This window comes from Schistocerca gregaria, chromosome 4 (assembly GCF_023897955.1).
Source record: "Schistocerca gregaria isolate iqSchGreg1 chromosome 4, iqSchGreg1.2, whole genome shotgun sequence".
Lineage (NCBI taxonomy): Eukaryota > Metazoa > Arthropoda > Insecta > Orthoptera > Acrididae > Schistocerca > Schistocerca gregaria.
In genome coordinates this window covers 743,737,149-743,881,327 of record NC_064923.1, presented here as the reverse complement: position 1 = coordinate 743,881,327, position 144,179 = coordinate 743,737,149, and the positions used below count along the sequence as shown (strand labels likewise).

General features: G+C 42.5%; 1 protein-coding gene and 2 non-coding genes across 4 annotated transcripts; 2 read left to right on the top strand and 1 right to left on the bottom strand.

The window, feature by feature from the left end:
- Positions 1–29,515: 29,515 nt before the first annotated feature.
- Positions 29,516–134,129, bottom strand: LOC126365962 (alpha-tocopherol transfer protein-like). 2 transcript variants are annotated; one of them, XM_050008757.1, is made up of 7 exons: positions 134,012–134,129; positions 101,130–101,291; positions 83,617–83,776; positions 64,163–64,412; positions 55,320–55,430; positions 48,250–48,355; positions 29,516–30,262 (listed from the first exon to the last, which is right to left on the bottom strand). In XM_050008757.1, exons 2-7 carry the CDS (start codon positions 101,275–101,277, stop codon positions 30,111–30,113), a joined length of 927 nt encoding a protein of 308 aa, XP_049864714.1. In that variant the 5' UTR covers positions 101,278–101,291; positions 134,012–134,129; the 3' UTR covers positions 29,516–30,110. The 2 variants fall into 2 exon arrangements, with proteins under 2 accessions (XP_049864714.1, XP_049864715.1); XM_050008758.1 differs by lacking the exon at positions 48,250–48,355 and having other exon boundaries at positions 134,012–134,101.
- On the top strand, positions 59,099–59,172 carry Trnat-ugu (transfer RNA threonine (anticodon UGU)). Its single transcript has one exon. It is a non-coding gene; the product is annotated as a tRNA-Thr (tRNA).
- On the top strand, positions 78,814–78,888 carry Trnas-cga (transfer RNA serine (anticodon CGA)). Its single transcript has one exon. It is a non-coding gene; the product is annotated as a tRNA-Ser (tRNA).
- Positions 134,130–144,179: the final 10,050 nt, after the last annotated feature.

Below are 144,179 nucleotides of genomic sequence, written 5' to 3'. Positions count from 1 at the left end.
ATCGTGGGCACCCAGCTGCGCGACAGGCGCCTGGAAAAATGCCATTAGTGTGTGCCTGTCAGAGGCACAGGTGGAGAAAAAAAAAGAGGCCATTATCCTCGCTATTGACATTCCTTTGTAGAAAGCATCGTAAATACGACACCCTCAAACTTGAAAACATGATTACGCTGTAGAGTTCTTAATTTATGATATTTACTGAAATGAAATTATGAGAAACGTTTCATGTGTATTGTCTTGCTAGCTGGAAGGTTGTTTAGTGCATTATGAAATGCCTTATGGCTAGCGAATGACGTTTCATGCCTTGCTTTGCCTATTTTGTTTAATATCTAGTTTCTTGTCGCAACACAACATTGTTTAAATTAAAATTTAATACATGTACTAATATAACTACTTTCTGTCTACAGACCCAGTAAAGAATCATTTTATGATGTACTTCCTTAGAAAAGAGAGCACAAATAGACATTTCCCTTCACAGGACTTACAAAAATAATTTTTTTTAACGATTTGGTAACTTATGTGCTAGCGTATGTTCTAGTGATGCATCACTCTAGTGTTAAGATGTGACATAGGTATTACACATTTTTACTGTAATATGTTTTCTGCTTCAGCTTTGTCATGTTTAGGTATAAGTTATTACATTTATTGCTGCTTGCTTTGCTTACTTGCATTTTTTTATCATTGCTATTTGTATTAATTGTTTTGTGCTGCTGCATTGCCTCGTCCCTTAGTTAAGCATCTGAGCTCAGTAGATTTAAGTTAGCTTAAGAGAGGGTAGACTATATAAGAAACTAACTATGAGGAAATGGAAGAAATGCATTGAGAAGTTATAAGAAAATGGTTTGGCCAAAAAATGTAGTGTACAGTGGAGAAAAACAATTTTTGAAATAGAATGTGAAGAATACAGAAAGCATGCTTGGATAGGATTTTTTTGGAGGAAACAAATGTTGAGATACGACGAAAGATCTACAGAATGAAGTTTTGGGTTGAGCTGCAGTACCAAATGTTACCCTGAAAACAAACCCTGACCTTTCCTTTTGTGTATCCCACTATTTGTTTGTATACCCTTGTATATTTGTTTTCTTCCTGTCTCTGTGTACTGTTTCATAGAATTTTTTTCTCTTCTAATACTAAGCTACATTCACTATGATGTTATCCTCAAATATAATTTGCATTAATAACATGCTATTTACTTCGTAAAGATGTTTAAACATTATTTATTCTGGTTTGTTCTAATGCTCATGTGTGAAGTAGATGTTTCAAAAGTTATTCTGATATTTTATGTATGTACTTATGTCGTAATTTTTGTGACACTGATGTATTTGCTATTTCGATTCTTTTGTAAAGCCTGTACTACTGCAAATGTTATCTGTACTATTATGTTCTTTAATTGTATATATTGTACCTTTGTTATTGTATTCTTATGTTATAAAATTGTAATTAACACCAGTTCATCAAATTAAGTAACTTGTAAGTTAAATTTCACTGCACACGTTTCTGTTGATCATACTATGTGGACAATATGTGAGAAGTAGGGACTGATAGTGTTTGCACATGTGTTAATAATTCAGCAAGGGACTGGATTACAGCATTGCTGGTTCTAAGGACATTTCAAACAAATTCTTTGTGAGTGGACAAGTGTGTGCATTTGATTTCTTTGTTATTGTAATCATAATTATCAAAATATTTTTCAAATCTGTATTGGCCACTGCCCAAAACAATTTGTAAAATTTTTTGTGGGGAGCATGGGGGCTATGTAAGTAGGCTGTTTAGGTTTTTTTATTGGTAACGCCGCCGCCACATAGCGCTCTGTATGAAAATCACTGGCTGTACCGAGTGCAGTCAGTGGCTGGTTGGCATTGTTGTAATACTCGCCGTTGTAGTGTTGGGCAGCTGGATGTTAACAGCGCGTAGCGTTGCGCAATTGGAGGTGAGCCGCCAGCGGTGGTGGATGTGGGGAGAGAGATGGTGGAGTTTTGAAATTTGTAAGAATTGGTGTCATAAACTGATATATATATTATGACTGTAAAGGTAAACACATTGTTTGTTCTCTATTAAAATCTTTCATTTGCTTACTGTGCCTATCAGTAGTTAGTGACTTCCGTAGTTTGAATCTTTTAGTTAGCTGGCAGTAGTGGCGCTCGCTGTATTGCAGTAGTTCGAGTAACGAAGATTTTTGTGAGGTAAGTGATTTGTGAAACATATAGGTTACTGTTAGTCAGGGCCATTCTCTTGTAGGGATTATTGAAAGTCAGATTGCGTTGCGCTAAAAACTATTGTGTGTCAGTTTAAGCACAGTCTTGTAGAATTGTTCAAAGGGGACGTTTCATATGGTGACCCTGCCAGGATACCTCACTGGAATCTTCTGATTTTTTTCTTGTAGTTTGTGTAATTAGTGTAGATTTTGTTTATTGATAGCGTGTAATTGTAGAGAGAATCTCCATTGTAGCTGCAGTCTTTCATTGTTGTACAGTAAAACAGGTGTGGCACACATGTAACTTTGCACCAAGTATTTCGCAGCTGTGCTTTCAATTAACTAGTTATTATTTTCAGTGCTATGTTAATGTGCTTTCTTATTTTGCTCTTCAAATTGTGCTTTTCTGTGTTGCCGTGTGAAATATTGTGACAATAATGGCGTGTGAAAAACGTTATACTAGGCTCCAAAGTAAACTGAGAAATGACAGTGAAGACGAAATCAGTGTGTTAGCGTCACCATGTAATGAATTCACTAACGTTCAAAGTAGTAATTTGGTAATAGTGCATAGGGAAATGGAGCGGGGTGCAAATAATGGTGTAGGCAGTGAAACAATTAGTGAACAGGGAAGCGTTATCGATCGATCGGTCGGCAACAGCTCGCCTCAGGATTCCGAAATGACAGGACACAATTTTGCAAATACTGTAGATTCAGATTTTGCGTCCTCACCGTTTTCTCAAATAAATCAAGACACATTTTCTGCTTTTCAAAATGCGATTATTGCCGGTTCAAATGCACAGCCGAAAAGCACTGAGGACTATGTTTCAGACACCAGTGCACTGTTATTACAGTTAATGCAACAAATGGGACAAAGGCTACAAAAGTTAGTCCCAACGCTTGAACAAAATCAGAAACAAATGAGACAAAATCTTCAAAAGTTAGATACAATGGAAAAAAATCTTCAAAAGTTGGACGCAATGGAACAACACCAGAGACAAACACAGCAACAGTTGGACACAATGGAACATAATCTTCAAAAGTTAGACACAATGGAACAAAATCTTCGGAAGTTAGACACTACACCTGAACAAACACGTGAAGATTTAACTACTGAGGTACATAACAATGAATCGAAATGTCAAAAAATCTGTAATGACGTAAAAACACAAATTTGTGAGCATTTCCAACCTATCTTTTCGTGGCATGAAAACGCATTACAGAATCACGAAGCAGCCATAAAAGAATTGCAAACTATTATTCGTGAAAATCACGACACCTTGCAAGCTAAAATGGACTCAGTTCCATCCACCGATTCGGTTATGCAACTTGCAAGAACTCAGGAAAACTTAAAGGACACAGTAGATTCGATTTCAACACAAATGGACACTCTGAAACTTGGTTCAGAAAAACACACTGAGGAAATGTGTTCACTATCGGAGGAAGTAGCCGAACTTTCGGATCAGTTCACTAATTTATCTGCAAAGGTAGATGATGATCTGAATGACACAAGACCTGTAGCCATCACTGACACAGAAGAGTATGAACAAATTAAGAAATTCAAACAAAATCAGAATCAAATTAATACGCAATACAAAAGAGAAATCCGGAAAGCACAAGATCAGTTGACGCAGGAAATCCAAAAATTTCATATCTCAGAGGGCACTCGCGCTCCAACACGGGAAGAGGAACTTAGGAATACGGAAAAGCCACAAAATAATAACACAGGGCATTTCGAAAATCATGAAAGAAATTGGAAAGGTGCACCGAATTTTGAGATGGAGCCACCGACACGACGTAACAATGAACGACATGCTACTCGCCGACACGATGATTTTGACTATAAGCTGTTCATTACTGCTCGTAAATTCAAAACATTTAAGAATTCTGGCAACGACATTCATCCACAAGCGTGGCTCCATCAATTCTCTCATTGTTTTCCTCCCAACTGGTCACTTGGAGAATGAGCCAGCGGTAAGAATGCGATCGGTCATTCACGATTGTCACAGTGAAGGAGAATTTTATCATGCGTTCCTCTCAGCATATTGGTCTCAAGCTACACAAGACCGAGTAAAACATAGCATCATGATGATGAAACACTTTGAACAATCTGAATTTTCCAGTTTTGTGAAATATTTTGAAAACATGTTGCACAAGAATCGGTACCTGTCAAGCCCATACAGCCCCTCAGAACTCATCCGCATTTGCTTAATCAAATTACCGGAACATTTACGGCATATTATTTTGGCAGGACGTTGCAAAGACGACATTGAAGCTTTTCAAGGGCTCTTACAAGAATTAGAAATTGACACTGACAATCGCGGAGCGTGAAAACAGGAACACAACAATTACAGGTCACATCCGTCGCAATTCCGCGATGAAAGAAATAATAACTGGACACGACAAGGCTATTCTCACAATACAAATCGTGACCAAAACAGACACCACCCGTATGATAACCGTTGGCAGAGTAGTAATAATTACAGGGAAAGATCACCTCTCTGCGGTAGTGACTATCACAGAGACAGTCAGAGAAACAAACGATTGGGAAGCAAAATAATTACTGTCAAGGGAGACAGAATAACTTTAGACGCAATGGTCCAGCGCGCAGTTACGATTCAGAGAGAAATTCTCCACCACGTGACCGACAAGAAAGAAACTATGGAATCTACTGACATGACGATAGACGATATGATCGTAACGACAGACCTGAATTGCAGCAGAACCGGCAGGATTCAAACAGAGCAGGGCCCTCTCGCCAAGGTGAATTTGTAGAAGTTAGGTCTCCTAATCCCAATAACGACGCGCGCCAACAAAGAGATAGCAGACAATGACTCGCACTGCAGGCAGCCACGTGTTCTGGCAGGCTCAGAGAAAAATAACATAGGCGCTAACCTTGAGAAAAACTCCAGTATTCTTTACCGACGTTTATCGCATGATAATTGCGTTCAAGTTGAAACTCTGAGTACTATGAAGAGAAAAGGACTTCACCTTATTTCACAGGTAAAACCGTTTATTGAGAGACAATCTGTTTTTTAACTTTGTCTTTGCCATAAAATTTTTCACTTCACGCTACTAGTACAATTTGTCAGACTTAGAATCTGTTAACATACAACCATGTTTGAAGTTAAATATCCAGTCAAGAACCAAGGGAACTTATTTAAACAGAAATTACGAATGCATTCTTATAGTGAACAGACGTCACAGTGTTATTGTGCGTGTACATTCTTGCTTGTTAGTTGCACGATTACGTAACGACTATAAGGCTGACATACTTAGAACATTTACCAGTACTGCTAATGAGATTTTAATGCAACATTTTGGTTTACTTGAAAATAAATTCTGGATTTAAAGTACTTTCTGTGAGATACCAGATGACTCAGTGGTTAGTTTATGTGTCAGCTATACGATTTTATCATGACGCTACTAATGAGTGACAATTTACAATGTTGTTTTTGCACTGTATCTGTTTTATATGTGCACAGTTTTTCTGTATTATTCTGGAAAGTAAAACATGTTTTAGTAGTAACTTTGTATTATAGCTACAATGAGACAGCCTTTTCTGTAGCACAACAATAAGTGACAGTACAATACTTACTTCATCACAGCAATAAGCGTAGTAACTACGATATCTATACGCAAAGCATTTCACTTTTGTTTATCATGAGGTCAGTACATTGACTTCTGCAGAACTTAGCTATCGGAGGACGATAACTACGACACTTCCACAGAGATTACCTTACAACAAGACGCACAGTTTAGTGCTACAGTACGCGTATTTGAGTGACTAATTTTGTACTTAAAACATTTATTTTGAAAGATATTTGAAGTTCAATGATACAAAGTTTTCCGTGATACATTTCATTCCATTGCTGTAATCTGTAACACCTGAGGATATAATTACATTAATCCTCAGGGGGGTACACGCTTACTTTATGTACCATGTGTATGGCAAGCACAAGGAGCCCTAGCTAATATGGTATTTGCTTATACAACTTTACACATCGGTACCATATTTCTCTAACACATAAATTACACAGCTATCTGATCATTTAACTGAGAGAGACAAACATTTATTTTACTACATCAGTGACAGATGTTTACGTAATTACACCGTTGGATAACTTCACACTTACGAAGTTGTATTTTGTCTGTACTTTGTGAACTGTTCATATTTTTTCGGAACCATTGCTTTGAATGATGTATTTGGTATGGGATCATGATTTTTTAAGTACGTTTGAGGTAGATGACATATTTATTTTTTAGGTTTTGAAGTTATTGCAGAAAGCTACGATGATTTTGAGATTTAGCTGAGTTTTTATGATGTTATTATGACGATGACAATGTGTATTATGCTGTTGTGGTATGTTTATGATCAATAAGCTGATGGTATAAGAGTTATTTCATTATGCTACGTATCTGTTATGATGAAATATTGAAGAAGTGTCTACGAATAAGGTAAGGAATAATGAGTAGTGGTTAGGGACTCTGGTTTGTGAAAAAGGTTGTTGGAAACCAAGAATCGTACTTTAAGAGTTATGAAATGTATATAAATGTGTGAATGTATTACAATGTCGACTAAATTTTTTTGGACACTCTTATATTTATAGGATTTTATTTTCTACACATTTATAACGCAAATTCTCAACCTGTGAAAATATTTTTATAAGACACTGTCACTGTAGCGGAAACTGCTGTCGTAAATTTTTCAGTAAGAAAGGTAAGTGACCACCTGCACGTAATGCATCGTGGGCACCCAGCTGCGCGACAGGCGCCTGGAAAAATGCCATTAGTGTGTGCCTGTCAGAGGCACAGGTGGAGAAAAAAAAAGAGGCCATTATCCTCGCTATTGACATTCCTTTGTAGAAAGCATCGTAAATACGACACCCTCAAACTTGAAAACATGATTACGCTGTAGAGTTCTTAATTTATGATATTTACTGAAATGAAATTATGAGAAACGTTTCATGTGTATTGTCTTGCTAGCTGGAAGGTTGTTTAGTGCATTATGAAATGCCTTATGGCTAGCGAATGACGTTTCATCCCTTGCTTTGCCTATTTTGTTTAATATCTAGTTTCTTGTCGCAACACAACATTGTTTAAATTAAAATTTAATACATGTACTAATATAACTACTTTCTGTCTACAGACCCAGTAAAGAATCATTTTATGATGTACTTCCTTAGAAAAGAGAGCACAAATAGACATTTCCCTTCACAGGACTTACAAAAATAATTTTTTTTAACGATTTGGTAACTTATGTGCTAGCGTATGTTCTAGTGATGCATCACTCTAGTGTTAAGATGTGACATAGGTATTACACATTTTTACTGTAATATGTTTTCTGCTTCAGCTTTGTCATGTTTAGGTATAAGTTATTACATTTATTGCTGCTTGCTTTGCTTACTTGCATTTTTTTATCATTGCTATTTGTATTAATTGTTTTGTGCTGCTGCATTGCCTCGTCCCTTAGTTAAGCATCTGAGCTCAGTAGATTTAAGTTAGCTTAAGAGAGGGTAGACTATATAAGAAACTAACTATGAGGAAATGGAAGAAATGCATTGAGAAGTTATAAGAAAATGGTTTGGCCAAAAAATGTAGTGTACAGTGGAGAAAAACAATTTTTGAAATAGAATGTGAAGAATACAGAAAGCATGCTTGGATAGGATTTTTTTGGAGGAAACAAATGTTGAGATACGACGAAAGATCTACAGAATGAAGTTTTGGGTTGAACTGCAGTACCAAATGTTACCCTGAAAACAAACCCTGACCTTTCCTTTTGTGTATCCCACTATTTGTTTGTATACCCTTGTATATTTGTTTTCTTCCTGTCTCTGTGTACTGTTTCATAGAATTTTTTTCTCTTCTAATACTAAGCTACATTCACTATGATGTTATCCTCAAATATAATTTGCATTAATAACATGCTATTTACTTCGTAAAGATGTTTAAACATTATTTATTCTGGTTTGTTCTAATGCTCATGTGTGAAGTAGATGTTTCAAAAGTTATTCTGATATTTTATGTATGTACTTATGTCGTAATTTTTGTGACACTGATGTATTTGCTATTTCGATTCTTTTGTAAAGCCTGTACTACTGCAAATGTTATCTGTACTATTATGTTCTTTAATTGTATATATTGTACCTTTGTTATTGTATTCTTATGTTATAAAATTGTAATTAACACCAGTTCATCAAATTAAGTAACTTGTAAGTTAAATTTCACTGCACACGTTTCTGTTGATCATACTATGTGGACAATATGTGAGAAGTAGGGACTGATAGTGTTTGCACATGTGTTAATAATTCAGCAAGGGACTGGATTACAGCATTGCTGGTTCTAAGGACATTTCAAACAAATTCTTTGTGAGTGGACAAGTGTGTGCATTTGATTTCTTTGTTATTGTAATCATAATTATCAAAATATTTTTCAAATCTGTATTGGCCACTGCCCAAAACAATTTGTAAAATTTTTTGTGGGGAGCATGGGGGCTATGTAAGTAGGCTGTTTAGGTTTTTTTATTGGTAACGCCGCCGCCACATAGCGCTCTGTATGAAAATCACTGGCTGTACCGAGTGCAGTCAGTGGCTGGTTGGCATTGTTGTAATACTCGCCGTTGTAGTGTTGGGCAGCTGGATGTTAACAGCGCGTAGCGTTGCGCAATTGGAGGTGAGCCGCCAGCGGTGGTGGATGTGGGGAGAGAGATGGTGGAGTTTTGAAATTTGTAAGAATTGGTGTCATAAACTGATATATATATTATGACTGTAAAGGTAAACACATTGTTTGTTCTCTATTAAAATCTTTCATTTGCTTACTGTGCCTATCAGTAGTTAGTGACTTCCGTAGTTTGAATCTTTTAGTTAGCTGGCAGTAGTGGCGCTCGCTGTATTGCAGTAGTTCGAGTAACGAAGATTTTTGTGAGGTAAGTGATTTGTGAAACATATAGGTTACTGTTAGTCAGGGCCATTCTCTTGTAGGGATTATTGAAAGTCAGATTGCGTTGCGCTAAAAACTATTGTGTGTCAGTTTAAGCACAGTCTTGTAGAATTGTTCAAAGGGGACGTTTCAGTGTGCGTTATGGGCGCGTACGACGTGCTACAGACCAAAACATCAATGCAACCATCTGAAGGTGAACATGGTGAGCCGAAATCGTTTGCCGCATTGAAATAAAAGCATTGCAAAAGAATTCGGGGGAGGTTGCGCTATTTACCGACAATAATTGATGTCTACGGAGTTCACTGAGATCCAGCATGGATAAAGTAATTACGGAAATGTGCTGTATGAACCTTCAGTTCGAAATTGGTGCACGATGTTTGATGACGGGCGAACGAATATTCATGATGAAGAAAGATACCCTCGACTTTCAGTTGAGACTGACGAACTCAAATCAAGGACTAGTGATACAATTCAACAGGAGACACGTTTGACTATCGATGCACTGTGCTTCCGCTTTTCTGAAATATAGCAGTCTGTTCTTCATGTAATTTAGGCTATAGAAGAGTGTGTCCTAGGTGGATCCCTGGACTTCTGTCAGATGCTCACAGCACACAAAAAACGACCAATGGGAGATTCACTGATCTGTCTCACTCACTGCGAGAATGATCGCGAGAAGTTCTAGATCCGCAGTGTTAATGGTGAGACTCCTGAGTTTGCCACAAAATCAATAAACTAAGGTGTGGATTGTTGTACAGCGGCATTGTGGTTATTCACCATGCGGTCGCTCGCACTCTGCAGCGTCAACGAAGAGTTTGCTTTGGCAGTAAAAGTGGGAAGTTTGTGAATATACGTCTTATAAGACCAACTTGGCCCGAGTGATTACACATTTTTTCTAAACTACTTTTTTTTTGTCGAAGAGCTCTATGGAAATGGTAACGAACAAAACATCTGGTCAACGACTTGGAGGCATTTGGGTATGCAGAAGACAGCAAAGTTTGTAGAGTGCTACAAACGGCGACTACGTACAAAAAATAGTTTAGACTTCAAAATCTATTGCAAAATAAGTTTTGTTGCATTACCTTGAATAAAAATGGCTGTAGGAACGATAGTTCTTTTCTTTTTGAACGGCGACTACACAGAAATATGGCTGAGATATAAAAATATATCTTCTTAAATTTCAGGAATTCCGGAGACAGTAGTGATCGAATTATTATTATTTTTGAATAAGACCATTGAGTGAAGGTGTTTAACATGGCTGTGGAGGCAAATGAAATGACGTCAGTAATTAATCCCGACAGAGATTTCGTACATTTTACGTACAGACGGTGCACTTAACATTTCACACAGAGTAGATAAAAAATTTAATGATGGGCGAAGGTCGTTTCTTAGTCTATTTGGCCAATGACAAGAAACCTCTTAAGCTAAATTAAGAACCATATCTTTTCACGAGGAAGGTGATACGTTACGGTACTAGAATTCGACGTTAACCGCACATCACGCAAGGGGTGGATAAGTACAACGCTGCATTTGCGGTATGTAACTGTTTTTAGTCAAGCCAAACAACCCGGATCTGTGTATAATTGCAGAACGTGCTAATGCCGTCTGATAGCGGTAATTTCCAGAAACAAGAAAGTGCGTGGAAATTTGACTGAAGGATATCCAGACGCACAAAAGGAGGAGCCAGACATGGTTAAAAATCCGACTGCATTTCGGCTTGGACTGTACAAGCACCCATAGAATAGGCCGTCGCTTTATCGGTTCAACGAAAGGTTGCGCAGTGTTTTCCAGACAGGTCTACCTTGGACACAAGGTAGCTACAAATAATAATTCAAAATAACTTGCGCGTCTAAATGATGAGTTCCAATAAAGATCACTAAACGTCGATGTGTTGTGATGAAGACCTGCTCAGTAGTAAATCTGAAAATTATTGCAATTTACAGCGGTTTTCTTAGAAATTTGTCAATAAATATTGACCTTTGCAACCGCAAACAAGAGAGTTAATGGTACAGGTTGTCATAAACCTAGATCTATAGAAAACAGCAAACACTTCTCACACTTCTACATCTACATGGTTACTGTGCAATTCACACTTAAGTGCTTGGCAGAGGGTTCATCGAACCACAATCAAACTATCTCCCAACCATTCCACTCGAGAACAGCGCGCAGGAAAAACAAACACCTAAGCCTTTCTGTTCGAGCTCTGATTTATCTTATTTTATTTTGATGATCATTCCTACCTCTGTAGGCTGGGATCAACAAAATATTTTCGCATTCGGAAGAGAAAGTTGATGACTGAAATTTCGTAAATAGATCTCGCCGCGATGGAAAACGTCTTTGCTTTAATGACTTCCATCCCAACTCGCGTATTATATCTGCCACACTCTCTCCCCTATTACGTGATAATACAAAACGAGCTGCCCTTTTTTGCACCCTTTCGATATCCTCCGTCAATCCCACCTGATAAGGATTCCACACAGCGCAGCAATACTATAAGAGAGGACGAACGAGTGTAGTGTAAGCTGTCTCTTTAGTGTGTAACACCATAACTCTAGTGCTCTACTGATTTATTTTGCTTTTGTTTCATTTAATATTACATCATTAAGCTTTTGTAAATGTTGTTTGATTGGATCGATAACACAAAATTTTATACTCCTTCCTTTGTACAAACTTTGATGTCATGATTTGATTCTATGCAGAGAAGTGTATCTGTTATTTAAATTCTTTATCCCATTTGGAGGGAACAAAACTTACTGTATATAATTGTAATTTCTGTGTGAATAATTTTTTGTTGAAATGTCAATATGTACAAATATTCTGTTTTATTGAATGAATTTGGTTGCTGTTATGTAAACTGCTGATCCTCACTTGGGGTTCTTAGTTAGTTTGTATGTAAAAGGTGTTGTGGTTCCCCTCGGGAACGGAACTATGTAGCGCGCGCAAATTGTGGTTGGCCTAGGTAGAAAAGGTGGAACAAAAGTCGTAACGAGTCGGGGAAGAGCTACCAAACTGTGCATTGCCATGTAAAAGATGCATATTGTGCTGGTTACGAGAGAGGGTTTTTTTCTGCTACTTTCCAATGCCTCGGATGGATGGATAAATGGCTAGAACTATTCTGGAATTTGTATCTATCATGGCCACCAAGAAATGACAGAGTCCAGCAATTCTACCTGCAAATCAACCTACCAACATGCAGTTGCCGCCACATTGCGCAATCACTGTATCGGAATGCTATAATAGTGTACAGTGAAGGATCAGCTCATCGGATGTTTTAGTGTGCACAAATATAAGGTAAGTTATAACTGAATTTATGTACCTACCTTGTTTTTTTCCTTATCATAACACCTCTCAGGTTCATCTCCGTTTGAACTAAAGTGATTACCGAGTGTCTCTACTGAAATAACATTGAAGACAAGTGTTTTTGCTAATTAATACCTCTTGAACATAGTAAAAAGAAAGTTAAGATGAATATGGCAAGAGAGTGAGTTAAAGTTAATTATGCTTGCTGAAAATAATTTTCCTAATAAAACTGCTTATTAATGTATTGTTGACAACTTCAAATTAAGAGTTCTTAAGACTGAGGCTTATAATGTTTTGCTTAGTAAATTATCATATTACTGCCTGTTGTAAATCTCAGAAGATGAGTCAGTTTCTAACAAATATGTTGATTTTGTGTCTCAATGTAATAAAAGAGGAAAACTGCAGTGTGAAACGTTATATACTCATGTTTGCTAAGTGTTTGTCTCTTTTGTGTATTGGAAACGCATATTAATAATATAACAGGATCCACAGTTTGTCTATTGTGTTAATGCTAGGTAAGAAGTAATGGGAAGAACACTAAGTATGAAAAACATTATTTCTTTATTAAAATGATACTGAGAAGCAATTTGTTAGTGGATTTCAATAACTTTCAATTTAAATAGTAAAGTACTTAACTTAGGGAGACTTTACCTATGTCCAATTTATGATCCCGCAGTGAATGTTACTAGTAATGTTATAAAAGTAATAGTGTGTTTCGATATCTGTTATAATTTTGCAAATAGTTTGTGCTGCGTTAACTGTTAGTTTCAATCCTACCGTAAACATATGTATGTGTCAAGAGTTCACTGCACTCGCGTGTGACAAAGTATAGGTTGTGTTTATCCAGTAAAGTTATTAATAACTATTTTCTTGAACGAGAATGTTAATCATTCTTTTGCCTAGTTAGGCTGGCGACCGTTTTCTTTATCCGTTGAACAGTGCAGATAGGCAAAATTTTGTTTGTTACTGTTCAAATATTTACATAATTCTGACTTTCATTTCCGATAAGCCACCTCCGTTAGGTACAACACGGTCAACATATCAAAATTCCTCTCAGAGGGTAACACTGCTCTGTTGCTTTATACCATAACTGCTTTAACAAGACAGTTTTATTTCACGACCTGCTTCCAACCTTAAGGTTATGGTATAGCAGTAGCAGACAGAAGTGTTATAAGTGGACTTGTTGCATCTTCTAAGTGTCCTGCCAATGAAATGCAACCTTTGGCACGCCTTCCTCACAATATCATCTATTTGGTCTTTCCAACTGAAGTTGTTTGTAATTGTTACACCCAGGTACTTTGTTGAATTGACAGCCTCGAGAATTGCACTATTTATCGAGTAATCGAATTCCAACGGATTTCTTTTGGAACTCATGTGGATCACCTCATACTTTTCATTATTTAGTGTCAACTGCCACCTGCCACACCACACAGCCATACACGTCAGTGTGTACACGGCTTCTCAATGTAACCATTACGCCAGCGTATTACCGATGACTGATACAATAGCTTAGAAGATGGAGGCGGGGTTCGCACACGAGGTGAACACTGGTGTAGTTTTTAAGATCCGGTTCCTAACTCTTACTATACCTTCCCAAAAAAGGGAGACGTTGCGCTCACTAAAGTCACGCATAGAGCACTAGCGCCGTACCGTCACTCAATGCGGCGACTGGCTTTCACCAACAGACAATCTCACTGGCACCCCGTTAGCAGAGGTGGTCCCACACACGTTGTGTCCATTGGTACCTGTTGAACTTTTGTCGCCGCCGCTATCTTACATCATGGCCGTATGTTTGGATTTGTACCAGAAACACGGAATCCGATAGCAAAGATTTACACTGCCTAATATCGTGTAGGGCCCCTGTGAGCACGCAGAAGTGTCGCAACCCGACGTGACATGGACTTGACCAATCTCTGGAATAGTAATGAATTGACAGCATGAATCCTGCAGAGCTGTCCATAAATCCGTAAGAGTACGAGGGGGTCTTCTGAACAGTACGTTGCAAGGCATCCCAGAAATGCTCAATAATATTCATGTCTGCGGAGTTTGGTGGCCAGCGGAAGTGGTTACACTCAGAGTGTTCCTTTAGCCACTGTGTAGCAATTCTGGACGTGTGAGGTGTCTCTGGAATCGCCCAAGTCCGTTGTAATGCACAATGGACATGAATGGATGCAGGTGATCAGTCAGGACGCTTACGTAAGTGTCACCTGTCAGTCATATCTAGACGTATCAGGGGTCCCATATCAGTCCAACTGCACACCCCCCACACCATTACAGAGCCTCTATCACATTGGACAGTCCCCTGCTGACATGCAGGGTCCATGGTTTCATGACGTTGTCTCCATACTTGTACACGTCCATCCGCTCGATACAATTTGAAAGGAGAGTCGTTCGACCAGCCAGCATGTCCACAGTCATCAACAGTGTGTCGTGCGGTCGTCAAGGGTACATGAGTGGGTCTTCAGCTCCGAAAGCCCATATCGATGATGTTTCGTTGAATAGTTCATGACTGCTACGGTCGCAGGTTCGAATCCTGCTCGGGCATGGATGTGTGTGATGTCCTTAGGTTAGTTAGGTTTAAGTAGTTCTAAGTTCTAGGAGACTTATGACCACAGCCGTTGAGTCCCATAGTGCTCAGAGCCATTTGAACCATTTTTGAATAGTTCATACGCTGACACTTGTTGATGGCCTAATTTTGAAATCTGCAGCAATTTGCGGAATGGTGGCACTTCTGTCACGTTGAACGATTCTCTTCAGTTGTCTTTGGTCCCCCTCTGGTAGGAAAGGGGAAAGGTTGCCTGTTGACGTGCATTTAAGGGGCGTTATGAGCTCGCCAGGGACGCCATGCACTCTGCTTCACCTTCCGTATCCGCCTTCCGTCCCCCACGCGCATCCTCTATGACCTCGTCCCCTTCCCCCACTTCCTTTTCCTTGAACACACCCTCTCACTATATAATGTCCGCCGCTTTGATCCCCCTCACCCCCTGGTGTCTCCCTTCCTCTCCACCCCCAACCAATTGTCGCGCCTTTACCATTGTGTCCCACCCTCTCTCCATCTCCACACCCTCCATCTCCTTTCCCAACACAACTTCCACCTTCTACCCCTCCCGGATGATGAGCTTCGCCCTGACATCTACCCTTCCTACTAACTCTAACCCCATCCATCTTCCTGCCTCCTTCTCAGGGTCCCTCTCGTCCCCCTCCCTCCTCCTGAGCGCCTTCCCCCTCCTACTCCCCCTCCACCTCTTGTGCCTCCTTTCAGTGTCTCTGTGCTCCCTCTTCCCTCTTCCTTTCCTACCCCCCATGCCTCCTGCCTCTTCGTGAACCCACTTATGCCCCTCCTCTCTTCATGCCGCCACTTCCCCTGCTGCTCCATGCTCTCCCCTCCTTTTTCATCCTCTCTCTGCCCTTTCCCTCGGAAGGTCCCACATGTCATTTTATTCTTCGTCGTGTGTGCTCCAAGTGGGTTTTAAGTGTGTTGTTCCAGAGTGTTTTTACTACTGTGGCCGACTTTAAACTTGTGCATGACCATTCAGTGTCTTCTCTGAATTTTGATGCCTCGCCAACTGTGTTTTTTAACTTTCTGGTGACTTTTAACTGTTCTCCATGAACGTCTCCATGTTAGTCTGTTTTTTACCTCTATTTTCTCCCCTTATTCTGATTTAAGTTCCCCTTTCTCGCCTTATGGATGTAACATTTTATTCTTATTTTAAGTTGTTATGTCACTCGGCTGAAGAGCGGCGGATTGTGCCGCTGACAGCCCTCCTCTGCCCCATATGGGGCAGGGGAATGAAATCACAATAAAAAAAACTCGCCAGAGGTCAGTCTCGATCAGTCTGAGTCAGTCTGGATGAGTCGGAGTGGGTCCAGGTCAGTCTGTCGTCATCAGTTGCTGGTCTGTCTCTCGTCCGCATTTGTGCGGCAGTTAGTTTCTGTCCGTCATCTGGAGTGAGAGTATGTCTGTCGTTCAGATCAACCTTTAAGGCCGCTTGGATCGATCGGTTGGTCGGTCGCGCACTCAGACACAAGATGCCTTGTCCGTCTTGAGCGTCGACGCATGTGAGGTCGCCACATGAGTCCAGTGGGCCACGCAGTGTAGCGAGGAATAGTGGCTTCGCGGTCGACACGAGAGCAACAGGAGTCGACCCACATCAGTCTGGCCGGTGCGACATGCGACGCTGTGGTGTAACTGGTTCTTCGATCGCTTCTGGGCTCCTTCAGTTACTATCTTGTGGTGCTTGACTCGGTCCTTTCCGGGTGCAGGGATGTCGTTTTGCCAGTGGACGTCTTTCCTCTGCATAGTTGGGTCCGAACCAGTATTTCCGCCGTCGTGGGAGACGCACCAGCAGGGCAGTCGCGGCGGAGGAGCAGTCACGGACGGAGCAGCGGGCAGTCGGTTGGTTGGTGCTGATCAGGAGAGATGGGGGATCGGCGCGCCTTCCTGCGTCCGTTGAAGCGGGTGGCAGCGGTTGGTTCGGGAGAGCGATTTGGCATGCTGCGCCAGGTCTTCTCCACAAATTATAACTGATTGGTGATATGTTGTTTCATTTACTTATTAGATTCTACTTGTTTTCTTGGTCAGTCTCTCGTCCCCAGCTTGCACGTCTGTCTCTCGCCCGCCTTTGTTAGGCAGTAAGCGTCTGTCTGTCTGTCTGTCTGTCTGTCGGTCTGCCGTACGTTAGTAGCTGCCTCTGTCTGTTTGTCGGATTTGGCGTGTTAACGAATTTATTGCTTGGAGTGTAACGGCCTAATTCAAAATGGTACAAATGGCTCTGAGCACAATGGGACTTAACATCTGAAGTCATCAGTCCCCTAGAACTTAGAACTACTTAAACCTAACTAACCTAAGGACATCACACACATCCATTCCCGAGGCAGGATTCGAACCTGCCGCCGTAGAGGTCGCGCAGTTCCAGACTGAAGCGCCTAGAACCGCTCGGCCACTCTGGCCGGCGCCTAATTCGTGAAATATGTTTTGATCTTGCCTATCATCTTGAGAGGCGGTATCTGTGTACTGTAGAGCATCTTTAATTGTTTGGCCAATCTTGTAGGATTTTATATAAAGTTGCATTTTATGGGCTTTTATTTAAGTGATTATTTTTATATATAAAGTTGCCGCCCTTTCACCGTAAGACTTTTTTTAGAAGTTAAAATCAAGTTGCACCTTCGGTAGCAAGTTAATCTTTTAATTTTAGTGTTTTGTACCATTTCCATCCCTCCTACGGGAGGCACAGTTTGTGTGCTTGTGTGAATTGGTGTGTTGCAGATTTGCACCTGTGTAGTGTTTCAGAAATTGTTGTGAGCGGTCGTGACTACGGCTGTGTCAAAAGGGAGCGACAAGCTTCTCAGCCCGAAAGCTCATACACCCAAAAATGTTTCTCTCTGCCTCTGAATAAATTGTAACTTGTTATTAAAAGGGTGCTTTCTGCTTATAATTTTAAATCTGTTTCTTATAAAAAGGGGCTTTTACGAATAAAATACTCATTTGTTAAAAGCAATTTCATTTTGTGATTCTTGAGTTTCTCCCGGCGTATTTGATAATCAAAATATCCACTGGTGTACTGCCGGTCTATAGTGTCCAACGGGCACAATATTTCGGCGATCAAACGTGTCGCCATCATCAGGTGAACTGACGGACTGAGCTCCTTTCCTTGACGTCTTGGTCAGGAGAAGGGCTGACGGCACCCTAGGTCATGGGGTGTATCGAAAGACAACACACACTGATCTGTATTTGCACGCAGACAGCTGCCACCACCCTTCACAGAGGTATCGGGTACTTAAAACTCTAGTACATAGGGCGCGCACTATCTCTGACACAGAGAGTCTACCCCAGGAATTGGAACATCTGAGAACTGTGTTTCGAAAAAATGGGTACTCAGAGTGGCAGATCCAAAGTGCTCTCCGCCCAACCACTGCAGCACAACCTGCTGAGATGCATGAAGTCACGAGGGAGGAGGTAGGCACTGCATTTATTCCATACACAGGCGCACTCTCAGGGAAAATCGCCCGCATTCTGAAGAAACATCGGGTCGGAACTGTGTTTTGTCCTCCGAATAAAACTCGTGCACTGGTGGGGAGCGCCAAAGATGACCTCGGTTTGAGGAAGGCCGGCGTGTACCAGATTCCGTGTCAATGTGGCAAGTCGCATATTGGTCAGACGATGCGTACCGTCGAGGATCGATGCCGTGAACACCAGAGGCACACTCGACTGATGTATCCGAGCAAGTCGGCGGTCGCTGAACATTGTTTGTTGGAAAATCACGCTATGGAGTATGACCGCACGAGGATTCTGGTACAGACGTCGAGATACTGGGACAGCGTTGTTAGAGAGGCCATGGAAATTCGCACCAATGACGACCTCATAAACCGTGACTGTGGCTATAATCTTAGCAAGGCTTGGGAACCAGCGATTGGGTTAATCAAGAGTAAATCGAGCAAACGCATAGTTGTGACGACCACGGCGGACAGAGCCATCACACCGACGTCATCTCAGACGCCGTCGCAATCTGTTCCACCGCGCTACCGTGGTGCGGACGGCGGAGGGAGCGCGCCGCGGGAGGAGGGTATTTAAATCGGCCGCCGCCGCGACCGAACCCAGTTCCCCCTGAGCAGCCATAGCGTACGGATCTCCGTGCCGGCGCGTTCACAGGAGCTCAGTCCGTCAGTTCACCTGATAATGGTGACATGTTTGATCGCCGAAATATTGTGCCCGTTGGACACTACAGACTGGCAGTACACCCGTGGATATTTCAATTTCATTTTGATTTCATCAGTTACTCCCTGACAACTACTTACACTCTCACATAGTGTGATTAAGTGTGTTAATGTTCTTGATGAATCGCTAGTAATAAAATAAATTCTCAAGAATATTCTTTGAAAATAAATCCACGGTTCACTGATATTCACGGTACACTTGTGAAATGGTGGCATGGGAAAATCCCCCCTGCATCGCTACCTCAGAAACACTGTGTCCCATCGCTCATGTACCGACTGTAACGACACGTTCAAACTCAATTAATCTTAATAACCTGCCGTTATAATTGCGCCGGACACTTGTTGTCTTATATAGGCTTTGGTGACCGCAGCGCCGTATTTTTCCTGCTTACATATATCTGTGTTTGAATACGCATGCCTACAGCAGTTTCATTAGCGCTTCGGTGTATTATAGAGTCCTCCAACGCTGGAATCCGGCTTAGGCCATTGTACGATTGACGACAACCCACGGTGGACTAGACGCCCGTTTGGCGAGCCATTCACGCGCTCTTCCTGTCTAGTTTTGTTCGGTCGTCTCGGTATGTGGTCACTAACGAGAAATTTCCGACCCGAAGAAGGCTACATGTCATTCACGTAACTGACGATGCCATGTGCCCACGCAGCACAATGGTACATACGAACGAACATAGATTGAACTCTGGCCCCGCACGCGAATGCTGGAAACTGATCCACCAGATACTGGCTTTCCTCCTATGTCGCCCCTTTGCTTCGATTGTGTCCATGGACTTCTTTCATCGCTACGCCGTCTATTTCACGATTACCCGGATGAATTCGGTCAATTGGGTAACGGTGAAACCTTTCCGTGTCCTCTAAACCTCTTTTGCTATTGATAACCGTTCCTTTGCAATAACCTATGTAACCTTCACGTAGGATTTCTATCTCTTGCTTAATAATAACAAATGAAATGTTCCCTTTGAAATTTATTCTCTTTCTCAATCTTAGCATACAAATTTAAGTGCTGCTTTTTAAAGGTGATTTTTCGGATTATTTCGAAGAAACATAGAATGTGCCGTCGTCGTGGCCCTCAGTTATTATCTGCAATAACACAAAACTGTTCTTTACAATTTTTTACTGTTACTGGATCGCCATCTGACTGATACATCGAACTGCGACATGAATATACTAACTCTGGTTCACTATACTCTATTAACTGCTGGTGGGCTGTCATAATAAGTGGCTGTATTTATTACCAAAGCTGACGTTATTCTTTAATTAATTTGACTGAAGTTACGTAATTCATAGTTACACTTTTTCTTGACAACAATAAAATTTTTGCAAAGTTTCACGATGATGGTTTTTGGGATGGATTATAATTAGAAATGCAATATTGCTGGGAAAAGTTAATTATATTCTGAATGAAATGATTTTACAAACGTTCAAATGGGACTTATTTTGTACAATAAAAGTTCAAATGTGTGTGAAATCTTATGGGACTCAACTGCTAAGGTCATCACTCTCTAAGCTCACAGACTACTTAACCTAAATTATCCTAAGGACAAACACACACGCCCATGCCCGAGGGAGGACTCGAACCTCCGCCGGGACCAGCCGCACAGTCCATGACTGCAGCGCCCCAGACCGCTCGGCTAATCCCGCGGGGCCTTTTTACAATAATCTTACAACTAGCAATGCGCAAACATACCTTCAGTAGTCTTGAGGTTCTCAAAAAATAAGTTCAATAATGTTAGTTACTCTTATTATAATAGTTAGCTGATGTCTCTGTACATCCGTTTACAATCTCTTACAAATCACAGCTACTGGCTGGCAGCCACACCGCTCCTCTTAACCTCTCGCTTCAGTCCTGCTACCGACTCGCTTCGCTTCTCATTTACTACTGACTTCCTACGAACGCTTAAGTGCGATCTCTCCTCCCAACAATGCTTTCTGGTGCAGACAATTCCTGCTACCCTTACAAAATGTATCAATGCGCGGTCTTTCCCGCTCTTTTCTGAAAATGTATCCATACGCGATCTCTCCCGTCCCTTTTAAAATTATATCAATGTGCGGTCTCTCTTGCCAACAATACTTTGGTGCAGACATTCCCTGCTACCACAATTATTTCCACCATGACAAATATTAATTATTCCTACTTAATCCTATTAATAAAATATAAACATCTTTCATAAATTGTGGTTTACACTAGACAATAGAAATATACACGTCATACAACGGGAATGGCGATATATTACATGTTCCGCGGCGGAGAAAAGGAAGTCCTTGATTTGTGGCACACATGATGGACGAGTTCATTGTATTAACGAACTGAACGCAATAGAACTTTTTTGCTAAATATCTGATGTCGTCCTTCATGGACCTCACCGACCAGCTGGTGGGCGCCGGGTGTGAAAGAAGTTGACGTGCAGACGCGCTGTTTCGACGGTCCCCATACGGTAACAGAAACAGTATTCGACTTCGTGCAGCGGCCCTGGACACTCTGACAGTTGATGACTGGTCATGCCTGTTGAAATGCCGACTGCGTCTTAATGCCAACCCGTTTCGATAAGGTAAGACGGCTCTTTTCAGTTCACATGATGTCATAAATTTTGCCATATGCTTCCACTGTATTGTCGATTTTTAATGATACAAAAATACACTGTGCACCAGGGTGGTGGGAGGGGGGCGGGGTAGACATCGTTGCCAGACCTTGGAATTCGACCCCTGCCCACCTTGCCTCCTCCTGTCTGCCTCTGACTGCGCTCCTTGAAAATTTGTACACTACTGGCCATTGAAATTGCTACACCACGAAGATGACGTGCTACAGACGCGAAATTTAACCGACAGGAAGAAGATGCTGCGATATGCAAATTATTAGCTTTTCAGAGCATTCACACAAGGTTGGCTCCGGAGGCGACACGAGGAAAGTTTCCAACCGATTCCTCATACAGAAACAGCAGCTGATCGGTGTTGCCTGGTCAAACGTTGTTGTGATGCCTCGTGTAAGGAGGAGAAATGTGTACCATCACGTTTCCGACTTTGATAAAGGTCGGATTGTAGCCTATCGCGATTGCGGTTTATCGTATCGCGACATTGCTGCTCGCGTTGGTCGAGATCCAATGACTGTTAGCAGAATATGGAATCGGTGGGTTCAGGAAGGTAATACGGAACGCCGTGCTGGATCCCAATGGCCTCGTATCACTAGCAATCGAGATGACAGGCATCTTATCAGCATGGCTGTAACGGATCGTGCAGCCACGTCTCGATCCCTGAGTCAAAAGATGGGGGCGTTTGCAAGACAACAACCATCTGCAAGAACAGTTTGATGACGTTTCCAGCAGCATGGACTATCAGCTCGGAGACCATGGCTGCGGTTACCTTTAACGCTGCATCACAGACAGGAGCGCCTGTGATGGTGTACTCAACGACGAACCTTGGTGCATGAATGGCAAAACGTCTACAGCGTCATGATGGTCGCTCACGTGTCTGGAGACATCGCAGTGAACGCACATTGGAAGCGTGTATTTGTTATCGCCATACTGGCGTATCACCCAGCATGATGGTATGGGGTGCCATTGGTTACACGTCTCGGTCACCTCTTGTTAGCATTGACGGAACTTTGAATAATGGACGTTACATTTCAGATGTGTTACGACCCGTGGCTCTACCCTTCATTCGATCCCTGCGAAACGATACATTTCAGCAGGATAATGCACGACAGCATGTTGCAGGTCCTGTAGGGGCCTTTCTGGATACAGAAAATGTTCGACTGCTGCCCTGGCCAGCACATTCTCCAGATCTCTCACCAATTGAAAACGTCTGGTCAATGGTGGCCGAGCAACTGGCTCGTCACAATACGCCAGTCACTACTCTTGATGAACTGCATGGGCAGCTGTACCTGTACACGCCATCCAAGCTCTGCTTGACTCAATGTCCAGGCGTATCAAGACCGTTATTACGACCAGAGTTGGTTGTTCTGCGTACTGAATTCTCAGGATCTATGCACCCAAATTGCGTGAAAATGTAATGACATGTTAGTTCTAGTATAATGTAATTGTCCAATGAATACCCGTTTATCATCTGTATTTCTTCTTGGTGTAGCAATTTTGATGGCCAGTAGTGTTGTATCAGCGCTGCAGGTGGTGAGTTCCAGAAATGTTTCTTTGTGTTTGTTTCTTCCTCAGGTGATCAGTAAAAAAGGAAAAGAACGTTCAATAAAACGAAAAGCCGTTAAAGCAATACTGTGCCATTGCGCTCGATTCGAATGTAAGCCGGTTCGAATTGTGGTGGTGGATGAATTTTTCACTGCCAGTGACAATTCCCGGAGTCTTGTCTTCTCCAGAAATTATCGATGCATCGCTCTGTGATGACGTTCCCTATTCGCGCCAAAATTGATCCCGCTCACATCTAGGCAAGAGGGGCCGCAGGTATGCCATTGAAATACGATTCTTCTGCTTTGTTGTCCTGAAGTACAGTATTCCTATAGAAATGTTCACATGAAGGTCTGTCCACACAATCGACATAAGTTTCAATCGCTCCTTATGCATCTACAGCAGTACTGCTCAAGCCACCTAGCAGTGTGTGGCGGAGGGTACTTCTAGTATCACTGACTGACCCCCTGTCCTGTTCCACTCACGAATGTCGCATGGGAAGGATGACTCGCTTGTAAGCGTCTGTATTGGCTTTAATTTCTCGAAGCCTTTACGCCAAGTCCTGTGTTGCAAGAGCTACATTATGAAATAATGTTTAAGGAAATCTCACGGTTCTATAATTTCAAAAAATAACGATTGCAGTATCTATTGAAATAAATCAGCTCAGGCAGCAATTACAATGGAGCGCCTCTGCTCCAATAACTGTAGTCCGATGCAGTACTGTTAACTGAACTCTTGGCCTCGTTTTAATCTCCTTTTTCCTTTTCTACTTGTCTTACTTCATTTACTTCAATATTAATGTAATTATCCTTAATTTTCCTTTTTCTCCATACTAGTGTTACTTGCATTTGCATTGCAGTTATTATAAGGCAGCAATACCTAACCATATACATTGCGATCAGCTATCGGGGGCAGAGTTGCACGGCCGTCATGTACATTGTGAAGTGTTACTAATAGATCTATACTGCTACACGGCTAAGTACAAAACGGCCAAAAACACCAAACTCAGTTGGAGGTTACTGATCTAACAGCCCCAGAGGCAAAAACATATTTGATTTTCATGTTTGATGTAATAAAAATTTAAAACGCCACCATAATCCTCTAATTAAGAAGTATAACCTTACGTTAAAGGTTCAGCTCAGTAAGTCAAATTCTAAAGTATGTAACTCCGTTTACAGGTACCGACCGACCGCCTTGTCATCCTCCGGCAACTGGATGCTGCATGGAGAGACGTGGGGCCAGCACACCGCTCCTCCGACCGCCGTTGTCAGTTTTCGTGACGTTTAGCCCCTACTATTCGGCAAGTATTAGTCAGAAACTGTGCATATGTTATGAAGCAGCGTAACTCGTGAGTTATATTCCCTTAAAATTCTTCCTATGGATCTCGGTCTGGCATAAGGTTGCCCACCTATTTGTTTTATGTGGCCATTCAATTTAAGGTCGCTCCGGATAGATGCTTCTAGGTATTTTACGATAGAAACTGTTTCCAGCAATAGTGCAGCTGTAGAGTAGTGGATTTCTTTGCAATATACGAGCAGAATGTTACATTTATTTATGTTCAGGGTCAGTTGCCAGACCATGTACCATTCATCAATCCCCTGCAGATCCTTCTGCAACTCGTTAGTATCTTCTGGCGTTGCTACCTTCTTAAGACAGTCGCACCATCAGCGACAGTCTTAATGGATAACGACGAATTTTCTACCAGAACCTCCGAAATTATCTACACATTTGTCAATTTCACTCCTTTAAGATCGATGTGTTCAGTTCTTTCTGCATGGGAGTCTTGAATTCAGTAGCAAATCTGGTCCGAAACTTAGTAAGTTTTTTCACTAAACGGCAGTGCGGGACAGTATCAAATACCTTCCTGAAGTGGAAGAACACGGCATCATTCTAAGCGGCAACCTCTACAGCGAAGTTGATCTCATGGAGGAACAGAGCGAGCAAAATTTCGCAATATCTCTGTTTACAGAATCCATATTGATTTTTATGTAGGCTACGGCCTTGCCACAGTGATTACACCGGTTCCAGTGAGATCACCTGAGTTAAGCGCTGTTGTCATTTTTGGGGTCGCACCCAGCCTCGTGATGCCAATTGAGGAGCTAGTCGACCGAATAGTAGCGGCTTTGGTCAAGAATACCATTATAACGCCCGGGGCAGCGGTGTGCTGACACCACGCCCCTCCTATCCGCATCCTCCACTGAGGATGACACGACGGTCGGATGGTCCCGATAGGCCACTCGTGGCCTGAAGACAGAGAGCTTTTTTTAATATTGATTTTTATATACATGATTTCCGTTCTCCAGAAACGTCATAAAACATAAGCATAAAGTGTCTTCCATAATTCTACAACAGACAGACGTAAACGACAGAGGCCTATAATTACGTGCGTGTATCCCACGACCTTTCTTGAAAACTGGAATGACACAGTATGCGCTTTTCTCTAGGCACCCTTCGTCATTCCAGCGACCGACGATAAAACTGATTGTCGGTGGGGGCAAAGCCCGAGGATGGTTTCAGATTTTAGTGTAAGATATTGAAGTCGTCACCTTCTTTTCCTTAAAGACAGCGTATTTACTCGCCGAAGAATCAATCCATAAAGATGAGAAACCAGTCACTGTTAATGCTTGGATGCCCGAAATTAATAATAAATTTAATTTCATCCACTAGAAAAGCTTGTTGGAAAAATTGCGCTATATAAACGAAGTGTATGTTTACTACACAGTGTTTACTGCTGCCAGCCGCGTGTTTAATATGTGTGAGTTTCTGCGTAAGTGGACTACAAGGAAACCATAAGCAGTAGTTTTTTTTTTCAAATTCAGCATTAACTCTATATAAAAATCGATCACTACTTGCAAAATTTTGCGTGTTTATACGAGAGTTGCCCACAAAGTAATGCACCGCACTTTTTCTTCAACAATAATTTATTGAACGTAATGAAAATTACGCACACGACAGAATGATGTTTCATCTACACACCCTATTTTTGCACATAATCTCCATCGCGTTCTATGGTCTTCCACCAGCGCGAAACAAGGGCGTGTATGCCCTGTCGGTACCAATCCTTGTTCTGGTGGCGGAGCCAGTGCTTCACTGTGTGAATCACCACCCCATTGTCCTCAAAATGTCTCCCACGGATGGCATCCTTTAATCGCCCAAACAAGTGGAATTCCGAAGGGGCTAGGTCATGGCTGTCTGGTGGATGGGGTAACACTGTCCAGCCCTCTTTTCCGATGTGTTCAGCAGTCCTCAGACTTGTATGGGGCCGAGTGTTATCGTGTTGCAGCAAAACGTCTCCTGGGTTGCTATGACGCCGAAGTCGCTGGAAGCGCGTCTTGAGTTTTGTTAATGTGTTGACATATGATTCTAAATTAATGGTACCGCCTCTTGGCATCACATCAATGAGAAACACACCTTCACAGTCCCAGAACACGGTGATCATGACCTTACTGGCGAAAGCAGTTGCTTGGAATTTTTCTTCTGTGGGGAGTGAGAATGGCGACATTCCATCGACTGTCGTTTTGTTTCGGGTCCAAAATGGTGAACCCAGGTCTCATCACCTGTCACAGTCCAGGACAAGAAAGCCTCCCCCTTAGCTTCAAAACGTTGCAATGCGTCAAGACAAATGTTTTTTTATGCAATTTGTGATCCACCATTAGACACCGTGGGACCTGTCTTGCACACACTTTTGAATATCCAAGATCGCGGACAATTGCATCCACACTTCCTTTGCTGACTGACAGATGCAGCGCCAACTGCCGAGTCGTAATGCGTCTGTCCTCGTGTATGAGAACATTAGATCGTTGCAACATGTCAGGTGTGACAGCCGTGCATGGTCTCCACGACTGCTTGAAATCGTGGATTTCCACCAGACCGCCTTCTGATGACCTCACCCTTCGTGCCCAGTGACTAATCGTACGTCTGTCGACAGCAGATGCTCCACAGACTTCACACAAGCGTTTGTGAATATTCTCCATAGTTTCTTTCTCTGCAGTGAGAAATTCAACGACGGCACGTAGCTTGTAACATGCGTCACCTACAGGCGCCATTTTGAAACCGTCCTGCACCTACGCTATCTGTCGGAAGCGACGGAAACTTGGCTCCCTCATTCAGGAGACTTCACGTAATAAATGCGCAACGTTTCGCATTGGTACCATTGTTTTCGGCAGAGAAAAAAAAAGTGGTGTTTTGCTCCCTGGGTAACCCTCATATATTACACGAAAGGTCACAGGACAATTCAGCATATGACAGATCGAAAGTATCACGAAGAAATGGCGCAATACATGAAAAACGAGTTTGGAAATGGGTTTCATTTTTCGAAACGAGTTTGAAAAATATGAATAAAAAGAATATCGTGACTAGTAGTAGAAAAAATTATTTTATAAGAAAACAAGTTGTTAATGATGAAGTTTAGATCCTACTTCCTAAATTAATTAAACATCAGAATGCAATAACTTAATTATAACAGTAACACCTGAGATATAAGTGCTCATGAACATTACAGTGCCTCGACTAAGTAGCTGTGTACATTTGTATCGCAATTTGCCTTCGTCTTCAGGCATTGTTTGAACTCACTGTGAACTGATGTCCCAGATTCACAGTGCAGATGCAAGATTTGTGTACTGCCCGTCGGTACGGCATATCTAGTCAGTAGTAGCAGCACTCACTTTTAAATAAATAAACAAACGTATTTGAGTATAATGAATACTTTGTGTGCATAATGTGTAGAAACAACAGAAAGTCTGTTCCATGAGAGATTAATAGTTTGTATAGCTCATGATAATCATACAAACTGTTTCGTAGCCTACTGAAAGAAACCGCAGCGAACTGGTATGTCTTTCTAGCTAAATAATTAAAACCTCACTCAATTATTTTCTTCATTTTTCTTCAATATCCGCCACAGTTGCGATAATAGCGATTTCCTTGTGGCGACCATTACGTCTATTTTAAAACCATGATCTTCCAAAAAAGTGTAATCATCCCACCAATGTGCATGTGAGGAACCAGTAATCACTATATAGAAAAATAATCATTAAATCTGTATAAGCAGACAACGTGAATTCCTTACAATCGAACGCAGCAGCTATAGTGTCTCTTTTGAAACATTCAAGTCGATGTATTTGAAGTAAATAATAAAAGGACTCTTAATAATATTATATAGACATAAACGGCAAGATTACTACGTAATTTATTTCTTAAAAAAAGTATCACAACCTCTCATGGGTGTTGTCACCCATGCGAATCTATATTTTGTACTTGAAGCATAAAGTTCCACACCTTAAGTAATCAAACAGAATTTATTGTAAACATAGACATTGTAATGGGTTCATTATGTAAGAGGTTTACTGTTCAGTGCCCTACTGGAGAAAATGTAATTTCGATGTCTCGCTCACGCGCTGCCTGCGATACAAAACATCTCTGCTGCAATAGAATCGCAGGTCAGAGCAGTGTCGGCTGCAGTAATAATCGCTCGCTCTTACAGAGCAGTCGCAATAGTTTGTTGTTATGGAGCAGTTGCAATAGCTCGCTGTTCCGGAGAAGTCGTCGTAGCTCACCGCTAGAGTACAGTTGTTAGCCATGTAAGGGCAACAGCAGTCGCCGCTGGTGCAGCGCAGTTCTTTGCCATGTAGTGTAAGGTAAACTTTGTTATTCGTTATCGCCAGGCGCGTACTTAAATCTGTTGTCTGAGATGATAATATGAATTTGTTTCAATCTTCTTGTGATTTTGCCGGCCGGTGTGGCCAAGCGGTTCTAGGTGCGTCAGTCTGGAACCGCGTGACCGCTACGGTCGCGGGTTCGCATCCTGCCTCGGTCATGGATGTGTGTGTTGTCCTTAGGTTAGCTAGGTTTAAGTAGTTCTAAGTTCTAGGGGACTGATGACCTCAGATGTTATGTCCCATAGTGCTCAGAGCCATTTGCCATTTTTTTGTCATTTTTCAGCCTCATTAAGTCAGACTTGTAATGTTCCATTTTTTATGTAATGGTTTGAAGAAAACTTTTCAATAATAAGGTTTTTCAGAACATAATTTTTACCAGTCATTTACTTGAATTTAAATATTTTACAAATTTTTCCTGATCTTAGTCATGTGTTGTATAATAATCAGAGCTATGCAGCAAGCAAAGTCAATTTTTTTTCTAATAATGCAAATCTCAGATAAATGTTGTTCAGTAGTAGTAAATAGGCCAGCATTGCGCTTAGCTGTGCCATTTAGGAGCAGATCTGGCGACACCAGCATGTGGTAAGAATTTTTCAGTTTATTCAGGTTTATTTCATAGGGCCATGAGGTAGTGCTGCTTAAGTCCAAAATTTATCAGTTTTAATTCTCAGTCAATTTTGTATAGGAAATTTTTATATACGGGAAGGTTACAACATAGTTAACAATTTTCATAGTTCACTGTATCACTTACTAATGCACTCGTCTCTTGAAACACACACTGCAAATTGAGTTGTTAAAGATACCACATTAGCAACACATCTCACGAAAGACATTTAACTCAGAACTGTGAGAAATGTCTGCATTATATCGCGCCAACATCAAACTAGTTACCAAACATGCCCACAAATGCTAGTCTTTCGTTATCTGAGATCTGAAGCACATAGCATACGGTCTATCGAGCTAACAGCTTGTGTCATGAACGGCAAGCAACGCAACATCTTTCAAGCGCTTTGTGCTTGGTTCCTGCCGCGCTCTTTATGACAAGGCACAAGAATCAGTGTCACACTACTATGCTTGATAACACTACTTCTAAACGACCGTGTCACGGCTACTATTCAGCTGCAGTAGAACACGGCCAGTACTGCTGAGGTTTTCGTCACTTCCACAGTAGAGTCAGTCGACGTTGAGCTTCTTGAACGAACCTTCCATGCCGAACATATCGTTCACAATAGCCGTGCCGGGAGGTCTCTTGCTCTCGTCCGATACGTATCTGTCCTGCTCAAGCAGCCAATCTCTGTACGGGTACATGATGGCGTAAGACGCGTCTGTAACAAAACAGAGAGAAACAGTTTACTACCTACGTTCAACTGTGACAACAAATATCAGACACAATTAACAACACGAGGTGTTTGTGTAACGGAACAATTACATCTAAACGCATTAAATAATACATTTTTCGGAATTGTTTTCCATACCTGTCGATCGATTAATCTGGAAACGATTTGTGTGCATTGGAAATGGAGATATCTTTGTAATTTATAAAATGACCTACTTTTATATAAAAGATGAAAATGTGTATCAGTGATTTCCTTAACTGTAAATGACAGCACTACTTGAAGGGTTCAGATGTTGATTTAATTAGAAGTAAAAACATTGCCGCGAAAATCAAACAGTCTACTTGGAAGCTTGACATGCCGCGCTCGGTGCTGACGCATGCAACAGTAGAAAGAAGGCACAACGTAGAGCGTGTGTGGAATATACGGATGCTTCGTTAATGACCGCAGGTGTCAAATTATAACTGTGCTACACAGTGCGTCGAAACATTTACAAAGTGGTGTAGCATTTACCTGTGACCTATTATATTGTCTCTGAAATCGCCAAGAAGCGGATGCAAGAATACTGTAAACTTTTGTGAGTCATAGCTGCCGCTGGAACAATGGGTCTGGAAAGAGTCATGGTGCGAGATCATTGTCCAACACAATATCAACAACGCAAACACGCAAATTTGTTTACTAGTTGTAAATGCTGTGACGCGTAGCAGTCATTTTAGTGGAAGTGTGGATTCGTACGTGTAAATAACTTGCATATTACAGTTCATTCGTAACAGTGACTTGAATTTGTTTCCGCACACCCAACCATGCTCTGTCCTCAGTCCTGGGTCATTCACTGCAAACAGTAACGTACGTTACAATTACGATCTTAAGAATCGTATTTACATTTTCAGAAACGTGAGGTTTTCAGAAAAAGGAGTTGATTACATATCATTTGATTTAAACTGGCTGAAAAGGTAATATATAGACGTTAGTCGCATTTTTTTTAAGGTTCCATACCTTAGTAAAAAGCGAACCCTTATAGGGTCCCTATGCCGTCTTCCGTGCGCCTGTCCCACTGATAAGATCACTGTTCCTAAGGAACAGGTAGAAATATTATGTCGAAATTTATGTCACAGACTAAGGTTTACAGTCTCTTAGCAGTGTAAAAAAACTGCAGTCAAAAGATACGACCATTTGTGTCTACATCTACATCTACATCTACATCTACATCCGTACTCCGCAAGCCACCTGACGGTGTGTGGCGGAGGGTACCCTGAGTACCTCTATCGGTTCTCCCTTCTATTCCAGTCTCGTATTGTACGTGGAAAGAAGGATTGTCGGTATGCTTCTGTGTGGGCTCTAATCACTCTGATTTTATCCTCATGGTCTCTTCGCGAGATATACGTAGGAGGGAGCAATATACTGCTTGACTCTTCGGTGAAGGTATGTTCTCGAAACTTTAACAAAAGCCCGTACCGAGCTACTGAGCGTCTCTCCTGCAGAGTCTTCCACTGGAGTTTATCTATCATCTCCGTAACGCTTTCGCGATTACTAAATGATCCTGTAACGAAGCGCGCTGCTCTCCGTTGGATCTTCTCTATCTCTTCTATCAACCCTACCTGGTGCGGATCCCACACTGCTGAGCAGTATTCAAGCATTGGGCGAACAAGCGTACTGTAACCTACTTCCTTTGTTGTCGGATTGCATTTCCTTAGGATTCTTCCAATGAATCTCAGTCTGGCATCTGCTTTACCGACGATCAACTTTATATGATCATTCCATTTTAAATCACTCCTAATGCGTACTCCCAGGTAATTTATGGAATTAACTGCTTCCAGTTGCTGACCTGCTATTTTGTAGCTAAATGATAAGGGACCTATCTTTCTATGTATTCGCATCACATTACACTTCGCTACATTGAGATTCAATTGCCATTCCGTGCACCATGCGTCAATACGCTGCAGATCCTCCTGCATTTCAGTACAATTTTCCATTGTTACAAGCTCTCGATACACCCCAGCATCATCTGCAAAAAGCCTCAGTAAACTTCGGATGTCATCCACCAGGTCATTTATGTATACTGTGAATAGCAACGGTCCTATGACACTCCCCTGCGGCACACCTGAAATCACTCTTACTTCGGAAGACTTTTCTCCATTGAGAATGACGTGCTGCGTTCTGTTATCTAGGAACTCCTCAATCCAATCACACAATTGATCTGATAGTCCGTATGCTCTTACTTTGTTCATTAAACGACTGTGGGGAACTGTGTCAAACACCTTGCGGAAGTCAAGAAACACGGCATCTACCTGTGAACCCATGTCTAAGGCCCTCTGAGTCTCGTGGACGAATAGCGCGAGCTGGGTTTCACACGATCGTCTTTTTCGAAACCCATGCTGATTCCTACAGATTAGATTTCTAGTGTCATGATGATGAAGTCCCATACTCCGTGACGGAGCGAGGGGAACGATGCGGGAGACCCTCACCGCCGTACTAGGCAAGGTCCTAGTGGAGGAGGTTTTCCATTGCATTCCTCCGACCGTAATGAGGATGAATGATGATGATGAAGACGACACAACATCCAGTCATCTCGAGGCAGGAAAAATCCCTGACCCCGCCGGGAATCGAACCCGGGACCCCGTGCTCGGGAAGCGAGAACACTACCGCGAGACCACGAGCAGCGGACATTCGTATCATATGTTTTGATATTCGCAACTTCATTCATGAAAACCTACCACGCGCTTCCCATTGATCTAGAGCCATGGATTTTTGTGAGAAACAAGGTTTTACATTACAACTAGAGAAGAAAATTCGAAAACTGTTAATTCGTATTGTATCACACGAAAAGAAATTTTGTTATTTGTTATTTACTGCTCTCTGTCCATCCGTTTAAGATTCCTTTCTCCCATGAACTGACAGACGTACCGAAGTTTCAATTTATGTCACCTACTAAAAATCTATGGTCCCTTGGTGGTGTAAAACACTTAAGCTTCTGGGTCAATGCAGTCAAAAGATACGATCGTTTATGTCTCATATTTTGATACTCGCAAACTCACTCATCAAAACTCTTAGGGTACTTCCCGTTGATCTATTTGGCAATAACCAAGGTTTCACTATACAGATAAAGAAAACATCTGCAACTGTTAATTTGTAATTATATCACACGTAAAAAATTGCTTCTTTCCGCATTTGTTATCCGACTTCAGAACTTAAAACGATATCGAAAGTCTTGTAATTTCTGGGAGCGACATGTTAGCTGTATTAATGTCGAAAACAAGCAAAAATCGGCGAGGATTTCGATTTCCGTTAAGGATGAACTGCCTGTATACATAAGTAAGTTTTTACGGAACCCTGACAGTGTGAAAACTACTCACACCTAGTCAATTTCTTTTCCATTTGATAAACAAATTTTGCTTAAAGAAAGTTAACAAGTGTAGTAGTAATTTTCGATAATTACTTACGTAAAAGTTTTAACAATGGTTACATAAATGTGGCATTAAAAACAATATTGCTTACTTCCATCTTGAATTTTCGAGTAAAAATCAGATTAAGATCATTGATTATTAATTCACAGTAAATTTAAGAACTTATAAAATAAATTAATTACCTAGTCGTAATACACTGCTGCCCATTAAAATTGCTACACCAAGGAGAAATGCAGATGATAAACGGGTATTTATTGGACAAATATATTATATTAGAACTGACATGAGATTATATTTTCACGCAATTTGGGTGCATAGATCTTGAGAAATCAGTACCCAGAACAACCACCTCTAGCTGTAATAACGGCCTTGATACGCCTGGACATTGAGTTAAACAGAGCTTGGATGGCGTGTACAGGTACAGCTACCCATGCAGCTTCAACACCATACCACAGTTCATCAAGAGTAGTGACGAGCCAGTTGCTCGGCCACCATTGACCAGACGTTTTCTGTTGGGGAGAGATCTGGAGAATGTGCTGGCCAGGGCAGCAGCCGAACATTTTCTATATCCAGAAAAGCCCGTACAGGACCTGCAACATGTTGTCGTGCATTATTTTGCTGAAATGTAGGGTTTCACAGGGATCGAATGAAGGGTAGAGCCACGGGTCGTAACACATCTGAAATGTAACGTCCACTGGTCAATGTTCCGTCAATGCGAACAAGAGGTGACAGAGACGTGTAACCACTGGTACCCCATACTATCACGCCGGGTGATACCCCAGTATGGCGATGACGAATACACGCTTCCAATGTGCGTTCACCACGATTTCGTCAATCACGGATGCGACCATCATGATGCTGTTAACAGAACCTGGATTCATCTGAAAAAATTACGTTTTGCCTTTCGTGCACCCAGGTTCATCGGTGAGTATACCATAGCACACGTCAAGGGTAACCGCAGCCATGGTCTCCGAGCTGATAGTCCATGCTGCTGCTAACGTTCGTGCAGATTGTTGCTGTCTTCGAAACGTCCCCATCTGTTGACTCAGGGATCGAGACGTGGCTGCACGATCCGTTACAGCCATCGGGATAGGATGTCTATCATCTCGACTGGTAGTGATACGAGGCCGTTGGGATCCAGCGCGGCGTTCCGTATTACCCTCCTGAACCCACCGATTCCATATTCTGTTAACAGTGATTGGATCTCGACCAACGCGAGCAGCAATGTCGCGATACGATAAACCACAATCGCGATAGCTTTCAATCCGACCTTTATCGAAGTCGGAAACGTGATGGTACGCATTTCTCCTCCTCACACGAGACGTCACAACAACGTTTGACCAAGCAACGTCGGTCAACTGCTGTTTGTGTATGAGAAATCGATTGGAAACTTTCCTCATGTCAACACGTTGCAGGTGTCGCCACCGGGGCCAACCTTGTGTGAATGCTCTGAAAAGCTAATCATTTGCATATCACAGCATCTTCTTCCTGTCGGTTACATTTCGCTTCTGTAGCACGTCATCTTCGTGGTGTAGCAATTTTAATGGCCAGTAGTGTATGTGTCATGGCGATCTATTCAGACAAGAGCACACGCGAGTATTATGAACACTTCCTCTTCCATGTGCGCCTGCGGCCGCGACAACAGGTCCGAGCCTCGCCAGTGCCTAATGCAGATTGTCCACTGAAGCCCACATATACTACTTCCATGATTGTATCGTAGCGTACGATGCACATAGCTTACAAATTAAACACGGTGAAAAAATTGAATTCTCCATTAACTGGTTCATTATCATCAGGCCTCTGACACAGACATTATGCTAGTCTCATGTCAGCAGGTGATAAAGACTGAAGTATGTCCGGCGTCCAGAGGGAATCTCAGAGCAGCGAGCATGAAGGAAATTGACAAGGACTGCGGACAGAGAACGGCAGTTGGGAGTGTAGTCGGCTGTGAGGCGCACCGAGGTAGTGTGTGCACTTGTAAGCAACACCGGCGTGGGTAGAGCAGTGGTTAACACATGTGTCTAGTAAGCACGAGAGCCTGGGTTCGAATCCCGGTATGGTACGCATATTTTGCAATGGTCGCCGGTGATGCCGCACAACGTCCCAATGCAGTTGATGTCAATAGTGCCTTTCCCTTCCTTTCTCCTCCCTCCTCCATTTAAACCAACGGAAAACAGTTGATCTTCTCAATATTTTCTTCCTTGTTCTGATCTCAATAGTTGACGTCGACCGAGTGATCTGGAGATAATGATACGAAATTTAACAGAAGACATGAATGTTCTCTGGGTTTGAAAGTGGCGTTTACCGCCAGTTTTATAGTTTTATAAGCGTCGTTGAGAAGTGCAATTGAATGAAGTAACGCAAAGCAATTTCTGTTATGAAGTAAGGTCTTCATCGGCTAATTTAATTTTAATGTACTCTACTAATAACTTGAGATGTCCGATATTAATTTGAAAAGTATTCCCTAGACATGGAAAGAAGTAAATAACTACTTGTTACGGTCCACTTAACACAGAACGCTGCGGCCATTACTTGCGAACTACATATTTATCCGTTTTCTGGGCAACTGCTTCTAAATACGACCAAGAAGCATTAAATGCCTGCTTCAGGCACGTATGTAGAAGTAGCAGAATGGAGAAGTTAACATCGACAATGACAGTAATAATTTAAGTATTTCGCAACTTCACACTTTGCAATGGTATCTCTCTGTCTAAGAAATTGCTTCAAATACTGAAAATTTCAAAATGACTTCGAATCGAGGCTATAGTGGCTAAAAAGCGTCTTTAGATTCTGCTCACTTGAGACTAGCATAATTTCTCTGTCAGAAACCTGCTGATAACTACGCAGTTAATGGAGAACTAAGCGCATCCTACGTTTCGACACAGTCATGAAAACAGAACATGTGGATTCCAGTGGTGTGGTGGATTGGTCCTAGTTTCTTAATTGACATATATGGGTTCGATTCCCACTGACAACGAGTATTTTGAAAACGCACTAACAGATCTCCTTCACGTCTAGTAATGCCAAGTGAAGGTCGTCCAGTTGCACCGTAGTTGAGAATCCGCATTATAAACATCGTATCCCTTCTCTACCAGCTGGGGCAGAGCCGCTTTAGGTTGGGCCCTAGCAGAGGCGCAAGTTGCAGCAAACAGAAAGTCTGTCGCCAGTGATCTTCCTTGCTCTAGAAACATTATTTTTTTAACTAACCAGTTGTCATTTAAGGTCACAAGACTCTTACTTCACTTGAACTTCAGTCGTCGAAAAATTTGGTGCTGGACGACGATTCTAATTCGGATCTCCTCTCTATCGTTGTGTGTGGGTCAGACGCCTCTATAGATCGGTCATTCCGTTTTTCTTCCCAGAGACGTAAACTGCTCTCTGTCTCCACGAAAGACACACGAGGGTCCGCATCCTGGTCCAAATCAAAAATATTCATGGTTTCTTTCCAAACCCGAGCATACGAGCACCGAACCACTAGTGATAAGTAATTTCGTTTTTAATGTCTCTCCATGTGTTGTCAGCAATAACGACAGGTGGAGTTATTTCTAGTCAAACATGCACGCATCTCACTGGTAGCGAACAAACAGTTCGTGGGTAGAAATAAACGGCAGTACGTTCCGTGTTCGATTTCTGATCGCGAAAAAAATATTTCACAATCACTCACGTCTCTGCTGGTGAAAAAATTCGATGCCTAACACCTGATTTTACTTAATTAAAAATTTGGTTGTGCGCTGCATTTCAGTTCGCGTCACAAAGCTGTATATCATGGCACTTTGTTTTAAACATATGCAAATTTTGTTACTTTAAATTATACTAAACATTTTTCGTGGCTACTTTACAAGGGGATATGCGTTTTGACAGGATTCCAGGCAGAGCACAAAAAGTTTCATGTTTAGCTTTTGTGACTGATACCGCTGGAAACTTTGATATCGATCGACTCTTTATGTCTGGCCACCAATGAAGAACGTTACTATGATCGAGTGTCGATCAGGCACGAAAACTCTGCCTAGTTACAACAGCTATAGGTGATTGGTTTCAATCAAGATCCGGTACAAAAATTTGGTCATGTCGTTTAAAGTTCAAAAATGTACACAAATAATTGCGTAAACAAGAGTACAGAGAAATTGCTGACGACAGGATGTTAATTTTGAGGTTTCCATGAGCTCTTACCGCTGTTAATAGCGTTACTTTTAACTGGTTAGTTCAACGTCCAGCTAATGACCAACTGTTGATATCAGGAACGACGTATCACGGGTGTATGAAAACCTTTTCAAAAGCAAAAATACTTAGAATTGTGACAGAACTTGAGAAGTCCTGATAGTGTCTCAAAATTTCTTTTTTACAAAAATATTTTATTTTACCTAGTGATAGCTGGAATGATTTATGTGATGGTGTTAGTTAAGTCAGATTCTAATGACTGATTTTGATATGTCACTTACTGTAATGAAATTGAATTTACAAACTTTAAGGACTGTCTCATTTCTAATGACTTGATACTTAGTACTTGTAATGTGGTGGTGTTGTTTTACGCCTGGACTGATTACCTTAAAATAGTATTGTGGTATTCGTTTTGTACAGGCAAACGACAACACTGCAAAGAAGTAAAGAGGAATTACAATGAAATGGATACCCCCAGCTGTATACAGCCGTTGACAAGGCGGACAGCTGAAAATGTGTGCCCCGACCAGGACTCGAACCCGGGATCTCGTGCTTACATGACAGACGCTCTATTCATCTGAGCCACCGAGGACGCAGAGGATAGTGCGACTGCAGGGACTTACCTCTGGCACACCTCCTCTGAGACCAACATCCCAAACTTTTTGTCCCGCACTATATTCATAGTGCCCCTGTCCATTATACTCATTACTCGCGGCTTATTGCCGATTCCCGTAAGAGTTCGGGCACTGTTTGTGCATCCGCACAGAAGAAGATTGTCAAATGGCCGGTTAGCCTTATATATAATATGAATTTAAGAGGACCTGCAAGACAACTACATAAAGTGCGGTGCACTCAAATAAGAAGAAAGCAGTTATTTGGTACACTTTTGAGTATGACAGTGCATGTACTTATCTATGTAGGTATGATCTACTTTTATTTTACATTCATGACTTTACCCGTCTGTGGTTTTTATTTACTATATATACATCAATTACATTCGTCTGCTGTGGGTGGACAATGTACAATCCACGTATTAATATCGTGATATCATACATAGTCAACCACAAGGAAGAAAACCAGCGGAAGAGATCACTGATTTCGATTGCTAGCCATCCACTGCCCCCCTCCTTCCCCCCCAAATGCCACACCAGCCACTAGAGTAACAAACAATGGACAAAGAGTTCTAGATTAATCTAGTTTAAGACTGTTTATTTTTACGTAACGTTTATCTGTATGTGTGTATAAATGCCTGAAGGTGAAGAGAACATGTTAGAAACGAATTGTATTATGTTTCATTAAACATAAAATAAAAAAGTGACTGGTTGGAGAAATAAGAAATAAATAATTATCCCACAGTCACGGTTCACGAACATAGTCATTATGGCCGAGAATAATAACAAACACTGTGTCACAGAAAGGACGTGATGAGCAAAAATGGTCACATAATACTCAGCCACGATGCGACCTTGGAGAGAAACCATGGGGCCCACGAAATACCACGATGTGGCGGTCCAAATAATCACGGAACCCCAACCACGTTTCACTGTTATTGCTCTGATGCTAGCGCTCCCTTAGCGTTGTTTTGGTGCTGCTAGGGTTCAAGAATCAGAGATTCAGTTCTGCAGTGACTTTCGCTGTTTTGCGGCTATCGTCCCCTTATTTTTCGCCACAATCTCCTTCAGTGACCACCTGTCGTGATCACTAAACACGATTTCGTCGCTGTTGTGACATAGTGGACTGTGTTTTTCCGCTTTCCCTGTATCTTTGATACGTTGGCTCTTGAAACACTTTCGCTACCTTTGATATGGAAGAACACACAGTGTGAGCACAAACACTTTGCCTACGTCAGAATTCACTTAGTTCCGGCATAATGCACTCACAAGTACACAGAATACTATTCTCACCGCGACTGAGACATGCAAGGTACTCAGGATACTGGGCAGCGCGTTCGCGGTCAAATACTGTAGATCAGGAACAATAGTGGGCCGAGGCCTGTAACATTCTTTGGGGAAAGCAGGATATTACTTCTGTTTTACTGGATGACTTTCCGTCTTTTACTACGAACTGAGACCTTTCTGACAGGAAATCACGAATCCAGTCGCACAACTGAGGCTATACTCCGTAGACACGCAGTTTGATTAGAAGACGCTTGTGAGCAACGGTGTCTGAAGCCTTCTGGAAATCTAAAAATATGGAATCAATTTGACATCCCCTGTCGATAGCACTTACTACTTCATGAGTATAAGGAGGTAATTGTGTTTCGGAAGAACGATATTTTCTGAAACCGTGCTGACTGTGTGTCAATAAATCGTTTTCTTCGAGGCACTTCATGGTGTTCGAATACAATATATGTTCCAAAACCCTACTGCAAATCGACGTTAATGATATAGGCCTATAATTCAGCGGATTATTCCTAACTCCATTTTTCGGTATTGGTGTGACTTGAGCAATTTTTCAGTCTTTAGGTACGGATCTTTCTGTGAGCGAGTGGTTGTATATAACTGCTAAATATGGAGATATTTTATCAGCATACTCTGAGAAGAACCTGACTGGTATACAGTCTGGACCGGAGACCTTGCCTTTATTAAGTGATTTAAGCTCTTTCGTTACTCCGAGGATATCTACTTCTATGTGTCTCGTCTTCGCAGTTGTTCTTGATTGGAATTCAGGAATATTTACTTCGTCTTCTTTGGTGAAGAGGTTTCGGAAAACCGTGTTGAATAACTCTGTGCCGGCCGCGGTGGTCTCGCGGTTCTAGGCGCGCAGTCCGGAACCGTGCGACTGCTACGGTCGCAGGTACGAATCCTGCCTCGGGCATGGATATGTGTCATGTCCTTAGGTTAGTTAGTTAGATTTAAGTAGTTCCAAGTTCTAGGGGACTAGTGACCACAGCAGTTGAGTCCCATAGTGCTCAGAGCCATTTTTGAATAACTCTGCTTTGTGGCACTGCCATCAGTGACTTCACCGTTGTTACTGCGCAATAAAGGTATTGATTGCGTCTTGCCACTGGTGTGCTTGATGTATGACCAGAATCTCTTTCGTTTTTCTGCCAGATTTCGAGACATAATTTCGTTGTGGAAATTATTAAAAGCATGTCGCATTGAAGTACGCTCCATATTTCGAACTTCTGTAAAACTTTGGCAATCTTGGGGATTTTGCTTTCTTTTAAATTTGGCATGCGTTTTTCGTTGCAACAACGATCTGACCCGTTTTGTGTACCATGGTCAATGCTGAATTTGGTAGCACCACTGATGTAATGTCTTCTTCAAATTCAGAGATAAAAGAAGTTAAAGAGGTTACCACATGACTGAGTAATACCATAAGTAGCTTCAGTATTTCTTTATACAGCAAAATCTCTGCTACACATTCTTAAAATCATACATTACTCTCGCGGGTAAATTATACTGTGTCCATGCAGGCACATTTTGATGCTCTATTTCTAACCTAAAATATGATTTCCACCTGGACTCTTAAGTTGCGTATTATCGGAGTATTATTGCATATTAATTTATCTGTTTTAAATTTAAATGACATTTGAAGTTTTTTTTATTTTGGCTGCTGTTTTTCGATTTTAATAATTATCCACAGGTGTAATGTTTAGACCAATCTGCTTCCGAATGTTTGATTTTAATACTTTCGGTGTGAATCACGTCAGTGTTCCAGCATTTTCAAATACCTTTCTGTGGGAAGTGCTAAAATAAAGCAACTGGAAAGAGATTAAACGACATATTATTAACATGAGTTGTGGAATGTCGAACAGAAACAAATAAGCTTCCACATGATTACCCGCATTGTTCACACCACTGTGGGCTTATTGGACCGGCTTCCCTTTTTAAATGCACCAGCAAAGCGTTGTCCATTATGTTATCTTCACTGAACAGTATGGGCAAGCTACGCTGCCGCATAAAACATAAGGCTGTTATTGCACCCAACTATACACAGATGACGCTCCGCGGGAAATAAAATCCGATGAGGTAACAGCAAACGTAGAAGAATACGCAACGTAATGGGTGTAATGGGTACATCAGGATTGTTCTTTCGATTAATAGACTATAGAAACTAATCTTTTGTGCGCTTAAGGTGTTTCTTTCTGCCTGAGTGTACATTATTTCAGGCGGCAGTAAACTTGTGTAAATGAAGAAAACTTTTGAAGAATGTTTTGATAAGATCCTCATAATCCCTGTCCCAGTCAACATTTTATAGACATAAACAATCAAACTGTTTCTCGTGGTAAACAACGTCTATAGAAAGGCTTCCCTTGAAGAGATTGTTAGACAAAAGTGTTGGTACAACGATTATGATGTGACATCTAAAGTCAAAACTAATACTGAATCAGGATATTTCCACACCAGTTTTACGATTTCTATATTCCAAGATGTCTTGCAGCGGCAGCTTAAAAATTTGATTCATAGCAATATCGCAAATCTCATATTTGTTGGAACGTGATCTAGTTGCTCGGCATGGTAACTACCAGCATAGCAGCCCGAAACCACATGATTCGATCTTCTTTGGTATGGAGATATTATCCGACCATTTTACATGACTGGGTGGTTACAATATCTGTGTTTACATAGTGTCTGTACATTCAAATTACTATGCTATTCAGACATGCATGTATATTTGAAGGAACAGTTACTGTCTGATAACATGTATCTGAAGTAAACATTACGGAAATAATCTGCGTTTTGCGAGTCCGGTGACATCAGCTGTTCGTGCTCAGACCCGCCGAAATGGTTACAGCGACCGCTCGCGCTAACCGGGATATCCGGGTTTGAGCGCCGGTCCGTCAAATTTACATTTGTCACAAGTAGCTGACACGAAGACGAATTCGCAAAAAGGAATCAATTTCGTAACAGTTACATGAGTTATAACTTGCGCAATATTTTATGTGCGTAAGGATATCATGTACTCATAAACTTGTGGTTAAGGTTCCACATAAAACAGTTAGGCGGCCATCTTCAAACGTTCAAAAAGGAATTGGCATGCCAGAACACCAACAGCGATGCTGGTGCTAACACGTTAAAAACGGTTTTCTAGGATGATGTGGTAAGTTTACACCATTCATCTATTCCACTGTTTCGCATATATTTTCAGCGTTCGACTTACGAAATTCGTAAACTTTTCATGACAGGTACATGCATCAAGAGAAAATAAGGCATGTATTAAGACAAATTACACCTGATGATGGACCCACAGGGCCCGAAATGCACAGTTTCCTTAACAAAACACGAAAAGAGGTGACTGAAGGCGTTTTTTAATTAATACTTCCAGTGTGTTAATTACTGTCACGTTTGAAGCTGTGAAATATTGATAAAATTAAATAGATTTATCCCATTTTCTAGTATTGCTTTATTCAGTTTACAAGAAGGTAATATAGTAACATGTAGCCTACAAAATAATTTTACATAAATGGCGGCCATCGGAATCATGGTCAACAAAAATCACTGTCAGTCATATTTACGAGAAGGACGTTTGATGTAATATACAAATACTACAATCTTGAATGGGAAGACGCTCTTGTATTAGGATGACACGTGGATGGCTAGTATCCTTCCTAAATAATGGCACCTTTCTCTGTGAAGGGTGTGTCATATTTTCATAGAATTTGATAAATGCAAACACTCAAGTTGTAGTGTACAACATGAAGCAGTTCTCTTAGACTAGTTCTTAGCTGTCGTTACGTAGGCTTTCCCGGCTTAATACACTCCTGGAAATTGAAATAAGAACACCGTGAATTCATTGTCCCAGGAAGGGGAAACTTTATTGACACATTCCTGGGGTCAGATACATCACATGATCACACTGACAGAACCACAGGCACATAGACACAGGCAACAGAGCATGCACAATGTCGGCACTAGTACAGTGTATATCCACCTTTCGTAGCAATGCAGGCTGCTATTCTCCCATGGACACGATCGTAGAGATGCTGGATGTAGTCATGTGGAACGGCTTGCCATGCCGTTTCCACCTGGCGCCTCAGTTGGACCAGCGTTCGTGCTGCACGTGCAGACCGCGTGAGACGACGCTTCATCCAGTCCCAAACATGCTCAATGGGGGACAGATCCGGAGATCTTGCTGGCCAGGGTAGTTGACTTACACCTTCTAGAGCACGTTGGGTGGCACGGGATACATACGGACGTGCATTGTCCTGTTGGAACAGCAAGTTCCCTTGCCGGTCTAGGAATGGTAGAACGATGGGTTCGATGACGGTTTGGATGTACCGTGCACTATTCAGTGTCCCCTCGACGACCATCATAGGTGTATGGCCAGTGTAGGAGATCGCTCCCCACACCATGATGCCGGGTGTTGGCCCTGTGTGCCTCGGTCGTATGCAGTCCTGATTGTGGCGCTCACTTGCACGGCGCCAAACACGCATACGACCATCTTTGGCACCAAGGCAGAAGCGACTCTCATCGCTGAAGACGACACGTCTCCATTCGTCCCTCCATTCACGCCTGTCGCGACACCACTGGAGGCGGGCTGCACGATGTTGGGGCGTGAGCGGAAGACGGCCTAACGGTGTGCGGGTCCGTAGCCCAGCTTCACGGAGACGGTTGCGAATGGTCCTCGCCGATACCCCAGGAGCAACAGTGTCCCTAATTTGCTGGGAAGTGGCGGTGCGGTCCCCTACGGCACTGCGTAGGATCCTACGGTCTTGGCGTGCATCAGTGCGTCGCTGCGGTCCGGTCCCAGGGCGACGGGCACGTGCACCTTCCGCCGACCACTGGCGACAACATCGATGTACTGTGGAGACCTCACGCCCCACGTGTTGAGTAATTCGGCGGTACGTCCACCCGGCCTCCCGCATGCCCACTATACGCCCTCGCTCAAAGTCCGTCAACTGCACATACGGTTCACGTCCACGCTGTCGCGGCATGCTACCAGTGTTAAAGACTGCGATGGAGCTCCGTATGCCATGGCAAACTGACTGACACTGACGGCGGCGGTGCACAAATGCTGCGCAGCTAGCGCCATTCGACGGCCAACACCGCGGTTCCTGGTGTGTCCGCTGTGCCGTGCGTGTGATCATTGCTTGTACAGCCCTCTCGAAGTGTCCGGAGCAAGTATGGTGGGTCTGTCACACCGGTGTCAATGTGTTCTTTTTTCCATTTCCAGGAGTGTATTTTCAGCGTTCGACTTACGAAATTCGTAACCTTTTCATGACAGGTACATGCATCAAGAGAAAATAAGGCATGTATTAAGACAAATTACACCTGATGATGGACCCAAAGGGCCCGAAATGCATCGTGTCCTTAACAAAACACGAAAAGTGGTGACTGAAGGCGTTTTTTAATTCATACTTCCAGTGTGTTGAATACTGTCACGTTTGAAGCTGTGAAATATTGATCAAATTAAGTAGATTTTTCCCATTTTCTAGTATTGCTTTATTCAGTTTACAAGAAGGTAATGTAGTAACATGTAGCCTACATAATAATTTTACATAAATGGCGGCCATCGGAATCAAGGTCAACAAAAATCACCATCAGTCATATTTACGAGAAGGACGTTTGATGTAATATACAAATACTACAACCTTGAATGGGAAGACGCTCTTGTATTAGGATGACACGTGGATGGCTAGTATCCTTCCTAAATAATGCCACCTTTCTCTGTGAAGGGTGTGTCATACTTTCATAGAATTTGATAAATGCAAGCACTCAAGTTGTTGTGTACAACATGAAGCAGTTCTCTTAGACTAGTTCTTAGCTGTCGTTACGTAGGCTTTCCTGGCTTAATAAGTCTTGAAAGTCACTTCGGGTTTGCTGCCGGATCCTAAAATCAACTTGTTATTTCGGCGATCCAACTGTCGCCATCTCCAGGAAAAGGCTGCTTCTGCTGATGAGTCCCGCTGAGAACTGACGCCCGGCTGCAAATCGACGTCGCATATAGGCCACCGTTCAGTTCACGGCGCATGCGCCACCCATCCCGGTTCCTGCCCTCCAAGACAGGGAGGCGGCACCGCCCTTTGTGAAACACTACTGGCAACGATATATCGCACTCAGTGACCCCACAGAAGGGATCAAGCGTAAGACACTTTCACTGTTGAAAAAGAGTATGTTGTCGGAAGATTTGCGAAAGACACTTCAAACTGGTGCTGCAGTTCCGCCTAGGTTGTATGGTCTGCCTAAGTTGCATAAGGAAGGGGTTCCTCTACGCCCTATTGTTAGTAATTTGGGTGCACCCACTTATAACCTGGCAATGTATTTATCGTCTGTTCTCAGTCCATTTACTGGCAAGTGTCAACACTGTATCTCTAGTTCGGTGGATTTTATTCGACGATTGGGATCTTTGAAGTTGAGTCCTTCAGATCTGTTAGTGAGTTTCGATGTGGTATCCCTTTTTACACGAGTTCCTGTGGAAGAGTCCCTTAGTTTGATCAGTGAAAAACTGGATGAGGAGCTAGTGAAGCTTTGTCGTCATGTGCTGACATCCACGTATTTTTTTATTTAACGGTAACATTTTTGAACAGAATGATGGAGTGGCTATGGGTAGTCCTTTATCTCCCATAATCGCCAATTTATTTATACAGGACTTTGAGGATATGGCATTGAGGACTTCAGCTTTTCAACCAACGTGCTTCTGGAGGTATGTGGATGATGCCTTTTTAGTCTGGCCGCATGGACGTGATGCAGTTAATAGACTTTTGGACCACTTCAACTGTCTTCATCCCCGCATCAGATTTACGGTGGAAGTTGAAAATGATGGGATGCTTCCATTTTTAGACGTTATGATTTATAAAAAACCAGATGGTACTTTCGGACACAGTGTTCACCGAAAGCCGACGCACACAGATAGGTATCTGCATCCTAAGAGTTGTCATCCACCACACCAACGTAGTGGCGTCCTTAGGATTTTGGTACGGGAAGCATATGCCATTTCCGACGCGGACAACTTAACCCAAGAACTTGTGCATTTGATGGCTGGTGTTAAGGAAACTGAATACACCGAGAAGCAGATGCGTCGGGCTATAGAGTCTGGACCATCTCCGGAGGAGCATGAAGAGGAATATAGATCCGTGGCCTTTCTTCCTTATGCTGGAGGCTTGTCGCTTAAGATGGGACGAATTTTAAGGAATTTTAACATTAAGAGTGTGTTCCGTCCACATTCTAAGATTAGGGCACACTCGTCTATGTGAAAGATGATTTGGGGCTTAGGAAACCCGATGTGTACAAAATTCCGTGTCAATGTGGCCGTTCGATTCGCACAGTGCATGACAGGTGTGTGGAACATCGGCGTCATACGAGGCTACAACAGCCGGAAAAATCGGCAGTAGCAGAACACTGCTTAAATGAGGGACACAGTATGAAATTTTATGCAACTGTGGTAGTTGCCAACATTTCCGGTTTTTGGAACAGTGTCTATAAAGAGGCGATTGAAATTAGGTTGGCGGAAATTTAATCAACAGAGACAGTGGGTTACCTCTTAGCAAGAATCCTGTATTCTCCCACATCAAAATTGAACGTTATTGGGTGCGGCCCTGTGCGATATATCGTTGCCAGCAGTGTTCCACTAAGGGCGGCGCCACCTCCCTGTCTTGGAGCGCAGCAACCGTGATGGGCAGCGCATGAGCCGTGTACTGAAAGCCTATATAGGACGTCCCTGGCGTAATCTCTCAGCGGGACTCATCAGCAGAAGCAGCCTTTTCCTGAAGATGGCGACAGTTGGATCACCGAAATATCGAGTCAAGTTGATTTTAGGATCCGGCAGCAAACACGAAGAGACTTACAAGTCTAGTTCTTAGCTCCTTGAATAGTTTTGATGAACGGATGTACTTAATGTTTATTCGTCTTAGTGAAAGGGAACTTAAAATTCATGCAATGCTCTTCTAACGTACCCGTGTTGCACATATGCATGTATAATTAGATTTTGTGCTACAAATTGTGTAACATAAATGGTGGTTGTAGTTAAAGCGCAGCAAAACTTGGTAAATATTCTAATGCGTTAGTACAGAAACGATTCACGCTGAAACAATTAGTTGCAATTTGGCCTCCAGGTACAAATTTGGCATTGTGAATGCAATAAATACGTATAGAAATGTTTTCACATGTGATGGACTAGGAACGGGATGCGGATGGAAAAGCTCCTGTGCATGCGAGGAGGGCATGGTGTTGACTATTATTAACTGCATCAGCATAACATCCGAGTTTCGCTGCCATACGATAATTATAGCCCACAATGGGTCTCCGTAGAAAGCTAACTTTAATAATAATCACTCGGTATTTTATTGAGAAGCGTCCTGCGTTGGGCTCGTTTAAAAACACAACAACGCGGCAACAATCCAAATCGAAGTCAGTATGCAATATAATACTTTCTCTAGTGTGATGAACTTCGTGTCCCCTTCCCCCACTCCTGTCTCTGTAAAACACACGAAATAGTTTTGACATTAGGGATACATCAAACTTGCTGACTTACCATGTATCTCATCTACCGGGCCACCTGTGCCACCTAGTTCATTTGGCATGAACTCTCGTGGAACATACTGGAAGACTGTATCCGAGCCTTCGACGTGCGCCATTACCTGCGAACATCAGTCGTCGTATTAAGATTGTACTCCAGTTAGTATCGTGTATCGTCTTAAGAGTGAAGATGGGACTGTCGTGACCTCTCATTACATCGTGATAAGCAGTAGTTTTTACAGACTGTTTTCCTTCGTAGAAGATTGCTCTGACGATTTACCAAATGGCCTCCACTATAACACCGTAGATTAGAAGAGCGAATTTAGCGCAGGTCTATGGTTGTCCAGTGCATCAGCTGTTGTTCACAATGTGTAGACGGATCCATGCAGAAAAGAACATTAACATCGTTCGTGATCGAAACCTTTATCCCGCTTAGTGGCGATGGATACCAAAGTTTCTGAGGGGTATCAATCTTTGGTGCCAACTCACAGGATTACCTCCAACGTCGTGCCTATTGAGTAAATTCAGTCTTAATTGCAGGGAGCGACTGCCAGTCTCGCTTAACATAGATAGATCAAAACTAAATGCCTTTCTCAGAGAGAGACTCTGTTCTAAGATTTTCAAAAATAATTGCAACCAGCGCCTTTTGTGATGGTTTAATTTTTGTTACATGATGCCCGGGTACAAGTCGTGTAGCGACTCATCATCAGAAGATTTATGAAGCTTTTAATTATTGTAGCATTGTGGAGTTCGTTGTTTAGAGTTATTAGTATTAAGGTGACCGCTACAAACATCGACTGTTATCGTCGCAGTCGTTAGCTCCGTTCGCGACATCCAGATAAAGTTGTGGCGCGAGTTGAGTGACAGTGCGGTGACAAATGAATGGCGTCAACCGCCAAAGTGTCCCCTCTTCGAGCGCTGTGTTAATGTTTATTACTTACTCCTTGGAGCTGTAACATATTTAGTTTATTTGGAGGAATGCAGCGAAAACAGTGTTCTGTCTTACAATATATTTATTCACAACTGGTTTCGACCACTGATCATTTTCCAGGCCGCGGTGGTCGAGCGATTCCAGGCGCGAAGTCCGGAACCGCGTGACTGCTACGGTCGCAGGTTCGAATCCTGCCTCGGGCATGGATGTGTGTGATGTCAATGGGTTAGTTAGGTTTAAGTAGTTGTAAATTCTAGGCGATTCATGACCTCAGATGTTAAGTCCCATAGTGCTCAGAGCCGTTTGAACCATTTTTGAACTGATTATCTTCAAGGTGGAAAACTATTGTAACAACTTCAGAAGCCATAAATGTTATTAAACCAGAAAAAAATGCCATAGTCGACTTGCGCCATCATAAATTAAGGACTATGCCTTGTCGATTTAGCCATGTTCTTCTCTCCTTTGTCATCCTATTCAATTCTTCATAGAATTTTATTCCCATATCTTCTTTGATGTTATTGAAATACGTTGCTCTTGGCCTGCCTCTTGTTTTTTTTCCCTAAAACTTTTCCTTCAAATACATTCCTTAGGAACTGGTTGTATCTCATGATGTGCCCTATCATTGTTCATTTTCTCCTTCAAAATGGCTCTGAGCACAATGGGACTTAAAAGCGATGGTCATCAGTTCCCTATAACTTAGAACTACTTAAACCTAACTAACCTAAGGACATCACACAACACCCAGTCATCACGAGGTTTTCTCCTTCCTGTATAATATAGCAGCGTTCTGTTCTCATTCACTTCTCTTAAGACCTGTTCATTACTTTTTCTATCTGCCCAGCTTGTTTTCGTTAGCTGACTTTCAGACATCAGAAAAAGATAGTTCACGCCATAATACGTGCATAAGCAATCAGAAGCAATTGAAAAATGAAATCATGCTGCTGTTTGCTTAAGCCAGTATTATGGCGTATCTTTTTCTCCTGTTTACAAGTCAGTTTTGGCATCTTTTCTGGTTAAGCAGTCTGTATGACACCTGAAATTGCCACAATATTTCTCCACTGTGAAGATAATTAATGATCGAAACGGGTTGTGAATTAATATTTTGTGGCACAGTTGTTACCATACATTTCTCGAAGTTTATCGATGCTTTTCACTGTCGCCTGAAAACAAATTTTTAATCTTTTACTTTATGTTTATTCTGTTTTTCTTGCTGTATATTGAGAAATCGCCTATACCAACTAACTTTTTTTCCGTTTTGTAATTTCGCTTTAATAAAACTGTTCAAGCCCATTCTCAGTGTGTGATTCAGCACTTACTAAGTACGGGCAGCAGTACACGATCTAATATTGCCGTCAGAGCTGACCTCGACGTGATCAGCGCTGAGAAGACAGATCCGCAATAACATAATAATATTGATTACAGGGCGGAACTGTCTGCAGTACCGCGACTGGCTATTAGCCTCCCACCGTTTTGGCCGTTTGCCCAGGTCGAGGCTAGCTTTTGCTATGTCGATATTACAGCGGAAGCGACTAAATTTGCATCGATAGTGAGTCACCTCGATCAATGCTACGCTACCGAAGTCCGTGATATAACCCCCGCTTCACATGCTACAGGCATCATTTCCCACGTACTTTGAAGGCTGGAAAAAAAATTAAACGGCGTGACTAAGATGAATGACTCTTCAGTTTTTTCTGTACATGAAAAATTTATAAGTGCTCAACCGAACTACCAGGTGACATAACTAATCTACTAGAAATATCTCAGCGCTAAAGTCATAGTAAATCATTAGTCTAATGATGTTCCTTGTGCAGGAGCCTGCTGACGTTTCTTATGCCACCTAAAAGATTCATATTGATAGGCACGTTTTCCTGCTTTAATCTACCATCGAGGTGATTATGGGAAGACGTGAGTACCAATCATGGGAAGCTATATCCCTCGTGGCGTATTAGCGGTTTCGTATTGGCGAGCGTCACCGTCAACGTTGTACACCAAGAGCTTCGAAATCGCTTCACAGGAGCAGCTAGGATGCATTTACTCACCCCAACTACCTCAATCCGCAGAGACTACTTCACATCATTATGATACAAATGGCGCAGACGGCAACTATGGTGGAAAGAACTGAATTTCTCGGCAACCATAGCTCTAGCATACTTATATCAGAGCCATTAGTGTCTATTTTTGGTGTCGTAATGGGTTGTACGAGGTTCCTATAGTCACTGCCAGGTGAGGCATTGTAGATGATTACCCCTCCCAGGTGGCAGGGGTAAAATACAGGGGGCGAAAGGCTGTTTACAATTTGTACAGAAACCAGATGGCAGTTCTAAGAGTCGAGTGACATGAAAGGGGAGCAGTAGTTGGGAAGGGTGTGAGACAGGGTTGTAGTCTATCCCCGCTGTTATTCAATCTGTATATTGAGCAAGCGGTAAGCGAACCAAAAGAAATATTCGGGGTAGGAATTAAAATATACGGAGAAGAAATAAATACTTTGAGGTTCGCCGATGAGATTGTAATTCTGTCTGGAAGAGCACCTGAACGGAATGGATAGTTTCTTCAGACGAGGATATAAGATGAACATCAACAAAAGCAAAACGAGGATAATGGAATGTAGACGAATTAAATCGGGTGGTGCTGCTTAAAGTAGTGAATGAATTTTGCTATTTGGGGAGGAAAATAACTGATGATGGTCGAAGTAGAGAGGATATAAAATGTAGACTGGCAATGGCAAGGAAAGCGTTTCTGAATAAGAGAAATTTGTTAACATCGAGTATTGATTTAAGTGGCAGGAAGTTGTTTATGAAAGTATTTGTATGGAGTGTAGCCATGTATGGAAGTGAAACATGGGCGATACATAGTTTGGACAAGAAGAGAATAGAAGCTTTCGATATGTGGTGCTACAGAAGAATGCTGAAGATTAGATGGGTAGATCACATAACTAATGAGGAAGTATTGAACAGGATTGGGGAGAAGAGAAGTTTGTGGCACAATTTGATCAGAAGAAGGGATCGGTTGGTAGGACATGTTCTGAGGCATCAAGGGATCACCAATTTAGCATTGGAGGGCAGTGTGGAGGGTAAAAATCGTAGACCAAGAGATGAATGCACTAAGCACATTCAGAAGGATGTAGGTTGCAGTAGATACTGCAAGATGAAGAAGTTTGCACAGTATAGATTAGCATGGAGAGCTGCATCAAACCAGTCTCTGGACTGGAGACCACAACAACAACAACAACCCCTCCCAGCACAACACCTATGTAGAATGTGTTACATGGCAGAGCACCCTTAAACTGCGACCCAAATATAATGTTATGTTATATGCACATCCCCACAGTTAATTTAGTCGATCTCTTAATGCTACACCATAACGGCAGACAATAATCAGTGCTATCAATGAACGCTGTACTAATTACGTTTTCTCTTCTTTTTCTTTATTATGGTGAGGGATCTATGATTTTCTGCAGCTTTGGAGAGACATCATTTTGGAAAGATAACATGTGAAGCCAGGTGCAGATCCCAAAACGGGAGAAGTGAGGGGTTCACCGTTTCTCCGTAGTCTCGCCATGAAAGAATGTTAGTGTAAAATCCTTGCAATGACCACTCTGATTGGCTCACAATAATTATTTCTGTAGAACGCGTGGTTTCCCATGGACGCCTGTGTATAAGCCGTTCGGTATGCTAGGTTTAGAAACCTGTCATGGTATGGGGGAGATTTTCTGCCTTCCTCCGCACACCAGACCATCATTGGTCAACCATGACAAAATGCATGAGAGTAAGAGTCTGTTTACGCGTACACCACCATTACTCTACCACGTAAACATAGGGGTTACACTCGTCTGGTGTGAGACGTTCCCTGGGGGCGTCCACCGGGGGCCGAACCGCACAGTAACCCTGGGTTCGGTGTGGGCCGGCGGGGGGGGGGGGGGGGGGGGGGGGTGAAGTGGACTGCGACAGTCGTCGTGGGGTTGTGGACCGATGCAGCTACGGCGGGGACGGAGCTTCTCCATCGTTTCTAGGTCCCCACTTAACATACAAAATAAGAATCTGTTTAACTTATTTACAAAATTATTATCGTTCGGGACTCGCAACGCCTGCTGCAGTTGACTGGTGACATTCCTACCCTAGCAGAAACAGCAAACTTTCAGAGTGTTAAGTAAGAGGACACTTGCTGCTTGGAGATAGATGAAAAATCACTCGCTGTCAGACGATCGATAGGTAAACACTTGCTGCCAGGTGACGTATGAGACAGGGCCTGCTGCTGTACAGAGGGAAGTCTTCGAATGAAATTTAAGCACAGAGGATGAGCCGGACTCAGAACTTCCAGGCGTCACTTCCACATTTACACCGAATAGCACGTTCTCGCTTCCCACGCCCGGGTTCGATTCCCGGCGGGGTCAGGGATTTTCTCTGCCTCTGTGATGACTGTATGTTGTGTGATGTCCTGAGGTTAGTGAGGTTTAGGTAGTTCTAAGTTCTCAGGGACTGATGACCATAGATGTTAAGTCCCATAGTGCTCAGAGCCTTCTGAACCATTTTTGAACAGAATAGGAATGGTAAGTATAAGCCGGCATTGCAATTGTGTCTGGAAAATGTAAACAGAGATCGCATCACGTCAGTAGTGGGTGGTAATCACAAAGTCGCTATTATCTCGGAAACGGTTCGCTTGTGGACCTACTTTTTACGGAGACTTTTTTGCTTCTTGTTGCGTGTAGCTTCAACTGTTTGCGTTTACGCCATTCATTACGATACATCCTGTATACTATACAGAAAATTATCGCAATTCATGTGCATTGCAATTGAGGGTTGGACGGTCTCAGGAGGTCATGGAGACTCTCTTCGGTTACAGCATAATGTAATGGAAGATACAGGAAACCCTGTTTGGTAGATGCATCTTCATAGCAACTTCTTGTACTTTGGTGGGGAAGAAGCGAGGGGATCGGTTTCATGAATCACCAACAATGATAACTACGCACCCTTTTCTCTCTCTTTCTGTCTTTACTGACGTTGACGTCACTGCGCAGAACTTAGCCCCTTTGCAGAGGAACGTCAGAGACTTTAAATGTCTTGTACGGACTCATACAAAAGTGAGTGGAAAGCCTCAATTTGTCCGAATGCGACCAGATCTCACTTACGTTTCACGGAACTGCGGGAGCTACCCCAAATGGGTAAACAGCACTGCTCAGAGTAAGTGAATAACATCTCAGTACGAAGAACGAGTCTATAGGTGACTCCCCACTCTCTTGGAGGCGCCGGTATCACGGAAGCATGACAGCTAAAGTTGGGAAGGAAAGAGGAAGATTCCGTGACAAGTTGCAGTTTGTAAGCTGTGTGGCGTTTGATGGTCCAGTGCCGCGAAAGACGTCGGGTTCCAGGCTTGGTCCGGCATACATTTTTAACTGACTACATACAGTTATTTATACCCTTCATACTATTTCTTTTTCCTTTCAGCACCCCTCTCCTTCCTGTTATTGTTGCAAAAATTCAATGGAGTTTCATTACAGTGTTGTGATCACCACGAAATTTCGCGTTTAGCATTTGTTCAGCCAGTAGACTTGTAGAGAGGGGTTGTTTCAGATAATAACCTATCGTTTCTAAATCGGTTCAAGGATTTAACTGTACCAGAAACACAATGTAGAGCTTCATAGCTATAGCGTGGTGAAACCTCCCGAAGTAACCACTTTCTCCTTCGTTTACAATGAAGTCCTTCTGTGAGACAGTTATTGCCCTGAAAATGTTCATTATTCTGCCCTCCGCATCCAACAAAGGGAGACACGGTGTTCCAATGAAGAGCTAATCGATTTGCTAAGAATTTTCTCGTTGTACAAAACTGACAACCATAAGGCTTACTAAGAGGCACGATAATGAACTCATTAAACTGACAACCATAAGGCTTACTAAGAGGCACGATAATGAACTCATTTTCTTTCATGTGAAACATTAGGATACAGTCCACATGACTTTGCCAATCTTTGTAGCAGATAGGGAAATTAGGGCACGTACGATTTTTTCCTGTTTCACATCCTTCGGATGGAGTAATGTGATAGGTGTTTCATACCCGGCATAAGCTACATCTATTAGTATAACTAAATCGTCGCTTGAAGTAAGCGACAATTCCAGTTGCACTACAGTTTGACGAAAGGATTAACAGTGAGGAGAACTTACCCTTTCCCCTAATTTTGGAGAAAGTGCAGATTTGACCACGGTGAGAGCCATATCAATTATTTTGGGTGCGTTGACGATGTGTATTGATTTAACTCTTGTACAGTAGGCCGTCTGAAAAAGAAAGACTTGTTAATGACAATGAAAAAGAGAATCTCGCTATTATCTATAAAATAATTGGTTTTTGAAATAGAATTGAAACATTTGGCACATTATTAATATTTGAGTTGCAGTGAGGTAAACAGCGGCAACAAACTTCTTGAATTATAATAAACTGAAGCGCTGGAAGTCTCTGATTGGATTAAAATATACCTTTATTTTGCATTCACCGCTAGTTCCCATCCAAGTGTATACCTATTTCCAAATGGTTACTAGAAAACCGTATCAGATGTAACATTGCTGAAATAGTCGATGAAATTCTTCTGGGCTGTTGACCGAATTGTCAGTACGTGAAATTGTCCGACGTTTCGGTCACGGTTGCAAACAGTCTTCCTCAGGGCTTTGTGCTGAGCTGACAGGCAATCACCTGAGCACAAAGCCCTGAGAAACGCCGCTTGCAACCGTGGCCGAAACGTCAGGCTATTTTATAGATTGACAATGCGGTCACCAGTCCAAAAGGATTTTATTGACAGTGTCAACAGCCGCGGAAGTCTACGGTTACATTGTTGAAATACGTAATATCAAAAACCAATATATGTTTAGGCGAAAGAATAGAGGACTTGACTAGGATAACAATCAAATGTTTCGAAGGGAGCTCACTGTGCTCATGTGGGAGCGATCTAGATGCTTGTAAAACAATAAACTAGTAGCCAAGGTCGCAGGAATTCTTTTTACTCCATGATTACCGGTTTCGGCGGAACTAGAGCCGCCATCATCGGATCTAGAAAGGATAGAAAACACTATAATAATGGACCTGGATTCCACTTATATAACATATATACATATAAATTTAGTTACATACATTAGGACACATAGGCCCTACAGGCAAACAATGGTGCCGCGCGGGATTAGCCGAGCGGTCTGGGGTGCTGCAGTCATGGATTGTGCGGCTGGACCCGGCGGAGGTTCGAGTCCTCCCTCGGGCATGGGTGTGTGTGTGTGTTTGTCATTAGGATAATTTAGTTTAAGTAGTGTGTAAGCTTAGGAGGGACTGATAACCTTAGCAGTTAAGTCCCATAAGATTTCACACATATATGAACAAACAATGGTGATATTAATAGTTGCCTATAACACGCAGGTCTTACAAAATTGTCGTAAGTAATCTCTAGAATTACGAACGTAATGTTACCACACACGCATAGCATGTTATGACTCGAGCTGTGACATTAATTGGCGCTTCTTCTGCTAGCGCCATCTCGCGACGCGGCCTGCAGTGTAAGAACAGAGTTGCGGTAATACCTAGCTTGCGCCTGTAAGAGATGGAGATAACATTCATAATGTCATCTATCTTGGACGCCAAGGTGCTTCTTACGACAATTTTTTAAGGCCTGCATGTTATAGGCAACCATTAATATCACCATTGTTTGCCTTGATGTTGTAACCTGTATGTGTCCTAAGGTGTGTAACTAAATTTATATGTATACGTTTTATATAAGTGGAATCCAAGCTCACTTTATAGTGTTCTCTGTCTTCCCTAGATCCGATGATGGCGGCTTTAGTATCGCCGGAACCTGTAATCGTGGAATAAAAAGAATTCCTGCGATCTTGGCTACCAGTTTGTTTTACAATAATCAAATGGACATAGTTGACTTACAGCTGAAGCTTTCATCAAATCAGATAATGGTAAAAGTAAGGGGTTGACCAAACATGCAATTAAATTACACAAATGTTAAGTGGAATTATAACTGGTAGGCAGAAAATTAAGAAGAACTTACTGTCATAAAAAATTTATTCTATATAAATCATATTTTTATTCTTTCCATTACACACCAATGGTTGTTTCATATTGTGCTTCTCACTATGCTGCACCTGGCATATGTTATAGACGCTGCCTTAAAAATGACTCCACACTAACGGTGACTCAAAAATACGAAGGTTGGAACTTAAATAGTGACAACACTGTTGTGGAGACACTATGCAATGGAATCTACTATTGTCGCTGATAGCACTCGTTGTTGATATACCCATCGAAATTGACGTACAGAACAGTGGCACGTTGGGTAAAAGCCTTCAACGAAGGTCGGCAAACTGTGGCAGACATGCATCAGGCAGATAGTCCTAGCGTCTCTGAAGAAGTACATTCTGTTGCAGCGTTAGTGGACAGTGATCGACTCCAAATGATTCGTGAGCTCACCCACGAAAGCAGATTAATGCATACGACTGTGCTTCGCAAACCTGAAGGAAGGCCTGGGCATGCGAAAAATTGCACACGAAGGGTTCCGCACGAATTGACGGAAATGCAGAAATGGATGCGTTACGACGCTGCTCAGACGCACCTGGAGCGCTATGGTTACGAAGGAGAGGCTTTCTTACGCCGTATCATAACTCTGGATGAGACATGGGCCACATCGAACGAGTCAAAACTGAAACGCCAATCCAACAAATGGCGTCATAGCCCCAGTATGATGAAAGTTATGGTGATTATCATGTACCACTGTGATGGTGTTACCCTAACGCATTACGTTCCTCCGCGGCAGACCGTCAATGCACAGTGCTACTGTTCGATTTTGGATCATCACTTGCGACCAAAAATGGTTCAAATGGCTCTGAGCACTAAGTTACTTAACATCTGAGGTCATCAGTCCCCTAGAACTTGGAACTACTTAAACCTAATTAGCCTAAGGACATCACCATAGCGCTCGCGCAGTTCCAGAATGAAGCGCCTAGAACCGCTGGCCCACACCGGCCGGCTGCCTGCGACCAGCTTTGCGAAAAAGGCGGCGAGACACCCATCATTTTGCACGACAATGCGAGGGCGCATGCAGGGCAAGCTGTGGCTACTGTGTTCTGTCGATGGGACTGGGAAATACTGTACCATCCACCGTAGTCCCCGGACTTAAGTTCTTGTGACTTTGATTTGATTCCGAAGATGAAGGAACCATTTCGTGGCATTCAGTTCAGAACTCTTTCAGAGATTCGGCAGGCAGTAGACAGCTCCATTCGCACCATCAAGAGAACAGGCTCTGCTAACAGTATACTACGCCTTCCATATCGCTGGCAACAGGTTCTACACAACGCTGGTGACTACTTTTAAGGACAGTAACAGGTGCAAACATGTAACTCTTTTGTTTCGGTTGTGAATTAATAGTTGTCACTATTTAAGTTCCAACCCTCTTAAATGGATATTTCAATCCAAACAATGACTGCTACTGGGAACATTGCTGTCATTCAACAGTATTAATATGTTATTGTATTTAGGAATAATTTATCTTTGGACATTTACTGCAGACAATATTTGAATATTACCTCCGAATGCAGTGTGATCCTGTGTAAGTGATACATGTCCTGTTTTTAATATGTCTTGTTCTACTTAAGGTTTCTGAAACTTTAGATACCGTTAGTCAGTATTGGAATTAGGGCAATGCAATAAAGTTGGTGTAAACGATTGGCTATCTTAACCCTTCGTTAAAGAAACCTATTTCAGTTTTCGGACCTACCTTGATTACCTTCCCTTGTAGCAACATTTGTAGAGAAACGTACAATTTTGTTGTTGAATGCATTGTTTGTATACACGTACACCGGATAATGATGGATGTGAGCACATCACCAGGTCCCATCATCAGATGTTGGTCTTACGGGAGGGGTGCCAGAGATAAGTCCATGAAGTCGCAATATCCTCTGTGTCCTCGGTGGCTCAGATGGATAGAGCGTCTGCCATGTAAGCAGGAGATCCCGGGTTCGAGTCCCGGGCGGGGCTCACATTTTCAGCTGTCCCCATTGACTTATACCAACGCCTGTATGCATCTAAGGGTATTCGTTCCATTGTAATTAAAGCTAAACTGGCAGTAAATCGAAAAAAGACGAAACTAATGAGAAGTAGCAGGCATGAGAATACCGAGAAACTTAACATTAGGATTGATGATGGTGATGTTTGGTTTGTGGGGCGCTCAACTGCGCGGTCATCAGCGCCCGTAAATAGTCCCAATTTTTACACAATTCAGTTTTTTCACAGTCCAATCTAACCATCGCATGAATATAGTGCGGGACAATACGTTGCGAATGGCCAGGAACACGCTTTTTTCCTGTGCTAGTCTGCTTCTTATGTCCTCCTCGCTCTGGCGTCATGTGATATTTTACTGCCTAAGTAGCAGAATTCCCTAACTTCATCAATCCTGATGTCCGCAGCTCGTGGTCTAGTGGCTATTGTTGCTGCCTCTGGATCACGAGGTCCGGGGTTCGATTCCCAGCCGGGTTGTTGATTTGCTCTGCCTGGGGACTGGGTGTATGTATTGTCCTCATCATTTCATCATCATCATCATCGTCATTCATGACAGTGGCCATAGTTCAATACTTGTCACCCTGTATGAGTGTCTTGGTGCACGGTGAGCACGCCCAAGTGGAATCAGTGCGACGTTTGAGCAGAAAAGTATGCGCATGAATTCTGATACTAAAGGACTGTTGCTTAGAAAATTTATTTCGATATGTCCAGGTATAATTACGTGGTCGTGCAACGACTTAAGGGTGCAGATTCAAAGCTAAAGAGCTGTCCGACTTTAGGTGGCTTGTGTATTACATACATGGATAATTTTCTGTTGGGCTGTTTAATGTCAACGAACATGTATTCTGGTAGTTTGCTCTCGTTTCTGTATGTGAGCACGAATTTAGGAAATAGATCTCCGCTTACATATGCTTGCCTGTTACATTTCGCATGTCTCAGAAAAAATGCAACCGTCAAGGTTTACAGAAGTACATCTACATCTACATGACTACTCTGCAATTCACATTTAAGTGCTTGGCAGAGGGTTCATCGAACCACAATCATACTATATCTCTACTATTCCACTCTCGAACAGCGAGCGGGAAAAACGAACACCTAAACCTTTCTGTTCGAGCTCTGATTTCTCTTATTTTATTTTGATGATCATTCCTACCTATGTAGGTTGGGCTCAACAAAATATTTTCGCATTCGGAAGAGAAAGTTGGTGACTGAAATTTCGTAAAAAGGTCTCGCCGCGACGAAAAACGTCTATGCTGTAATGACTTCCATCCCAACTCGTGTATCATATCTGCCACACTCTCTCCCCTATAACGCGATAATACAAAACGAGCTGCCCTTCTTTGCACCCTCTCGATGTCCTCCGTCAATCCCACCTGGTAAGGATCCCACACCGCGCAGCAATATTCTAACAGAGGACGAACGAGTGTAGTGTAAGCTGTCTCTTTAGTGGACTTGTTGCATCTTCTAAGTGTCCTGCCAATGAAACGCAACCTTTGGCTCGCCTTCCCGACAATATTATCTATGTGGTCCTTCCAACTGAAGTTGTTCGTAATTTTAACACCTAGGTACTTAGTTGAATTGACAGCCTTGAGAATTGTACTATTTATCGAGTAATCGAATTCCAACGGATTTCTTTTGGAACTCATGTGGATCATCTGACACTTTTCGTTATTTAGCGTCAACTGCCACCTGACACACCATACAGCAATCTTTTCTAAATCGCTTTGCAGCTGATACTGGTCTTCGGATGACCTTACTAGACGGTAAATTACAGCATCATCTGCGAACAGTCTAAGAGAACTGCTCAGATTGTCACCCAGGTCATTTATATAGATCAGGAACAGTAGAGGTCCCAGGACGCTTCCCTGGGGAACACCTGATACCACTTCAGTTTTACTCGATGATTTGCCGTCTATTACTACGAACTGCGACCTTCCTGACAGGAAATCACGAATCCAGTCGCACAACTGAGACGATACCCCATAGCTCCGCAGCTTGATTAGAAGTCACTTGTGAGGAACGGTGTCAAAAGCTTTCCGGAAATCTAGAAATACGGAATCAACTTGAGATCTCCTGTCGATAGCGGCCATTACTTCGTGCGAATATAGAGCTAGCTGCGTTGCACAAGAGCGATGTTTTCTGAAGCCATGCTGATTACGTGTCAATAGATCGTTCCCTTCGAGGTGATTCATAATGTTTGAATACAGTATATGCTCCAAAACCCTACTGCAAACCGACGTCAATGATATAGGTCTGTAGTTAAATGGATTACTCCTACTACCCTTCTTGAACACTGGTGCGACCTGCGCAATTTTCCAATCTGTAGGTACAGATCTATCGGTGAGCGAGCGGTTGTATATGAGTGCTAAGTAGGGAGCTATAGTATGAGCGTAATCTGAAAGGAACCTAATCGGTATACAATCTGGACCTGAAGACTTGCCCGTATCAAGCGATTTGAGTTGCTTCGCAACCCCTAAGGTATCTACTTCTAAGAAACTCATGCTAGCAGATGTTCGTGTTTCAAATTCTGGAATATTCCATTCGTCTTCCCTGGTGAAGGAATTTCGGAAAACTGCATTCAATAACTCCGCTTTAGCGGCACAGTCGTCGATAACAGTACCATCGGCACTGCGCAGCGAAGGTATTGACTGCGTCTTGCCGCTTGTGTACTTTACATACGACCAGAATTTCTTCGGATACAAAGAAGCTTTAGTTGGAGTGACTTGAAAAACTTACGATTTAGAGTACAGGTAAATTCTGTAGAGGTAAAATTACATTTTAAGTTATGTGGCCGTGCGGTTCTAGGCGCTTCAGTCTGGAACCGCGCGACCGCTACGATTGCAGGTTCGAATCCTGCCTCGGGCATGGATGTGTGTGATGTCCTTAGATTAGTTAGGTTTAAGTAGTTCTAAGTTCTAGGGGACTGATGACCACTGATGCTAAGTCCCATAGTGCTCAGAGCAATTTGAACATTTGAACATTTTAAGTAAACAACTATTTCGAAAATCTGCATAGCGATATGGCGCGCTTCGCTATCCTGTGGTCTTGTTTAGAGCGCGAACTATAATCGATTATAGTTCGCTCTTCCCCGGTGCGGATGGCGCTCAGGTGGTGAGTGCTATTACGTCGCTGGTGTGTGTTTGCGGAGGCCGGCGGAAAGCGATAGGGTAGTTGGGTTTCCGGGTACTGCACGGAACGTTAAGTTCGCTCTGCCTGACCTGCTGGTGTCTAGCGCTAAGGTTGTTGTGCCTCGCAATATGAGCAGAGTGGTCTGGGGCGGAGGCGACTCGCCGCTGTGCTGGCCATGCGGTGGTGATTAATTGGAGTCGGCGTACTTGTTCTGCCTGCCTGTCTGATGTTGAGGTCCGGTGGGGTCCTGTGATACTCTGGCCCGGAGACAACTAGTTGCTGACTTTCGGAGTCGTTTGCCAGGTAAGGGTGCGGGCCCGGTTGGCTCGTCAGATTTTCCACTGGAAGCTCCAGCAGCGGTTTCTGAACTTCATTCTGATGTGGGACGGCGTTGTTGGAAGTTTTTGCTGTGTGTGTGTGTGTGTGTGTGTGTGTGTGTGTCACGTTACGATATTTATTGGCACTAATTTATTTGCTGAACTGGAGTATCTTTTGGTTATCCCGCTGAGTCGGTCGTTGCCCTCCCGATCTGCTCAGTTTTACCTTTGGTGGTGCCTGTTTGTTCCTTTTTGAAGGTATTCACGTAGGTGGTTCCTGTTACCTGCCCAGATTTGCGTTCGTGTATGATATATTTGGTATTTGATGTGTTAGGTAAAGTCTGCCTAAGAAAGGCGGGTTTGGACGGTATATGCATATTGAATTACTTCTGCTTGGTAAATGTGGTCTTCTGGGACCTGGACAACACGATCTCGTCAATTTGGTTTGTGTAACAGCATTTAGTGGTATGTTCTGTATTTTTATCTCACTGTGTTATTATTAAGTTGGTGGAATAGTCGGGTTTGGTGTCGTTAAGGCACTTCTAAGACTTTGGTTTGACTATTCATGTGCGCTGGGCTTTTGTTGTTTTGTTTTAAGAAGCGAGAATTGTTTTTTGACACTTGTGTGTGTTGGCTTCCGGCACTTGTTAAGAGCGTCCGAGTTAACGGCGCCGTGGTTATCATGTGCTGTCGGTATGTTATATTGTTATCTGATTTTTAAATTTTATCTTGTGTTGATATTATCTGTCGTGTGTTGCAGAACATAACCAAGCTGCGTAAGTGATGGGCAGTTGTGGGAGGCATGTCGGGGGGCTTTCAGTGGTTTATTTCGGGGACCGTTTCTAGTGGGAAGGCTCGGAAGTGTGAGATCGCTCGTCTGTGATTGCGTTGGGAGTTGCCCTTGCCCTTTGGTTGTATCAAATTATTATTTTGTTATTATATTTATTGGTTGTGTTTTGCGCTTCTTTGATTTTAAAGTTTTTTATGTAAATGATTTTAAGTCTTTTAAAGCACCATTGTAATTTGTTCTTGCAGAAGAAATTTCTCTTACTCTGTGGTGTCAAGTTCCATTACTATTATTTTTCTTTAGTTTATTACTGCTCTTAATGTTTTCCGATTTTGTGGTACCAAATGTCATTATCATTCTTAAAAGATTTTGAAAATGATCTTAAATTGTATTGCCAAGTTAACTTATTATTGGATTTTGTAAAAGGTTCTTTGATTTAATGTGGCAAGCCGCCGTTATTGTTTTTAAAGTTCATTCTTTTAACCATTTGTTAAGTTCTGTAAGTTATTTGAATTTGTTGTTATTTAAAAGAGTTTAGTATTAGCAATTTAATAAATTGTGTACAGTGTCTGCTGTTTGGATATTATTGGGGGGAAATCCTTGGATAGTTGTTCTATAAGAACACACATTTCATATAGTACTGATCATGTTTGCGTGTGCGTGATGGTTAGTGCAATGTGAATGAAGGAAGCCACAGATAGCTCGAGCGACATTGCGACCACGATACAGCGCTTACCCTGTACAGAGTCTCAGCAATGCGCAGGTTGTTGAGACCTATCTTGGGGAGGTGCGCTGCCGTGACATTCTTGAAGTCGAGGACGAGGATGGCTCCGACAAAGTAGTCCAGCAGGCGTGCGATCTCCATCCACATCAGGCCCGCCCTCATCAGTTTGGGCACGTCCAGCTTCTCCGGGTCTGGATTCAGGTCCACCAGAACGGCGACCCGGTACCCGTCTGGTGTCAGTCGTGGCATCCCCATTATTTTCCTGTGCGCAAACGGTCATCAGGTAAGTCCTTCTGTGATATTTCCGTGGTTAAATAGACGCGAATAGTGTGATAAACTAATAGCAGACATTAGAAGTTAGGTCTGAGGGCTCGATATCATGAAACTAACTTGGTCAGGTTACTAAATCAAGAAAATACATTTCAGCTAAACATCACGCTAAGCAGGTAAGCACATAAATAAATAGGCACTGGAAGAGTGTAATTAATTAGACCTACTGTTAATGTAAGTCACAATAAATTCTTGAATTAAATATTTCCACATTAAAAATATTCTCAAGTTCCATTTTATGAAGGATATAATGTTGATACATTACAAATATAATCGATGAGACTGATGGACAAATACTGCTTTTATTACGAGTGACTCATGCCTACAAGAGGTTGTGTACAACAACAATTTGCGACGAAAGTTTAAATATTTACCAATGAGAAATAAACTTGTATAGGCATACTAGCTGACGAATCCGGCATTTCCCGGATCTTCATTTAGGTAGTTTTCTACACTCCTGGAAATGGAAAAAAGAACACATTGACACCAGTGTGTCAGACCCACCATACTTGCTCCGGACACTGCGAGAGGGCTGTACAAGCAATGATCACACGCACGGCACAGCGGACACACCAGGAACCGCGGTGTTGGCCGTCGAATGGTGCTAGCTGCGCAGCATTTGTGCACCGCCGCCGTCAGAGTCAGCCAGTTTGCCGTGGCATACGGAGCTCCATCGCAGTCTTTAACACTGGTAGCATGCCGCGACAGCGTGGACGTGAACCGTATGTGCAGTTGACCGACTTTGAGCGAGGGCGTATAGTGGGCATGCGGGAGGCCGGGTGGACGTACCGCCGAATTGCTCAAAACGTGAGGCGTGAGGTCTCCACAGTACATCGATGTTGTCGCCAGTGGTCGGCGGAAGGTGCACGTGCCCGTCGACCTGGGACCGGACCGCAGCGACGCACGGATGCACGCCAAGACCGTAGGGGACCGCACCGCCACTTCCCAGCAAATTAGGGACACTGTTGCTCCTGGAGTATCGGCGAGGACCATTCGCAACCGTCTCCATTTCCCGGATATTCATTTATGTAGTTTTCTATTAGAAACGAAAACAGAAATGAACTGTGTATGTAGTGCAATATCCCAGACAGTTTGTGTACGCTAGGAGCAGCTGCGTCGCGTGTCAACAACAGGAGCAGCTGCGTCGCGTGTCAACAACACGATTTTGTAAACGTCTCTATAGCAATGCCTCAGCATACCTCTATAGACATCGACTGTTCTCGCTTGCAGCTGCCAAAAGCGCTGCCTGGTGTAAGAGATTTCCGTAAGCTTGAAAGGTATGTGCTGAGATTCGATCAGGATAGAGCCAGTGAAAAATGTCGATAGTTCCCAACCGCAAGGTTGGACGAGTAGTACATCTTCGAGTAGTAAGACCTTTGACAGCTAACAGAGCTAGGTGCACGCGGTAAAAGTTTGAGTAGTGGTGAGTAGATGCGCAGAGACAGAAGACGTGTTTCGAGTCGGAGCTAGATGCCTGCAGGAGGTAGCTGGGTCGTGACAGCATCAAAGTAAGAATTGCCGCTACGCACATAATAAGCTATATATTGAGCGAAACTCGGCACATACCTGGGGAAACTAGAAAGAATAATTAATAAAATAGGTTTTCTTTGGTTAAATGATGTCTAAAAGCTAGATAGAAATCCTATTGTTGATGCAATAAGCGTTTTGTGAAAATCCATGCTGTAGAAGTTTAGTTTTAGTTTTTCACATGTGCCTTAATAGTTTGAACAATAAATATTTTTAGATAAAATTAGAGTTTCATCTCACACCTTATGTCGTTCTCTGCATCCTGTGCTTGCATTGAACCAAAATGTACATTAAAGTTCCCAAGAGTAAAGCTAATAATTTCATTTATCAGAGTAAAATAATCTATATGCCATTGCACAGTTGGCAAATTATTCAGAGTTTTTATTAAGTAGCAAACAGGGCCAAAATGAGTAAAGTTATCTAGAACGACAATTTTATGCCATTGCACTACGGCATGAGTTGAATATATGTTTTATTATCGGCTAAATGGGAAGGAGTGCACGAGCTAAGTCCACAGACGCAGTCAGATGCAGGTTGGTGACTTTCATTTATTTTTACCACTAAACTTTCATGCAGTCAGATGTGTATTTTGAGCATTAATTTTCTAACAATATTTTCATGCAGTCATATAAAGTTCAGTTCAGTTAAATACGCAGTCAGATGCAAGTTTTATTAAAGACTAAAGCAGTCACATGCAGTTAAGTGTAGTTTAAACAGAATTTTTATTAACAACACTTTCAAGCTGACTTGGTTGTAGGAGTGTCTTAATAGTAAAGAGTAAATGTATGAAAACTTCATGCATGTTGCGAAATTTTTTCACACCTCTCGGTGCTTATGACGGCGTGTCTCTTGAACTATATGCCGTAGAATGATAAATTTGTATAAGTACATTCAGAAGCGTATATGGTTACTGTCTGAGAAATATGTTGCGGATAGAGTTAGTAGCAAAGATGTAATAAATTTAAAAATGATGTATGATGAGGCTGTCTTTCAGGCATATCAGTATTTATGACGTCATATCTCCTGATCTGTATGTCATACAATGTTATAATTTTGTAAGTACATCCAGTGACATATAAGGGTATTGTCCGCTAAACTTATTGCGAATACACTACTGGCTATTAAAATTGGTACACCAAGAAGGAATACAGATGATAAACGGGTATTCAATGGATAAATATATTATACTAGAACTGACATATGATTACATTTTCGCGCAAATTGGATGCATAGATCTTGAGGAATCAGTACCCAGAACAACCACCTCTAGCCGTAATAACGGCCTTGATACGCCTGGGCATTGAGTCAAACAGAGCTTGGATGGCGTGTACAGGTACAGCTGCCCATGCAGCTTCAACACCATACCATAGTTCATCAAGAGTAGTGACTGGCTTATTGTGACGAGCCAGCTGCTTGACCAGACGTTTTCAATTAGTGAGAGATCTGGACAATGTGCTGGCCAGGGCAGCAGTCGAACATTTTTTGTATGCAGAAAGGCCCGTACGGGACCTGCAACATGCAGTCGTGCATTATCCTGCTGAAATGTAGGGTTTCGCAGGGATCGAATGAAGGGTAGAGCCATGGGTCGTAACACATCTGAAATGTAACGTGCCGTCAATGTGAACAAGAGGTGACCGAGACGTGTAACCACCGACACCCGATACCATCACGCCGGGTGATACGCCATTATGGCTATTACAAATACACGCTTCCAACGTGCGTTCACCGCGGTGTCGCCAAACACGGATGCGACCATCATGATGCTGTAAAAAGAACCTGGATTCATCCGAAAAAATGACGTTTTGCTATTCTTGGGATCCAGCACGGCGTTCCTTGTTACCCTCCTGAACCCACCGATTCCATATTCTGCTAACAGTCACTGGATCTCGACCAACGTGATCAGCAATGTCGCGATACGATAAACCGCAATCGCGATAGGGTACAAACCGACCTTTGTCAAAGTCGGAAACGTGATGGTACGCATTGCTCCTCCTTACACGAGGCATCACAACAACGTTTGATCAGCCAATGCCGGTCAATTGCTGTTTGTGTATGACAAATCTGGTGGAAACTTTCCTCATGTCAGCACGTTGTAAGTATCGCCACCGGCGCCAACCTTGTGTGAATGCTCTGAAAAGCTAATAATTTGCATATCACAGCATCTTCTTCCTGTCGGTTAAATTTCGCATCTGTAGCTCATCTCCGTGGAGTACCAATTTTAATGGGCAGAAGTGTAGATTTTGTAGCACAGAAGTAATAAATTTAAACATCATGCGTAATGCGACAATTTTTCACTTGTCTCATTGTTTATGACGTCATATCTCCCGAACTATATGATAGGTAGGTGAATCTTACCTCCGCAGATATTGTTACCAGACAGCAAGGGATATGTGCACCAAGTGTGGTTGAAATCAGTTTAGTGATTTAGGAGATGTGGAAAACACGCACACATTTTATAACATGTACGCATTTACTTTTATCAACTATTAAATGAAATCATCATCTAATATAAGTACAAAGAATACAAGAGACATGGAAATTCTTTTGAAGTAATTTATTTCATAATCCGATTCTTTTTGGGAAAAGAGCGAGCTAGGACTAGTGCCGCAATAAACGTTTTTGGCGTTTACGTTATTCCAAAAGAAGCATAATACATCCTTTACTAAAAGAAACTATGACCAAAGTGGTTATCTTCAGTGCTGTGGTGTACAAATTAAACTCGGACTCTGGTATCAAGTTATCAATAACCAAAACTGAGAAGCGATCACAATAACTGAAGCGGCTTCAGGAGATACCTGTAATCTACACGTTTGGGAGAACAGAGAGGTCAGAGACAAACGTCCTAGAGAGAATTTGATTTTATGTAGATTGGTACGTTTTCTACAGGAAGCTGAATTTCTGTTTAGAGGATACGTTGCATTAGTTGCTTTTGGAATAAATACATTTTAAGTAATACCAGCCTTCTATTGGAATTGTTGAATATGGAAACGTATTACAGGTACAGGGAATATATAATTGGGTTGCGATCGCTACTTACGTAATGAAACACGTAACACCATTTTCACTGAACAAAACAGTACCAGTAATTATTCGAAATAACGTACCACACTTCAAAGAGGTTGGCTTCACAAAACGAAAACTCAACTTTGGTAATAACTTCCTGAGAACGTGTCTATTGATTGCACAACAGGTACAGTAACAAAAACTGCAATGTGTAGTTGCTTCAGTAGCAGTTAATTTGCCTCTCTTGGAAATGATACGTAACACACAGCTGTATCCATTAAATACTTGTTTCCATGTAACAGCTTGAAACCCATAGAAGCTGCTGAATTCTTTGTACCAACAACCAACCGCTATCCGAAAGATGCCTTACTTGTCTATTTCACCGTTCCAGCACTAGCCCTTTTCATTACTTGCAGAACTTGAGCCAAAATATTCCATCACGATGATGCATAGCTGCTATATAAACATCTGTACGAAAAGTAGGAGTATACACAGTTTACTAAGGCTTACTCCGCCTTCTCACAGAGCGTTCACATAAGCAACTTTTCCCCAAGATTTACAAGAAAAGAGTAATGAAAAGGAGGGATTGTATCGCGTCCTTTGTCCAGCGGTAAAACCCGTAAGTGATGTGATATTTCTTTGCAGCTATTACTCTCTCTTTTATTTCATATATGTTTTGACAACGACATTTACTGATCTGTTTTATATACAACATAATTTAGGTGCTAAGCAGCTTAATCGTTAATAACTATCATATATACCAGAATTCAGAATGCCGTTGATTCATTCAAATCTTTGGAGCTAGATTGTTGCACCTTGCAGTAACACATTCGTGTGTGTGAGTTTTTACTTCGTTAACTCGGACTACTGCCGCTAAATGTGTCAGGCTTGCACACAACTAATAGCCATACTGGCGTCTCCCTTACGTCAGAATGCCCGTGCTGTTGACACATGTTGCCAATACATAAAACGAAATTGGGTTCTGACAAATGATACTGATTGTGATACGTATATTATTACATACTTTAGAAAATGAAACTCTCTCGTTTTCAGAATAAGCACACAGTGACCAGATAAAATAGGACAGGTAATACCAGACATGTTCAGGAAGTAAGTGTACTGTGACGATAATGGACTGTCATGTTTTTTTGTTTTTTGAGGGTTGGCAACACTGAATGGTAAAGGGGAGGGAGGGTAATCCCCTGACCCAGGAGAATGGCAGTATATAAACTCACTTTGTAGTGTCCAGTTGCGTGAAAAATGCCGGTCAAAAATGCCGCGAAGTATGACCCACGCACTATGAGCTGTTTCCTACTTGCAGAAGGATTAACACCTACCGAAATTTTTTCGCGAATCAAAATGGTTTACGGCGAAGGTGTTCTGAACAGATCAAGTTGGTTCAATTGGAGTAGGGAGTTTATTGGAGGCGGGACATATGTCCGTGTGGTGTGCATACTGTAAGACCTTCAGTACACACACCATCAGATTATATGACTTGTCGCTGTAACGAAGTAGGCGAGTGTCAGCAATATGTCTCGTGGTCTTATCGTGGCGTGTTTATCTTCTGCCGTTAGGTCAGACGATAGAAATGCCACTTGCATGCTTAGAGTAGCAGATTCACGGTGACCAACTTTAAACAGAACTTGATTAATTTTCACACACATTTATTAAAATAAAAATTACTTAACTTGGTTCTGGATGCTATTTACAATTGACAATCTGAAGTTCCTTTGGTATTGGTACGTTAATCTTATTCTAACATATATCTCTGATACTTGACAAGTGTGTCTATACATTTGTCTTCATGGCTATGTACAGGAATATGGTAATCTTATTAGACACAGACTGAAACTTGACTGTAGACTGGTACAGACAAATCTAGAACTCGTACAGACTGGTACAGACTAATGCAGACTGGTACCGACTGGTGCAGATAAATGCAGACTGACTAATCGGAGGTCTGTACACTCATTATAATACCTCGTGCATTCAGGTATCACTGCGTGAGTGTGATCCGCGAGGAGAAAAGGTTCTACGTTAGCAGCAATCTCATTGGTTGTGTTACATATTAATACGCGCATCGGCGGAAGCAGAATTTGGTCCATCTCTATGGCAGCGCCATCTCGTAGTGCGGAGATGGACGAGTGCTGCTCCTGTGCTTTTGTGCTTAGCGGGGGGCGCTCTAGTTGGAAAGTTGTGTACGCGCTGACTACGCTGAACTATGTACACAACAGTCCGAGACAGAGTGGAGTGGAAGACCTTCCGTTTTAGCTGAACATTTGATTCAAAAAAATCGAGGAAGCTGTTCGTGAAGACAACCGATTGACAGTGGATGAAATTTCTACAATGTTTCCATGACTCTTCAAAGCTCTCTTGTACGAGACATTCACACAAACGCTGGAATATCAGAAGATGGGTCCCAAAACAGCTGACAGAGCAGCACAAGAAAATTCAGGGCAATAGTGCCCACATGTTTCTTGAGCGACTTGAATTACAAGACGAGGATTTTCTGAGCTCTAGTGTGAACATGGGTGGCTCATTACATGCCTGCGACAAAAAGACAGTGATCACAGTGGCGTCACACCAAGTCCCGTGCCAAAAAATTCAGAACCTCGGTTTCTGTCAAGAAGATCATGGTCTCAGTGTTTTGGGACCAAAAAAGGCATTATTTTTGGTCGAATTTCTGCCTTTGGGGAGGCCATCAATGTACAACGATTTGTGAGACCCTAAGAAATCTTAAATGGGGCATTCAAAACAAAAAGAGGGGAACGCTGATGAGAGAAGTATGCCCCCCTTCCAAAAGATTCAAAACCACAATTTCGGGCAAAAAACCATATCCTCAGTGATTTTGGAACGAAAAGCATCATTTTGCCAGAATTTTTGCCTTAAGCGGGAGGCCATCAATGCAGAAAGTTACTGTAAGACCATACATAACAGAACTCAAAGGGACCCATGAAAACAAAGTAAGGGGGATGCTGACAACAGGAGTTGATTGTTGCACGACAATTCCAGTCGTCACACAGCCTTAGCTACCAAGACGCCCTTGGAGTCATTTAGTTGGGAAGTTTTTAATCACCTCCTTAGTCTTATCATTGGGCGCCTTCGGATTATCTTCTTTCCCTCGCCCTGAAGGCGTACACGAGTGGAATTAAATTTTCACCAAAGGAGCAGGTACAGACAGAGGATCTGAAGTAGAGGAAGAACTTAAATGTCAGTAATATCGAAGTGAGAGATCTTGCGACCGTAAGTGTCAACTTATTGAAAATCCTGAAGTGGGTGAGTGGTTCCGAAAATACAACTGTGACACTGCTGGCAGAGACATCGACAGGAAGCTATGGGTCAAACGGAGGAGAGTTCGCACTGGGCATCGTCGATGCGCAGACTCACGTTACAAATGGGGTGCTAAAGAGTCTCCAGTTTGTGAATCGGGGACTCAGAAACCGGCAATCAAGCACATCACGTACGAATGCCCCTTGTGTTCCCATCGGGACATTTGGAGCGACGATATTGCTCTTTAATGGATTAGGAACTTAGATATTGACATTTAGTTAGGTTTACATGTAATTTTTTCTTTCTGTATTCTTCTTATATACATGTGTTAATGTTACATACCGTTTTTATATACTGCATGTGGGACATACGAATAAATAAAAAAAGCTACCTATTGTTTCAGGCTTGTCAACACCTTAGTTAACATACCTCTCCACTGAATATATGGCTCCACGCTCGTGAGTCGCATAAATGTACTCCCTTTTGAAAATGAAAGAAAGTTTATTAACTGTGATAGAGGAATCTGACTCATTAGCTATCGTCCTCCGTTACCTTCTATAGATTACTATTAAAATACACACACGGGAAGGCCTACCCACGCGAAGATGGTTCTAGAAACATCGAGGTGTTCTTTGCTTTCCCGCTCAAACTCCGCACCCTCAAACTTCCGGCTGCGTTATTCTCGCGCCTTCTCGCTCAAGGCAACTCACCGCTTTCTATACGTAATGTCTAAACGCTCGCCTGCCTAGTGTCGTGTCTTGTGTTCCATCTTTTGTTAACTGGAGTACAAAGTGAACAATTTATTCAAGTCACCTTATCGGTGGCATGAAATCATTCTCTTTCAATTTGGGTGAACCCTTTGTGTTCTTACTATTATTAACAAATGCAAGTAAAAACTATGGAGGATACTTTTATTCATCACTGCGTAACATAGTTGCCATGTTGCAAGAGAGAGCCCAGACATACTATCACTATCACAAGGTCGAACCTTCTAAATCCTATCCTCAGTCCTACCACTCTCAAAAGTGCCTTCGCTGCAATGATCAGCAAAGCACAGATTGTAAAAACCCACCCATTTGTCCACTCTACAAAGACTCCCATTTTCTTAAACAGTGCCCCAATCTTGATTTCCCTGCTACTTGCAACACCTGTAATAACTCCCACCCCACCTATTCTGCAAATGCCAAAGCCAACCCTCAACCAGCCAGACCTGAATTCACTGTCCAAATTCGTCCTACTGATACACCTGTTCACCCCAACAACTCCCTCTGCCTGACTCCTCACTTCTGAAGGATGGCTAAACATGTGAAAATCGACCAGCAGAACATTCATCCATTCCAATGTCCACACATCCACCAACAAATCTGCCCACTCCAGCTTCCATCTCAACACCCAAACCACCTACTCCCAAGTCCATTTCACCCTCACCCACCTCAACACCCTAGCCTAAACCCCCTCTGCTCCTCACTAGCATACTCCACTCTTATCTCTATAATGGCACAACAGCACTACAACATTCTGTCAGCACTACAACATGATGTGATTCAATATTCGCTCCCTACCCATCATAAGCGCCTTTCAATACATACACTGTCGCAACACAACACCCAACCCTATCACACCACCTGAACCTCTCCTTATATACCCTCCACAATACAGATAATCCCATTTCTGTTGCAAGAGGCAGAGTTGCAATTGGTCTGCACAGGAACACTCCTGCTCAGCCACTGAACATCTTGTCCTTACCATTTTCTTCAAAACTCTAACCATTACCAACATCACAATTTAATCTGACATCATCATCCCCTCCCCTACGCCTTCCTCACCCATATTCACCACACATTTTCCACCTCTATTATTGCTGCTGACCACAACATCTGTAGTAGATCCCCTCCACAACTCCAGTGGTGGCAGCAGTTTCCATAGTTCTGGAAGGTGACATGGTCCCCATCCCTCACCATACTTGTCAGGAAAGCAACACTGACCCATATGATGTCCAAGCATCTCCCAATCGGCTTCGATACCTCAATCCAATTGGAAGTGAGTACCTAATTGTTCTCCACGTTATCTCCTACACACTACCTCATCCCCATATACCCCATCCCAATCTCCATCTAAGAGTTTTCCTTCTCACATGTCAACTGGAATGACTGCTGGGTATCCATAGAACCACAGATTAAAAGCCACCCCCTTACATTCCAACAACCTGATGATATCCCTCAAGCCATGTCCTTCCTGCAGCAGATGTTATCAGACGCTAATCTACACATATTCCTACCAAGACCATATGTGCTCATCGCCTCACTCACTCTTCACAAACCCTTCCCCTGCTCTGAGAGACTCATTGCTTGTACTACTCCTTCTTGTGGGCTCGTGACTGGGATATTCTCATGTGCCACCCTCAAATATGGGGACACATGATGAATTTATCAAACGCAAAATTGTCAAGAATGGCCCCATACATGCACCAGACTCTACACTACAACCCCAGTAACTCTTTCAAGTACTGGGAAGCATTACATCAACTCATTGATAATAACGCCATTCCTCAATGCCTGCTCCTCCACAACAACCATCTCTTTCCTGACAACTGGAGCAAAGCTGACCACTTCGCATCTTATCTGACTGTTTCTCAACTCTGGTGCCCTCATTTTGATTACCCTCTGTTTCCCAGCATCCATAAACGCGCGAGCACTGTTGCCCTACCCTGGGCTCCCATCTAGTACGTGTACAACATACAACAAACCGAATTAAATACACTTATCACAGCACATGACATAAGACAAGCACTCGACAAAAACTGCAACACCAGAAACAACTGCATTATCTACTCACACATCAAAGAATACGTAGTCTCCTTCATAGTCACCCTTGCAACTGTTTACACCATTATCCTTTACACAAGTTACAATACTATAGTCAACTATGGAAAACTCCAAATACACACGTTTTCTCAGCCTGCAAAAATAAAAAGGTCAGGTTACCTCCTCCTACCGCCACATTTGCCTCACCTCGTTCTTCAGCAGCGTTTCGAATTCATCATCTCCCAATGAATCCATCAACATCAGAACCAACGCGACCACCTTCCTGTTAACCACTGTGGCTTCCATCCAAATTTCTCCTCTGATAAACAGCTCCTGCACCTCTCCTACCTCCTATGCCACAAGCCCAATTCATGTAAATCAGCTGTTTTGCTTCCCTTAACCTAGAGAAAGCCTGTAGTTAAGTATGGCATTTTGGCCTCGTTTTCAAACTCCAAACATACACACTTTCAATTAAGTATGTCCACTTCATTACACTGTTCTTACCTAATCACAAATCCTTTATCAGTATTAATGATACCATTACTGTACCTTCCATCCCTCTGAGGGCATGGTCCAAGGTTCCATTTTCCGTTATGTCCTTTGTCTCCTCTACACTGCTGATATGTCCAAACCATCTCTTGTTTAGTACGCTAATGACACCGCTTTTCTCACCCACTACCCTACATCCAGAAATTTAACGACCCTTCCAAAGGCACCTCAATCAGTTTACCTCCTGGTGTAACCAGTGACACCTTGGGATCAACCAGGTAATTATAATAGGACCTGCTTCTTCCACCTCCATGACCTTTAGCTCACCATTTATGACTGTTCTATCTAGTTAATTAATACACTAAAATATCGGCCTAATCTTCAACTGGCAACCAAAGTTGAAGCGTCACCTACTAGTCATACAACAGAAAGCCCACAATAGACTGAAACTAGTACTAAGCTAAACTTGCGGATGACATCCATCCACTATTCTCCACACCTACAAAACCCTGATCTGGCCCATCCTCAGTTAAGCAAATGTTGCATGGATCTCTGCTCCACTAAACTTCTATAGGTCCCTCCAAGTCTTTGAATGTCATGCCCTTCATCTCACTTTCCAAATTCTCGAATGCCATGCACCTTGCCTCACTTTTCACATCCATTTACCTTCCTTCCCACATGTTCCTCTTATGTCATCAAATTCCCACCCCTCCTCATCCATCTTGAACTCCTCTACACCACCTACACTCCTGGAAATTGAAATAAGAACACCGTGAATTCATTGTCCCAGGAAGGGGAAACTTTATTGACACATTCCTGGGGTCAGATACATCACATGATCACACTGACAGAATCACAGGCACATAGACACAGGCAACAGAGCATGCACAATGTCGGCACTAGTACAGTGTATATCCACCTTTCGCAGCAATGCAGGCTGCTATTCTCCCATGGAGACGATCGTAGAGATGCTGGATGTAGTCCTGTGGAACGGCTTGCCATGCCATTTCCACCTGGCGCCTCAATTGGACCAGCGTTCGTGCTGGACGTGCAGACCGCGTGAGACGACGCTTCATCCAGTCCCAAGCATGCTCAATGGGGGACAGATCCGGAGATCTTGCTGGCCAGGGTAGTTGACTTACACCTTCTAGAGCACGTTGGGTGGCACGGGATACATGCGGACGTGCATTGTCCTGTTGGAACAGCAAGTTCCCTTGCCGATCTAGGAATGGTAGAACGATGGGTTCGATGACGGTTTGGATGTACCGTGCACTATTCAGTGTCCCCTCGACGATCACCAGAGGTGTACGGCCAGTGTAGGAGATCGCTCCCCACACCATGATGCCGGGTGTTGGCCCTGTGTGCCTCGGTCGTATGCAGTCCTGATTGTGGCGCTCACCTGCACGGCGCCAAACACGCATATGACCATCATTGGCACCAAGGCAGAAGCGACTCTCATCGCTGAAGACGACACGTCTCCATTCGTCCCTCTATTCACGCCTGTCGCGACACCACTGGAGGCGGGCTGCACGATGTTGGGGCGTGAGCGGAAGACGGCCTAACGGTATGCGGGACAGTAGCCCAGCTTCATGGAGACGGTTGCGAATGGTCCTCGCCGATACCCCAGGAGCAACAGTGTCCCTAATTTGCTAGGAAGTGGCGGTGCGGTCCCCTACGGCACTGCGTAGGATCCTACGGTCTTGGCGTGCATCCGTGCGTCGCTGCGGTCCGGTCCCAGGTCGACGGGCACGTGCACCTTCCGCCGACCACTGGTGACAACATCGATGTACTGTGGAGACCTCACGCCCCACGTGTTGAGCAATTCGGCGGTACGTCCACCCGGCCTCCCGCATGCCCACTATACGCCCTCGCTCAAAGTCCGTCAACTGCACATAAGGTTCAAGTCCACGCTGTCGCGGCATGCTGCCAGTGTTAAAGACTGCGATGGAGCTCCGTATGGCACGGCAAACTGGCTGACACTGACGGCGGCGGTGCACAAATGCTGCGCAGCTAGCGCCATTCGACGGCCAACACCGCGGTTCCTGGTGTGTCCGCTGTGCCGTGCGTGTGATCATTGCTTGTACAGCCCTCTCGCAGTGTCCGGAGCAAGTATGGTGGGTCTGACACACCGGTGTCAATGTGTTCCTTTTTCCATTTCCAGGAGTGTATATTATCCACCAACTAGAGCCCGATAACCCCAATGTCTCCCCTCTGATCACCAAACTTAGTACACTGCTGTGCCTTTACAAACATGTCCCACCACCTCTGCACCTACACACAATCCATTTCCTATCTTAACGCCACTTCAACCAGCTCCCTCTAGCAGATAATGGTATCTGCCTCAACATTTACGCCTCCTACCAACTTTAACTGTTCCCCTCCTGCCCACTCCACATCAGGCCTCCTTTCCTCTTATTATCATTACCTTTCCTTTCGTCAGCCTATGTCTTTCCCAACTCCTGTGTTCCCACTATCAATCCCAACATCTACCTTCACTTCCATAGTTTTCTTCCCTAACAGATCCCTATCTTTTGTACTCGCAACACTTAACCCTTTGGAATACATTCTCTCCTCGCAAGATGGTTCTCTCCCATTTCCAGTCATTCTGATCGTTACTGAAAGTGCAGTGCTTCACTGTTTTTACTGAGAAGAATTTCACCATCCTGCGATTTATTTTTAATATGTATATATTTTCGTTTTTTAGCTGTTAATCTTTGACTTTTAATTTACAAAAGACGAACAGCTCTAATGCTTGTTTTCTCCTCTTTGTTGTGTGTTACGAAATGCTCTTGGCTGAAGAGTAGGCTATTGTACGAAACTTCCTGGCAGATTAAAACTGTGTGCCCGAGGGAGACTCGAAATCGGGACCTTTGCCTTTCGCGGGCAAGTGCTCTACCAACTGAACTACCGAAGCACGACTCGCGCCCGGTACTCACAGCTTTACTTCTGCCAGTATCCGTCTCCTACCTTCTAAACTTTACAGAAGCTCTCCTGCGAAACTTGCAGAACTAGCATTCCTGAAAGAAAGGATATTGCGGAGACTTGGCTTAGCCACAGCCTGGGGGATGTTTCCAGAATGAGATTTTCACTCTGCAGCGGAGTGTGCGCTGATATGAAACTTCCTGGCAGATTAAAACTGTGTGCTAGTTCTGCAAGTTTCGCAGGAGAGCTTCTGTAAAGTTTGGAAGGTAGGAGACGGATACTGGCAGAAGTAAAGCTGTGAGTACCGGGCATGAGTCGTGCTTCGGTAGCTCAGTTGGTAGAGCACTTGCCCGCGAAAGGCAAAGGTCCCGAGTTCGAGTCTCGGTCGGGCACACAGTTTTAATCTGCCAGGAAGTTTCATATCAGCGCACACTCCGCTGCAGAGTGAAAATCTCATTCAGGATATTGTACCACTGACAGCCGACTCCGCGCCCATATGGGACGAGGAGGAGGAAATAAGAATAATAACAAAGTACTATGTGGCACCGCAGAGTGCGTTAAATACCGTGTCCTTGCCTTCCTATGTTTTGCTTGTCTCTTTGTGAAGTAGTCCTGCTACACTCTCCTGTGACGTCGCCGGAGCATAGTCTTGACCACTTGTGTTATAATACCCAGAAGTTATGTTTCCGTTTACGGACTGATCTCTTGTATAATGCAGTTTCTCGGCATGCTGCAGTCGGAAACATATCTCGTGTTCTATATGACTCTGTTTAATAGTCTATCCAACATAAAACTGTCCACACCCACAAGCTATTCTCTATATCAGAATGTTGTGAGGCCTACATGTTAGTAAGAAATATTTTTTCGCGTGAAACTTATCATCTACATCTATGTATATAGTCGCAACTCCACTTATCAGTGCTATGACTGTCATTTCGACTCTAGTCTCTCTTAAGCTTACTCTGATGATTCTTGCGCGAGGTCTACGGCGGTGGGAATAGAACTATCGTAAAGCCTTCTCGGATATTGTTTCCCTAAATTTTCGAACAAGTGCAGTAAGACTAATATCACGTATCTTCTAAATACGCCATTTCATCTTGCATATCACCTCTCGTATGCTTTCGTAAGCGCTTTATCAACCGTTTGTAGTTCCCATCATGCGCTTCCGAATTCGTTCGCTGGCCGCGGTGGCCAAGCAGTTCTAGGCGCTTCAGTCAGGGTCCGCGCGACTGCTACGGTCGCAGGTTCGAATCATGCCTCGGGCATGGATGTGTGCGGTGTCCTTAGGTTAGTTAGGTTTAAGTAGTTCTAAGTTCTAGGGGACTGATGACCTCAAACCTTAAGTCCCTTAGTGCTCAGAGCCATTTGAATTCGTTTGATTCTCTTATTACGCTAGATGATAACGGCTCCAAACACCTGAACAGTGCTCCAGAACAGATGGTTCTAGTGCTCTGCACAGCTTTCCTTGGCAGGGCACTACACTCTCTCAGTATCTACTCTGTAAATTTTCCATTCTCTTTCCATGCTATTGATTCGACATGTTTTTTTCCATTTCATATCGGTCCGGAGTGCAAGCCCTGCATGGTTGTATGGCACACTGACGTTGTAAACGGATATAGCTGAGTTATTACTCTTTGTAGTAGATGCGGTCAAGCATTTATCAATATTTATGCCAGTTATCATCCAGTACACCAAGCAAAAACAATGTGTACATTTTTTTATAGCTCCTACGAATCCCCAAGGGACGATATATTCCTGTAGACAAAATCATCGTCATAAAACTGTAGAGTGTTCTTGAGCAGTCTGATAAACTATTTATGTGTGTTGAGACCACTACCGGTCCAGCTGCGCTCCTACAGAGTCACGCTATGTTACTTTCGTTTCTATTTTACCAGTTGATAGAGGTAACTCTTGTATACGAAAGTGCGCTGTGAAGTAATGCCTCCGAACTCATTATTCTGTTCTCAGTATCGGTTGGGGCGTTAACATCTCATGCGTATTACCCGGTCGACTTTCCCATTTCTCTGGCGCCAGTCGGGTACTTCTGCCGCTACAGGGATCCGAAATGTTTGCGTGTAACGTGGCAGAGTGTAACGTAACTATGTCGGTGTGTAAGAAACAGCCAGTTGCAATCCGGTTTCGAATTCTAAGAGTTCATCCACAGATCGTGTAACTTCTCCTTCAATACGACAACGCACGACCACACACGAGCGCTGCAGAAGCAATCCGATGCCTTGTGTTGATGGTTATCGATCGTCCTCCATACAGTCCGAACGTAGCCCTATCCGATTTTCATCTATTTCTAAAACTGAAGCACACCTTCGAGGATTTTACTTTGGTAGTGATGATGCGGTGCAAGCAAAGGTGGCGTCATGGGTCCGACAACAAAGTCAAACCTTCTACAGTGGCAATATCAAAAATGGGCCTCACGTCGGGGGAGATGTGTTCGTCTCCAGTGTGACTATGTTGAGAAGTATGTAGAAATGAAGAATAAAGATGTAGAATGTTAATATCGTTTGTTTTATTTAGAAAGTTTTAAGAGTTTTCACACAAAATGTTCAGTTGCATTTATCAGCATGCCCTCGAAAAATACGTGTATGTAGATGTTCTGGAACTTGTTTCTCTGTTATAGTCGATAAAGCCGATGTGCTTTAGCAGACTGAATAATGTGGAATCTACCGATTCGGTAGTATTTCTGATTACTTGCAATATATTATGTGTGGGAAAAGTTGACTTTTAATTCACACTAGTGGTTTTTCCTGAACTTTTTCTGATACCTAAGGAGAAGCTTTCCTTTCTCCAGGAACTTCGTGGAGTATCGATAATTTGTCTAGTTAATAACAGGGAAATTTAACTGGCAATCCTCTACTACCCTATGATCGGGCTGTTTTCGTGCCAATGAATTCAGTCTGGTTTGAACAGTTTCGCTATTGATTGCTTGAATCTGGAGTCCAGTAGAAACAGCCGACAGATAATGTAAGGCTAACATCGTCAGTTACTCTTTGCCATAACAATTCGCATTCCTAGTCATTTACTCGAACGTGTTCTTGATACAAAAAGCCGCAACGAGAATAGTTTCCAGGGGTTGGGCAACCTAGGAACTTTACATAGGACCATAATTTTCTCTGGTTCTCTGCCAGATCTATTGCCAAGATATGACGGTGGTAGTTGTATGTTTGGCGCGTAGATCTTTTCACAGATGCGCGAATTTCTGCTAACCTTTCCTTATGGTTATTTAAGCGTTCTCTTTTGAAGCGAGCGTACAACAGCCACTGCTGCCTCAGCATCTTCCAAATTTCGTTATTAAGCCATGGTGCGTCTTTTCCATCCTTTATCCACTTACTAGGCACATAAGTCTTCAGACCACGATTTACAATCTGCTAAAACTTTGCCCATAATTCCTCTACGTCCATACTACTGGAACTAAGAGATGCCAGTTCACTGTCTAACTGAGATACTAACAATTGCTTATTTGCTCTTTCTAACAGAGAAACACTCTCCTAGCATTCTTGACTGATTTATTAACTGTCGGAACCATAGTTTCGATAGTGACATCATTTTCACTAATCCCCGTTTCTATACTGACACAGTCGGCAAGATTCGGCCTGTTTGTACCTACAAGGTCTAGTATATTTCCATTTTTTGTGAGCCGCCGAGCTAGCTACTCAAGACAGTTTTCAGAAAAGGCATTCAAAAGTGTTTCGCATGACTGTCTCTCTGTACCCGCCGCAATGATTTCATAGACATCCCAGTCTATACTCAGATGGTTAAAATCTTCTCCAACTATTATTGCATGATCTGAGTATTCACGCGCTACGGACCGTGAACTTTCTTTGAATGACTGCAGATCTGTCACAGTGGAACCGGGTGGCCGGTAAAAACTTCCAACAGTTAGCTTGGTTTCACCTACACCTGTTACACGCGACCATATAACTTCATTGACACACTCAACCTCAGTCTCAATAAAGACAATATTTTAGTCAACTGCAGTGAACACTCCTCCTCCTCAGCCTCTGATCTGTCTTTGCGATATACGTTCCACCACTCACTAAATGTCTCACAATTTTCTACTTCTGCTTTCAGCCGATTCTCGGTCCCAAGAATAACTTGAGCGAGAGAACTTCCCTGAAGGACAGTAAATTCGGTGATTACATTAGGAATGTTCAACAGTTTACGGATAAAATTTTGACAGTCGAAGTGTCTTTACCTTGGATGACGTCTCAAGCCCTTTGCTGCGTATCGACTGGCGAGTGTTCGTTAGAGCACTTCATACTGCCATCTAGCCTAAAACACCCTCATGTGAACACTACAACTACTTTGCTACCCTAGTAGCTGCTTCCTTTGTTCGCTGAACGGTCGTTGATTAGACACTGTTGATATCCCCTAGGTATACCTGGGCGGTCAGTTGCTCAACAGTTACACGCCTATTCGTCCGGGTACATCTCCACACCCGTCATACAACCCTATCATCTACAAGAAGCTGGTATCTCTACAGATATCATTGGTGATCTTGCAGCTCTCCAAGAATGAAGTTATAATGAAATCTAGACCTTTCGCTGGTTACAGACGTGGATACAAATCAACGGGGACAGTTGAAAGATGTGTGCCCCGAATGGGACTCGAACCCGGGACCTCCAGACCGGTTTTGGGTAGCGCCAATTTGTCATGGACGGTATACTTCAATCACAACGTTGCTCGAACAGTTCACAGACGTAGCCGTTTCGGTAATGCTTCTGGCCTTGGCCCTAAAGCCAATGATCATGCTGTTTTGGACGTCATATAAATCACTCCGTTTCCGCTTTACGACAACGACTCCACTGATTTCCGCGTTCTACCGACACGACTTTTATGCCTCCCACTGCTTGTGCCGTCTGTGAGAGATTATTGAACGCTGACGTCGGTGTTCGACGGTAGTCATTTTAACGTGGATATATTTTTCACATCATTACACGGTACATCTCAAGAACTTTATTTTATGTAGTCCCACGAGTTCTAACAAAGTTCTATGTGTAGTAGTTTGAAGTTAGACATTGTGACGCGTAATGAAACATTACTGTAGAGATGTGTAGAATTAAGGATTAGCGTGAATGTCAGTTTGCCGTTCTCCTGTATTATACTCACATTATTTCCTTGCTCTCCTGTACGTCGCCTCCTAAGGGGTCTCTCTTCATCAGCAGTTCAGGAACCTTGTGTTTCAGGGAGAAATACGCGTCGAGCGACTTTTTCACGCGCTCCGTGCTGCATTTGCAGCCGACGTACATCCCTTCGAGGACGCGATCATCTGTAACAGAATTTATGATGAGTTGAAGCCACTCTTTTCGCATCTTACAGCAAAGAATAACAAAATTTGAGACCTGAGTGTAATGGCTGCGGCACGTCCACTCAAGAATAATGTAACAGCAGCAAAGAGGGCGCTTCACGTTCACTTAGAAAAATAGCTGGAATGTCTCTAAGCATTATGGGACTTAACATTTGAGGTCATCAGTCCCCTAGACTCAGAACTAATTAAACCTAACAAACCTAATGGCATCACACACATCCATGCCAAAGTCAGGATTCGAAACTGCGACCGTAGTAGCGGCGCGGTTCTGGACTGAAGCGCCTAGAACCGCTCGGCCACAACGGCCGGCGTTCACTTGAGGGTTAATGCGGATATTGCTATTTTAGGTGCGGACACGGGCAATGCTAAAGTTGTTCTGGACAAGAAAGATATCGTTCCGAGGATGCAGTGTTTACTGTCTGACTCAGCCTATCGCAGTATCGGTGCTGGCTTCACAAAATGTGTTGAGAGAAAAAATAACAGCCTCTTGGTGAAGAGTTCTTTGTGTCACAGGACAAGATAAAGACACTTAATCCGTATTGTGATGTTCCCCGTAGGTTATATGGCCTTCTGAAGACCCATAAAGAAGGGGTTCCACTTCTTCCGGAATTTCGAGTTGCTAAAATACCTTGCTACTCTGTTGAGACCACTAGTTGGTCGATGTGAGCATCACACTAAGAAGTGATTGGATTTCTGACAAGTACTAGAGGGAATGCTTTTGACTAACTCTGATATTCTAACAAGTTTTGATGTAGTCTCTCTTTTAACTCGTGTTCTTCTCGGTGATTTGTTACGGTTGATTAAGGTTATGTTAAGTGTTCAATTCACGAAGCTATTTTGAAGTGTATTGACTTGCACTTACTTTATTTTTTTTTTCAAAGATCAGTGTTGTGATCCGACAGACAGAGTTGCGATGGGAAGTTAGTGTGATCTGTTGCTGCAAATTTATTTTGTGGAAGACTTCGAGGAATGTCGCCTGCTTCGAAACCTGTGTGTCTTTTTCCGATGTGCACACGATACCTTTCGGGAAAGCGATGTGCTGACCACGTATCCGCATCCATTGACGCCTGGGGTTTGAGGATGACACGGCGGCCGGTCGGTACCGCTGGGCCTTCATGGCTTGTTCGGGCGGAGTTTAGTTTTTTAGACGATACTTCTGCTGTTTGGCCTCATGACAGAAGGAAGTTGCACGAATTTTAGAACACCTGAATTCAATCCACCCGAATATTGCTTTCACGATTGAGGTGGGAAAGGATGGATCCCTTCCTTTCCTCCATGTGTCATGATGAAGGTTGATGATACGTTGGGACATGCTGTTTGTAGGAAGCCTTGTATCTAGATGCTGATAATTGCTACCATCTGGCTCACCTTCAAGGTGTATTTCGTACCTTCGTTCACAGGTCTCATTTCAGACCTGAGTTAACCCATCCTGAGGTCGTCTTTCAACTACATATACTCCGCAAGCCACCTAATTGTATGTGGTGGAGGGTACTTTCAGTACCAGTATCTGATCCCTCCAACCCTGTTCCACTTGCTAATAGTGCGGGGGAAGAATGATTGTCGGTTAGCCTGTGTATTGGCTCTAATTTCTTGAATTTTCTCCTCGCGTTCAATACGCGAGATGTATGTGGGGGGGGAAGTTATATGTTGTCCGACACCTCCTGAAAAGTGCTGTTCCGACATTTCAATAGTAAATCTCTCCGTGATGCACGACGCCCCTCTTGTAACGTCTGCCAGTGGAGTTTGTTTAGTGTCTCCGTAACGCTCTCTCGCCAGCTAAACGATCCCGTGACGAAATGCACCGCTCTTCATTGTATCCTTCCTATCTCCTCTATCAGTCCTGCGTGATAGTGATCCCAGCTGGATGACGAGTACTCAAGAATCTGGCGAACAAGAGCCTTATAAGCCACATCTTCCGAGGATGAGTTACATTTCCTTAAGATTGTTCCGTTGATAGTGAGTAGGGTATCTGCTTTTTCCACTGTCTGTTTTATATGGTCACTCCACTTAAGGTCGCTCTGGATAATTACGCCTAGATATTTTACGGCAGACGCTGTCTCCAGCTGTTTGTCGTCAATAGTGTAGTTGAACAGTAGTGGATTTCTTTTCCTATGTATGCGCAATACATTACGTTTATTTACGTTATGGCCAACTGCGAGAGTCTCCACCACTCATCGCCGTCCGCTGTGGCCGAGCGGCTCTAGGCTCTTCAGTCTGGAACCGCGCAACCGCTACTGTTGCACGTCCGAATCCTGTCTCGGTCATGGATGTGTGTGATGTCCTTACGTTAGTTAGGTTTAAGTAGTTCAAAGTTCTAGGAGACTAATGACCTCAGTAGGTAGCAACTCCTGAAGATAGTAAGAATTTGCATAACGACGTGCAGAGAATTGATGACTGGTGGATTCGAAAATGGTTCAAATGGCTACGTTTTTACTTCTCTTGAATCTGAGATGAAGTGTTCTTTGTTTACGTAGCGCTTTTCTAACACGGCTGTTAACCCATGCCAGTCGGAGTGGCCGAGCGGTTCTAGGCGCTACAGTCTGGAACCGCGCGACCGCTACGGTCGCAGGTTCGAATCCTGCTTTGGGGATGGATGTGTGTGATGTCCTTAGGTTAGTTAGGTTCTAGGGGACTGGTGACCTCAGCAGTTAAGTCTGATAGTGCTCAGAGCCATATTAACCCATGGTGGATCTTTCCCCTCCCTTAAAACGATACTTGGAACATACTTGCCTAGGCATATAGATGACGCCTTTGAATTTTTTCCATTTGTTCTCCACATCTTCGTCCTCATGGCCGAATATTTGATGCTGACTGCTGAGATATTCTGAAATTTGTGTCCTGTCACCCTTGCTGAGCAAATATATGTTCCTACTTTTCTTAACATTCCTTGTAGGACCCGTCATCATAGGTGCTGTCACAGCCTTATAATCACTAATACCTTCCTCTACTTTAACTAAGTTGAGGTCTGCTTGTTGCCAGGAGGTCTAAGACGTTACCCTGTCGTGTTCGTTCTCTAACTAGCTGCTCAAGGTAATTTTCGGACCAGACTTCCAAAACAATGCCGCATGATTGCCTGTCTCTGGCACCAGTTTTGATGCCATAACACTCCCAATCTAAACCTGGCAAGTTGAAGTCACCCCCTATTACAACGGCATGATCAGGAAAATTACTAATGATATTCTGTAAGTTCTGTATGCAGCTCTCTGCAACTGCAGATCCTGACCTAGGTGGTCTATAAAAGCATCCGATCACCATTTTTGACCGTTCCTCGATACACAGTTTTACCAAGATTAATTCATATTCCGAATCAGTGATAACCTCGCTAGATTTAATCGATTTTTTATCTCTGATCTGCGAGGCCCAAAATTCTCTGAGGTCACTATGGCTGATTTAACAGACAAATCCTCTTTGCTCCCAAGGGAGGGGTTCTCTAACCTAAAAAAGTCACATGTGCAAGCCACACGTACTCCGCTATCCAAGTAGACGCTTCCTGTGAGTAGTTCATGCCTGAACTACTAAGGTGAGCCCTACAATTCTGCACCCGACAACGGAGGTCGAGAAATTACCATCCGATACCGTCACAGAGTCGTCTGAGTCTCGGGTTTATACCTTCAATTCTTCTCCAAACCAGAGGACCGCGATCAAGTCTGGGTTCGGTGCTACAAATAGACAGCTTACCCTGCGTCATTCGTGCCGACGTGTGCCACAACATGCAGCCGGTTGCACCCAGTGCGCTCGATAGCCGCCGGCAGGGCCTCCTCCACATCACGGATGAGACCTCCTGGCAAACATACCGAATGCACAGTGGAATTCTTTCCCGCCATGCCTGCTATCTCCCTGAGGCACTCCATCACCCACCTAACATTGGAAATCCCAATGACAAGCATAACCACCCTCTGTGCTTGTCTGGACAGGTCAGGAAAATCGACTGCTGGCCCAACAGGAGAGACATCCCGTGCTGGCTCAAAGATATCATCAACACTGGGCAGCACCCCGTACCTGTTGCTAAGACGTAGGGAGCCAGCCGCAAGGCCTGCTTCCTCTTTCGCTTTCCGCCCAGTGACACGCCTGCCCTTCAATGTGTGCCACTCATTCTGAAGTGAGGACGGACCAGTCAGATGTAACGTATCGGAAGTCGCAGCGACGTCCGAGTCACCTGGGTATTCCAGTGGCAGCGAAGGTGTCGCAGGTCTTGCCACTGGCGCTCCGGCGCCACCGCAACTTTGAGCGTTAGCCAGAAGCATGTCGGCGGCATCCAACGCAGCTGCCAGCTGTTTATGGACAGCAGCCAAGTCTGCTTGTATCCGTTCGCAACAAGCACAGTTCCTAGGCACATCGTACTATGTCTGAAATATATACAAGATCTCAAATGGCGCTACTGAGTTTGAAAATATACCAAAGGAGAATAAAGTAACACTAAAAGTTGCTGTGCAGATTTCTCACTGTTGTCTGAGACCGCAAGCTATTAAACAGAAATAAATCCTGTTTGCCGAAAAGTTACTGCACGAGATAAAATTTCAAACTAGAATGCTCTGCTCTAAACTGTGTGCTGTCTACTAGCACAAAATTAAAACTTAGTGCCGTGACGGAGTGCTGGTGACGGGAAAATTTACCCTAGGAAGCCGCCGTACACAAGAATATCCACAAGACTTACGCAACGACAGAAACTACGATCAATTTTGTAACCACTAGTCTACACAGTAAAATACACTCGTACAGTTCACGTCTTTGCAGAAGCTCGTGAACAAAAAAGAAGACTAAATTAATTTACAGTTTATGAGACAAGTTTTAAGCAAAGAAGGGAAAGAAGAAAGGTGGAAGGTGTATATAGAGGGTCTATACAAGGGCGATGTACTTGAGGACAATATTATGGAAATGGAAGAGGACGTAGATGAAGATGAAATGGGATATTTGATATTGCGTGAAGAATTTGACAGAGCACTGAAAGACCTGAGTCAAAACAAGGCCCCCGGAGTAGACAACATTCCATTGGAACTACTGACGGCCTTGGGAGAACCAGTCCTGACAAAACTGTACCATCTGGTGAGCAAGATGTATGAGACAGGCGAAATACCCTCAGACTACAAGAAGAATATAATAATTCCAATCCCAAAAAAGCAGGTGTTGACAGATGTGAAAATTACCGAACAATCAGTTTAATAAGCCACAGCTGCAAAATACTAACACGAATTCTTTACAGACGAATGGAAAAACTAGTAGAAGCTCACCTCGGGGAAGATCAGTTTGGATTCCGTAGAAACACTGGAACACGTGAGGCAATACTGACCTTACGACTTATCTTAGAAGCTAGATTAAGGAAGGGCAAACGTACGTTTCTAGCATTTGTAGACTTAGAGAAAGCTTTTGACAATGATGACTGGAATACTCTCTTTCAAATTCTGAAGGTGGCAGGGGTAAATTCCAGGGAGCGAAAGTTTTTGTTTCTTCTCCATGGACTTTAATACCTACTCCGAATTTTTCTTTTGTTTCCTTTACTGCTTGCTCAATACACAGATTGAATAACATCGGGGATAGACTACAGTCCTGTCTCACTCCCTTCCCAACCACTGCTTCCCTTTCATGTCCCTCGACTCTTATAACTGCCATCTGGTTTCTGTACAAATTGTAAATAGCCTTTCGCTCCCTGTACTTTGCCCCTGCCAGAGTATTCCAGTCAACATTGTCAAAAGCTTTCTCTAAGTCTACAAATGCTAGAAACGTAGGTTTGCCCTTCCTTAATCTAGCTTCTAAGATAAGTCGTAGGGTCAGTATTGCCTCACGTGTTCCAGCGTTTCTACGGAATCCAAACTGATCTTCCCCGAGGTCGGCTTCTACTAGTTTTTCCATTCGTCTGTAAAGAACTCGCGTTAGTATTTTGCAGCTGTGACTTATTATCGCATGCGAATTTCTCGATTTCCGCTGTCGGGTGCAGAATTGTAGGGTTACCCTTAACAGGTGCAAACCGTTACTATCTTCTGGCGATGCCTATTTGTTACAGACAACCGCATTATCTGCGAACAGCTTTAGCAACCGACGATTTCTACTAGATCTTTTATATATATTGTAAACAGTAACGATCCTATCACATTTCCTTCGGATACACTGGATATAACCTTCACATATGTCGATTTTGTTCCCTTAAGTGCGACGTGTAGAGTTCTGTCTGCAAGCAAGTCCTGAATCCAGTCACAAATCTGCTCCGATAATCGATAAGCTCGTATTTTTTTTCAATAAACGGCAATGAGGGACGGTGTCAAATGCCTTCGTGAAGTCAAAGGGCACGGCATCAACACGAGCGCTATTGTCCACTGCGCAGTGGATCTCATGGAGGAACAGAACAAGCTCGGTTTCGCAGGATCTCCGTTTGGGGAATCCATATTGATTTTTTTTTATAGAGGAGATTTTCTGTCTTCAAGAACGCCATACTTCTTGAGCACAAACCATATTCCATAATTGTACAACAGATTGAGGTCAACGATATAGGTCTAAAATTGTGTGTGTGTGGCCTACGGCTCTTCTTAATAACGGGAACGATCTGCGCTTTCTTCCAGTCACTCTCTACCCTTCGTTGCTCAAGCAATGCACGGTAAATTTGCTGCTAGAAGGCGAGCTTCTTTCTCATAGCCTTTATAGAATCTTATAGATATCACTATGGTAGTAGGGATGACAAAAGAAAATGGTAAAGTTAATATTAGAGTAGAAGATGAAGTTATAAAGCATGTTGAGAACTTCTGTTATTTGGGAAGCACAATCACTGACGACAAGAAATGTATCACAGATGTAAAGAGAAGAATAGCCTTGGCAATGCAAGCTTTCCTAAATAAAACGAATTTACTAACAATCATATAAGCCTATAAACTAGGAAAACATTTGCCAAAACTTTTGTCTGGAGTGTCTTAACATACGGATGTCAAGCGTGGTCTCTGGGAAAGGCAGAGGAAAAGAGACTGGAAGCAATGGAAATGCGGATATGGAGAAGAATGACGAAAACAAGTTGGGTAGATAGAAAAGTTATGAACAGGTTTTAAGAGAAGTGAATGAGAACTGAACGCTGTTAAATTATATGGGACGAAGAAAATCAAAAATAATAGGGCACACAATGAGACGCAACCAGTTCCTAAAGAATGTATTTGAAGGAAAAGTTTTAGGGAAAAAAACCAAGAGGCACGCCAAGAGCAACGTATTTTAATAACATCAAAGAAGATATGGGGATAAAATCGTATGAAAAATTGAAGAGGATGACAATGGAGAGAGGGACGTGGCTAAATCGACAAGGCATAGCTTTTCGTTTATGATGATGATAGGTATCTCATCTGGTCCTGACGCCTTTTCACTACTGAGCGATTGTAGTTGCTTTTCAGTTCCGCGATATATTGTCTCAACATCCGCCATTTTGACGTTCGTACGGCGATTGGAAGGAGGGACCGAATTACTGTGAAACAATTTTGTAACACTGAACTCAGTATTTCTGTGTCATCTTCCGTTTCGGTGCCAGTAAGGTCACTGAATGAATGAATAGATGATTTTGACCCACTTTCTGATTTTACACATGACCAAAACCTCTTAGGGTTTTTACTCAGGTCGGGTGTCAAACTTTAAGTTTCAAAGTCGTTGAACGTTTCTCTCATTGCTCTCTTTATGCTCATTTTCGCACAGAAACGGAAGATAACAGAGAGGACGAAACACTGCGATCGATCTTCGCAAAATGCATCACCGCGGAAATCGTAATACAGTCCCTCGTTTCAATTACCGTACGAACGTCGAAATGGCAGATACTGAGACAACCGATCGCGGAACGTAAAAGCAACGACGATTGCTTAGTTGTGGAAAGACATTACGACCAGATGAGACACCTGTAAAATTGTAAAAATATTATGCGAAAGTAGTTGGTCGCTGTCTAGCAGCTGTATTTTGTAGGTCAGTGGAGCAACCAAGGGCACTTAGCGATGGAAAATGCACAGATAGTTTCCGTCTTCAAGAGGGAACGTAGGACAGATGCACACAATTATAGACCTATGTCTTTGATGTCAAACCGTCGTAGAATTATGAAAAATGTTTATACTCAAGAATTATGACGTATTTGACAAATAAAATCTGCTCTATAAAAATCAACGTGTATTCAGCCAAACAGAGTTCTTTCGAAACTCAGCTCACTCTGTTCCTCCACGTAATTCGTAGCGCTGTAGAAAACGGCGCTCAGCTTGATGCCTTATTCTTTGACATCAGGAAGGTATTTGACAACGTACCGCACTTCCGCTTAGTGACAAGAGAAATGTATATATACGAATTTATCGAGTATCTGACCAGATTTGCAACTAGATTCAAGACATCCGTGCAGACAGAACGCTCTTACCAGAAGATAATCCACAGATTTAGAGGTAATATCCGGAGTATCCCAAGGAAGTGTGATGCGACCCTCACTGTTTGAATGTATATGAGCTGCGCGGAGTGGCCGCGTGGTTTGAGACGTCATGTCACGGATTGCGCGGCCCCTCCCGCCGAAGGTTCGAATCCTCCCTCGGGTATGGGTGTGTGTTGTTCTTAGCGTAAGTTAGTTTAAGTAGTGTGTAAGTCTAGGGACAGATGACCTCAGCCGTTTGGTCCCTTAGGAATTCACACACACAATGTACGTAAATCATCTAGTGGAAGCTGTTTAAGATAGTTCGCAGATGACGCGGTTGCCTATAAGAAAGTAACAGCGTCGGAATGCGGTATAGATCTGCGAAATTACTTAAAAAATTGTCCCTGGACGTAAATAAATGTAATATAGGGAAAGGAATCCATTACTGTACAACTACCCTACTGACGACAAACTGCTGGAAACAATACATACCGCAAATATCCAGAGCGACCTTGAATGGTTTGACCACATAAACAAATAGCAGGAAAAGCAGACGCCAGACTGAGATTAATACCAAGAACGGTAAGGAACTGTAACTCATCCACGAAAGAAGCGCTTGTTCGACCGATTCTTGAATATTGTTTATCAGTCTGGATCCCTTAACAGGTAGAACTGACAGAAGAGATAGATAGGATCCAACAAAAAGCAGCGCATTTCCTCGCGGCATCGTTTAGACGGGGCGAGAGCATTACAGATATGCTGCACGAAGTCAGTCGCAGACGCTACAAGAGAGGCTTTGTGCATCAGGAAGAAGTTTGCTATTGAACTTCCGCGAGATCACTTTGAGGGAAGTGTAGGACAACACATTAATTCATCCTACATACAACTCGCGAAATGACGACGATGAGAAAAGTCGGGAAATTAGACCAAATACGGAGACTTACCGGCAATCTTTCTTCGCACGCACCATTCGCGAGTGGAACAGGGAAGGGCGACAAATTGGTGGCACCAGAAGTAACCTCCACCACATACCGCCAGGTGGATTCCACAGTTATTTATGCAAATATAGATGTAGATGCAGATATGGGAAAGTGAGGAGAACCTTAGAGTGACCCAGTGTCAAATGCGTATTTCATCCATCCCCAAAGATATTGACACTGTTATGTTCAGTAAAGAATGATCTAGGCCTCTGGCAAACTAGGGCCCGCCAAACCCCTGACAATGCATGCAAGAATACATTGTGTAAACTGTACATATAGCAGAAGAAGGGGTGCGTGAACGTAGCCGCCACTCTGAATTATACCAAACCAACCGTGGGCAACCATGGTATAAAAACTGGTCATTCTATGCAGCCCAACAAAACCAATATACTTAGGCAGTCTTCCTCATTCTGGGTTAGTGTTATTAAAGTGGCCGAAGAAATTAGGGATCAGTACTGAGTAATTAACGAAGATAGCGGTCTACAATTGCATCACGTGTGGAACCCTGCACTGAGCAAAGATGCGCTCATTGATGGTTTAAAGCCTTGAATGATGTTTTGTCACATAATACTGTTTCATCATTTATAACATTTCTGTCCAGTATGACAGCTTTCTGGATGTGATATTTCTCTTCTATTGTTAGTAAGTCGTTCAGATCATTACTGCCTTTCAAGATCTGGAGATATGTTTCTGTGCCACTACGATTAAAATATGCAACATAATCTATAAATAACAAACCACAACAAATAGTTTTCCGTACCAGAGCCTCACAAAAATAACAAATATCAATGTTCCCGGGTCATTTTACATGTAAGAACAATAACAAAAGCAGGCCGGAGTCGCTGTGCGGTTCTAGGCCCTATAGTCTGGAACCGAGAGACCGTTACGGTCGCAGGTTCGAACCCTGCCTCGGGCATGGATGTGTGTGATGTCCTTAGGTTAGTTATGTTTAATTAGTTCTAAGTTATAGGCGACTGATGACCTCAAAAGTTAAGTCGCATAGTGCTCAGAGCCATTTGAACCATTTGAGCCAATAACAAAAACATGTTTGCCAGGCAAATGAAAAACAAAGTACAGGTCAGGACAACGCAAATATACCAATGACAAGCGTAAAGAAAGGGGCGTGTATCACTATTTTATCGTAGTTTAAATGTTATACGGGGTGTTCAAAAAGTCTCACCGCAGTGCCGTATGATTATTAGCCGCGGGTGCCGTATGCCGCAGTGAATATACCGAAATGAAACTGAGTGAAATACAAGTTATTAATTTATTGAATATTGCTTTTTACTTACAAACTTTCACATTAAATGTTGAAAGTGTCTCCTCTGTTGTTCAATACACAATTCCATTCGTTTAATCATGTTTCCAAACTTAAGCTGTAACATTTCTTCTGTAACAGAAGCAATGAAACTAGATATTGCAGTTTTCATTTCATCGATGGATTTTGGACGGTTTTTATAGACAGTTGCTTTCGCTGCATTCCAGAAGAAAAATTCAGGTGGTGTTAGGTCAGGCGATCGTGGAGGCCAATGTCCCTGTGAAATTATGCGATCACCAAAACATCAGCAAGCAGTGACAGTGAAACGCGAGCTGTATGCTCGATTGCATCATCTTCTTGAAAATAACCGTTCAGTATTTCACTTAACACAAATTCTCCTATGAATGGGTACAGAATATCACTGCAGTATCGTTGTGCGTTTGTTGTTTCGTTGAAAACCCCAGGCAGGCGAAGAATCATACGGCACGCGGAGCTAACAATCATACGGCACTGCGGAAGGACTTTTTGAACACCCCGTACTATGACAAAAATTCAATACAGACGTTGCCCCAACATCCGTGTGCTGTAGATGACTTGATGTATTAATTTAGGCCTGTGCACCCTCTTTGATTTATTTCTATTTTCTGCAGACACGGGAACAGATCTTAATATTCCATTATGAGGCATAAATTTGTTTTCAGTGTCGTGGAATATATATCCAAATGTGTCCTTAGCAGTGCCGTTGGATCAGTACATTGTACCTACACTGTTGTTCAAGCGCTAATTGAAATAATTTTATGAACTACTTTGAGTATTAAGGTAAATAGACATGATTTCATTGTTAAAATCGCCAGTTATTGAAGTAGGTTCCTATAGTTACAACTCTTACACGAGATAAATGATAGATTAAAAAATTGAAGATCTAAAGTCGAAGACACCACGAAGACAAGAGAATTTAAGGCTTCCTGACACTTAAATCTATACTCGATGTTAACAAATTTCTCTTCTTCAGAAACGCTTTCCTTGCCATTGCCAGTCTACATTTTATATCCTCTATACTTCGACCATCATCAGTTATTTTGCTCCCCAAATAGCAATACTCCTTTACTACTTTAAGTGTCTCATTTCCTAATCTAATACCCTCAACATCACCCGACTTAATTCGACTACATTCCATTATCCTCGTTTTGATTTTGTTGATGTTCATTTTATATCCTCCTTTCAAGACACTATCCATTCCATTCAACTGCTCTTCCAAGTCCTTTGCTGTCTCTGACAGAATTACGATGTCATCGGCGAACCTCAAAGTTTTTATTTCTTCTCGATGGATTTTAATACCTACTCCGAACTTTTCTTTTGCTTCCTTTAGTGCTTGCTCAGTATACAGATTGAATAACATCGGGGAGAGAGTACAACCCGTCTCACTCCCTTCCCAACCATTGCTTCCCTATCATGTCACTCGACTCTTATAACTGCCGTCTGGTTTCTGTACTAATTGTAAATAGCCTTTCTCTACCTGTATTTTATCCCTCCCACCTTCAGAATTTGAAGGAGAGTATTCCAGTCAAAATTGTCAAAAGCTTTCTCTAAGTCTACAAATGCTAGAAACATAGGTTTGCCTTTCCTTAATCTTTCTTTTAAGATAAGTCGTAGGGTCAGCATTGCCTCACGTGTTCCAACACTTCTACGGAAGCCAAACTGATCTTCCCCGAGGTCAGCTTCTACTAGTTTTTCCATTCGTCTGTAAGGAATTCATGTTAGTATTTTGCAGCTGTGACTTATTAAAGTGATAGTTCGGAAATTTTCACATCTGTCAACACCTGCTTTCTTTGGGATTGGAATTATTATATTCTTCTTGAAGTCTGTGTAACGGTATTGTCATTTAAATCAAACGTCATTTGTCTGTCATTTCAGTGCCTTTTCTTAGCAAATATTATACGAGGTTTGGAACTTTAATAGTGGCAACTATTTATTTACAGCTCGTACAAAATAGATACGTGTTTCAAAGTTTTACTGACCTCTAAAGTAGTCACCAGCATTGTGTATAACTCGTTGCCAGCGATGTGGAAGTCGTAGGATACTCTTAGCAGTGCCAGATGTGTTGACAGTTCGAGCGGCGCGGTCTATTGCCCGACGAATTTGTAGCAGTTCTGAAGCGAATACCGCAAAGTGGTTGCTTCAGTTTAGAAATCGAGTTGAATTTACGAGGGTTTAAGTCATGGGAGTGCAGGAGATGGTATAGCGCTTAGCACCTCCATCAGTGAAACAAATCAGTAACAGGTTGCACTGTACGTGCTTTAGCATTGTCCTCCAAAATGATGGTCAGGTTCTGCAGAAAGTGTCATCACTTTTGTATCTATGCAGTTCATTTTTGGAACACAGCCTACGACCAGCTTTGAGACAGAAGTGATGACACTTTCTGCACGACCTGACCATCATTTTGCAGGACAATCCTCAAGTACGTACAGTGCAAGCTGTTACTGATTTGTTTGACTGCACTCCTCTGACTGAAGCCCTCGTGAGTTCAAATTGATTTCTAAACTGAAGGAAACACTTCACGGCATTCGCTTCGGAACTGCTGCAAATTCGTCGGGCAATAGATCGCGCCGCTCGAACTGTCAACACAACTGTCACTGCTAAGAGTATCCTACTACTTCCACATCGCTGGCAACGGGTTATACACAATGCTGGTGACTACTTTGAAGGTCAGTAAAACTTTGAAACACGTATTTATTTTGTACGAGCTCTAAGCAAATAGTTGCCACCATTAAAGTTCCAACCCTTGTATACTGGAGGTAAAATTACACAGACAAGCCGGACCCTAATATTTGGTGGCCAAACTTCTTCCACAAAGTGTGCCTTACATTCAGGTCAATACTGTATTAAAGATTAAAGAAGGAGGGCACGATAACCACTAACATGAGCAACTCCTTAGCTGGAGAAAATGGAAACACGAGAATAGTATGATTATGTGAAGAATGTCGGCTCGGTGGTTAAGTGATCGACTATTACAATCCTAAGATTTTTTTTCTGTCACTTCTCGCTCCTTTCACGTCTGGTAATTATCACTGTTAATGTCAAAAGTAACAAGCTCCACCGTGGTTTGAAGCTATCCTCCATCCTCCCTGCCCTCCACCCATTCCCCTGTACCTGGCTGGTTAAGCTTTTTCAAAATACAAGTGGAAGGTAGAAGCATACCACCTCGGCGCACAGTAACGCACTGCAGTGCTAAAACCAACCGTCCAGTGAGGACAGCTTTACTTACTCCCCGTAGTGCAGTCAAATTTAGTCCCATCATTCCTGGCATAGTTGCGGCGAACCAAAGCTGGGCTTCGATGAAATGAAGAAGAAAAATGGTTCAAATGGCTCTATGACCTATGGGACTTAACATCTGAGGTCATCAGTCCCCTAGACTTAGAACTACTTAAACCCAAGTAAACTAAGGACATCACACACATCCATGGCCGAGGCAGGATTCGAACCTGCGACCGTAGCAGTAGCGCGGTTCCGGACTGAAGCGCCTACAACCGCCCGGCCACAGCGGCCGGCAAAATGAAGAAGAACATGGAAGTGTTCATCGTTTTCTTCGCTCAACATGAGTGCTATGTGGAAGTGACAGGAGTGACAGACAAATAAATTTGTAGCATTTCTAAAGCGAATGCCGCGAAGTATTTCCTTTAGTTTAGAAATCGGCTTGAGCTCACGAGTGCAGTAGGTGATATAGCACTTAGCACCCCCATCAGTCAGTGTCATGACTTCTGTCTCTAAGCTGGTCATAGGTTGCGTTCCAAAAATGAACAACTGAAGTGATGACACGTTCTGCAGGACCTGACCATTTTGCAGGTCAATGATCAAGCACGTACAGTGCAAGCTGTTACTGATTTGTTTGACCACTAAGTGGTAGACCACCTACTTCACTACCCGGCTTACGCCCTCGTAAGTTCAACTCGATTTATAAACCGAAGGAAACACTTCACGGCATTCGCTTCAAATGGTTCTGAGCACTATGGGACTCAACATCTATCATGAGTCCCCTAGAACTTAGAACTACTTAAACCTAACTAACCTAAGGACAACACACAACACCCAGCCATCACGAGGCAGAGAAAATCCCTGACCTCGCCGGGAATCGAACCCGGGAACTCGGGCGCGGGAAGCGAGAACGCTACCGCACGACCACGAGATGCGGGCGGCATTCGCTTCAGAAATGGTACAAATTCATCGGGCAAGAGACCGCGCCGCTCGAACTGTCAACACAACTGGCGCTGCTAAGAGTATCGTACTACTTCTACATAGCTGGCAACGGCTTATACTCAATGCTGGTGACTACATTGAAGGTCAGTAAAATTTGGAAACACGTATCTATTATGTACGAGCTGTAAATAAATAGTTGCCGTTCCTCACAAGCGACTTCTAATCAAGCTGCGGGCCTATGGGGTATCGTCTCAGTTGTGCGACTGGATTCGTGATTTCCTGTCAGGAAGGTCGCAGTTCGTAGTAATAGACGGCAAACCATCGAGTAAAACTGAAGTGATATCAGGTGTTCCCCAGGGAAGCGTCCTGGGACTTCTGCTGTTCCTGATCTATATAAATGACCTGGGTGACAATCTGAGCAGTTCTCTTAGATTGTCCGCAGATGATGCTGTAATTTACCGTCTAGTAAGGTCATCCGAAGACCAGTATCAGTTGCAAAGCGATTTAGAAAAGATTGCTGTATGGTGTGTCAGGTGGCAGTTGACGCTAAATAACGAAAAGTGTGAGATGATCCACATGAGTTCCAAAAGAAATCCGTTGGAATTCGATTACTCGACAAATAGTACAATTCTCAAGGCTGTCAATTCAACTAAGTACCTGGGTGTTAAAATTACGAACAACTTCAGTTGGAAGGACCACATAGATAATATTGTCGGGAAGGCGAGCCATAGGTTGCGTTTCATTGGCAGGACACTTAGAAGATGCAACAAGTCCACTAAAGAGACAGCTTACACTACACTCGTTCGTCCTCTGTTAGAATATTGCTGCGCGGTGTGGGATCCTTACCAGGTGGGATTGACGGAGGACATCGAAAGGGTGCAAAAAAGGGCAGCTCGTTTTGTATTACCACGTTATAGGGGAGAGAGTGTGGCAGATATGATACACGAGTTGGGATGGAAGTCATTACAGCATAGACGTTTTTCGTCGCGGCGAGACCTTTTTACGAAATTTCAGTCACCAACTTTCTCTTCCAAATGCGAAAATATTTTGTTGAGCCCAACCTACATAGGTAGGAATGATCATCAAAATAAAATAAGAGAAATCAGAGCTCGAACAGAAAGGTTTAGGTGTTCGTTTTTCCCGCTCGCTGTTCGGGAGTGGAATAGTAGAGAGATAGTATGATTGTGGTTCGATGAACCCTCTGCCAAGCACTTAAATGTGAATTGCAGAGTAGTCATGTAGATGTAGATGTAGATGTAGATTAAAGTTCCTACCTTCGTATGAAGTTCATGGGTTTGCTTTACAAACAAAATCTCTTCACTAGTCAGGGTAGAAAAATCTTACATTTCTACGTTGGAAGCTGAACGTGGGAGAAATCACTGTGCAAGCACACCATTTAGAAAATTTGGACAGCTTGCATGAGAGCTGTGAAGATGAAGTAGGAACGAAGAAGCCATAACTCAGCCGCAAATCGAAACGTTACTACAAAAGAATACTGAAGAACACACACACACACTCACACGCACACGCACACACAAATGCACGAACACAACGCACGAACAGGGCAGTTGTCACTGTGGGGGATAGAAAGGAAATGGGTCGGAGGAACTGTATCAAAACCTGTGAATCAAGACTCTTAGATTAGGATGGTATGTTTGTTGTATACAGTTCTAAACAAATGGGGAAGCGAAGAGACAGAAATGGAATGAAAACTGAGCTGTTGTGTACAGAAAGCAGCAACTCACGAACAGTAGAGCTCTCACCACATATCTACGTCTACATCTACATGCATACTCTTCAAATCACGATTAAGTGCCTTGCAGAAGGTTCATCGAACCACCTTCACAATTCTCTATTATTCCAATCTCGTATAGCGCGCGAAAAGAATGAACACCTATATCTTTCCGTACGAGCTCTGATTTCCCTTATTTTGTCGTGGTGATCGTTCGTCCCTATGTAGGTAGGTGTCAACAAAATATTTTCGCATTCGGAGGAGAAACTTGGTGATTGGAATTTCGTGAGAAGATTCCGTCGCAACGAAAAACGCCTTTCTTTTAACAATTTCCAGCCCGAATCCTGTATCATTTCTGTGACACTCTCTCCCATATTTCGATATAATGAAAAATGTGCTGAATTTCTCTGAACGTTTTCGATGTACTCCGTCAGTCCTATCTGGTAAGGATCCCACACCGTGCAGTAGTATTCTGAAAGAGGACGGACAAGAGTAGTGTAGGTAGTCTCCTTAGTAGGTCTGTTACATTTTCTAAGTGTCCTGCCAATAAAACGAAATTTTGGTTAGCCTTCCCCACAACATTTTCTATGTGTTCCTTCCAATTTAAGTTGTTCATAATTGTGATACGTAGGTATTTAGTTGAAGTTATGGCTTTTATATTATTTACGGCTTTTGGATTATTATTAATTATTTAATAATTAATTACTAACCTGAAATCATATGAGGATGTGCAATTGTCTTGGAAGTGATTTCAGTAATTGATAAGATCTTTGGTGATGAAAACAGTTCTTTAACACTGATCTGCTTACCTATGGTGTCGGGTAGGTGCGGCTGGGCCCGCAACCAGTCCCTCAGCGTGGCCAGCGACTGCTGGATCTCGTCATCAGTGGTGCCCAGCTGTTTCCTGATGGCCGCCCGTTGCTCTGCCGTGGCAAACTCGAACTTCATGGCTGGCATTTTAAAACAGTTTCCTGTAAAAGAGCAGGAAAGACCGGTGTCTGGAGAGATCATCAACTCAGGTTTGATCAACAGACCATGGAGAGCTTTCAGTGGTTTCCATTTACCACGAAAGGAATGGGCATCTTTAAATAGAATTAGGACAGATCACAGAAGATGTAAATTATGCCTTCAAAAGTGGAGAAAAACTGAAAAACCATTCTCCGATTGTGACAGTGTGTTACAGACAAAACAGCATAACTGCACGTGACCACGGAGTCTCAAAGAAGGAGATGTGTGAGGTGTGAGCTTTATGCGAGACATTCATAGTGCCACCAAGGATGTCAACAACTGGCTGAAAACACTGGACACTAGTATTTAACTTCCAAAGAATGCACACACACTTATACTGATGCGCCAAAGAAACTGGTATAGACATGCGTATTCAAATACAGAGATACGTAAACAGGCAGAATACGGCGCTGCGGTCGGCAACGCCTATGTAAGACAGTAAGTGTCTGGTGCAGTTGTTACATCGGTTACAGCTGCTATAATGGCAGGTTATCAATATTTAAGTGAGTTTGAACGGGGTGTCAAAATCGGTGCACGAGCGATGGGACACAGCATCTCCGAGGTAGCGATGAAGTGGAGATTTTCCCGTACGACCAGATTGCAGATTGCTGCAGATTTCAATGCTGGGCCATCAATAAGTGTCAGCGTGCGAACCGTTCAATGGAACTTCACAGCAAACATAAACATAGCCAAAGCCTTGCAGACAAACAAAAATTACGCGAAGCGAAATGTAGTGTGAGGAGGGCTATGCGAGAGGCTTTCAATGAATTCGAAAGTAAAGTTCTATGTACTGACTTGGCAGAAAATCCTAAGAAATTTTGGTCCTATGTCAAAGCGGTAGGTGGATCAAAACAAAATGTCCAGACACTCTGTAAACAAAATGGTACTGAAACAGAGGATGACAGACTAAAGGCCGAAATACTAAATGTCTTCTTCCAAAGCTGTTTCACAGAGAAAGACTGCACTGTGCTTCCTTCTCTAGATTGTCGCACAGTTGACAAAATGGTAGATATCGAAATAGACGACAGAGGAATAGAGAAACAATTAAAATCGCTCAAAAGAGGAAAGGCCTCTGGACCTGATGGGATACCAGTTCGATTTTACACAGAGTACGCGAAGGAACTTGCCCCCCTTCTTGCAGCGGTGTACCGTAGGTCGCTAGAAGAGCGAAGCGTTCCAAAGGATTGGAAAAGGGCACAGGTCATCCCCGTTTTCAAGAAGGGACGTCGAACAGATGTGCAGAGCTATAGACCTATATCTCTAACGTCGATCAGTTGTAGAATTTTGGAACACGTATTATGTTCGAGTATAATGTCTTTTCTGGAGATTAGAAATCTACTCTGTAGGAATCAGCATGGGTTTTGAAAAAGACGGTCGTGTGAAACCCAGCTCGCGCTATTGGTCCACAAGACTCAGAAGGCCTTAGACACGGGTTCACAGGTAGATGCCGTGTTTCTTGACTTCTGCAAGGCGTATGACACAGTTCCCCACAGTCGTTTAATGAACAAAGTAAGAGCATACGGACTATCAGATCAATTGTGTGATTGGATTGAGGAGTTCCTAGATAACAGAACGCAGCATGTCATTCTTAATGGAGAGAAGTCTTCCGAAGTAAGAGTGATTTCAGGTGTGCCGCAGGGGAGTGTCATAGGACCGTTGCTGTTCACAATATACATAAATGACTTGGTGGATGACATCGGAAGTTCACTGAGGCTTTTTGCAGATGATGCTGTGGTGTATCGAGAGGTTGCAACAATGGAAAATTGTACTGAAATGCAGGAGGATCTGCAGCGAATTGACGCATGGTGCACGGAATGGCAATTGAATCTCAATGTAGAGAAGTGTAATGTGATGCGAATACATAGAAAGATAGGTCCCTTATCATTTAGCTACAAAATAGCAGGTCAGCAACTGGAAGCAGTTAATTCCATAAATTATCTGGGAGTACGCATTAGGAGTGATTTAAAATGGAATTATCATATAAAGTTGATCGTCGGTAAAGCAGATGCCAAACTGAAATCCATTGGAAGAATCCTAAGGAAATGCAATCCGACAACAAAGGAAGTAGGTTACAGTACGCTTGTTTGCCCACTGCTTGAATACTGCTCAGCAGTGTGGGATCCGCACCAGATAGGGTTGATAGAAGAGATAGAGAAGATCCAACGGAGAGCAGCGCGCTTCGTTACAGGATCATTTAGAAATCGCGAAAGCGTTACGGAGATGATAGATATTCCAGTGGAAGACTCCGCAGGAGAGACGCTCAGTAGCTCGGTACGGGCTTTTGTTAAAGTTTCGAGAACATACTTTCACCGAAGAGTCAAGCAGTATATTGCTCCCTCCTACGTATATCTCGCGAAGAGACCATGAGGATAAAATCAGAGAGATTAGAGCCCACACAGAAGCATACCGACAATCCTTCTTTCCACGTACAATACGAGACTGGAATAGAAGGGAGAACCGATAGAGGTACTCAGGGTACCCTCCGCCACACACCGTCAGGTGGCTTGCGGAGTATGGATGTAGATGTAGATGTAGATGTAGATATGGGCTTTCGGAACAGAAGGCCCACTCGTGTGCCCTTGATGGCTGCACGACACAAAGCTTTACGGCTCGCCTGGCCTCGTCAACACCATCTTTGGACTGTTGGCTGGAAACATGTTTCCTGGTCAGACGAGTCTCGTTTCAAATTGCATCGAGTGAATGTACGGGTATGGAGACAAACTCATGAATCCACGGAGCCTCCATGTTATCAGGGGATTGTTTAGGCTGGTGGAGGCTCTGAAATTGTGTGGAGCGTGTGCAGTTGGAGTGATATGGAATCCACGATACGCCTAGTTACGACTCTGACAGGTGGCACATACGTAAGCATCCTGTCTTATCACCTGCATCCAGTCATGTCCATTGTGCATTACGACGGACTTGGGCAACTCTAGCAGGACAATGCGACAACCCACACGAATGAATGCTAGGAAACAGGGAGGAACCATACTTGTAGACGTGTGCAAATCACACAACACGTGAATCATAAAAGCTTAATCCATTTGGATCGAGGTTATTTTCTTCACTTGTTTTAATTGTGTTATCAGGTAGCCGCTAGTACCCACAACAACGACTTCATCTTTTACACATTAAATATAGTAGGTGCTCAAAATGACTGCCTCCAGCGTCACATAAAATGTTATTTTATGGGACCAACAGATTAGAAAGGAAAAAAAAGAAAAATCTTCAACCCAATTATCAGAAGCATTATGACATATGAATCAGAAGTATGGACAGTAGAATCGCAAACAGTAAAAAGGTTGACGGTAACGGAGACGGACATTTGGAGGCGGTTCACAGGGATATCTAGCCGAGAAAGAATCACAAACGAAGTCATCACGAAGAAAATGGACGTTAAAAATTCAGTTCCAGATTTTATATAAGAAAAACAACTGTTATGGCATGGACATACAAAAAGAGTGTCAAAGGAGAGATTACCACAGAGAATTATGGAATGATAGCCAACAGGAAGAAAGAAAAGAGGGAGACCGCCGATCACATGGATTCAAGTAATTCAGACATCTATCAGAAGCAGAAATATTAAAGAAAATTTATGGACAGGTAGACAATACTGGAAGATGAAAATAAAACTTGATACACAATCCCGGAGTACCAGAAAATGTAAAATGTTACATTGGGAAACCAAATAATATTAATAATCTGTATCTGCACCTAGTCAATTAGACTAAAGAAAAAGGTAACTGACGAATCTCTAAAAACTGGAAATCATAACCAAAAGTGATACAGAAACGATTGAGATGTCACAATAAAAAGCTTGGCGAGTAGCATGAGCTCATGTACAGTATCTACTTTTGGGAGAAATTTCACATTTCATGGGTTAAATACTTTATGTAAAAAGTTGATGAAAAGCCTTTTTAATTAAGCAAACGACACAGTTACACATAACAGCAATGTGATAGTGCAAGGATAGTGTAATACAAAACACATACTGTTTTTATGACATGTGGTTCATATGACTTATTAGATTATTTTCTACACTACTGGACATTAAAATTGCTACACCACGAAGATGACTTGTTAGAGACGCGAAATTTAACCGACAGGAAGAAGATGCTGCGATATGCAAATTATTAGCTTTTCAGAGCATTCGCACAAGGTTGGCGCCGGAGGCGACATGAGGAAAGTTTCCAACCGATTTCTCATACACAAACAGCAGTTGACCGGCGTTGCCTGATGAAACGTTGTTGTGATGCCTCGTATAAGGAAGAGAAATGTGTACTATCACGTTTCCGAATGTAGCCTATCGCGATTGCGGTTTATCGTATCGCGACATTGCTGCTCGCGTTGGTCGAGATCCAATGACTGTTAGCAGCATATGGAATCGGTGGGTTCAGGAGGGTAATACGAAAAGCCGTGCTGGATCCCAACGGCCTCGCATCACTAGCAGTCGAGATGACAGGCACCATGGCTGTAACGAATCGTGCAGCGACGTCTCGATCCCTGAGTCAACAGATGGGGACGTTTGCAAGACAACAACCATCTGCACGAACAGTTCGATGACGTTTGCAGCACCATGGACTATCAGCTCGGAGACCATGGCTGCGGTTACCCTTGACGCTGCATCACAGGCAGGAGCGCCTGCGATGGTGTACTCAACGACGAACCTGGGTGCACGAATGGCAAAGTGTCATTTTTTCGGATGAATCCAGGTTCTGTTTACAGCATCATGATGGTCGCATCCGTGTTTGGCAACACCGCGGTGAACGCACATTGGAAGCGTGTATTCGACATCGCCATATTGGCGTATCACCTGGCCTGGTGTTATGGGGTTCCATTGGTTACACGTCTCGGTCACCTCTTGTTCGCATTGATGGCACTTTGAACAGTGAACGTTACATTTCAGATGTTTTACGACCCATGGCTCTACCCTTCATTCGATTCCTGCTAAACACTACATTTTAGTAGGATAATGTACGACCGCATGTTGCAGGTCCTGTACGGGTCTTTCTGGATACAGAAAATGATCGACTGCTGCCCTGGCCACCACATTTTCCAGATACCTCACCAAGTGAAAACGTCTGGTCAATGGCTGCCGAGCAACTGGCTCGTCACAATACGCCAGTTTCTACTGTTGATGAACTGTGGTATCGTGTTGAAGCTGCATGGGCAGCTGTACCTGTCACGCCATCCAAGCTCTGTTTGACTCAATGCCCAGGCGTATCAAGGCCGTTATTAGGCCAGAGGTGGCTGATTTCTCAGCATCTATGCACCCCAATTGCGTGAATTGTAATCACATGTCAGTTCTAGTATAATACATTTGTCCAATGAATACACGTTTCTCATCTGCATTTCTTCTTGGTGTAACAATTTTAATGGCCAGTAGTGTACTTAATCTTATGTAATTAAAATTACTCATAATTTAAATTCTTTGTAAGTTATGAGAAAACTTATTGAAACAACAAGCAATTCTGAGCAGTCTTTAGCATTTTGTAAAATTGTGCAATCTTGATCATAGTATGAAGGCTTTCACGACCGGATGACATATCTTCTGGTAAACCTTCCGGGATGTAAGGTGGTGGTCTATGAAACTCTTCAGCTCCTAACGTTTCGTCCAGAGCTGCGCTGGACATCTTCAGAGGGGTGTTTCTCCTCCGGTGAGTCTTGCCGACTGACGGGTCGGACGTCTGAGAGCGACTTATATATCGTAGAAAGTGGGCGTGGCCAGAGTTACACGTGATATGCAGAGATAATCATTGTCAGAGATAAAATTTAACTATCAATCGTAATCTCGTCACAGGTAAAACTGTCTAGCAATTCTGTAGTGCTACTGTCCAAATATCACTAAGTTTCATGGTCTCTTCTTTCCGATTAAAATTACAAGAGTGCTAAAAGGAATCCGTTAAAACTCGGTTACACGATAAATCAGTCAAATCTAATGGCCGTAAATTCAACTAAACACCTAGGAATTACAATTACAAATAACGTAAATTGGAAAGAACACACAGAAAATTTTGTATGGATGGCTAATCAAAGACTGCGTTTTATGGGCAGGACAGTTAGAAAATGTAACAGATCTACTAAAGAGTCTCCTTACACTACGCTTGTCCTTCTCTTTTAGAATACTGCTGCGCGATGTGGAATCCTTAACAGATAGGATTGACGGAGTACATCGAAAAAGTGCAAAGGAGGGGTGCACGTTTTTTATTATAGCGAAATAGGTCACTGAAATGATGCAGGAATTGGAGTGGACATCATTAAAACAAAGGCGTTTTTCGTTGCGGAGGTATCTTCTCACGAATTTTCGATCACGTACTTTCTCCTCTGAATGCGAAAATATTTTGTTGACGCCGACCTACAAAGGGAGAAACGATCACCATAATAAAATAAGGCAAATCAGAGCTCGCACGGAAAGATATAGGTATTTCCTTTTTCCGTGCGCTATACGATATTGGACTATTAGAGAATTGTGAAGTTGGTTCGATGAACTCTGTCAGGCACTTAAAATGTGATTTGCACAGCATCCATGTATATGTAGATGTAAATGTAAAATATGTTTTCCAGCGTGAAAGCTCCTTAAGGACAGGTATACTGTCTTGAAGAACAATACTTTTTTTAATCCATATCATTTTATCCGTTTAGCTCGTAAGATTTTATTGTATCCTTTACTGTCTAACCCACTGCGAAGTACTCAACAGGGAGCGTTCCTACAGAATTGGAGAAAACACTAGCCATAATCTCTCTGGTAGGCGGAAAGGACTGCCCGGTAATTTTCACCCTTGTCAACACATGCTTTCTTTGGATTGGAAATTTGCTAAGAAGAAAGATTTCGCAGTACAAGTGAAGGAAAAAAACTCAGAAAATTGTTATTTTGTTATTATATCGCACGAAAAGAAAAATATTTATTGTGTCGCTTGGTATCCGACTTCAGACTTGAAATTAAAACACCCTCGAAAGTTTTGAAATCCCTAGGACCGATATGTTGCCCGTATCAACGACGATAACATGCAAAAAACATTGAGATTTTCGATTCCCGGAATGGATGAACCGTCTATACACGTAATTAATTTTGTATGGAACCCTCACAATGCGCATCTTACTCGCACCTGCCAACATTTTCTTTTTTTAAAATACATTTTCAGTTCTGTTGTGTTCTCGGTACTTTGTTGAATATGTCGAGACTTTATCCAGATGCCAAACCATGCAGAAAGTCCTTCTAACGTGCGTTAGTAGAAGGCTCATGGCCTTTGAGCCAACCTAAGCTTTCCTCTAGAGTTCCGACATTTAAAAGATCGATTAGTGCTTTTTGTTGGCTAGAGTTCTACTAGCTAAAAACTGAACGGTGTGTTTTAGTACTAGTGTTATCACAAATAAAACGTAGAGCCGCAGTATAAATGGCACTTGGAACAAAAACTTTATTGCTGCTGTGTTGCCAAAGAGTGACATTTTTGAGACCGTGGCTGTATAGAAAATACAATCGGACTCTTCCAAGGTGGAGAACAGCAACCAAACGTTGTTTGTTTACAAAAACAGTTCCGATGCCAGTTTCGAACTGACAGGTTTATCTACAGATGGCTGTTCATTCTTGTTGTGTATTTGTTGTCGTTTACATTATTACAAAAACAGCCAACAAGGAATGTAAACAACAACAAATATTATATGAACGTGAATACCCCATTGAAGATAAACCTGCTGGTTCGAAACCGGTAAAGGTGCTATTTGTATAAATAAACATCATTATGAAAAGTGGCTGGTTACTGTGTTCTTAATGGCAACTGTAACCAGTCTGTTTACTTAGAACGTTTATTTTCTGATTTCTCCCATTATTTTTTGTGTTGATGCGATGAGCAACATAATTCTATGGTATCAGAATGCCTTCTCAGTTTTTTGGATAAGGATCACTTATGTATAAACAGAGGTACATTCTTTTTCCTTTCTTCTGCCAAGTGTCAGATTTGGAACGTAGAACTTTTTGCCATTTAGAGTCTTCAATTATTGTTCGTGCCAGGTGTCTCTATAGATCTATTGCTACCTCTCCCTCCTTTTGGGTCATTAGATTTCGCCCTTAGTGCACTGAAGTACGGTGGCTAAACTAGGTGTTCATTGAACTAGGAAATCGCAGTGATGTGGACACACAGGTCAAGGAATGCATAAATTTTAAAAATCTTCTCCCGGAAATGGAGTACAGGAGGCGCTGAGCAAGAAGGTGACGGAAACATGTTTGCCTTGAAACAGAAGTACAAAACAAATTACCATCACGCATACGACGACCGCAGACATGAAAAACCGCTGAATTGTGTTAAGTAATATTACGCGGCCGTTCTTTGTATAAACTCACAATGAAGTTCAGTAATAGTTCTCTCATCATACCGTCCCGTACTTCTGAGTCGTTCTGTGAATACGACGGATAGTGGCAAACTTCTGCCATCTCGAATAAATAAAGTTGTGTAATTCAATATTCATGTGTTTACGGGTACTTTTTTTCATTCCTGTTACACATTCAAATCCCCGTATCACAATACCGCAGTACCTCGCTACAGGCGCAGCCTATTGAAAAACACAGATATTTATCCATCAGCCATTGCACAGTTACACACTTTACAATTGTGTACACATTTAAAGAATAAAATTTAGTAACTGACAAACCCGGAATTACCCGGGTATTCGTTTTGCCAATTTTGTACTAAACACGAAAACAAAAAATGAACTGTGGTTGTAGTGCAATATCGAAAAAACTCTCATTTCCATGAATTCATGAAAATACCTCTGAAATTACACCATGTGACCAAAAGTATCCGGCCGGACACCTGGCCGAAAATGACTAAGTTCGTGGCGCCCTCCATCGGTAATGCTGGAATTCAATATAGGATTCAGGCCTGGACACTGTGCAGGCCAGTCCATTACAGGGACGTAATTGTCGTGTGACCACTCCGCCACAGGCCGGCCTTTATGAACAGGTGCTCGATCGTGTTGAAAGATGCAGTCGCTATCCCCGAATTGCTCTTCAACAGTGGGAAGCAAGAAGGTGCTTAAGACATAAATGTAGGCCCGTGCTGTGATAGTGCCACGCAAAACAACAAGGGGTGCAATCCCCCTCCACGAAAAACACTACCACACCATAACACTACCGCTTACAAATTTTACTGTTGGTACTACTAACGCTGGCAGATGACGTTCACCGGGAATTCGCCTTACCCACACCCTGGCATCGGATCGCCACCTTGTGTACCGTGATTCCTCACTCCACACAACGTTTTTCCACTGTTCAATCGTCCAATGTTTACGCTCCTTACACCAAGCGAGGCGTCGTTTGGTATTTATCGGCGTGATGTGTAGCTGATGAAATCCAAGTTTTCTCACCTTCCCCTTGCAGAGGATCCTGATGCAGTTTTGAATTCCTGTGTGATGGTCTGGATAGATATCTGCCTACTACACATTACCACCCTCTTCAACTGTCGGCGGTCTCTGACAGTCAACAGGTGAGGTCGGCCTGTACACTTTTTTGCTGTACGTATGCCTTTACGTTTCCACTGGACTATCACATCCGAAACAGTGGACCTAGGGACGTTTAGGAATGTGGAAATCTCGCGTACAGACGTGTGACACAAGTGGCACGCAGTCACTCGAACACGTTCGAATTCCGTGAGTTCCGCGAAGCGCACCGTTCTGCTCTCTCACAATGTCTAATGACTACTGAGGTCCCTGATATGAAGTACCTGGCAGCGAATGCACCTAATATGAAAAATGTATGTTTTTGTGGGTGTCCGGATACTTTTGATCACATAGTGTATGCAGTAGATTCAGTGTGAGATGATGCCGGACAGTTGCTGTACACTGGGCGCAACTGCTTCGTGTGTCTTCATCGCAATTTTGTGAACTTCTGTATGGCAACACCTCTACATAGCTGTGTAGATGGCTATTGTTTTCGCCTACAGACGCTCGTGCTTCGCAGTTGGAAACTGTAAGAAGCACAGTCAGACGTCAGGGGATTCCTTAAATTGACTCGACTGTAGGAGTGTCTTAGTAGTGGAGAATAAATATACACTGAGGAGGTGAAGAAACTGCTACAGCCGCGAGGGTTAGCTGAACGGGCTGGGTCACCTTGCCGCGGTTGACGCGGCTTGCCCCGTCGGAGGTTCGAGCCCTCCCTCGGGCAACTATCTGTGTGTTTTCCTTAGCGTAAGTTAGTGTATGTTAGATTAAGTATTAGATTAAGTAGTGTGTAAGCCTAGGGACCGATGACCTCAGCAGTTGGGTCCCATAGGAACTTATCACGATTTTCCAAACTGGTGCACCTGCCTAATATCAAATGGCTCTAAGCACTATGGGTCTTAACATCTGAGGTCATCAGCCCCATGGACTTAGAACTACTTAAATCTAACTAACCTAAGGACATCACACACAGCCATACCCGAGGCAGGATTCGAACGTGCGAGCGTAGCAGCAGCGCGGTTCCGGACTGAAGCGCCTAGAACCGCTCTGCCACAACGGCCGGCCACCTGCCTAATGTCGTGTAGGACCCCCGCGAACACTCAGAAGTGCCGCAGTACGACGTGGCATGGACTCGATTAATATCTGAAGAGTTGCTGGAGGGAATTGACACCACGAATCCTGCAAAGCTGTCCATAAATCCGTAGAGTACTAGGGAATGGAGATCTCTTCTGAACACCACGTTGCAAGGCATCCCAGATGTGCTGAATAACGTTACCGTCTGGGGAGGCAACTGTTTCTAGTCGTCAACAGTCCAATGTCGGTGTTAACGGATCCAGGCTAGGCGTGAAGCTTTGTGTCGTGTACTCATCAAGGGCGCACGGGTGGCCCTTCGTCTCCGAAAGGCCGTATCGATGAAGTTTTGCTGAATGGTTCGCACACTGACACTTACTGATGGCCGAGCACTGAAATCTGCAGTAATCTGCGGAAGTTATATATTTTCAACATTTCGCGGCCCTGTCAGCAACTGTATAAACATTAATTTTAATTTTAATAATGAACAGCCACAATTGCACCGTTTACCTAGAATTTACCTAGGTTTCAGTCGGGATATTCTGAAGAAGGTTGGGTTATCCCGACTGATACCTAGGTATATTCTAGGTAAACGGTGCAACTGTGGCTGTTCGTTATTAAAATTAAAATTAATTTGCGGAAGGGTTGCACTTCTGTCACCCTGAACGATTCTCTTCAGTACTCGTTGGTCCCATTCTTGCAGGATCTTTTTTTCCGGCCGCAGCGAAGTCGGTGTTTCGATGTATTCTGCCTGTTTCCCTATCTCTGTATTTGAATACGCCTACCTTCACAACTTTCTTTGCCGTTTCAGTGTAGTACATTCCTTCCCCATTCCAGAGAAGTGGTGACAAACATTGTTTACAAAACGGCGTCAGTCACTTCCCGGAAAGACGGGAGGGATCTGTTACAATATTTCATTTAGTGTATGTACGTGGGAGGGGACTAACATGCAGTTAAGTTTATCGAATTTCGTGAGTTAAGAGAATAGTATTAACTATTCTAATTACAATGCAATATCTCCCGTAGTAGTTGAAATCATCACTGTCCATACCATCAGATCTTAAAACATACGATGTTAAAATCACACTAGAAAGGTTCACAAAAGAGGAATAAACTACTTTGGTTTCTGTTAGGTTCAGGAAAAAAATCCGTTATTAACCTGCTGTTGCAGTTCAAACTCGTTGTCATGGGGAGTGGATGGTGGCCCAACTGAATCAGCACCGATCTTTTAATGATTTAAAGGCGCTGTTTGTATTATTTAGCAAATACACTACTGGACATTAAAATTGCTACACCACGTAATGACGTTCTACAGACGAGAAATTAAACCGACAGGAAGAAGATGCTCTGATATGCAAATGATTAGCTTTTCAGAGCACTCACACAAGGTTGGCGCCGGAGGCGACATGAGGAAAGTTTCCAACAGGTTTCTCATACACAAACAGCAGTTGACCGGCGATGCCTCGTGAAACGTTGTTGTGATGCCTCGTGTAAGGAGGGGAAATGCGTACCATCACGTTTCCGACTTTGATAAAGGTCGGATTGTAGCCTATCGTGATTGCAGTTTATCGTATTGCGACATTGCTACTCGCGTTGGTCGAGATCTAATGACCGGTTGCAGAATATGGAATCGGTGGGTTGAGGAGGGTAATACGAAAAGCCGTGCTGGATCCCAACGGCCTCGTATCACTAACAGTCGAGATGACATGTATCATATCCGCATGGTTGTAATGGATCGTGCAGCCACGTCTCGATCCCTGAGTCAACAGATGGGGACGTTTGCCAGACAACAACCATCTGCACGAACAGTTCGACGACGTTTTCAGCAGCATGGACTACCAGCTCAGAGACCATGGCTGCAATTACCCTTGACGCTGCAACACAGACAGGAGCGCCTGCTATGGTGTACTCAACGACGAACCTGGGTGCACTAATGGCAAAACGTCATATTTTCGGATGAATCCAGGTTCTGTTTACAGCATCATGATGGTCGCATCCGTGTTTGGCGACACCGCGGTGAACGCACATTGGAAGCGTGTATTCGTCATCGCAGTACTGGCGTATCACCCGACGTGATGGTATGAGGTGCCATTGGTTACACGTCTCAGTCACCTCTCGTTCGCATGGACGGCACTTCGAACAGTGGACGTTACATTTCAGATGTGTTACGACTCGTGGTTCTAACCTTCATTCGATTCCTGCGAAACCCTACATTTCAGCAGGATAATGCACGGTCGCATGTTGCAGGTCCCCTAAGGGCCTTTCTGGATACAAAAAATGTTCGACTGCTTCCCTGGCCAACACATTCTTCAGATCTCTCACCAACTGAAAACGTCTGGCAATGATGGCCGAGCAACTGGCTCGTTACAATACGCCAGTCACTACTCTTGATGAACTGTGGTACCGTGTTGAAGCTGCATGGGCAGCTGTAACTGTACACGCCATCCGAGCTCTGTCTGACTCAATGTCCAGGCGTATCAAGGCCGTTATTACGGCCAGAAGTGGTTGTACTGGGTACTGATTTCTCAGGATCTATGCACCCAAATTGCGTGAAAATGTAATCACATGTCAGTTCTAGTATATTATCTTTGTCCAATGAATACCCGTTTATCATCTGCATTTCTTCTTGGTGTAGCAATTTTAATGGCCAGTAGTGTTTTAATCTCATTGGTAGATAGTGGAACTAATACCAAGCATAAAATCCATCAACAATATGACGGAATACTCAGTTCTAGTATTATCAAAGTGTTTGGGTAAAAAACATAATAAATCAGCTTAATGCAATCGTTAATATCTGACTTCTGTAAGGACTGGGTGTAGTACGTTTAAAAAGAGTTATAACAAACGTAAAATTGTGCTATATTCTCCACATATTAGCTACGGGTAATAGTTGTACAGAGTTTCACAGGCTACCAAATATCAACACATTTCAGCAGAATGGAGGATGCAGTTAGCAAGCTGAAGTGATGATGTTCCAAAATTCACATGAAAATCTTTAACCACATTAACTCAGGGTACCAAAGTTTTCTTGTAAAATACTGGAATTATGGATGAATTCAAGGAATAATAAAGGCTACACTTCAAAACCCATGAATATCTAATACCAAAATGCTACCTTCTCACTTTAAAGTACCTTAAATTACTTCATACATCATTCGTCCTTCAAAACATGGCACAATGGAACACATGCGAAGACACAGTAAGAGTGGAAGTGAGTGAAATATTACACCTATGTCAAAATTACTCCGTAGTTGTAGTTGGAAAAACTGTAGCAATAAGTAGCCAAAGCAGCTGATGTGCTGACACTACCATAACTTGGGTACATCATTTAACATTATCCTCGTCTTTTTCATAAAACTTCACATAAAAAGGGAAAGAATGCATTGAATTTATAATCAGTTCATTAAATAAGAAAAGATTCACATCTAGAATGTGGTTCTGTTCGACAGAAGCGCATGCATTTTTTAAAACAAACTTTGACTGACGGGAGAAGAGCACGTGACTTGTCCGGAGGGGAAGGAGAGATATGCATGTGACGTCGACAAACTTTAATGGCGATTCTATCTAGTAGGGTGATGTAGGGGGTATTATCTGTGGCGTATCGCACGTCTTGCGGGAGGGGAAAGAGCGGAGAGGTATGGGCAAGGAATGTGGAATGTCGTGAGGGGGGAGGGGGGGGGGGGGGCATGTGCTTGGTAAGGCGACCTTGAAGCTAACGTTTTCTTGAAGCACAGCTGAATCCAAGTTGGTAGAAACTACTACCTGTTGCGGGGTATACAACCGTTCGAACCTAGCTACTGAGTTGGACGGGTGATTCCAAAATGGGGTAAGGCTGACAACAATAGCAACAAGGGCGGCACCAAATAATATATCATTGTGACTAACAGAGGGCGTCGTGGCGACAGGTGGTAGTACAGAGTGCAGATTGTCAGGCTTGAGTATCTACGAGCACAAAGTAATCTTGTTAGCTCCAGCTGATAGTTATGTAACGAAAGGGAAGTATTACAGTGAATGGAAAAGTAGTAAGTAATTACCTCATGTTGTAGTGGCGGGCGAAAAGTCGATGGTTATCCCTAGAGTTGGCGCGCCTGTGTATAAAGTGCGCCAACAAAAATTAAAATTTCTTGAAATACATCATTGTCGCCGTTGACTGTATAAACTATTTATTATTACGATTGCAATTTCGGCCTTAGGGCCACTTTCAAGTAACACTGCAAAAGTTACCTAAACATAAAAAGATACAAGTGAAGCACATGGTGTATATACATAATGAAGCAAACATTTCATTAAAATAGTAGCGTAATTATAAAAATTGGTGAGAAATGTGCATAACTTGCATTGAAAATGGCCCTAAGGCCGAAATTGCAATCGTAATAAGAAATAGTTTATACAGTCAACGGCGACTGTGATGTCTTTTAAGAAATATTATGTGATTGTGAATCTCAACCATGAGAAGTCAATCAAAAAAATAAAATGATTTTGCACAGTTCCATTTTTGTTTCACAACTGCAGACCTGTACCTATTCCTTCATTATTGCTTCAGGTAACACAGTGATAATTTGTGTTCTCACACGTCCAAGTGAGCAGCAGTAATATGGAATACAAAGCGAACTAGGCAGAAAAAAATTACGATCTGTGCAAAACAAATTACCCTGATTATGAGCTAGCAGCATAATGCCACACTGAGGCAGTTGTCTACGAGACAATTAGTGATCGAATAAGCGGCTGGATGGGATCTCATGCCACTGCACTGTTTTATGCTTCAAGTCGGTCATTACTGTCTCTGTAACACCTGTCCTTGGCAACAGGGTGTCGCAACGAAAATTTATTTCATTATTGTTTAATAAAACAGTGGTGTAACTTACATTATGTAAGTTTATTTTCTTATTGTCTAAATAAACTAAGATTATACTGTGATTTTGATCATACATGACTCACCTTGGCAACACAAATGAAGCCATTCTATACATGTGTACAAAGTGTGCCGCGCGCCAGTTCGTGTTATGAAACCGGCGCGCCCGCTCGAGAGTTAACTTAATTATCAAATGCGCACCATGTCACTGGACAATCTTAACTGGCAAGTCCAAAGAACGGCAGGGGTATAAGTCAGTAGCAACGGGGTAGTGGGGGTACGAGGGGGGGGGGGGGGGGTATGGTGGTGCTGGAAAGAGGCTTACTCGTCATCCTGATGAGGATGAGACCAAAAATGCGGGGTTGCATTAATCAATGCCTGCCATCGATGCGTACGTGGAATTCGCAGTATGTAGTGGTTTCGTAAATGATTTGCTGAATCGGAAGCTTTGGTAATGGATGTTAGGGCTTAGGACGAAAAGGTGTACGACCAATAGTAAAAATCATGTTGCGTTTAACGCAGAGTTTTTTCTAGGTATAATCGTGGACAGCCGTCCGCGATCGAAACGCCAGGGTAGCCCGACATATTGGCCATTTATGCCGAGCATCCGACCCGCGACGTACCGGGAGCGTGCTCACGTTAAAGAATAAGGAATTTGGTAAAATCGGGAACAAGTACAGGTGACGGGTTTCAGAATAAGATTGATTCAGCTACCCACTAGTCGCAGTGTTTTTTCTTCCCCCTTCCTCTGCGGGATGGCAATATGTCTGCGTAGCATTGCCTACCGACCAGGGTGTAGACGAAGGCGAGACTCGTCACGATGTGTCAAAGATGCCTAGATGAAGGAGATAGGTAGGCGATAAGTTGTTGTTGTTGTTGTGGTCTTCAGTCCTGAGACTGGTTTGATGCAGCTCTCCATGCTACTCTATCCTGTGCAAGCCTCTTCATCTCCCAGTACCCACTGCAACCTACACCCTTCTGAATCTGCGTAGTGTAGTCATCTCTTGGTCCCCCTCTACGATTTTTACCCTCCACGCGGCCCTCCAATACTAAATTGGTGATCCCCTGATGCCTATGAACATGTCCTACCAACAGCTCCCTTCTTCTGGTCAAGTTGTGCCACAAACTTCTCTTCTCCCCAATCCTATTCAATACTTCCTCATTAGTTATGTGATCTACCCATCTAATCTTCAGCATTAATCTGTAGCACCACATTTCGAAAGCTTCTATTCTCTTCTTGTCCAAACTATTTATCGTCCATGTTTCACTTCCATACATGGCTACACTCCATATAAATACTTTCAGAAATGTCTTCCTGACACTTAAATCTATACTCGATGTTAACAAAATTCTCTTCTTCAGAAACGCTTTCCTTGCCATTGCCAGTCTACATTTTATATCCTCTCTACTTCGACCATCATCAGTTATTTTGCTACCCAAATATCAATACTACATTAAGTGTCTCATTTCCTAATCTAATTCCCTCAGCATCACCCAACTTAATTCGACTACATTCCATTAAAATGGCTCTGAGCACTATGGGACTCAACTACTGTGGTCATTAGTCCCCTAGAACTTAGAACTACTTAAACCTAACTAACCTAAGGACATCACACACATCCATGCTCGAGGCCGGCACATTCCATTATTCTCGTTTTGCTTTTGTTGATGTTCATCTTACATCCTCCTTTCAAGACACTATCCATTCCGTTCAACTGCTCTTCCAAGTCCTTTGCTGTCTCTGACACAATTACAATGTCATCGGCGAACCTCAAAGTTTTTATTTCTTCTCCATGGACTTTTCCGAACTTTTCTTTTGTTTCCTTCACTGCTTGCTCAATATACAGATTGAATAACATCGGGAAGAGGCTACAACCCTGTCTCACTCCCCTCCCAACCGCTGCTTCCCTTTCATGCCCCTCGAATCTTATAACTGCCATCTGGTTTCTGTACAAATTGTAAATAGCCTTTCGCTCCCTGTATTTTACCCCTGCCACCTTCAGAATTTGAAAGAGAGTATTCCAGTCAACATTGTCAAAAGCTTTCTATAAGTCTACAAATGCTAGAAACGTAGGTTTGCCCTTCCTTAATCTAGCTTCTAAGATAAGTCGTAAGGTCAGTATTGCCTCACGTATTCCATCATTTCTACGGAATCCAATCTGATCTTCCCCGAGGTCGGATTCTACTAGTTTTTCCATTCGTCTAAAGAATTCGCGTTAGTATTTTACAGCTGTGGCTTACTAAACTGATTGTTTGGTAATTTTCACATCTGTCAACACCTGCTTTCTTTGGGATTGGAATTATTATATTCTTCTTGAAGTCTGAGGGTATTTCGCCTGTCTCATACATCTTACTCACCAGATAGTAGAGTTTTGTCAGGACTGGCTCTCCCAAGGCCGTCAGTAGTTCCAATGGAATGTTGTCTACTCCGGGGCCTTGTTTCGACTCATGTCTTTCAGTGCTCTGTCAAACTCTTCACGCAGTATCGTATCTCCCATCTCATCTTCATCTACATCCTATTCCATTTCCATAATATTGTCCTCAAGTACATCGCCCTTGTATAGACCCTCTATATACTCCTTCCACCTTTCTGCTTTCCCTTCTTTGCTTAGAACTGGGTTTCCATCTGATATGGTAATATATTTTAAAGTTTTCAAATTTAATTGTGGGCCTCAGCCGCTTGTATTGAAGTGCCCACCATATACCACTCGCTCGCTACTTTGAGATTCCCTCAAAATCTCGTGCATTTGCACAGAAGTTGGTGGATTCATAGCCCACTGAGGCGACTCAGTTATGTGAATGTGTGGTAGCTGTTCTTTCAGGCATGTCCAAAAGAGCAGACACCATGCATTTGCCTCATATTTGTCACGCATTGTATATTCGCAGTACACTTTAAACGGAATATTACCTCCCAATGTACAATTTATATGTAATTCCATAAAAATTAACATATTTTGCTAGAAGTAAAGTTAAAACTGTTCATGACGTAAAAGGAATCCAAGGGCCATTCGGCTCGTAAGGTCCGATCGATCGCGAAGTGGAAACGACACTGAAAACCCGCTTTGCACAGATGTGTTGGGCAGTATCTCTATTACGTCCATCGATAGCGTCACGTCGCTCTTTTGAGTTTTGAGCGCACAGTGAGTACGTGCAGATGAGTAGAAAAAAGTGTCTGTCACCAAGTGTGAGGGTCTAACAAGAGATTTCGCCTGATATTATGCAGCCAGCATAGCATAACTGTCATGCGTATCCTTCTTTATGCTATGATCAACATCAACATCTGACAGTATTTATGCTCCCTTCATCATATCCTACAAGGCCTACTAACAACACTAAACACAAGCAACACAAATGAACTCTGGTGGCCATTCTACTTGTCGCAGAGAACTGCAACTATAATTATTTACATACATGCCGAGTACGTGTACGTGCACAAAGTTAAATTGGCATCTGATCATATCATCTGGGTGCTTCACTTTTGTGTCACTCATTGTAGTTTTGAATGTACGAATTAGTTCCCAAGTGAATATCTATACATTTTTCTTGGTTTCCTGTTTGTTTCAGCATTGATGTAATACTGGTTTGTTAATCAGTACGATATTGCTTTCACCATACCAATATGCACCATTTCAGTCTCTCAACAACCAGTGCTCAACTCTACTGTCATATGTGCAGTATGGAGTTATTTTATTCCTTGTTTCAGTTCTTCAGGTGAACCAGATTCAGTTAACGTAGTACTGTAGGACCTGTGCCATTTGTTTGTTAGGACTGGCGATATACCGGAAATTTGGAGCAGTTCTCAGTACAGCTTTTATGAGGCATCGATCTTCTGACTGGTTTGATGCGGGACCGCCACTAATGCCTGTCCTGTGGCGGCCTTTTCATCTGAGAGTTGCAGTTGCAACCTACATCCTCAATTATTCGCTGGATGTATTCCAATCTCCGTCTTCCTCTATGTTTTTATTACCGCCTGCATTTCCCTCTGGTTCGGCACACATTATTCTATGATGTATTAGCAGATGTCCTGTCATCCTGTCTCTTCTCCTTGTCAGCGTTTTCCATACATTCTTTTCTCGCGATTCTGCGGAGAATCTCCTCATTCCTTACCTTATGAATCCGCCTGATTTTCAACATTCGTCTATGGCATCACATCTCAAATGCTTCTGTTCACTTCTGTTTTCTCCATAGTCCATGTTTCACCACTATACAATGTTGCGCTCCTAATGTACTTTCTCAGAAATTTCTTCCTTAAATTAACGTCTATGTTTGACACTACTAGACTTCTGTTGGTCAAGAATGCAAGGGTTTTCACCAGTGCTAGCCCGCGATTTATGTCCTTTCTGCGTCCATTCCGGCCTAGGTAGCACAATTCCTTCATTTCGTGTTCCCCAATTCAGATGTTAAGTGTTTGGCTGTTCTCGTTTGTGCTACTTCTCTTTAGTTTCCTCTTTCTTCCATTTACTCTCAATCCATATTTTACACTCTTTAGACTGTTCAATCCATTCAGCAGATCCTGTAATTCTTCTCCCCTTTCATTGGCAATAGCAATGTCATCAGTGAATCTTATCATTGACATCCTTTTACCTTGCTGTTTAATCCCACTGTTGAACCTTTCTTTTATTTCCGTCATTGCTTCTTCGATGTGCAGATTGAACAGTAGGGGCGAAAATCTACACTCGTCTCTTACACCCTTTTTAATCTGAGCGCTTCGCTCTAGGTCTTCCAGTAGTCTTACTGTTTCCTCTTGGTTCTTGTACATATTGTATATTACTCGTGTTTCCCTATAGTTTACTCCTATATTTCTCAGAATTTCGAGCATCTTACACCATTTGACAATATCGAAAGCCCTTTCTAGGTTGACAGAACTTACGAACATGTCTTACTTCCATTATCAGCCGCAACATCATAACTGTCTCTGTGGTGCCTTCACCTTTCCCAAACCTAAACCTTTCGTTGTCTAACAGATCCCTAATTTTCTTCCATTCTCCTGTGTATTAGACTTTTCAGCAACTTGGATGCATGAGCTATTAAGATGATTCTACGATAATTCTCGCAATTGTCGGCTCTTGCAATCTTCGGAATTGTGTGAATGGTGCTTTTCCGTAGGTCTGACGGTATACTGCCAGTCTCATACATTCTCCACACCTACGTAAATATGGTTGCCACCTCCCAGAACAATTTTAGAAATTCCGATAGACTGTTATCCAACCCTTATGTCTCATTTGATTTTGAGTCGTCCAAAGCTCTTTTAAATTCTGATTCTGAATCCCCTATCGACTCATGTACTTTTTACACTTACCCGCCCTCTCTCCTCTACATTTAACAGTGGAATTCCCACTGAACTCTTACTGTTACCGCCCTTTCTTTTAATTTCAGCAAATGTTGTTTTATATGAAGACAGTAACTATTCTCAAGAGAACATATACCACTGATGACAGTGCAGCTCCTCTAGAACAAATGATCATTAATTGAAAACCTCAGCTGCCGACAGGTGTTGTTGATATACCTCCATGGAGACAGCCGAAAATGTGTGCCCCGAGCGGGAACTCCTGCTTACATGGCAGACGCCCTGTGCATCCGAGCCACCGAGGACTGCAGGGACTTATCCTTTGAATGCTTCTTGTGAGACACACATTCTCAACTGTCCACAATCTACACACGTCATCTTAGTAGGCGCGAGTAATGAGTGGATGGGCAAATATCCATTACGTACATAATGTATGGTGATTGTAGACAGTTGGGAATGTGGGTCTCACGGGAAGCGTGCATGGGATAAGTCCCTGTCGCTCTGTGCATCTGTGTCCGCGGTGGCTCAGATGGATGCCGGCACAGTAGCTCAGCGTGTTCGGTCAGAGGGTTAGCTGCCCTCTGTAATAAAAAAAAAAAAAAAAATTGAGTGAATGGATCAATAACGAACTTCAGCCGGCGTCATGAACAATTCAAACGAACAATAATGAAAAAAAATGAGATTAAAAAAAAGATGGATAGAGCGTCTACCATGTAAGCCGGAGATCCCGGGCACGAGTCCCGATCGGAGCACAGATTTTCGTCTGTCTCCATCGAGGTATATCAACAACACCTGTCGGCAGCTGAGGGTTTCAATTAACGATCAAATGTTCTTTTGACTTTTCTGCATGCTGAGTTAGTCTTTCGACATTCTTTTCTTTTTCCATTGCTTCACATAAGTCCTGCAGCTACTTCGCCGTAATTTCCCTGCCCTTCCTATTTATTCCATTCCTAAATGACTTGTATTTTTGTTTTCCTGAAATAGCTTGTCAAATAATCGGGCGTTAACACGAATTGGTGTTAAGGTTGCTCGCCTCCCACTCTGAAAACCTATAATACTACGTGAAATTTGAAAGGTAGGAGGTTTTCCTCCGCATGAAACCAAAATCTGTTGCGGTGTTGTTAATACGTGCTGTGAAAGGCAAGACTTACGCGGCGTATTCCAGAGGGCGTGGCTTTGAGGTAATAAGCACAGCCGGCCTCAGGCAGTCACTAACCAGCTGTGGCCAGACCGGTTCGTCCGGGGTCCGTGTCGGGATGGGCTGCCTAGTGGAAACAGCCAGTTACCCGTCCCTGACCAACGCAGTGCCATTCAGTACGGCCTGCAGCGGCGCTTAGTTTTGGTCCTGGACCTGAGCCCTTCAGCGTTCTTTCCTACTCACATTACAGACAAAACAGAACTCTCATCACTGTGTGCATTTCTGCATCTACATCCATACTCCGCAAGCCACCTGACGGTGTGTGGCGGAGGGTACTTTGAGTACCTCTACGGTTCTCCCTTCTATTCCAGTCTCGTATTGTTCGTGGAAAGAAAGATTTTCGGTATGCCTCTGTGTGTGCTCTAGTCTCTTTGATTTTATCCTCATGGCCTCTTCGCGAGATCTACGTAGGAGGGAGGAATAAACTGCTTGACTCTGTAACACCATAGTTCCAAAGATCTACTGATTTATTTTGCCTTTTGTTTTATTTATTGTTACATCACTGGGCTTCTGGAAATGTGTTTGAATCGATAACACAAAATTGCATACTCCTTTCTTTGTAAAAAGCTTGTCATGATTTGATTCTATGCAATGTAGTGTACCTGTCATTTAAATTCTTTGTCCCAGCTGGAGGGAGACAAAACTTACTGCATATATTTGGAATTTGTTTAAATAATTTTTTATACAAATGTCAATATGTGCAAAGATTCTATTTTATTTAAAATGTTTGGCTGTTGTTATGTAATTGTTGATCCTCACTTAGGGTTGTTAATTATTTGTGTACAAAAGGTGGTTGGCCTATGTAGAAAAGGTGGAACCAAGAGTCAGTCGGGGACGAGCTACCAAACTGTCAATTGCTCATGTTAAAAGTCGTGCATTGTGATGGTTCCGAGAGAGGCTTTTCCTGACGCTTTCCGATGCCTCGGATGCATGGATAAAAAGCAGGAATCATTCAGAAATTGGTATCTATCATCGCCACCAAGAAATGACAGAGTCCAGCAATTCTACCTGCAAATCCACCTACTAACATGCAATCGCCACCACACTGCATAATCACTGTAACGGAACACTATAATAATGTACAGTGAAAGATCAGCTTATTGGATGTGTTAGTGTGCTCAAATGTAAAGTAATTTATAACTGAATTTATGTACCTACCGTGATTTTTTTTTTCTTATCATAACATCTCTCAGGTTCCTCTCCGTTTATACTAAAGTGATTACCGAGTGTCCTTACTGAAAGAACACTAAAGCCCAGTGTTTTGCTAATTAATGCCTCTTTACATAACAAAAAGAAAGTTAAAGTTAATGTGACAAGAGAGTCAGTTAAAGTAAATGATGCTTGCTGATAACAATTTTCCTATTAAAACTGCTCATTAATATGTTGTTGCCAACTTCAAAATTAAAAGTTCTTAAGACTGAGGTTTATAAAGTTTTGCTTAGTAAACGATCACATTGCTGCTTGTTGTAAATCGCAAAAGGTGAGTCAGTATCTTACAAATATGTTAATTTTGTGTCTCACTGTAGTAAAAGTGGAAAACTGCAATACTGGAAAGTTAGATACTCATGCTTGCTAAGCACTTGTTTCTTTCGTGTATTGAAAGTGCATATTAATGTTGTAACAGGATCTATAGTTTGTCAATTGTGCACACGCTAAATAACAATTAATAGTACGACCACTATATATGTAAACAGTAACTTTTATTCAAAATTCAGTGAGAAATTTTTTGTTAGTGAAATAAATTTACCTTTCATTCTAAATAGAAAAGTATTTAGCTGAGAGAGAGACTTAACTTATGACCAGTTCATAATTTTGCAGTGAACTACATTTACAATTTTTTATAAGACGGGAAAATGTTTGAAAAGTAATATTGAACTTATGCCTATTTTATGATTCTACAGTCAATATTGATAGTAATATTATTGAGACCATTCAGTTTGAACAAGCCTTGAAGGCAAAAGTATATGTCGTTTTCTGTTGCCATTATGCTAATAGCCATGTTATCTTACAACTGTTAGCATTTTTTTAAACCTGAACATATGCAGGTGCCATAGTCATTGCACTCACGTGTGGCAAAATATAGGTTGTGTTTGTCCGTCAAAGTTCCTCATACTTATTTTTCTTAAACAAGAATGTCAATAATTCTCTTGCCTAATTAGGTTGGCGACAGTTTTCCTTACTCTTTGAACAGTGTAGATAGGTAAAATATTAAAAATGTGGGTCTCAGGAAGTTTCATATCAGCGCACACTTCGCTGCAGAGTGAAAATCTCATTCTGGAAACATCCCCCAGGTTGTGGCTAAGCCATGTCTCCGCAATATCCTTTCTTTCAGGAGTGCTAGTTCTGCAAGTTTCGCAGAAGAACTTCTGTAAAGTTTGGAAGGTAGGAGACGAGGTACTGGCAGAAGTAAAGCTGTGAGTACCGGGCGTGAGTTGTGCTTCGGTAGCTCAGATGGTAGAGCACTTGCCCGCGAAAGGCAAAGGTCCCGAGTTCGAGTCTCGGTCGGGCACACAGTTTTAATCTGCCAGGAAGTTTCATATCAGCGCACACTCCGCTGCAGAGTTAAAATCTCATTCTGGAAACATCCCCCAGGCTGTGACTAAGCCATGTCTCCGCAATATCCTTTCTTTCAGGAGTGCTAGTTCTGCAAGTTTCGCAGAAGAACTTCTGTAAAGTTTGGAAGGTAGGAGACGAGGTACTGGCAGAAGTAAAGCTGTGAGTACCGGGCGTGAGTCGTGCTTCGGTAGCTCAGATGGTAGAGCACTCGCCCGCGAAAGGCAAAGGTCCCGAGTTCGAGTCTCGGTCGGGCACACAGTTTTAATCTGCCAGGAAGTTTCATATCAGCGCACACTCCGCTGCAGAGTGAAAATCTCATTCTGGTTACAATAATAGGTTTACTGGTACATCCTGACCATGTGCTACATCTCTTTCGATTAGTTACAGTATTAATTTCACATTTATATTTTGTTTTTCACATAAGAACAATGTTGATCAGCAAAGCATCGTTTCAGAATTATATGTGTACTGTAATAGTGGTTATTTTTGTATGTAATTTGGAAACCGCTCACTTCAGAATCAGGCAATTAGGACTGGTGTTTATGTTTAATGCTCTCCGAGGGGTTCTGAACGGTAGCAGTGACATACAGTAATATTTCAACGATCACTTCACGAGTGTACCGTGAAAATCAGGAATCCGGTAAAACATCAAATCTCCGACATCGCTGCTGCCGGAAAAAGATCCTGCAAGAGCGGAAACATCGACGACTTAAGAGAACAGTTCAGAGTGACAGAAGTGCAACCCTTCCGCAAATTTCTTCAGATTTCAATGCTTGGCCATCAGAGAGTGTAAGCGTGCCAACCATTCGGCGAAACATCATCGATATGAGCTTTCGGAGCCGAAGAGCCGTTCGTGAACCCTTGATTGCTGCACGACGCAAAGCTTTACGCCTTGCCTGGGCCCGTCAACACTGACATTGGACTGTTGATGACTGGACACATTTTGCCTGGTCTGACGAGTCTCGTTCCAAATTGTATCGAGCCCATGGACGAGTATGCGTATGGACAACCGCATGAATCGATGGACCCTGCATGTCTGCAGGTTACTGTTCAAACTGGTGGAGGCTCTGTAACGGTGTGGGGCGTGTGCAGTTGGATTGATACGACTAGATAAGACTTTGACAGCTGACACGCACGTAAGCATCCTGTCTGATCACCTGCATCGATTCGTGTCCATTGTGCATTCCGACAGACTTGGGCAATTCCAGCAGGACAATGCGACACCCCACACGCCCAGAATTGCTTTAGTGTGGCTCCAGGAACACTCTTATGAGTTTAAACACTCCCGCTGGCCAACAAACTCTCCAGACATGAATATTATTGAGCGTATCTGGGATGCCTTGCAACGTACTGGTCGGAAGAAATTTCCATCCCCTCGTTCTCTTACGGATTTATGGACACGCCTGCCGGATTCATGGAGCCATTTCCCTCCAGTATTACTCCTGATATTAGTGGAGTCTATTCCACGTCGTCTTGCGGCACTTCTGCGTGATCGCACGGTTCCTACACGAAATTAGGCAGGTGTACCAGTTTATTTGGCTCTTCTTCAGTGTAATATAAGTAGAAAGAATGTATATTGGAGATTAACAAGAATGTAGCAACCAGTCTATGATAGAAATCTGCCAAGGACAGTACTTCTATTTATGTCATGTATCGGTAAAAAAATGCAACGATGATGATATACCACTCGAAATCGATTTCAAACAAGATATGTTTCTGCGACTGGTTGCTACATTCCTTATAACTTTATATTCCACTGCCCCTGCACAGAAAGGGAACCTTATGGATCCCAACATTCAATATATTGGAGACACAAATTGTAATTGAAACTGGCTGCTAGAAAGAAATCGAAACCGCATATTTTCACAGCACAGGAGTTTCTTTCTCGCAGTCTGTTTGAGCGAAACAACTGTACATTGTCGTTCAAAAAAAACATTGTCTACTAAACAACGTTCGTCTATATGTTAGTGTATCACATAAATATTTGAGTAAACATACGTTGAGTGGTGTTTCCTATCTCCGTGCGTTGTCTATGTACAGTAGTATAGGTAATGGAGAAAGTAAAATATTGCTACTCTCTTCCTGGAACGCTGCCACTCGGAATTTTAACCGTCATCCTCTCTGTGATGCACAGGTCTCTCTTGCGTCTGTCACTGGAAGTGAATGAACTTCTGGCTTGGATGGAACGAATCTGTTTAACGCAGATACCTACAGAAAGCATAACGCGAGCGTACCACGGTACAGATAATATTTTATGGGACTATTTTCTGATGCAGATTAGAATATAACAATAAAAGATTCTTTAAAAATTTGAGTGAAACTACTCTGATTCGGCCATTTGCTCATTTCGGAAACACTTAAGGTCTCGGCTCGTAGAACAGATTATACTCCTTGGAAATCGATTTTTAGACGAAGTTCCATAAATGAATTAGCTGTAAGTGATATGGATATATGGCTGGGTATTGTGTGATGGCCTTAGCTTAGTTAGGTTTAAGTAGTTCTAAATTCTAGGGGACTGATGACCATCGATGTTACGTCCCATAGTGCTCAGAGCCATTTGAACCATTTGATATGGATATTAATTCAAAATACTGTGTATCTTAAATTAATTTACAGTTTTCGGATGATCGTTGGTTAAAAATTTATTACGGAAAATAGATGGATGTAGCAACTAAATACGATGTGAGTTACTATTACGAATATGTTCCGTTACATATGTATATCAACATACAAAAATTTGGCTTGAAGTGGGTAAAATAAATGTGATTTTCACGAGTACATCTCTTACATAACAATAGTTTCCTTCTTTCGTATTTCGTAGACTGCACACTTGTAATTAAAAGAATACTTCACAAATAAGAATAAAATCAAGCTCATGAACATTCATTAGAAGACTGGTTTTAAAAGAAGAAAAAGTACAAGTAAATCTCGCCTGGTATGTGAGTCTGCCATTCACTAATAGCATTTGAAATTTATGCTGACACCCTTCGGACGACAGACGCTAAATTATTGAGATCTATTTCATTAACTGTAACGTTGGTACCGCAAAGAGTGTTCGAGACCGAAGATTTCAAAAATTCTAAAATGGTAAAAATCTTAACTAGCAGAATCTGAAAGACAGCCGCCGTAATATCTTGCGAGAACATGATAAGGAAACTTGCTCAGGAATATGATTTCAGGGAGGAAACTGGAAATATTCTGCAACGCCTTTGCTTATCTGTTCCGTAGAGATCGTGCAGACAAAATCAGGCAAGTGACAGCTAGCATAGGAACTCTATCCTTGATTGAAACGGGAAGAGACTTTATGCTAGTACAATAAAATGTACCTTCTGCCTCTCACTTCAGTGACTTGTAGCTTATAGAAGTAGATATAGATGTAGAAGAGACCAAATTTACGCTGCCGGATTGTATTCCACGTACCCCGAATATTTGTTGTACTACCATAGGTTATAGGCTACGCGAAAATTTCTACACATATTTCAGTTGTTAAGAGAATATGTGTAGCTCTCCAAGAAAGAATAGGCATCCGTTGAAATTTATTCAAGAAGAGAAAAAAATACGATATTTAAATTTTTATTTTAGAGGATGTTCCCGCAAGACTGGTCAGTATTCAGGGATATTACGGGAATGATAATTTGAAGGATAATTTGAAGCAAAAAATGTAGTAAACATGGGACATAAAATACATACCTTAAGAGCTATGAGTATTTCTTCATGCTCTTACTGTGAAACAAATATGTTCTACTGCAACCTCTTTGCTTTCCCCATTGTGAGAGGTGGAAATATGGACCAAAACAAGAAGAAAGTAAGTCCAGTCAGCATGGGCTCTAAACTGTATGCATTAAGAGCTATGAGCACTTGTCATCTTCGATACTTTGAAGCAAATTTCTTCCAATGAACAAGTGCTCATGGCACTTGAGGCACGCATTTTAGAGCTCATGTTTACTGAAACTCTTTAGCTCCTATCATATCCTCGAATGCTGAGCATTTCTCCTCGGACACCCATGTAAGGGGTTCATTAGGGGTTCATTACTAATTGCCAGCGTACTTGAGCAGATGTAATTTCGATGGATTGCTCACGCGCTGCCTGCGATATGGAATATCTATACTACAATAGAATCGCAGGTCAGAGCAATGTTGGCAGTAAGTCGAGTTCAGTAGCTCGCAGAGAGCAGTCGTGTTTTGTAGCGCGCATATGTAAATTGTCACAAATGATTTAACCACAATTGTAATGTTAAATTGCCATGTAATTGCTTGCAGAAATATTTCAATAATAACTTTAGTTCTGAAGAAATCTTTTGGCAGTCATTTATCTGAGTTTAAAGATTTTACGAATTTTTCCTGTGCATACTTGTGTTGATTAAGCAAAAGAAAATCAGGCGTTTTCCTACATACGAAAATGTAGTGGCCAGCATTGCACTGGGCTGAGCCAAAAATTTCTTATAGGAGCAGATATATAGATAGCGTTATCCGGCGACGTCACTGTGAGGTAAGAATTTTTCAGTTTATTCAGGATGATTTCACAAGGCCATGACGCAGCGCTGCTGACGTCAGAACTTATTAATCTCGATATGCAGTCAGTCTTTAATGGAAGATGACATTAAAACTTGAAATTTTATTATTGGAAAGAAATTTTTCTATTGGGAACTTAAACTAGATTTTTCTGTTGGGAGGTTACACTAAATGTGAATATTATAATTATTTTTCTGTTGGGAGGCATAACTGGTTGGGTGAGTTTGAGAATGTGTCCTACTCCAGTTACTAAATGTGACGGGAAGTTCACAATGATAAGTATGTTTCATTACTTCACGTTAAATTCATCTTTCACGTTATTAATATGAATACGAATGCCACCTTTTTGATTCAGCGATCTGAAATTACATTTTTCTTGTGGATGAATCTGGAGTAGCCCACGAGTTATCCACAACAAATATTTTTATTCATATACCAATTATGTCAGGTTTACACTGACAGTTGAAACTCGGAAAGAGATAAAAATCGAAGTATATATGAAGATGGTATCTGTTGTTTCGGATACGTCCGAAATAACAGATACCATCTTCATATATTTACAGTTTAGGCTCACTGGCCATTTGACCATCTTCTTCTGTGCGGATGCACAAACGACAAGTCCCTGCAGTCAAACTATCCTCTGTGTCCTCGGTGGCTCAGATGGATTGCCGGCACGGTAGCTCAGTGTGTTCGGTCAGAAAGCTGGTTGACCTCTGTAATGAAGAAAACTAAGTGAAAGGATCAACAACGAACTTTAACGGATGTCCTGTGACGTCCGCAACGACCAAACACAACGAACAAAATGAAAAAAAGGACGGATAGAGCGTCTGCCATGTAAGCAGGAGATCCCGGGTTCGAGTCTCTGACGGAGCACACACTTTCACCTGTACCCGTCGACTTATGTCAACGCCTGTATGCAGCTAAGGGCATTCATGTCATTGTGAAAACCTAAGTAATTGAAGGAGTTACGTATGACAGCAAGAAAAGTAATCAGGAAAGAATGCCACATTAATCTGTGCTTAAAGTGGACGAACAGGAAATATAGTAAGGAAAATCTTTTGTTGAACTGTGATTCAGCTTATAGCAATATTTTTACGTAGAAATATCATACCTCCGGTCATAGAAAAGCATCTACTACAATATTTTCATACCTTTTATTATTAAATGTTTGCTGCCATAATTAACGTTGAAGAAAATGTATTTTGAGAGCTACTTTTTAGTAAAATGTAACGTAGTGCCAGAATTCGAACAAGAAAATGTAAGAAATTTCCAAAACCACACCGTAACTCGCTGGCAGAATCGACTCAGCCTCGGAAGAAACCAAGGCGAGGCAGGTTTTGCAAATCACATTATCGTATAACCACTCCAACATGTATACAAGATTCGCAGATCTGTGAATGTCTGTTGCGCTGTGTTGGAGCCCGTAGCCTTTGAAAGGACTCCAACTCCTTGAGAGAGTCAACTTTTCGACCTCGAAATTTCGCACTTTTCACTTCTCTTCTCGGCGGATGCTTTTGGATCCACGTATACACACAAATATAGTATGTTACAGCCGCGTACTTCAGAGTCCGCTATTACGACTTGGTCGTGTAAAACAGGCTGTAGACTCAGCAAGCTGTCACGTGTCTTCTGTGTCCACAGAGAAGTGGTAAGTTGTTGCTGTGATTACAGCCACATTCCTAGAGGGTACAAGTTCCCCTCTTGGTCCCCTGAAGGCTACGGAGGTTGTAATGCCATTGTAAATATAATACTGCCATTAATCTGCTCATTTAAAAAATTTTTTGTTCCATAATAATTTTGAAAAATTAAGAAAATACTATAATGAGGGTAAGCTTTTGTTAAGTGTAGTTCACATTCTTAAAATAATCTCTTTGACGTAGGTGGAATAATGTATTAAAACATATTTTGTAAATCATTATGTAATATTTCAAGTACAACTATTATTAATTATGTCAATTTTGTATGTATATGTAAATGGTTCGTTCTTCCGGTTTTTGTAAGCAGAAGTGTAAATTGAAAAGGTGTAGGGATCATAGGTAGAACGGAACTCCGTTCTGTAGTGGAACGGAAAAGGTGGTGTGGCGCGCGAGTGAGAATTGACGCGCAAGTGGCTCAGACAGTCGGTAGCTGCCCTGCAAGTGGTGAACACGCATTACGCTGGTCAAGCACTAGAGACCCCGAATTTACCTGCAAGACTGGGTTTTTGGCCTAGGACGTGTTCTACATGATTGGCGCAGAGCTGCAATAAATTAATAGCTCAAAAATTTGTAATTTTATCGTCACCACCAAGAGGAAGACAGAACTATGTACATCAAGAGCCGTACCTGCGCAATGTTACTACGCAGCACCGCCTCACGCCACCTTCGACATCAGTAACAGGCAAAGTACTTTATTTAGAAGTGTATCACAGTATGAACCATCCATCTTCAATCAGTGGAATATAAGTGTTAAATGTACCTTTGTGTTTAACCGTAATTTTTCTATTTCATTTACCTCAGTAGGGTCCTTCCCTAACCGAATTTATCGCGAGTATCCTGATGTTTATTGAAGCTTGAATAACAGTAAATTACTGGCAACAGTACTGTTTTGGTAGTAAATTCTGTAAATCATTATTAAATACAAAAGTTTGCACGTATCAGTTTAAGGGCCACCTCTTTGCGTGATCATGAGGATATGTTCTCAATAGTATTTCTGAAAGTAAAGTAACATAATTGTTTAACTGCAACAACCTTAACAGTAACTGTTCGTATTGCTTCTCCATGTCAAAGCAAGCCAGACAAATATTGGTGTTAGTAAAACGTTAACAAATAAGGCCTAAAGAAATGAAATTTAGTCATGTTAAACAATGTGGCTCTGAGTACTATGCGACTTAACTTCTGAGGTCATCAGTCGCCTAGAACTTAGAAGTAATTAAACCTAAATAACCTAAGGACATCACACACATCCATGCCCGAGGCAGGATTCGAACCTGCGACCGTAGCGGTCGCTCGGTTCCAGACTGCAGCGTCTAGAACCGCACGGCCACTCCGGCCGGCATGTTAAACAGTAGTTTTGGTCATATGAATGATATCTATTAGCTTAATATTTTTTGTACTGTTGTTGAAACATATGAGTGTTTTCTTTAAAGATTTACTGAAGTATAGTGATAAATTCCATATGTAACAGAAAGTGGGATTAATAGTATTTGCTGGCAAGTGACCGCAGTAAGTGAAAGTAGTTATTTGTTCAGTGTTGAAAATTGACTCCATCTTTTTGTGTAGACACTGTGCCCGATTAGGGCTGGCTGCCGTTTTATTAAGCTAAACAGTTTATTATTATAACAGGCTTTGTCTGATAAAAGGTTTCCAAAAGTAATTATTCTCACTGTTTTCCTCCCGAACTGTATGATTCGGAGAAAAATTGTTCGATACTTTACCACTGGGTTGAACACGGTTAAAATCTCTCTCCGAGAGTCGATGGTTTGGAGTGTTAGTGCTGCGTGATTTTGTGGTGGTGTTGCTGCCGCTACTTACTGCATAGTTCTGACATTCCGAATCGCGGATCTTCCGTCTTTACAGTGGTAGAACTCAAACGTTCTGGTACCGTATTGACTAGAACGCGTAAGTACCGTTGCAAGGTACGCTTACATAAAGTCCTTCGAAGGAAGACTGTAAATCACCCCCCAACAATGATCAACGGTACGTGTTAGGGAATTAACCAAAAGTCTGCAGGATTATACATTGCTGCATGAGGAAGAAGATGGATTGGGTGCAGCCGATAAGACGCGCGGAGCACTTACCTCAGTCTGGAGCAGGTGAGCCGGCGACGGCCTGGAAGCAGCGACCGTGCCTCAGCTAGTGGGGCAGCTGCAGGCTCTGCGCGCGTCTCCTTGCTACTGGCGGAGAGGCCGCTTTCTACTAGCCGGAGGCTTCCACAAGCGGCCGGGCGGTGGGGAGGTGCCGCGTACGGCTCTGTCTCAGAGACCAGCCTCTCGAGGCGAACTTGTTGCCTTAGTGAGCGGCTGCGGCTGCGACCGCGACAAGACAACAGCGATCAGAAGTAGGGGCTGCTGTAGACGTTGTTCGATTACCTGCACACGTCGTGGCCATCCAGTCTCCACTGGCGTCTCGGTGGGGTATTGTTAGACTGCACGAACAAAATTGAAACATATCTACCGCACTGAAAAGTTTATGGTGTTGCAGAACAACGCTGACAGAACTACTTGTTCGCCACCTACATTCCTGCTGCGTGGACTGAGTCATTGTCGTCTATACCACACAGACATAACTTCAGCTGCATTTTGGCCGCTCTTTTTTAGATTAGATTAGTTTTACGTTCCATAGATCCGTGCTGAGGAGATCCTCGTGGGTGTTGAACATGTCAGCTTTTTTATAAAAAGCTGAAATAACAATACTAATAGTGTGAATATATATGCATCATTTGTTTCTATTTAAAAAATCGTCAATGGATTAGAAGGAGTAGGCCACTAGTATGTCTTTCAGGCTCCTTTTAAACTGATCTTTATTTGTAACTTCATTTTTTATGTTAGCTGGCAAATTATTGAAGATGAGTGTTCCTCAGTAGTAGACCCCTTTTTGACCTAAAGTAAGTGCTTTTAAGTCCTAGTGCAGATCATTTTTGTTCCTGGTATTGTATGTAGGAACTTAGCTGTTTCTTGGAAAAACAGATAATTTATTTAGGAAAAATTTCATTAAGGAGTAAGTATACTGAGAGGCAGTAATTAGTGTACCCAGTTCTTTGAAGAGGTTTCTACGGGACGTACGTGAATTTACTCCACAAATAATACGTATTACATGCTTTTGGACTCTGAAAACTTTTGTTTGACTTGAAGAGTTGCCCCAAAATATTATACCATATGACATTATGGAACGAAAGTAGGCAAAGTATGCAAGCTTTTTCATTTTTATGTTGCCTATGTCTGCTAACACTCGAATTGCAAATACAGATTTGTTAAGGCGTTTCTGCAGTTCTGTGGCGTGCTCCTCCCAACTGAATTTATTGTCAAGTTGTAATCCCAGCAATTTAAGATTGTCAACCTCTTCTATCTGCTCTTTTTCATACTTTATGCATATGCTGGGTGGAAACCTCTTACAGGTTCTGAATTGCATATAGTGAGTCGTTTCGAAGTTTAATGTCAGTGAGTTGGCTTTAAACCATTTATTAATATCCATGAAAGTATCAGTAGATCTTTTAAGAACTACACTCGACGTACTATTTATTGCAATACTTGTGTCATCTGCAAACAAAACGAACTCTGCTTCTGGCAGTGTAACTGATGAGAGATCGTTAATGTGCCAGAGTGTGTTAGCCGCGCGGGATTAGCCCAGCGGTCTCAGGCGCTGCAGTCGTAGACTGCGCGGCTCGTCCCGGCAGAGGTTCGACTCCTCCCTCGGGCATGGGTGTATGTTTTTGTCCTTACGATAATTTAGGTTAAGTAGTGTGTAAGCTTAGGGACTGATGACCTTAGCAGTTAAGTCCAGTAAGATTTCACACATATTTGAACAGTGATTTAACTTGCCTTGGGAAGACGGCCGCGCAGAATTATCCCTAACACCGTTTTGCTGCTGAATCCATGAACAGAGTCTCAGTCCTACTATAATTAACTAGCTTAAGACGGAAGAGCTTTTGCCCAAAAATCAGTGAGGATTTGGAAAAGCATCGCTCGTCAGAAACTCAGCTTGCTCTTTTCTCACATGACATCTTGCCTGCCATATACAGGGTGAAAGGTATTTAAACCGACAAACTCTGGGAGGTAGTAGGGGACATCAAAACAAATATTTTTCCCTAATGTCATTTCTTCCTACGAGGATTATTTAAACCGTTGGAGGCCGTATTACGATCTTCAGTTGTAGGCAACTGCTGTCAACCAGTGTAGTAGTGCATTGTCTCTGTTTACTAACGGACACATACACCTGGAGTGAGTACACTGATATGGTTGGTACGTACTACATAGCGCACCACAACCGACGAGCTGCACAGCGGGTTTATCAACAACAATATCCTAATCGCCGCATCCCGCATCATACGACCTTTGCTGCTGTGTACCAACGTCTGCGTGAGACCAGGCCATTTAGCAAGTTACTTGGACAGGGATGCCGTTGCACGGTAATAACGCTGCAATTTGAGGAAGCTGTCTTGCAGCATGTGGAGCGGGATCCTTCAATCAGCACTCGTGGAATTGCACGTCACATGGGGACGATGCAGACGAATGTAAGAACAGTCCTTCGAGAGCAATTGTTACGTCCATTTCACTTACAACGTGTCCACAACCTGGAACCAGCTGATTATCCACCCAGAGCACAGTTTTCGCAGTGGTACTTGGAACAGTGTGAAATGCATCCTACATTTCCATCCTCTGTGTTGTTTACCGATGAAGCAACGTTCGGCCGTGATGGAGTCTTCAACATGCACAATTTGCATGTTTGGAGTGAGAATAACCCACATGCCACAGTTACTAGCGCTCATCAAGTGCGGTTCTTCGTTAATGTGTAGGTCGGTGTTGTTGGAGACTGTTTAATTGGGCCGTATCTGCTACCTAGTTGTTGTCTCTTGGTCATAAAAAAATGGAAAAGTGCTTGTTGATTTAATTAATTTGTCGCCAGAGTAATTTTCCTCTACCGGTTTAATTACTCCCCATAGGAAAAAATGACATTAGGGAAAAAGATTTGTTTTCGTGTCCCCTACAACCTTCCAGAGTTCATCGGCTTAAATACTTTTCACCCTGTATGAAGAGAAGTAGGTAGATTTCATAACTCTTGAGTTTCAGAAAAGCATCCAACGTGTTGTCCCACTGGAGACTATTAACGAAGGTACCAGCATACGGTTTCCCCCATGAACCATGGACCTTGCCGTTGGTGGGGGGGCGCTTGCCTGCCTCAGCGATACAGATAGCCGTATCGTAGTTGCTACCAAAATGGAGGGGTATCTGTTGAGAGGCCAGACAAACGTGTGGTTCCTGAAGAGGGGCACCAAAACGGCCTTGCTGTGCTGGTACTGCGAACGGCTAAAAGCAAGGGGAAACTACAGCCGTAATTTTTCCCGATGGCATGCAGCTTAAATGCATGATTAGATGATGATGGCGTCCTCTTGGGTAAAATATTCCGAAGGTAAAATAGTCCCTAAATCGGATCTCCGGGTGGAGTCTACTCAGGAGGTCGTCGCCATCACGAGAAAGAAAACTGGCGTTCTACGGGTCGGAGCGTGGAATGTCAGATCACTTAATCGGGCAGGTAGATTAGAAAATTTAAAAAGGAAAATGGATAGGTAACAGTTAGATATAGTGGGAATTAGTGAAGATCGCTGGCAGGAGGAACAAGACTTCTTGTCAGGTGAATACAGGTTTATAAATACAAAATCAAATACGCGTAATGCAGGAGTAGGTTTAGCAATGAATAATGAAATAGGAGTGCGGGTAAGCTACTGTTAACAGCATAGTTCACGCTTTATTGTGGCCAAGATAGACACGAATCCCACGCCTACCACAGTAGTACAAGTTTATATGCCAACTAGCGCTGCAGATGACGAAGAAATTGATGAAATGTATGATGAAATAAAAGAAATTATTCAGATAGTGAAGGGAGACGAAAATTTAATAGTCATGGGTGACTGGAATTCGATACTAGGAAAAGGAAGAGAAGGAAACGTAGTAGGTGAATATCGAATGGGGACAAGAAATGAAAGAGGAAGCCGTCTGGTAGAATTTTGTACAGAGCATAACTTAATCATAGCTAACACTTGGTTCAAGAATCAAGTAAGAAGGCTGTATACATGGAAGAGGCCTGGAGATAAAGGAAAGTTTCAGATAGATTATATAATGTTAAGACAGAGATTTAGGAACCAGGTTTTAAGTTGTAAGGCATTTCCAGGGGCATATGTGGACTCTGACCACAATCTATTGGTTATGAACTGTAGATTAAAACGGAAGAAACTGCAAGAATGTAGGAATTTCAGTAAATGGTATCTGGATAAACTGACAGAACCAGAGGATGTAGAGACATTCAGGGAGAGCATTAGGGAACGATTGACAGGAATGGAGGAAAGAAATACAGTTGAAGAAGAATGGGTACATTTGAGGAATGAAATAGTGAAGGCACCAGAGGATCAAGCAAGTAAAAAGACGAGGGCTGGCAGAAATCCTTCGGTAACAGAATATAACAATGCAGTAAATGAGGCAGGCAAAAAGGAATACAAACGTCTCAAAAATGAGATCGCCAGGAAGAGCAAAATGGTTAAACAGGGATGGCTCCGACGAGAACCTTCGTTGCCACACTGCGTTCGTCATCGTCATACTGTTCCTACACCTGCAGTGATGATATGGGGCGCAATTTGTCACAGAACATTATCACCTATCATATGCATACCTGATAACTTGGACAGCAGCTGTTACATTTCTGAGGTGCTGAGAGCAGTGGCTGTACCATTCCCTTCGAGGTCTCTGCAATATATCAACAAGACCGCATGTTGCTCGTGTTGTCCTGAAAAACGCCGATACAGAGAGCATTGTCCCGACCAACGAGTTCTACGGATCTCTCACCCATTACAAGCATATGATCATGACTGACGAGCAAATGGCCCTGCGCCTGCTACACGGACGTCTGAGTCACAGCTCTTGTACAAGATAAGTAATTTAAGTAGTAATAAACTGTTTTTAACACTTTAAACTAATTTATTACGTTAATTATAGTGCTCTGCAAGCGTACCATTAAAGGTTTTTGTTTTACTCGCGTATTTTCACAGTAATCACGTAAAGTTCGTTTTGTTTACATATCGCGGCCAGGCCGAACTTTTGAGTTTTCAGATTAAACTTCATACCGCAATCTTAAGTGCATTTACTGATAGTTTAGTGTGCTAAATACGTTTGCTGCCCTTTATATCTGTAGAGTATCGTCATCTCTTAAGTAATTTCCAGTAAAAAACTTCTGAACCACTGTTTACATAGTCGCGAGTAGGCCTAATTTTTCGTACACGTATTTTCATTGTTTTCCGGTAACTTAATTGTCTTTCTGTCACTAAAATTGATTTGTACCATGAGTGTAAAGTGCCTGACGTGCCGTAGGATCGTTAGCTCCGGGGTCTGGTGTGATGGATGTAGTAACTTTTTTCATTGGGGCGACTGTAGTGGCGTGGGAATTGGGAAAATGAGCGAGACTCATCAGTGGTTCTGTAGGCTATGCAGTAGAGATAGGAAGATTGTGGAACAGGAGGGGAAAATTGCTGCCCTTCAGACTGAGTTAGATGAGGCTAGGCGAGAACTGGGCAGGTTAAGGGGGGAGAAGGGTAAACAGGGGTGGGAAGTGGCAACAGGCATAAGGAACAGGCCAAGAAATTCTTCTGACAGCTTTGTTATTAATGTACAAAATAGGTTTGACCTGTTGCCTCAGTCAGAAACTGATGAGCCTCTCAGGAGAAGTAGATGTAGACAGGGCTCAACAAGCTTTCAGCAGCAAATTGATTAAGAATGTAGGGAAGTCTGCAAAGAGAAAGAAAGTCTTGTTGCTAGGTAGTTCGCATGCTAGGGGTGTGGGCCAACTTCTGCAGGATGAATTAGGGTTGGATTACCAGGTCACAAGTTATTTCAAACCTAGTGCTGAACTTGGGCAGGTTACAGAGGATTTAGGTTCACTATGTAAAGGTTTTACTAAGGAAGACACCGTGGTTATTGTGGGTGGGCCGGGCAACATTATTGACAGAGATCCGGGGTACAGCATAGAGTGTGACCTGGCAAAGATTGCATCGGCATCGAATCATACCAGTGTTGGGTTTGTGTCGGTTCTGGAGCGCCACGACCGTCCTCATTTGACCTCTTCTGTCAGGAGAGTTAATTTGGAGTTGGAACGGCTACTTGGATCTGGTGCAGGGTCACACATTGGTGTGGTTCCTGTAGATTCACTCTGTAGGTGGGACTATACTAGACATGGCCTACACCTCAACAGGAAAGGGAAGGGTAAACTGGCTGGGCTGATAGCAGGAAATTTAAAGGGGGGAGGAACTACATCTCATGGTGGAAACTCTTTTTTAGTGTAAGATCAGTGTCCAGTTGGAAACTCAGCCAGGCAAGTACTAAAGATGTTAAAAAAGTTCAAGATACTCACAAAAGTAAAGTGAAAAATACTGTTAGTATATTTCATCAAAATATTGGGGGATTGAAGAATAAAAGTACTAAAGATGTTAAAAAAGTTCAAGATACTCACAAAAGTAAAGTGAAAAATACTGTTGGTATATTTCATCAAAATATTGGGGGATTGAAGAATAAAATTGATGAGCTTCTGCTTTGTTTAGAAGATATAGAAACCAAGAATGTAATAGATATACTATGCCTGTCTGAGCATCACATTTTCACTGATATGCAAAAGGTTAGCATCAATGGGTACAAATTAGCTGCACATGTAAGTAGAGATAATATGATGAAAGGAGGAGTTGCCATATATGTCAAAAGCTTCCACAGTGCAAAAAATTTAGAAACTAAAAAATTTTGTGTAGAGCAACATATGGAAGCATGTGCCACTGAACTTAAACTAAATGATGGCACTTTCATAATTGTAACAGTGTATAGGTCCCCCTCAGGGAATTTCCAGCTATTTCTAGAAAACTTGGATGCTTTATTGTGATATCTGTCAGACAGGGGGAAGCAAATTATCATTTGTGGGGATTTCAATGTTGATTCCCTGAAATAGTGTAATAGGAAGAATAACCTTTTAGTATTACTCAGTTCTTTCAATTTGAGCTCCGTCATTGATTTTCCTACTCGGATAACAAAGAACAGCAGTACATTGATAGATAACTTTTTTATAGACCAAGATAAGTTTAAGGACATAAATGCTTATCCTGTTGAGAATGGTCTTTCAGATCATAGTGCACAGCTTGTTACAGTACATGACATAGCTCCATGCAGTATAATAAATCAGACTTTCAAAGCAGTGCGTTCAATTAACAATATAAATATTGCAAACTTTGGGGAAAGCCTACAGCAGCTAGACTGGGATGAAGTGTATAAGGAACCCGATGCAGACTTGAAATATAACTTATTTCACAATACATTTTTAAGGGTATTCGAAAATTGTTTTCCCAAGGAAATAGTTAAACATAATTCCAAGAAAACATATAAAAGACTTTGGCTAACTAAAGGAATAAGAATATCTTGCAACCGTAAAAGAGAACTGTATCTAACAGCAAGAGGGAGTACTGACCCCGAAATTGTTCAATATTATAAAAACTATTGTGCGGTACTAAGAAAAGTTATTAAAAAGTCCAGAAGCATGTGTATCATGTCTGAGATCAGTAACTCTGATAATAAAATTAAAGCAATTTGGAATATTATTGAAAGGGAAACAGGGCAACCAAGAGCACAGGAAGACTTTAGTGCAATAAAACTGAATGACAAGTGCACTAACAAACAATCAGAAATTGAAAATATTTTGAATAATCATTTTTTAAATGTTGTGGAGAAAATAGGATCTACATCTTCACTAGAAGAGGCAAGCCTATTAATAGAAGAGGCCATACCTGCGCAGTTTGAAACAACTGTAATTCCACCAACCTCTCCCTCTGAAATCAGTAAAATAATAAACTCACTGAAAAGTAAAAGCTCTTACGGAATTGATGGCATTTCCAGCAAAGTACTTAAAGCTTGTTCCCCACAGATAAGTAGGATTCTCAGCCACGTATGTAATAGCTCTTTGGAGCAGGGTGTTTTCCCTGATAGACTGAAATATGCCATTGTAAAACCATTGCATAATAAGGGGGATACGTCGGATGTCAACAACTACCGCCCAATCTCTCTTCTGACAGCTCTATCAAAAATTTTTGACAAAGTAATGTATTCAAGAGTAGCCTCCCATATTTGTAAAAATAAAGTACTAACAAAATGTCAGTTTGGTTTTCAAAAAGGCTTTTCAACAGAAAATGCTATATATGCTTTCACAGATCAAATATTAAATGCTCTGAATAACCGGACATCACCCATTGGTATTTTTTGTGATCTCTCAAAGGCCTTTGATTGTGTATATCATGGAATTCTTTCAGATAAGCTAAATCATTATGGTTTGAGTGGGGCAGTGCACAAATGGTTTAATTCATACTTAACTGGAAGAATGCAGAAAGTTGAAATAAGTGCTTCGTGTAATGTTAAAACAACAGCTGATTCCTCAAACTGGGGTGCTATCAAGCACGGGGTCCCACAGGGTTCGGTCTTAGGTCCTTTACTGTTCTTGATATACATTAATGACTTACCATTCCACATTGATGAAGATGCAAAGTTAGTTCTTTTTGCTGATGATACAAGTATAGTAATAACATCCAAAAACCAAGAACTAAGTGATGTAATTGTAAATGATGTTTTTCATAAAATTATTAAGTGGTTCTCAGCAAACAGACTCTCTTTAAATTTTGATAAAACACAGTATATACAGTTCCGTACAGTAAATGGCACAACTCCAGTAATAAATATAGAATTTGAACAGAAGTCTGTAGCTAAGGTAGAATTTTCAAAATTTTTAGGTGTGTCCATTGATGAGAAGTTAAACTGGAAGCATTGATGGTCTGCTGAAACGTCTGAGTTCAGCTACGTATGCTATTAGGGTTATTGCAAATTTTGGTGATAAGAATCTCAGTAAATTAGCTTACTATGCCTACTTTCATTCACTGCTTTCGTATGGCATCATATTCTGGGGTAATTCATCGTTGAGTAGAAAAGTATTCATTGCACAAAAACGTGTAATCAGAATAATTGCTGGAGCCCACCCACGGTCATCCTGCAGACATCTATTTAAGGATCTAGGGATCCTCACAGTAACCTCACAGTATATATATTCCCTTATGAAATTTGTTGATAATAATCCAACCCAATTCAAAAGTAATAGCAGTGTGCATACCTATAACACCAGGAGAAAGGATGATCTTCACTATGCAGGGTTAAATCTGACTTTGGCACAGAAAGGGGTAAATTATGCTGCCACAAAAGTCTTTGGGCACCTACCAAACAGCATCAAAAGCCTGACAGATAGCCAACTAACATTTAAAAATAAATTAAAAGAATTTCTAGATGACAACTCCTTCTACTCATTGGCTGAATTTTTAGATATAAACTAAGTAAAAAAAAAAAACTTAATCATTAGTGTCATGCAATATTTTGTGTAATGTAATTTCTTGTACAGACATCTTTTATTAACCTGACACGTTCCACATCATTACGAAGTGTCGTATTCATGATCCATGGAACAAGTATTAATCTAATCTAATCTAATCTACTGCGACTCATGAACTAGGGCGAACAGTTGAATCAGCATTCAACTGTCGTTCAAACTCAAGTTTCATAACCAGCCGTGTCAGAGTCGTTGTTGCTCTCAGAGACGGCAGCTCTGTGTGCTGAATATCGCACCCTCTATACCACATGTAATCACGTCTTCTTTGTACTACACAACGTACTTATAATTCAACTTTCCCTACTTGAGCCGGCGTAGACGGAAAATTAGGTGCCGTTTGGGTACCCATCTTTACACTGAGGTGACAAAAATCGTGAGAACTCCTAAGATCGTGTCGGACTTCCTTCTTCTCGGCGTAGTGCGTCAGCCCGACGTGACATGAACTCCAAAAGTCATTGGAAGTCCCCAGCGGATGTTGCCTCCATGGTCGTACATAACAGCTAAGATGTTGGAGGCGCACGATTTTGTGCACGAACTGGCCTCTCGTATATGCCCCGTAACTGGCTATCTGGGTGGCGATTTCATTCTCTCGAATTGTCTAGAATGTTCTTCAAGCCAATCAGGAACACCTACGGCCTGGTAACATGGCGCATCACAATCCATAAAAATTCCATCTTTCTTTGGGAATATGAAGTCCATGAATACCTGCAAATGGTCTCTTCAACAAACCGAACATAACCATTTCCAGTCTGTGACCAGTCCAGTTGGACAAGAGGACCCAGCCCACACCATTACGGAGTCACCACG

Bases quoted from the DNA above. Each gene is read 5' to 3' on its own strand.
- LOC126365962 (XM_050008757.1), bottom strand. From the start codon at position 101,277: ATGCCAGCCATGAAGTTCGAGTTTGCCACGGCAGAGCAACGGGCGGCC. The intron at 83,777-101,129 runs GTAAGCAGATCA...ATTCTGTTACAG, and splicing joins GCACCTACCCGACACCATAG to ATGATCGCGTCCTCGAAGGG. The intron at 55,431-64,162 runs GTAAGCGCTGTA...TTTCTTTTTCAG, and splicing joins TTGCTGAGACTCTGTACAGG to ACGGCCTACTGTACAAGAGT.